The 140,649-nt window shown below is 39.2% G+C and overlaps 1 protein-coding gene and 1 pseudogene across 1 annotated transcript; both read left to right on the plus strand.

The window, feature by feature from the left end:
• The first annotated feature begins 63,730 nt into the window (after positions 1-63,730).
• LOC122033798 lies at positions 63,731-114,921 on the plus strand (annotated as a pseudogene).
• A 2,614-nt stretch (positions 114,922-117,535) lies between these two features.
• LOC122035158 (caffeic acid 3-O-methyltransferase-like) lies at positions 117,536-118,999 on the plus strand. The gene is made up of 4 exons (XM_042594555.1): positions 117,536-118,027; positions 118,106-118,416; positions 118,487-118,551; positions 118,631-118,999. The coding sequence occupies exons 1-4, from the start codon at positions 117,609-117,611 to the stop codon at positions 118,925-118,927; spliced, it is 1,092 nt and encodes a 363-aa protein (XP_042450489.1). The 5' UTR covers positions 117,536-117,608; the 3' UTR covers positions 118,928-118,999.
• Positions 119,000-140,649: the final 21,650 nt, after the last annotated feature.

The raw sequence follows: 140,649 nt of genomic DNA on the forward strand, positions 1-140,649 counted from the left end.
AGTATCGTGGATCGTTATATGAGTGTCATATACTTTCTCATGTGGCTATTAATATGACTACTAGTCCTTACACCTGAAGTCACCATAGATCCCTACATAAGGAGTTATATACTTTGGTTTCGTCAAACGTCACCCGTAACTGGGTGGACTATAAAGGCGATTACTGGGTATATAACAAATTATGCAGAGGGATGTGAGTGATGTAGATGAGATCTATCCCTCCTATATGACGAGAGAGACATCGGTATTCTTGATAGAGTGAGACCACGAAGTGCATGGCCATGCCCAAATGAGTCAATATAGGATATTGAGCTCATTTGATTTAGTGAGTCTACTTGGAGTTCAAGATTTAGATTGGTCAGAGGATGACACGGTCTATGCCTCACATTGACCAATCTAGATGTCTAGGATAGAAGGACACTTGTCATATATTGTGAGGAGTTATAATTAGTAGTCACAAGGTGATGTTGGATCTCAACATTCTTGTAACTTGGGTAGTAATGATGTGTTGCTAGATACCGCTAATTACTTATGCTCCTAAATGGGTTTAGGGCATTGCCAACGTTACAAGAACCTATAGGGTCACACACTAAGGACAATTAGATGGAGATTAGGTTCATATGATGAACCAAGAGGATTAGATTCATTTGATGAATCAAATTGGATTAAGAGTAATCCTAATTGGGCTAACTTGAGTTGGACTCAAGTGGATTCATGTATTCAATGAGTCTAATTTAGATTATGACTCATTAAATCAACTTAATTTAATGAATTAGATTCATTATATTAAGTTAGCTTGAATCAAATGGTTAGATTAGATCAACCATGGAAGAGATTTGGTCAAGTTTGACTTGACTTGAGAGGAAGATTGAAAGTCAAGTTTGACTTGACTTTATGCCACCTCATTGGTGAGTTGGCATTGATGTGGACCAATGATGTTACTCCACATCATCATGGGTGCCACCTCATGGAAGTTACAAAGCCATTTTCTTTAATTGCTTCACATTAATTGCACTTAATGCAATTTTTTGGGAGTTACACTTGGAGTTGGCCGGCCACTTTTGAATGGGAAGGGAATTGATTTTCCTCATTCAAGTGCATTATTCCTTCTTCTTCCTCTTGGAGCTCTCTTCCTCTCCTTCTCCTCCTCAACTTGGCTGAACCACACATAGGTGCTAGCACACCTTTTTGTGTGGTTTTCTCCACCTACGTGTTCGTGTGGATACTTCTAGAGGAGTATCTATTTTGATAGAGAAATGATATTCATCTAGAATTTTCATCTAGAAAATTCATCTAGATAGACACATAAATGATGGGCCCACAAAAAGTGAAATGGTGGGTCCCATCATTTTTGGATGAGCGGGAACGCGAAGGGCTTCGCTTCAAAGGTATAATTCTTTTCATGTAGATCTAGGAGTAGATCTAAGTAGAAATTCGTACTTGTAATTTTGTTTTGAAGTCTTTTCTTCACACGAGATCCGTTGGCTAGGGTGATTCGGGGTTTCCGCGACGTGAAAATGCGGTTTTCGTGGCCCGAAAAACCCAACAAGGCTAAACGAAGCAATCAAGCTTTCGAGCGATTTGGATCATCCATTGAAGATCGGAGAGATCTGAGCCATCCATTGAGAATCTAGTCCATCCGACCTAATGAGGAGCAGATCTTGTCCGTTGATGAAGATATGAAGCTTTTAATCCAGATCTAAAGACATCCCAACTGTTAGATGAGATCAAATCAATCTGGACCATCTGATTAGTTTTGAGGAGGATTTAAAAACCTCGAGAAGCTACAGTACCCTTCGAGCTCGGATTTCTCGTGACAACGCTACTGTTCATCTTCTTCCACCTTTGCGACGCCGACACTCCCATCGACATCCATATCAGAATTCAAGATCTGTCATCACCGGCAGCATTTGGAGTGACCGGCGATCATTGTCCAACCATCAGATTGCGAGAGAAGGAGGTTCTTCTGCCACGATCTTTTCACTTCACGCGTACCAGACTAACTCAGATTCGGGGAGTTCTTCCGATCTGAGGGATTCTATCAAGCAACAGAAGTTTTGGAGGAGTTTTTCCGGAATTTTTGATTCACACTCGTTCTTCAATTCACTCACGACTTCGGCATTGATTTGATCGATCGTTTGTCGATCGCGACTCATATATCTTCCCCTGTTCTTCAGGCATTGAACTTTTGATGAGATTGTAAGCTTGTAGGGAGGTTTCTACTAGCTGCACACATCTCAATTCTCAACCGAGAATCTGAACTAAACCGGTGATTACTCACGAGAGTTTCCAAGAGTTTCTCTACAATTTGGCAGCGAGACAGTTCATGAAACACTGATCAGAGATGCAGATGTTTCTCCATTTGATTTTTAGCTTTAATTCATAGATCTGTTGCATTCATTTGTTATTCCTTCTGTTGTAAGAAAAACCCCATTGAAATGTGTTCTGTTAGATATCACCATTGAATTTCTGATATAGCATTTAGATGAAGTTGAATAAGAATCAGATACCCTGATTAGGGATTCTAGTTTATCATTCAGTTCTAAGTTTCAATTCAAATCTCATTTTCAATTTTGTTATTGAATTCACTGATTTCTAGACTTTAATTAGATTAGAATCGAATGAAAAATCAATTTCCTCAAATTGTTTGTCTCTTGGTCAGGTTTAGTTTGAGATGTTTAGATTCGTTTAGTAAATGCAATCTAGTTTAATTTAGGACAAGTTCATAGGTTATCTTAGGAGTTGGAGTTCTTCATATGTGAGTTCGGTTGCAATTTTCTTGTTAATTCTAAGTAGCTTTACTTGTACAGAAAGTTGATTGTTTAAAATAAAGTGTGTGAAGCACACATTTCTTTTAATTTCGTAGTATTAGTTTATGAAAGGAATTCATGTTAAATTAGAGTTTGTAATAATCCAAACTTCCTTTACAGAATTAAGTTCAACATGAATTTCATATTCTAGGCATCGCACACTTGCTAGTTACCCTTGGAAAAATATGACTTGGGACATCCTTACTACACGTGTTATTTTAGTTTATGAATGGGTTCCAATATTGATTAATTTGATGTGCCACGTGACATGAAAATGACTAACACCAGTGTGTTATTAATTATAGAAAGAATCTGTGTCGTAATTATTTAGGCTAAAGATATCCCCTTGAGGAGCTCATAAGGATTGTCATGTAAACCCTGCAGGTGGATTTAGTACAACATAATAATAAAGTTGAGTGGTACTACTCTTGGAATCAGTTGTTAATTAATTAAGTTTCAGTAACTCATTTAATTAACGGACATACAATATCTTAAACACAGGGAGATTAACGCACTCATGATAAGGAGTCCATATTGTAATATGGGATCGGTGCAGTAGTTTAATAATAACCCTTTTGTGGTATGGGTTATTATTAATGGACATGAGTTAGGTGTTTGGACCGAACACAGGAAGCCCAAACCCATCAAGAGGCCTAAACCAATTCCTCCTCTAGGTCCTTGTTGTAGCCTCTATATGAAGCCTCACATCCACCCCAACAGAATTCGGTTATAAAAGGGAGATTTTTATAAACAGAATTCTGTTATTTTTCTTTCTTTATAACCGACGGCAAGGGTTATAAAAAGGGGAGGTGGCGCCCCCTAAACATAAGTTTTCCACAACTCTCTTGCTTAGGGTCGGCGACACAAGGTTCTCCTTCTCTCTTGCTTAGGGTCAGCAGCACAAGGTTCTCCTTCTCCACCTTAGGGCCGGCGGCACAATTCTCTTCCAACTCCACCTTTGGGCCAGCGGCTTGGAGGAGAGGAAGAAGAGGAGAAGGCACCCATCATAGAGCCTCTTTTTGGTGGCCGGCGGTTTGGAAACAAAGAAGAGAAGAAGGGTGGTTTTTGTCTTGGTAGATCGTCACCCACACGATGTTCAAAAAGAGGAGAGGAATACAGCAGAAGATCAAAAGGTCTTTTTAGCTACAAAGGAAAGGTACAACTAGATCTTTAATTCTGCAGTGTAATTAGTTTAGTTTTCTTTGTATGGATCCTGAATACCAACACAAGAGGCCAGCGATATTATGCTTCCTTCAAGGTGTGCTTTGATCCATCAAGAACTTGCTTGATTGATCAAACACATGTCTGATCGAACATGTGGGTTGCTAGAAAAAGTTCTATACTTGTACAATTTTTGTATAGTGGAAATTGAAATAGAACGAAACTCCAGCGCCGTCAATTGGTATCAGAGCAAGGTTTTCTGGCTCTGTGTGATTGGTTTTCGGTTAAATTATGCACTGTTCAAATATGAATTTAGGTAAGATAATAGAAGGATGTGCAAGAAAGATTAACTTTGTGGTTGCAAGCGTCCTAGTTCCAACTATTATGGCCTTTTGTGTTTATGTATGATTTGAACCCTCGGGCACGTCGAGGTTGTTTTGTGCTGTGCATGATTGTAAAAATTAAATACAGTCGGTTGCTATATTATTATTATTTTTTTTACATTCTGTTGGATCTAGATTACATGTAAATTCCTTTGTGGAATATATGATCGATAAATGTAAATTTTTATTTCTTTTTGTCGCGATTTGTATTCCTGCTATGCGTGGTGCAATTTTGAGGATCGGAGGCACGACGAAGAAGGAAGCAAGATAGACGCGACGACATGATTCATTGGCGGCATATTGGACGACAACGATGGATGAGGCCATAATAGTTGGAAATTTTATTTTCATATTTATAGCCTTTATATGCTATTTTTATGTGCTGTGATGTGTGTGCATGTTAAAATTCCTCAATTTAAATAACTAAGTGGGAGAGAGATTATTTAAATAAATTCTACGGTCTCCATTACTGGTTTGTAAGTGATGCATTCAAACTTGCGCATTGGCTTTAAGTGTCTTCCTCCATATCGGATGAGTTTGTTTGCGGATCACTAGATCAAACTTCCTCTATGGATGATTATAGGAAATTATTTAGATATGTGTGATCTTCTCCATTTGAAGGGGCACAATCTTAATTAATGGACTAAGTATCAAGTAATGGTATACATTAGGATCATTTAATAGTATCCTCCCCATCAAAGTCACTGCTATTATTTGTGTGGCCGAAGATGAACTAACTATTAATTTTATTTGTCATAAAGTTAGGTTGACAAGATAATAAAATTAATGGGTAAAACCTCCTCTTACAAATGTTTGAATTAGTATACATCCACACTATCGTGGCATATGAAATTCATGATGTTTTGAGGTGTTGGTGAATTTAAATTATATTATTTGAGGAATCAATATTATTTTAAATTCTAAAGTTTTGATCAAATATTTTATTTTATGATTCTCAAGTTTTCAAAATGGTTTTCAATCCTCTTGCTATTATTTTAAAACAAAACAAACTTACTGGTCCAAATTATATTGATTGAAAATGAAACTTGGACATTATCTTAACTGCTGAAGACTAGAAGTTCGTACTTTTTGAGGTCTGTCCTAGCGTGCCTGATCAAGATTCCAGTGAAGAGGAGAAAGAGGGACATAGGAAATGGGTCAAGGAAGATGAGATGTCGCGGTGTTATATTTTAGCTTCTATGTCAAATGTGCTGCAACATCAGCATCAGGCCATACCTACTGCCTATGACATGATGCTCAATCTCAAGGAACTCTTCGGACACTAAAATTGGGCTGCCAGGCAGGAGGCCATGAGAAACTTAATGACGACCACCATGACTGAGGGGACACCCGTGAAAGATCATATCCTTAAGATAATGGCTCATTTGAATGAGATGGAAGCCCTTGGAGCTGAAATCAATGGGGAAACCCAGGTCGATATCATTTTGCAAACGTTGTTCAAGAGTTTTGAGCAGTTTCGCCTGAACTACAACATGAACAAAAGGGTTTATTCGTTGGCGAAACTTTTGACAAAACTTCAAGCGACAGAAGGACTATTTTGTCAAAGTTCTCTAGTTCACATTGCTGAAAGAGTTTATGTTTCTAAGCCGAAAGGCAGAAAGAAGAAGAAGAAACAAGTTGGTTTGGCAAAGAAAGTAATTCGACCTCAAGGGACTGGGCCGCAGGCAGGTGTGAAGAAGCCGAAGGGCAAGTGCTTCACATGCAAGCAGTCTGGACATTGGAAGGTGGACTGTCCTCGTAGAAAGGAGAACAATAAAGGTATATCTTATTCATTAATTTCTGAAACATGTTTAGCGGTGTTATCTATCGGTACCTGGTGTGTAGATACAGGAGCCACTGATCATGTATGTAATTCATTACAGTGGTTCTAGGAAACCAGACAACTACATGAAGGGGAGATCACCATCTACATGGGCAATGCTACAAGAGTGGCGGCTGTTGTAGTGGGAGATATTTATTTATCTTTTGATAGGAATAAAACTTTGATTTCGAGAAATTATCTTTACGTACCATGTTTTAGAAAGAACTTGATTTTAGTTTCTAAATTATTTATGGATGGATATTCTGTTTCTTTTGATGACAAAGTAGTTGTCAATAAAGATAGGGTGGTTATCTGTTCTGGTGCGTTGGTTGATAATTTGTATAATTAATCCAATAACTCCCACGATGTAACAAATGAAAATTAATAACACATCTTCTAATTCTAATAAGAGAAAGCAACCTTCGAAAATGAACCAAATATATCTTTGGCATCTAAGGTTGGGTCATATTAACTTGAGTAGGATTCAAAGGTTAATAGCCGATGGATTTTTGGGTTCATTGGTGGTGGAAAACTTTCTAACCTGCGAGTCTTACTTTGAAGGAAAAATGACTAAGAGGTCTTTTAAGGCAAAGGGGTATAGAGCCAAAGAAGTGTTAGAATTGGTTCATTCTGATTTGTGTGGGCCTATGACTATCCAGGCAAGAGGTGGTTTCGAATATTTTATCTTTTTTATAGACAACTATTCGAGATATGGGTATATTTACTTGATGCGCCACAAGTCTGAGTGCTTTGATAAGTTCAAAGAGTACAAGGTTGATGTGGAGCTGAGTCCGTCGGCAAGATCGGGTGGAGTGGCGAGGGAGCGACGAGATCGGAGGAAGAAGGCACAAAGAGATAAGGAGAGGTGGCGTTTTTAGGGCTTGGCACTATAGCTTCTTATAGAAGTAGGGTTTCCTTAAGCTATGTAATTATTACCCCTTAAACGGTGATTTCCATTACCACCTTATGCTTAAAATGTATCCCCTTAAACTCCTTCCTACAACCTCCAAATAATTCCAGAAAAATACCTAAAAATTCCCATAAATTATTATAGGTTATTCTCCTATAACCCTTTATTATTTATTTAGCCGTATCTTACATTCTCCCCCTCTAACAAAAATTTAGTCCCCAAATTTACGTCATAAATGCGTTAAACAACAAACGACATGTATAATTATTATCATTAATGAAATAACTTACATACCTTCATTAAACAAGTGTGGGCACTATGCTCGGATCTCAATCTCCAGCTCCCAGGTTGCTTCGTCATCTGAATGATGCTCCCATCCAACCTTGACAAGTCGGGTTGTCTTATTTTGCAGCTAGCGTTCCTTGCGATCCAATATTCGTACTGGAACCTCCTCATATGTTACATCTGGCTGAATGGTGATCGATACATCTGTCAAAATATACGTAGGGTGTGGCACGTATTTCCTCAACATAAATACGTGAAATACATCGTGCACCCCGGCAAGTGATGGTGGCAGTGCCAATCGATATGCTACCTGACCAATCCTCTCCAGTATATGAAAGGGTCCGATGTAACAAGAAGCTAACTTCCCTTTCAATACAAACCTCCTAACTCCCTTGGTAGGAGACACTCGCAGGAACACATGATCGTCCACAGAAAACTCTAAAGGTCTCTGTCTCTGATCTGCATAGCTTTTCTATCAGTCCTGGGCCTCTGACATTCTGCGTCTAATGGTGTCGATCAACTCTGCATCTCACTGAATACGCTGCGGGCCCAAGACAGACGGTTCTCCAACCTCTTCCCAAAAAGTGGGAGATCTACATGATCTGCCATACAATGCCTCAAATGGTGCCATCTGAATCGCTGAGTGGTAACTATTGTTATATGCAAACTCCACCAATTGCAAATGATCCTCCCAACTACCGCCGAAGTCCATAACACAAGATCTCAGTAGATCCTCCAATGTCTGGATAGTACGCTTCGACTGCTCATCGGTCTGAGGGTGAAATGTTGTACTAAAACGGAGTTCCGTACCCATGGCATGCTGGAGACTCCGCCAAAATCGAGAAGTAAATTGAGGATCTCTATCTGATATAATACTCAGAGGTACACCTTGCAATTTGATGATCTCTCTGCAGTATAACTCTGCCAATCGATCCAACGAATCCGTCCTACAGATCGATAAAAAGTGTGTAGATTTGGTTAACTGATCAACGATTACCTAAATTGCATCATGTCCCTTCCAGGTCTGGGGTAGCCCTACCACAAAGTCCATCATGATATGCTCCCATTTCCATTCCGGTATTTCTATCTTCTGTAGTAAACCAGTTAGTCTCTGATGCTCCGCCTTTATCTGCTAACAAACCAAACATTGTGCCATAAATGTCGTAATGTCCTTCTTCATGCCATTCCACCAGTATGATAGTTTCAGATCCCTGTACATGCGAGTACGTCTTGGATGAATCGCAAATCTAGATCGATGTGCTTTCCATAACAAGTCCTCCTGAACAGGATGTGACTCGGGAACACATAATCTTCCACGAAAATATAGAATTCCACTATCATCACAGGTAAACTCTGTATGCTGTCCTGAGATAACTCTGCTACGTAAAAACTGTAGATGTTGATTTGTAGCCTGAGCCTCTTTGATACGCTCCACTATAGGTGACTGAGCAACCATGGTGACTAACAAGCCTCACTCTATCTGTGCTTGCTCCATCAACCCCAACTCAGAGAAGCTCTGTATCAAATCTGTAACCATCACTCGGTGACAAGCCAAAACTCCTTGGGATTTTCTGCTCAAGGCATCGGCCACCACGTTGGCTTTCCCCGGGTGATAGTTAATTGTGCAGTCATAGTCTTTCAAGAATTCCATCCATCTTTTCTGTCGCAGGTTCAGTTCATTTTGGGTAAACAAATACTAGAGACTCTTATGGTATGTGTAAATCTCAAAGGCGATCCCATATAAATGATGTCACCAAATTTTCAGTGCGAAAATGATAGCTACCAACTCCAAATCATGGACCGGGTAGTTTCTCTCATGATCTTTCAGCTGATGTGAGGCATATGATACCACTCACTCGTGCTGCATAAGTACTGCCCCTAATCCCTTATATGATGCATCCGTGAAAAGTACAAATCCATCCACGCCAGAGGGGAGTACTAACACTAGTGCAGTAATAAGCCTCCGCTTGAGCTCTTGGAAGCTCTGCTAACAAGATTCTGTCCAGCTAAATTTCTCTCCATTTCAGGTCAATCGTGTCAAAGGCAAGGCTATGCTGGAGAAACCTTCAACGAACCTCCGATAATACCCAGCTAATCCCAAGAAGCTGCGTATCTCCTGTACTGTCTTCGGCTGCTCCCAGATAGTGATGACCTCAATCTTCTGTGGATCGGCTAATATACCTCCGCTGGAAACAACGTGTCCAAGAAAACCCACCGTAGGTAGCTAGAATGCGCATTTGCTAAACTTTGCATAGAGATGTTCTCGCCGTAGCATCTCCAAAATTATGCGAAGGTGTCGCTTGTGTTCCTCCTCAGACCGGGAATATATCAGAATATCATCAATGAACACGATGACGAACTGATCTAGGTACTCAAGGAACACTCAGTTCATCAGATCCATGAACACTGCTGGAGCATTGGTAAGCCCAAATGGCATTACCAAGAACTTATAGTGACCATAACGAGTGCGAAATGCTGTCTTCCAAATATCTGCATCTCTAACTCTGAGCTGATGATAGCCTGAGCACAAATCAATATTAGAATATACACAGGTATCCTTCAACTGATCAAATAAATCCTCTATACGTGATAATGGGTATTTGTTCTTAATGGTCATCGCATTCAGCTGTCGGTAATCAATACATAATCTCAGTGATCCATCATTCTTCCTAACGAAGAGTACTAGGGCTCCCCACGGGGAAACACTGGGACGGATAAATCCTCTGTCCAACAACTCCTGCAACTGAACCTTCAGCTCCTCTAACTCCTTTGGTGCCATGTGATAGGGGGTCTTGGATACCGGTGTGGTTCCCAAAACCAACTCAATCGTAAACTCAACTTGCCTTTTAAGAGGCAACCCGGGGAGTTCGTCAGGGAACACATATGAGAATTCTCGAACAATAGGAACATCCAAGAGCCATGGTAATGCATCCGAACCCGCTTTAACCATGGACAGCAAATATCCCTGACAACCCTGTGATAATAATTTCCTCGTTTAATGGCTGATATGATTGATATCTCATCACCCCCGGTCCCAATGAATACCCATGATGGTAGTAGACCGGGAGGTCAGAAAGTGACTACTCTTGCTCTGCAATCAACTGTGGCATGGTTCATGGCCAGCCAATCCATTCCCAATATAATGTCAAATTCCACCATTTCTAACACCTGCAGATCCACCATAAGAGTCTGACCATTGAAGTCTAAATGACATCCCTTGACTTCCAGACTAATACTTAGTACCTCACTAGATGGTAGAGATACTGTTAACCCATGAGTCCATGACCAGGCAGCCTCCCGATTTTACCCAAAAAACACCCGAGATATGAATGAATGGGAACTACCAATATCTATCAATAGATCTGTAGTAAATGTATAAACTGAAATAGTAACTCAGAAAACTGATCCTTCAGCTAGTTGTGCCTCCTCCCGTGTGACAGCATAAACGCGACCCACCTCTGAGCTCGGTTGTGGCATCCCTGGGGTGGTCCGCACAGGAATCGGAGGTGCAGGAACCGGCTGCTGATACTGAGACTGAGGCTGCTGTCGATATGCTGAGTAAGGCTGGGGTGGATAAAAATCCTATTGTACTGAAAATACCTGATGAGAAGACGCTGTGGCAAAATACTGTGTAGTCGCTGGTTCCTAACCTTGAATATGATATATCTGTCCTTGAGAAGCCTACGGTCGCTGCTGACATGGGGTACTCTGAGTCTTCTGGGATCTTCTATGTGATCGTGACTGTGAGGGTTGTTCCCCCTGAGATATAACTTTAGGAGCCTCCAATTGTGCTATCAGAGTACAATTTTGACTCTCATGCCCTAGAAGTTTACAGTAGAAACATATAGAATGATCCAACGAACGGTTGTTCCTGGTGTGACTCTTGGAACCACATTGATAACACATGGTTCCACTAAAGTCCTTCCGGTCATGATGAGAGGGACGAGAACCTCCATCTGATGTTCGCCCCATCTTCTGAGGCCGAGAAGATCCTCCAAAAGGAGCCCGAGAACCCTGACTCCTATTTCCCCTCTTTTGAAATGACTGCTTTTCATTACCTTTCTCTAGAGTCACCTGCTGCTGCGTCATCTCGATAAATAGTGCACGATCCAAAACCTCTCAGTAGGATCTACCCGGAAATTCGGACAATCTGAGCCGAATGTATGCTGCAAGACCCTGGGTAAACTGCTGCATACGATCATAATCCTGCGCCACTAAGTGAGGACAAAATTCAGCCAGTCTACAGAATTCGGCGTTCTACTCCATCACCGATCGGTCACCCTGCTTAAGATTCAGAAATTCCTGACACCGAGCTAAACAGAATGTGGCTGGAAAATACTGCCGCTCAAAAGTATCTCGGAACATCGACCACGTGATGCGCTGCTCCCCAAAGATTGTCTTCTGCATATCCCACCATGTGACCGCCTGATCCCGGAGGTGATACGCAGTCAATTCCACTTTCTCTTCATCTGTACAGCTCATGCACCCGAAAGTGATTTCCAAATTCTTCAACCAGCTACGAGCAGCCCAAGGATCTACTCTGCCCTGGTATAAAGTAAATTTGTCCTTGACATACCTCGCCAGCAATCCCCTGTAGTAGCAGGTGCAAGATCTACTGATGATACCACGGAAGTAGCAGGTGCAAGATCTACTGATGGTACCACGGAAGGAATCCCCTGTGGTTGAAATCCTTGATCTCTCACAGGTGGTACTACAGAAAGAATTTTCTGTGGCTGACGCCCCTGCTCTCTATTAGAAGTCAGATGGGTTTGTCTTCGGCTAACCGTCTCAACATTAGTTGGATCCCTAGAAGAATCCGCCTCCTGGGTCACTGGTTCCGGCTCCCCAGACTCGGTAGGTTGTTTCCGTGGTCGTCCCGAACCACGGCATGACCAGCTGCCAACCGACCACGCCTCATGCCTGGTAGTAACAACTAATAAGTACTACCAACAATTTATGATTATCTTATAAAACTTACAGCCTATAACTTGGAGGTGTTCCACCGCTGTCTAGTCCCAAATCCTAAAAAGTCACTTTGAGGAATTAAATCGCGGAAATCCAAAACTTGCAAAATAGGCATTGTAAAACCTGTGGCTCTGATACCAATAAATTGTCACGCCCCGAGAGTAAGATTGTCCGACGAAAATCGGACAACACCTCCCCAGTAGAAATGACATATGAAACCAGTATACATCGCTGACAGATATACATATGCAAAACACAGCCAACATGGCTGGATCCAAACACATCCACGCAATATATACACAGCCCACACGGCTGAAAAATCAAACACAGCGGAAAACAGATAACAAGCACAAAATAACAAAAGAACTCACCGCGGGTCGGCCCGGCTTGACTCCTCGACAAAGCAAAACCAAACACAAAATAACATCAAGTCCACAAAAGGGTTATTACAATACCACGTTTATAAGTTCAACTCACAACCAAAATGATAAACAAAATCGAAAATCGGTCCTTGGAAGCGACGTGGGACCGGCAGTCAGGATCCTCCTCCAAGTGTACTAGCATCAGCTATCGACTACCTGGTGAAATTACCAGTTTGTAGGGTGGTGAGTATAAAGACTCAGCAGGTAAAGAATAAATAGTGCATGAGTAAAATAAAGAGCCAGGAGTACAACAGGATATAGTCTCGGAAAGATAAATAGCAGATACTACTGTGTAAACAAAGTATATATCAATACCTGATTCTATATCCTAGGCTAGTATAAGGTCTGAGGTAACATAAACTGCTTTAGTACTGCTCATAACTACCAAGATCACATGTAAGGTATACTGTCAAAGTAATCAATATCCAAGCATATATAACAGGTATGTGATAACAGAACTGCATAAATAAGCATATAACAGCATAGAAAATAGCGTATGCACGGATGGTCACTCCCGCCCACCCCTCAAGTACCACGACCCTAGTATGGACGAGAGGCCGGGACAATGACAGACTGTACACCACTCCAGCTACCACTACTCTCGAGTGGCCGAGGGGACAGTTGCATAGTAGCTAAATAGCTACGTCTACGACGGGGGTCCCTGCTGCCCGCGACTCCAGCTATCACTACCCATGAGTGTGAGAGTGGGGGGCACGACAAGACATGAGGCACGCTCCAGCTACCACTACCCATGAGTGGCCGAGCATGCGGCCTTGGCCAACGACCGTCTCAACCACAAGGGAGCCAAAATCGCCAGTAATGCATGCAATGACATGATGCGAACAATGCAACGGCTATCATATATATATAATAGAAATCAGGTATGCTACATGAAGTTGCATGCTCAATACTAAGCATAAATAAATAGTAGTCAAAAAGGTAAACATAGTGTCCAGTATCTGCTAGTTATCAAGGATAACAACGGGAGACTGTATAGATACAAATGTGAGCATCTCGAAAATTGAGTGGATAAAGTATCAAGCACAAGAAATAATACAAGTGGAGTCAAGGTAAACTCTACTTTATCCGAACTACTCATGCACCAAGAATAATAACTACAGAAGTAAGTCAAGAAGTACCCGCCTCTAAATGTAGGCTAAATCCGATCTCCACTTCGTCCCGACACCCGCCTTGATCAAAGTCCTGCGTCAACGTATCGGCTTTAGCTAATCCAATATATGAGACAGAATAATTAATCCAAGCTCATTCATTACTCAAATAAAACCCACACTGATCTACTCAAAACCAATCCCAAGCCCTAATTTATGCCTGCATATCACACAATTCCCAACCGAATTCGATCACCATTAGGAATTCCAAACATGAATTTATTCCATATAAACTGATACAGTACAAAATGATCGCATTCTTTAACCAAACCTACAGCTATCAATCTTCTGAGAATAAGACTAACAAACTTCTAATTTCTAACAGGATCAACATAATTCGTTACCTGAAGAGAACATACCTTAATCACCTCCAACAATTTCATATCTAATCCCCTCACCCAATATAGGATTCGCTATCAGACCTGAAATCCAATGCTTCTACAAAGCTACAAACAGTTACAATCACCTTAATCAGCACCCAATTCTAACCGAATCCATCACCTAGGTCTACAGACCTAATATCTAAAGTGGTAGAGACCTTACCCAATGAGTCTCGGATGAAGAACACCTGCTGGAGGTTGTGGTCGAGCCCCTCACAGTGAGCCACTGCAAGGAACAACCCTCAATCAATCCAACCTCTCATTCATGGCTTCAAATCACAGATCCATGGTCACAGAAACCTAATCGAGGCAATCTACAACTCAACATACCTTGATGTTGGAACCTCCACAATCAGCAAAGAGAAGCCCGATGGAATCGGCTCTGCTCTAAGGCTCGGGAAGACGAGATATCTTCTTGGAGTGAAAATCCTCGACCAGCATCGAGCTCTAGAACAGACGATTCAATCTCCGGCGTCCACAAAACCCAGATCTGCTCACCCGACCGCGGATTCCTTGCATGAAGCGACGTTTCGAAGGAGAACGCCACATATGAGACCTATGATCAGGCGAGGAGGAGACCGGAGCCTCGTCTCGCAACCAGGCGCCAGCGAACTGTTGCGGGCGTGCGTCGGAGCTGAGTCCGTCAGCGAGATCGGGTGGAGTGGCGAGGGAGCGGTGAGATCGGAGGAAGAAGGCACGAAGAGATAAGGAGATGCAGCATTTTTAGGGCTTGGCACTGTAGCTTCTTATAGAAGTAGGGTTTCCTTAAGCTATGTAATTATTACCCCTTAAACGGTGATTTCCATTACCAACTTCTCCTCATTTTACGATGTCTCATATCTAGTGGTACTTGTCCTCAATGTATTTACTTGCCTTATGGGCTCGTGGTTCCTTCGAGTTTGCTACTGCACCACTATTATCACAATAAATTATGATAACTTTGGGTAAACCAGGAATCACATCTAAGTCCATCAAGAAGTTTCTGAGCCATACGGCCTCTTTGGCTGCCTCAGAGGCTGCCACATACTCAGCTTCCATGGTGGAGTCTGAAACGCATTTCTGCTTAACACTCCTCAATGTTAAGAGGAAAGTTTTAATGTGGATATTAAAAGGAAAGTTTTAAAATTTAAAACATCTCTAATAATATTTCTTTTTAAAAGAAAGTTTTATAAATTTTACAACTCTCTTTTAAAACCTTGTGGCCTAATTTAAATTAGGAAAATTTTATAAATTTTTAAAATCTCTCTTTTTACAAATTGTAAATATCTGAGGAAATTTAAAAATTCAAAAACAACATTCCTAATTTAAATATTGCGGCCGGCCCCTTTGCCCAAGGCAAGGGCCGGCCACTTCTAGAGAATATGTGGCCGGCCATTGCTTGGTCACCAAGCAATGAACCGGCCCCTTCTTGGACACCAAGATAGGCTTTTCTTTGGATGGACTTGAGGCTTTATTGAGACTACAATAGGGATCTAGAGGAGAAATTGATTTTGGCCTTCCGATGAGCTTGAGTATCCCGTGCTCGCCCCGAACACACAACTCAAGTTCATCGATAATAACTCATTCCACTAGAGAGTTATTACCGCACTACCGCACCAATCCCAAATTACATTATGGGCTCCTTCTTATCATGAGTGTGTTAGTCTCCCTGTGTTTAAGATTAGAATGCCCACTAATTAAGTGAGTTACTGACAACTCATTTAATTAATATCTAGCTCCAAGAGTCATACCACTCAACTTTATTGTCATGTTGGACTAGGTCCACCTATAGGGTTTAACATGGCAATCCTTATGAGCTCCTCTTGGGGGCATTCTCAACCTAGATAACTAGGACACAGATTCCTTCTATAATCAACAACACATACTATAAGTAATATCATTTCCCAACTTATAGGGCATATTGATTTATCGAGCTAAACCTCACCCTTTGATAAGTCAAAGAAATAAATATTAAATATACATGCTTGTTATTATATTAGGATTAAGAGCACACACTTCCATAATAACTAAGGTCTAGTTCTTTTACTAAGTCAGTACAAAAAGAACTTACCTAAATGATCCTACTCAATACACTTAAAGTGTATCAGTGTAATTTATTAGTCAAGATAAACTAATACTTAATTACACTACGTCTATTCTAATGGTTTGTTCCTTTCCATCTTAGTCGTGAGCAACTGTTTATAATTTATAGAGAACCAACAACATGATCTTCTAAGTGTGACTCCACACTTCATGTTATCTACTATATAAATTAATTGAATAATTACATTTAACAAATAAATGTAAACATTTGACCAATGTGATTCTTTATTTCAAAATAAATGTGTACAAAAGCTAAACTTTTAAGTATACACTCCAACAATCTCCCACTTATACTAAAAGTCTAAGCTGCCATATCTGTTGCCATACATCTGATTCCCATCCCCCCACATTCCGATCAAAAGCTTTCGCCGGAAGGGCCTAGTGAAAGGATCTGCCAGGTTATCTGCTGATGCTATCTTGGTGACGACAACTTCTCCTCGCTTGACAATGTCTCGTATCAGGTGGTACTTGTGCTCTATATGTTTACTTGTCTTATGGGCTTGTGATTCCTTCGAGTTTGCAACTGCTCCACTATTATCACAATAAATTGTGACGATCTTGGGCAAACCAGGAATCACATCTAAGTCCATTAGAAAGTTCCTGAGCCATACAGCTTCTTTGGCTGCCTCAGAGGCTGCCACATACTCAGCTTCCATGGTTGAGTCTGAGATGCATTTCTGCTTAACACTCCTCCATGCAATGGCTCCACCTCCTAAAGTAAACACATAGCCTGATGTAGACTTACTGTTGTCCCTATCTGATTGGAAGTCCGAATCCGTGTAACCCACAGGGAGTAAATCGTTTGCTTGGTAAACTAGCATATAATCTCTAGTTCTTCTCAGATACTTTAATATATGTTTCACTGCAGTCCAATGTCCTTGTCCAGGGTTACTTTGATATCTGCTAGCCATGCCCACGGTAAAACAGATATCAGGACTCGTACACAACATTGCATACATAAGGCTTCCTACAGCCGAAGCATAAGGAACTGTCTTCATGTCCTCAATCTCCTTTGATGGTTTTGGAGACATCTCTTTAGATAAAGCTACTCCATGCCTAAAAGGTAAGAAACCTTTCTTGGAGTTTTGCATGCTAAAACGAGCAAGGATTGTATCTATATATAAAGCTTGGGATAGGCACAATATTCTTTTCTTGCGATCCCTTATAACTTTGATCCCAAGGATGTGTGCACATTCTCCTAAGTCCTTCATATCAAATTGTTTGGACAACCATACCCTTACGTCTGATAATACCTTGACATTATTGCCAATTAACAAAATATCATCTACGTATAGTACAAGAAATACCACCATGTTTCCGTTACACTTCTTGTATACACAAGACTCATCCGGACACTGAATAAATCCATATGACTGGATTACTTCATTAAACCGGATGTTCCAAGATCTTGAAGCTTGCTTCAGTCCATAAATGGGCCGATTAAGTTTGCACACTAGATGCTCTTTTGCCCTTTTCAATGAACCCTTGTGGTTGCTTCATATGGATGTTTTCTTCAAGACTTCCATTAAGGAAAGATGTCTTGACATCCATTTGCCAAATCTCATAATCCATATGTGCGACAATGGATAAGAGTATATGGATAGACTTAATCATAGCTACCGGCGAAAAGGTCTCCTCATAATCGATTCCCTCTTTCTGAGTGTACCCCTTCGCAACAAGCCTTACTTTGAAGGTTTCTACCTTCCCATCTGTCCCTCTTTTCCTTTTATAGATCCACTTGCATCCAATAGCTTTTACACCATCAGGTGGTTCTACTAGCTCCCAGACCTTATTAGAATACATAGATTCTATTTCGGAATTCATTGCCTTTTGCTAAGATACTGCATCTATATCTTGGAATGTTTCATCATATGTCCGAGGATCTGGTTCATGTTTGCCTGGGATCAAGTCCGAAGACTCACCCAAAAACATGAATCTCTCGGGCTGCCTTACAACCCTCCCACTACGACGAGGCATCGTCTATGGTTGTGTATTATGTGTGACACGTGTTGCAGTCTCTTGTGGTACTTCATCTTGTACTGTTGGTAGTGAAGTAGACGTGTCCTCTCTAAGTTCTTCTAGAATAATTTTACTATTGAGCTTGTGATCCATTATATAGTTTTCTTCTAAAAACTGGGCATTGGTGCTAACAACGACCTTCTGGTCTTTAGGACTATAAAATAAACTGTCTTTCGTTCCCCTGGAATACCCCACAAACATACGAACTTTTGTACAAGATTCTAACTTATCAGCATCTTGTTTCAGCACATGTGCTGGACTACCCCAAATCCGAATATGTCTTAGACTGGTCTTCCGGCCATTCCATAATTCTATAGGAGTAGAAGATACTGATTTAGAAGGTACTAAGTTCAGAATGTGCGCTGCTGTTTCCATAGCGTATCCCCAAAATAAATTTGGTAATTCTGAATAACTCATCATCGATCTAACCATCTCCATAAGAGTCCTATTCCTTCGTTCTGCCACACCATTCTGTTGGGGTGTACCAGGTGCGGACAATTGGGATTGAATCCTGTCCTCTGATAAGTAATTCCTAAACTGTCCTAAGAGGTATTTGCCACCACGATCAGACCGTAATGTCTTGATACTTTTACCTAGACGTTTCTCCACATCAGCCTTGTACTCTTTGAACTTATCAAAGCACTCAGACTTGCGGCGCATTAGGTAAATGTATCCATATCTTGAATAATCATCTATAAAAGAGATAAAATATTCAAAGCCACCTCTAGCCTGGATAGACATAGGACCACACAAATCAGAATGAACCAATTCTAACGCTTCTTTGGCTCTATACCCCTTGGCCTTAAAAGGTCTCTTGGTCATCTTACCTTCCAAGCAGGATTCACACGTTGGAAAGTTTTCCAACTCTAATGGACCCAAGAGTCCATCGGCTATAAGCCTTTGAATCCTACTTAAGTTAATATGACCAAGCCTTAGATGCCAAAGATGTGTTTGGTTCATTTCCGAAGGTTCTTTTCTCTTATTAGAGTTTGAAGATGTGTTATTAATTTCCATATTTTGCTTTGTGGGAGAAATTGGATTTAAAGTATATAAATTGCCAACCAATGCACCAGAACAGATAATCACTTTATTTCTCTTTATAACCACATTGTTACTAAAGGAAACTGAATATCCATCCAAATACAGTTTAGAAACTGAAATTAAATTCTTTCTAAAACTGAGTACATAAAGACAATTCCTTAAAACCAATTTCCTATTCCTATCAAATGATAAGTAGACGTCTCCCACTGCAACAGCCGCCACCTTAGTAGCATTGCTCATGTAGACAGTTATCTCTCTATCAAATAGTCGCCGGGTTTCCTGGAACCCCTGCAAAGAATTGCAGATATGATCAGTGGCTCCCATATCTACACACCAGGTGCTGGTAGATAACACCGCTAAACATGTTTCAACTACTAGAGTATGAGATATACCTTTATTGTTCTGTTTCCTACAAGGACAGTCCGCCTTCTAATGTCCAGTCTGCTTGCAAATAAAGCACTTGTCCTTCGGCTTCTTTATTCCAGCTTTTTGTCCTGCACCTTGAGGTTTATTCACCTTCTTTGCTTAGCCATTTTGTTTCTTCTTCTTCTTACCTTTCGCCTTAGAAGTAGAACCATTTTCAGCATAGTGAATTTGAGAATGTTGACGAAACAACCCTTCGGCTGCCTGAAGTTCTGTCAGAAGTTCTGCCAATGAATACATCCTTTTATTCATATTATAGTTCAGGCGAAAATGCTCAAAACTTCTGGGCAGCGTTTGGAGGATGATATCGACCTGGGTTTCCCCATCAATTTCCCCTCCAAGAACTTGTATTTCGTTTAAGTAAGCCATCATCTTGAGAATATGATCTCTCATGGGAGTCCCCTCAGTCATGGTGGCTGTCATCAGTTTTCTCATTGCCTCTTGCCTAGCAGCCCGATTCTGATGTCCGAAGAGTTCCTTGAGATTGTTCATTATATCATAGGCTGCTAGTAAGTCCTGATGCTGATGTTGCAATACATTTGACATCGAAGCCAAGATGTAACACCGCGCCATCTCATCAGCTTTTATCCATTTACTATGATACTAAATCTCCTCTGGAGTAGAATCATTGCTAGGTGTTTCTAGGCATTCCTCTAACAATACAAACTTATAGCCCTCAACAGTTAAAACAATGTCCAGGTTTCTTTTCCAATCTATATAGTTGGGACCAGTAAGTCTGTTTTCTTTTAGAATAATGGCTAGTGGGTTGAAAGTCATCCTAAGAATCACAAAATAAATTTTGGTCAGAACTCTAAATTTAGAATAATATTGATTCCTCAAACAATACTATTTTAAATTAACCAACACCTTAAAACACCGTGAATTTTGTATGCCACGATAGTGTGGACGTATACAAATTCAACATTTGTAAAAGGAGGGTATATCCCATTAATTTTATTAACTTGTCAACCAAACTTTTTTACAAATAAAATTAATAGTTGGTTTCCTTCGGTCACACAAAAAATAGCAGTGACTCCGATGGGGAGGATATTATTAGACGTGCCTAAGTGTATACCATTACTTGACACTAAGTCCATTAATAAGATTGTGCCCCTTCCGATGGGGAAGATCACACGCTCTTAATTAATTTCCTATAGTCATCCAAAATGGAAGTTTGGTCTAGTGATCCGCAAACAAACTCATCCGATATGGAGGAAGGCACTCAGAGCCAACGCGCAAGTTTGTTTGCATCACTTACAAACCAGTAATGGAGACCGTGGAATTCACTAAAACAAATCCCTCTCCCACTTAGTTATTTAAAGTGAAGAATTTTGATGATGCTAACCTACTAAATATGTACACTAACATTCACACACAGCACAATATAAAAGTAATAAATAGAAAAACTAATTTTCAACTATTATGGCTTTTATCTATTGTTGTCCTCCGTGTGTCGTCATCCCTAGCTGCTGCCATCTTTGGCCACCGCCACCGGGTCTAGTTGTCGCATCCATCTTGCTCCTTGTTCCGCTGCGCCACTCTGATCCTCAAAAGGTTCCACGCCTTGCAAGATTCGATCCGCGACATAAATAGAATTTTACATTTTTCGATCCTATATTCCTCGAAGGAATGTACATGTAAACTAGATCGAACATAAAATAAAATTTACATCCATCGATCCTATATTCCATAAAAGGAATGTACATGTATCTAGATCAAAAAATAAAATCCTAATAAAACTAAATACAGCTCCTGCTGTATTTTATAATATAATCATGCACACATAATAAATGCCCTTGACATGTCCAAGGGTCCAATCACACACATAATAACTATAAGCCATAATAGTTGGATCCTCCATCCACAAAGTTAGCACATCCTACTATTAACCTACCTAAATTATGTATGACATATACATAATTAAACTAATACCAAATACACAGAGGCAAAACTCTAGCTCTGATACCAATTGTTGGTTGCTACTCGGAAAACCCAATGGCTCCACTGTACAAAAATTTTGTACGTGATCTGAACCTTTCCTAGCTACCATGTGTTCTTTTAAGTTAAACTTGTATCTCCTGCGGAACTTAACATGTTTGATTCCAAGTTTAACTTATATGTTCCTTTAGGTTTAGATTTGGATCTCCTGCGGAACTTAACACGTTTGATCCAAATCACCTAGGTTATAAATTCAATTAAATATTAGTTTCCAAAATTGGTTCCAGTACTGCATGGCAAGGCACTAGGCCATCTTGGATATGGGAGCAACCACCACCGACTAGACAAAGCCTTTTAAGGAAAGTTAATATTTATTTTCCTTATATAACTCTAGGTTAACCAAAAGGAACAATCAAATCACAAGGAAAAAAGAAAAAGAACACAACATCGAAATTAAATTCGAAAAACAAGAATCGAATGCCTCTTGTATTTGGTATTTATACAAAGAAAAATTAACTAGTATGATGCGGAAATTAAATACTAGTTGTACCTCTTCCTTGTATGCTAAAAACCTCGAGATCTTCTGCCGTATCCCTCGCCTCCTCTTGGACGTCGTGTGGGTGACGATCCTCCAAGACGAACACCACCCGGAGAGCTTCTCCTCCTTCTCTAGAATTCGGCCACCACCACCACAAAAGAGCAATAGAGAGCAAAGGGAAGAGAGGGAGCGGGGCCAGCCACTTGATGATCTCCAACAACACAATATCAATTGTTATGTTTTTCAAGGCCTCCCCTTCCCCCCTTTTTATATTAGTTTTCCAACGGAAAATTATGGAAAGAGTTTTATATAAAAAATTAGACTCGTTCCTATTTCCTTTTAATTTTTCTTTTTCTTTCCTTTTAATTAATCAATCCTAGATTAATTTATTAATTAAACAACTATTTGTTGATGTTTAATTATTTGACCGGCCCCTTGCTTGGGCACCAAGCAAGGTGGCTGACCACTTATTAAAAGGGAAAGAAAAAAAAAATTATAAAATTTTAAAAGAAGAAAACTTCTAATAAAATTTTACAAACTCTTTTTTTTTTCTAATGTGGATATTAAAAGGAAAGTTTTAAAATTTAAAACCAAGTTTTAAAATTTAAAACATCTCTAATAATATTTCTTTTTAAAAGAAAGATTTATAAATTTTACAACTCTCTTTTAAAACCTTGTGGCCTAATTTAAATTAGGAAAATTTTATAAATTTTTAAAATCTCTCTTTTTACAAATTGTAAATATCTGAGGAAATTTAAAAATTCAAAAACAACCTTCCTAATTTAAATATTGCGGCCAGCCCCTTTGCCCAAGGCAAGGGCCGGCCACTTCTAGAGAATATGTGGCTGGCCATTACTTGGTCTCCAAGCAATGAACCGGCCCCTTCTTGGACACCAAGATAGGATTTTCTTTGGATGGACTTGAGGGTTTATTGAGGCTACAACAGGGACCTAGAGGAGAAATTGGTTTTGGCTTTCCGATGAGCTTGAGTATCCCGTGCTCGCCCCGAACACACAACTCAAGTTCATCGATAATAACTCATTCCACTAGAGAGTTATTACCGCACTACCGCACCAATCCCAAATTACATTATGGGCTCCTTCTTATCATGAGTGTGTTAGTCTCCCTATGTTTAAGATTACGAATGTCCACTAATTAAGTGAGTTACTGACAACTCATTTAATTAATATCTAGCTCCAAGAGTAGTACCACTCAACTTTATTTTCATGTTGGACTAGGTCCACCTGCAAGGTTTAACATGGCAATCCTTATGAGCTCCTCTTGGGGATATTCTCAACCTAGATAACTAGGACACAGATTCCTTCTATAATCAACAACACATACTATAAGTAATATCATTTCCCAACTTATAGGGCATATTGATTTATCGAGCCAAACCTCACCTTTTGATAAGTCAAAGAAATAAATATTAAATATACATGCTTGTTATTGTATTAGGATTAAGAGCACACACTTCCATAATAACTAAGGTCTAGTTCTTTTACTAAGTCAGTAAAAAAAGAACTTACCTAAATGATCATACTCAATACACTTAAAGTGTATCAATGTAATTTATTAGTCAAGATAAACTAATACTTAATTACACTACGTCTATTCTGATGGTTTGTTCCTATCCATCTTAGTCATGAACAACTGTTTATAATTTATAGAGAATCGACAATATGATCTTCTAAGTGTGACTCCACACTTCATGTTATCTACTATATAAATTAATTGAACAATTACATTTAACAAATAAATGTAAAACATTTTACCAATGTGATTCTTTATTTCAAAATAAATGTGTACAAAAGCTAAACTTTTAAGTATACACTCCAACATTCCGAAGGTTGCTTTCTCTTATTAGAATTAGAAGATGTGTTATTAATTTCCATTTGTTGCATCGTGGGTAGTATTGGATTAAGAGTATACAAATTTCCAACCAACGCACCAAAACAGATAACCACCCTATCTTTCTTGACAACCACTTTGTCATCAAAAGAAACAAAATATCCATCCATAAATAATTTAGAAACTGAAATCAAATTCTTTCTAAAATATGGTAAGTAAAGATAATTTCTCAAAATCAAAGTTTTATTCCTATCAAAAGATAAATAAACATCTCCCACTGCAATAGCCGTCACTCTTGTAGCATTGCCCATATAGATGGTGATCTCCCCTTCATGTAGTCGTCTGATTTCCTGGAACCCCTGCAATGAATTACAGACATGATCAGTGGCTCCCGTATCTACACACCAGGTACCGGTAGATAACACCGCTAAACATGTTTCAATAACTAATAAATAAGATATACCTTTATTGTTCTCCTTTCTGCGAGGACAGTCCACCTTCCAATGTCCAGACTGCTTACATGTGAAGCACCTGCCCTTCGGCTTCTTCACACCTGCCTACGGCCCAATCCCTTAAGGTTGAATCACTTTCTTTGCCGAACCAACTTGTTTCTTCTTCTTCTTTCCGCCTTTCGGCTTAAAAGCAGAAACGCTTTCAGCAATGTGAACTTGAGAACTTTGACGAAATAGCCCTTCTGCCGCTTGGAGTTCTGTCAGAAGTTCCGCCAACGAATAAACGCTTTTGTTCATGTTGTAGTTCAGGCAAAACTGCTCAAAACTCTTAGGCAACGTTTGCAAAATGATATCGACCTGGGTTTCCCCTTGATTTCAGCTCCAAGGACTTTCATCTCATTCAAATGAGTCATTATCTTAAGGATATGATCTTTCACGGGTGTCCCCTCAGTCATGGTGGTCGTCATTAAGTTTCTCATGGCCTCTTGCCTGGCTGCCCAATTTTGGTGTCCGAAGAGTTTCTTGAGATTGAGCATCATGTCATAGGCAGTGGGTATGGCCTGATGCTGATGTTACAGCACATTTGACATAGAAGCCAAAATGTAACACCGCGTCATCTCATCTTCCTTGACCCATTTCCTATGTCTCTCTATCTCCTCTTCACTAGAATCATTATCAAGCACGCTAGGACAGACCTCAAAAAGTATGAACTTGTATTTTTCAGCAGTTAAGACAATGTCCAAGTTTCATTTCCAATCAATATAATTTGGACCAGTAAGTTTGTTTTCTTTTAAAATAACAGCAAGAGGATTGAAAGCCATTTTGAAATCTTGAGAATCACAAAATAAAATATTTGTTCAAAACTTTAGAATTTAAAATAATATTGATTCCTCAAATAATATAATTTAAATTCACCAACACCTCAAAACACCGTGAATTTCGTATGCCACGATAGTGTGGATGTATACTAATTCAAACATTTATAAGAGGAGGTTTTACCCATTAATTTTATTATCTTGTCAACCTAACTTTATGACAAATAAAATTAATAGTTGGTTCATCTTCGGCCACACAAATAATAGCAGTGATTCCGATGGGAAGGATACTATTAAATGTGCCTAAGTGTATACCATTACTTGATACTTAGTCCATTAATTAGGATTGTGTCCTTTCAGATGGAGAAGATCATACATACCTAAATAATTTCCTATAATCATCCATAAAGGAAGTTTGATCTAGTGATCCGCAAACAAACTCATCCGATATGGAGGAAGACACTTAAAGCCAACGCGCAAGTTTGAATGCATCACTTACAAACCAATAATGGAAATCATGAAATTTATTTAAAATAATCTCTCTCCCACTTAGTTATTTAAATTGAGGAATTTTGACATGCACACACATCACAGCACATAAAAATAGCATATAAAGGCAATAAATATGAAAATAAAATTTCTAACTATTATGGCCTCATCTATCGTTGTCCTCTAATATGCCGCCAATGGATCAAGTCATAGCATCTATCTTGCTTCCTTCTTCGCTGTGCCTTCGGTCCTCAAAATAGCACCACGCATAGCAAGGATACAAACCACGACAAAAGGAAATAAAAATTTATATTTATCAATCCTATATTCCACAATTGAATTTACACGTAATCTAGATCGAACACAATAAAAAATAATAATAATATAGCAACCGGCTGTATTTAATTATTACAATCATGCACAACATAAAATAACCTCGACATGCCCGAGGGTTCAAATCATAAATAAACAACAAAGGTCATAATAGTTAGAACTAGGACGCCTGCAACCACAGAGTTAATCTTTCTTGCACATCCTACTATTATCTTGCCTAAATTCATATATGAACAGTGCATAATTTAATCAAAACCAAACACACAGAGCCAGAAAACCTTGCTCTGATACCAATTGATGGGCACTGGAATTCCATTCTGTTTAAATTTCTCTTGTACAAAAATTGTACAAGTACAGAACTTTTCCTAGCAACCCACATGTTCGATCAGATATGTGTTTGATCAATCAAGCAAGTTCTTGATGGATCAAAGCACACCTTGATCGAAGCATAAAATCGCTGGCTCTTATGTTGGTATTCAAGATCCATACAAAGAAAACTAAACTAATTACGCAGCGGAATTAAAGAACTAGTTGTACCTTTCCTTGTAGCCAAAGACCTCTTGATCTTCTGCTTTATTCCTCTCCTCTTCTTGGACGTCGTGTGGGCGACGATCTACCAAGACAATAATCACCCTTCTTCTCTTCTTTCTTTCCAAATCGCCGGCCATCAAAAGGAGGCTCTAGGATGGGCGCCTTCTCCTCTCCTTCCTCTCCACCAAGCTGGCTGATCAATTGACCCACCTTTGACTTGCCTGAATCAAGTCCAAGGTTCCCAAAACCCAACATCCAGTCAATCATGACCTATTGGGACATCATGCTTAGCATCCAGTCACCCTTGTCCTGTTAGGGCTTCTTCACCAAGTGTCCGGTCAATCCCTTTGACCCACTTGGATATTTCTCCTCATGCCAAATATCCGGTCAACCTTGACCCACTTGGACTTATCATCTTGTGCCAAGTATCCGGTCCTCCATGATCCAATTGGACTTCCACCAGATATCTGGTCACCCTTGACCCATTTGGATTTTCTCGTGCTAAGTAACTTGTCAATCCTTTGACCTACTTGGACTTCCCAACATTAGGTGTCCGGTTAACCTTGACCCACCTAGATTTCCACTTGCATGGCTTCACTCACCAGGTCTTTCCATTGTCTGGTTTCACTCACCAGGACTTTCCATCTGCCTGGCTTCACTCACCAGGTCTTTCACCTAGCTTCACTCAAAAGGACTTTCACCTAGCTTCACTCACTAGGATTTTCTCATCTGCCTAGCTTCACTCACTAGGACTTTCATATGCTTAGCTTCACTCATCATGACTTTCACGTAGCTTCACTCACTAGGATTTTCTCTTGCCTAACATTCAGTTAGGACTTTTCCAGTCAAGTATTTAGTCAACCTTGACCTACTTGTGTCACGCCCCAGGTAGTCCCTGTCCGAAGAAATTTCGGCAGCATCTCCCCTATACGGGTGACAATATGAATCCAGAATACATATATCTATACCTCGGCCACACCCGGCCGGAACAATACAATACAAATAAGAAACAAACCATGCAGTTTATATCAACATTCCACACAGCTCAACATATAATCAATCCACGCAGTTTAATAAGGAAGAACGATATAGAATCCTCGAAGATATATGTAAACATCCAACTCCACTACAACGAAGAAAACAAATCCACGAAGTAGTGAGAAAATTCGCAGCGGAAAACAAAAGTAGCAAACCCGAATGTTCAATGTCCACAATACAAACCCACAATACATGTATATAAGATGCAAAAGCAAAATATAATCCGACAAAGAAAATCCTCGCGATAATGGGGCTAGTGACTGGAATATCTCCCGACGACCTCAACTTGAAAAATAGTAACAATGGGGTGAGTTCAAAGAACTCAGCAAGTAATCCAATAGATATGTACAGCAACATATAACTACCAGTAACATCCTAAGGTATAGTCTCCTAAACCATAAAACCTATAGTACAGTCTCCTATCAGTATAACACATATGCATAGCTGAATAAACGGTAGTAACCAGCAATAGGCATAAAGTACAATCTATAGCAAGAATAATAAGAAAATGCATAACTGAAATAAACTGTACTCACCTGCGAGGCTTGTGCAACTGACTATGAACATACACAAATAAAAATAGTCAGAGCAAAAGCATGTATCCTGTATGCATGTCAATCATATGTAATCACCAAAATGCATCATCACAAAGAATGTAATCTGTGCGTATGATGCAAATGACATGCCCTGGTCACCCCTGACGCCAGTCTGCCATTTCACACGCAATGGTGAGACCGAGTGGGTAGGGCTGTGACACCGTGCACTCTGCCATCACTACTCCTGATGAGTGACCGAGTGGACGGGATGCTGTTGGAGTACACCTATCCTCCTACCTCAAACATAGTGAGGGAGCACAATGCTCTCATCTCCCGGTGCGCGATGACAGGGAGGGATCCCTGTCCTGCTACCATGCTGCGTAACACTAACCTATGAGTGTACCAGCGGAGCCCTCAACAGAGCAACCTACCATACACACCCTGAGTGTTGTGCCACTACCCATGCAGTGGACACGTTGTGTGCAGGCCCTCATGTAGCCGGCCGACGAGCTCAACAATAATGGATTCGTCAATCGCCCAGCATGCAATCATGCGGTATGGTGCATGCGGCTACATAATGTCATACCTGAACGTATCCTCCTCCATATGCGTAGGTGCCAAAAAGGTAAACGCATATATATAACAGAGATATAAACAACATGAATCCAACAATATATAACAAGTATCTCCAGCAACTAATCATGGGTAGATAAGCACTATAAGTAACCATAACCACGAACACATATACACATGGCAGGAGATAAAAGTAAACCAGACTAATGTAAAGCATCTAACAGTAGAAGCATGTGATAGGTATCAACTAAGCTAAGACCAAGGAAGAGATAAATCTACCATCTACTACTAGTAATTATATATAAACTACACATATCATAAAACAATATCAAAAAGATAAGTCAAAGGGTACCCGCCTCAAATAGAAAGTACAATCAGTCCTAATCCAATGTCGAGATGCTCGTCTCGAATCAGAGTCCTGTGTAAAAAAATACATTTACATTTATTTATCTAGAATACAAACAAATAGCTAAATAAATCCTAAATAAAAATTTAGGAACAAACCCTAAACCATAACCCTCAACCTTTCTAACGGTTAATTAGGGTTAGTTTCCTAATCCCTAATCACCAATTAGATTAGAAATCCAAACTTAGATTAAATCCAATAGTTGACTAGGGTTAATTGTCTTAACCCTAATCATTCCATTAGTTTAATCTAAGCAAACAAATCTAATCACAATCGACCACTAATTACAACCTCTAGTCAAACCTACATATGATCATGAAATCAACATTATACTATGATCTACAACTAAGATCAAATACCTACACATAACAACTAATCAATCACACTAATCATGTATCAACATCACTACACCATACCTCAATTCTCAAAACTCTGCTCTTAATCCGCAGCCAAAGAGGTGTTGCTGGAAGAAGTGATGTCGGTTAGGGAAAGCTGCTGAATACCACCTCAATGATCACAATTCCAGCCTCACAGCAATAAAACCTCACTGCTAAAGTCCTTCCCACTGATCGGATGAAGATAACATGTCAGGTAATCAAGAAATCAATCACCACATAATAGAACAAAACCTCACCTCTTAAAATTCTTCCCCTCTGTTCGGATTAGGCTAACATCTCGGGTGATCAAGGAAAAGAGGAATCGATCACACTATATCTCAACAATCAACTACAAGAAGATGAGGATCAAGAATAGAGTATCGGTAACAAAGAAGAAGACCTAAGCTTACCTCAATCGATTGTCTCCATAAGGTATCACCCAATCCGATCCAACTTGAGGATACACGGATCATTCTGTGAGCAGCTCAAGAAGGAGGAAGCGAAGGTTAATCGGCCGGAGACAACCAAAATCAAGCCCTAATCTAGTGGAATCCGATGATGTAGAAAGAAAGGGAGAAGAGGATCGGTCATCAATAACCAAAAGAACCTAACGGTGACAAAGCACACTGAGAGGAAGATCTCTACCTCTGATGAGCTTGCAGGTGATCGGGATTTGTGGCATCGACGACAACACCGAGAGGAGAAAGAGATCGATGCTCTCACCTAAGGCTGGAGAAGGTCACCCACGTCCGGATCTGTACCGGCGACTGCTCCCTTGGGTCGAGATCGACGATCGCCGGAAGCTCGTTCGACAACTGCTCCACTGGGTCGAGGTCAACGATTGCCGGAAGTACATCGGCTTTGCTTCATCCGCGAGAGAGAGAGAGCACGTGAGCAGAGGGGAAGAAGGAGATCGGGAAAAAAGAGAGGAGAAGTCGGGATCGGCGATGGGGAAAGGAAATGAGGAAAAAGAATATATATATAAATAAAACATTTCCTCATTTAAACGGGTATCCCAAACAGGATTTATCCGGACCCGTAAATTCGTCCCCTCGAAACCCGTCGTACAAGCTCCGAAATTTTCCCAGAAAATTTCTAAAAATTCCGTTAAAATTTTATAAGGCTATTTCCCAAATAACCTTATTTATTTAAATTTTCCTAGATCTCACATCCTCCCCTACTAATAAAAATTTAGTCCCCAAATTTCGCTATAACCAACAGCAAACACTAGAATGTAACCAAACAGTATAAATGCTAAAAGGAATTCTAACCCACATACCTCCAGTAAAAAGATGAGGGTATCGAGCTCGGATCGTATCCTCCAGCTCCCAAGTAGCCTCCTCGTCAGAATGATATTGTCATCCGACTTTAACCAGTCGAACCATCTTGTTCCGCAGCTGACGCTCTCTGTGGTCCAGAATCCGTATCGGAACCTCCTCGTAAGTAACGTCAGACTGAATGGGAACTGATATATCTAATAGAACATGTGTCAGATCGGATACGTATCTCCTCAGCATAGATACATGAAATACAACGTGAATGTCAGCTAGAGATAGTGGTAGCGCCAGACGGTAAGCTACTGTTCCAATCCTCTCCAAGATCTGGAATGGCCCAATATATCGTGGAGCTAACTTACCTCGAAGACCAAATCTCTTCACCCCTTTCGTGGGTGAAACTCTCAAAAACACATGATCACCAATAGAGAACTCCATAGGTCTCCGTCGCTGATCAGCATAACTCTTCTAACGGTCCTGAGCCTCTGACATCCTCCGTCTAATCGTACGAACCAACTCTTCCTCATGCTGAGCTCTCTGAGGTCCTAGCAACTAAGCCTCCCCAATCTCAAAAGTAAGGGATAGGATAGCCGAATGATAGCTGTTGTTGTAGGCGAATTCCACCAAAGACAGGTGGTTCTCCCAACTACCTCCGAAGTCCATAACACAAGACCTCAGCAAGTCCTCCAAAGTCTGAATGGTCTGCTCTTACTGTCCATCTGTCTACGGATGGAATGTCGTACTGAAACGGAGCTGTGTGCCCAAGGCCTGCTGTAGACTCTGCCAAAATCGGGACATGAACCGTGGGTCTCTATCAGATATAATGCTCAAAGGAACACCACACAATCTGATAATCTCACGACAATATAGCTCTGCTAATCGATCCAGAGAATCAGTCTTCTGGATCGCTATAAAATGTGCGGATTTAGTTAATCGGTCAACGATTACCCAAATCGCATCATGATCTCGTCGAGTCCTAGGCAATCCTACCACAAAATCCATAGTAATGTGCTCCCATTTCCACTCGGGAATAGAGATCCTCTGAAGTAAATCAGCAGGTCTCTGGTGCTCAGCCTTCACCTACTGACAGACAAGACATCTAGCTACAAACTCCGCAATATCTTACTTCATACTGTTCCACCAATAAGAACGCCTCAAATCACGATACATACGAGTTCCACCTGGGTGGATAGCAAATCTAGAATGATGAGCCTCCTGAAGTAACTCCTCCATGACCGGGTGAGACTGAGGTACACATAATCTGCCTCGGAAATAAACAATACCCTCATCATCTCGTGTAAACTCGATCTGCTGTCCGGAAGCTATCTGGCTGCCAATGAACTGTAAATGCTGATCTCCGGCCTGGGCCTCTCGAATCCTCATCCTGATCGACGATTGAGCAACCATGATAACAAGAATACCCTGCTATGTCCGTCCATACTCTACCATCTCCTCGGAGAATCCCTGAATCAAGTCTGTGACTAAAACTCGGTGACAAGCTAAAGTCCCTCTGGACTTCCTGCTAAGTGCATCAGCAACCACATTAGCTTTACGCGGATGGTAGCTAATAGTACAATCATAGTCCTTCAGGAACTCCATCCATCTCCTCTGTCGGAGATTGAGTTCCTTCTGTGTGAAAATATATTTGAGACTCTTATGATCAGTAAGAATCTCAAAAGTAATACCATAAAGATGATGTCGCCAAATCTTCAAAGCAAAGATAATAGCGGCTAGCTCTAAATCATGTACTGGGTAGTTCTTCTCATGCTCCTTCAACTGATAAGAAGCATAGGAGAATACCCTACCGTGCTGCATCAAGACAGCGCCCAAGCCCTGAAGAGATGCGTCTGTGTAAAGTACAAATCCATCATCACCAGAAGGTAAAATCAAAACTGGTGTTGATACTAATCTCCGCTTCAGCTCCTGAAACCTGGTCTCGCAAGCCTCTGACCACGTGAACTTCACGCCTTTCCTAGTCAGACGTGTCAACGGCATAGCAATACGGGAGAAACCCTCAACAAATCATCTGTATCTGGTGTGAAATGTTATCTTCTGAATGTCAAAATCTCTAACTCTCAGCTGATGATATCCAGACTGCAGATCAATCTTAGAATACACTAATGTATCTCTGAGCTGATCAAATAAATCCTCAATCCGCGGCAAGGGGTATCTGGTGCATTCAGCTGCCTATAATCGATGCACAACCTCAGAGTATCATCCTTCTTCTTGACGAATAGTACAGGAGAACCCTAAGGCGGAATACCGTGGAGTTCTCTACAAGGACACTGGAATGCTCCTGCCCGTGCATGCCGTATGCAGCTGCTGCAGGGGGAGTTGTCCTCTGTTGACGATGTGAAGATTGAGCTTTCGACCCGCCTTGCTGAGTTCCAGACTGACCAAATGGTCCTCCCGAAACAGAACCCCGGAAGCTACATGTTGAGCCTTCAGCCAACAGTCTCGGCTCAAGTGCCCAGGCAGTTTGCAATAATAGCAAACTGGCTGTCCCAGAGTGCATGCAGAGGTGATGTGATCTCGGGATCCGCATCGGGTGAAGTAAGGGTCACCGGTGGATAGTTTACGGTTCTGCTGAGAAGACCGGGAACGTCCTGATGAAGATCATCCTGATTTCTAGGGTCATCCCGATGACCCAGAAGTACCCTGACCCGTCTGATTACGACTACTCTGCTGCTGTCTCGTAGTCTGTGACTGCTGGATCTGTCCGGAAGTCCGATCAATCTGATTCCTCTTCTTGTCAGCATTCACTCTCTGATGAGAAGACTCAATCATAAGAGCTCTATCCAGTGCCTCTATGTATGATGAACTACCAAAGCAGGAAATCTTCACCTGAAGATGTCGTCTAGTCCCTAGACAAATTGAAACATACGAGATCTGTCCTCGGCAACCAACCCAGGACAGAATCTGGCCAACCGATTAAATTCGGCATTATACTCCATCACTGAGCGATTATTCTACCGAAAACTAAGAAAATCCTACCGACATGTCATCTGATACGCTCGGGGAAAATGCTAACTCTCAAATGCCTCCCCAAATCTCGTCCAGGTAATATGCTACTCACCTATAATCGAGCGCTGCGTGTCCCGCCAGATCTCTGCCTCATCTCGTACCTCAAGTACGCAGTAGTAGGCACGACTGGAGGAGGTGCCGGGTATACTGAAAGTGATACCACTAGTGGTACATTCAAGGTATGCACCTCTGAAGTCGGAACCGTCGGGATCTTATAATCCGACGTGCCTATAATATCCTTACGTGTCAGTGTCAGCTCGACCCTAGTAGATCTCTCTGGAGACTCTATCTCCAGAGAATCTATCGCCCTCTTACGGGGACGACCACGTCTCGGTACCGGAACACGTGTAGGTGTCATATCTGTAAACAAAATGTTATCCAGATATCACTACAGGTATAAAAACTATAAAATTACCTAATTTACCTATTTGTCGTCTGGAGATGTCCTGTCGCTGCTTAGCCCCCAAATAGAACCAATAGATCCTCGTCAAAATACCTCGAAATTTCGAAACGAATAAGTCGACAAAGATCTGTACAAATCCAAAATATCGAGAAATACTCACGAAAGTAAGCATCGTAAATCCGAAACCCGACAAGTAGGTATCGCAATCAGTTAGGACTTTTCCAGTCAAGTATTAAGGCAACCTTAACCTACTTGACTCTTTTTCACACCAATCTAGTCAAACCCTAATCAGAGGAGAATTGCACCAGCAATTTTCCTAAACGGAAGATTGCACCTGCAATCTCCACGTATTGTCAAAACATCGAAACCTAAACATCAAGACTCAAGCTTGAGCCAACTCAAGCTTAGTCAACCTTGACCCAGGGGATATTGCACCAACAGGGACCATACCCCATGTCTTCTTGTCCAGTTGAATCAACATTACTACTGAACGACTTGATAAGTCAGATAGGCTTAGAAGTTGGAATGGCTCAGAAGGTCAGATACTACCATATAACCCTTATGTTGACCAAGTCCTAGAAAATGTCACCCAACCTTCTTGTTGACTAGGTCAAGGGCCTGTTATGTGGGCCATTATTTACCTTAGCATCACTGTTGAAATGATTTTTAAACTTTGGTTTGATTTCTTTTTATGAGCTTGAGCCTGTTCGTTTAGATGTTATAGAACTCTCAATTCAAACTTGTTTAATTATTTGAAACTTTTATTATTAGTTATTGATCTTGATAATATAAACTTGTTTGTTCATTTATTTATTTTTTATTTTTTAACATATTAATAAGAGTTTTATTAATGAATATGGTTCATAAATATTGTTCACGAATGTTATTCTCAAACATTAACGAGCTGATATGTAATGTGTTCAAGCTTTTTTATTTTATTTAACGAGTTGTTTAAGCTTGTTCATTTAATTAATCTTATATATATCGAACGAATATAAATAAATTTTTAGCAAACCAAACATCAAACTTGTTCATAAATATAATTCAGCTCATGCCCTACATATAAAAATCATAGGTTACATCTACTTATGTCCAATAGTAGCATGGGTAATAGTGGATGTCTAGTCAGATCCATAGTAGTAGTAGTAGTCTAGCTAGCCTATTGAGCTCAGGGAACATAAAGAGAAGATCTTGGAGAGCTCGGAGAGTAGAGCTCATGGAGCTTTAAATGGCGATATTCAAAGAGGAGAGTTTAGGCCTTAGAACACATGTGATAATGGACTGGAGCCATATCAGCTGATTTAAGAAGATAATTATCATTGTATCGCAATCAATTCTTAAAACATATGTACATTTTAAAAAATATTGATTTATTTAATAACCTTTGGTTTGGTCAGTCAACTTAATGATAATGTGATAGTTCAAACTTATGAAGTGACGGTATGACAATGTGGGTCATGTCTCATTTAGGGCATCTGTATTGATGGAATTATAATACTCACCATCTCATCAAAAAGCAGGAGGCATATGTGTCATATATATATATATATATATATATATATATATATATATATATTAACACCTTCATTCTGTCATATTCATTTTAACATTTACACTTATTATTTTAATTTCATCAAAAATATACCATTAATTCAATTTTATTTATTAGTCTTAAATTTTAAATTTTATTTTTTTAACTTTTTAACTTTTTTAAAATAATTTTAATAAACTCACCTAGTCATGGCACACTAGGTGAGATATTTTTTTATTGATTCTGTCCGTAAACTGAGTCAGACGGACCGCCAGGTGAGGTGGATGGAATGTTGAACGAATCGCGATGTCTTGAAGGGCGGATATGCTGAGATGACCTCTATGTTAACCAAGTCGTCAGAAGTCCTTTGATCAACGCTACCTATAGCCAGCAACCGGGTCGCCCAGGTCCCTGGTGTTGGATTGAGAAATTCGCTAGAGAGGGGGAGGGTGAATAGCGATTTAGAAATTTAGCGAGTTCGCAGCGGAAAAACGAGAACACAACAATGCTAACACAAAACTAATTTACTTGGTTCGGAGCCTTCGTCGACTCCTACTCCAAGGCCCGCACTCGTCGAGTGCTTTTATTGGGCAATCCACTAGCAATTCGTAAAATATTACAAGTGAAAGTACAAGTGCTTTAAAGAAGAAATACCGACAATAAAAGGAAAAGAAAAATTAGCACTTTGTCGAACAAGTTTCGCAGCGTCGCAGGAGCATAGCACAGCAAGGCAAGCGTTGGAAGACGTTGTAGTGAGTTGTTCTTTACTCCAGGTCTCACCCTCCTTATATAGGAGGCTCTAGGTGCCCAGATCCCTTCCGAGCGTCTGGAGTGTGACGTAGCCCGACCAACCAGAGTGCTCCACGTGGCGAAGCGATAAGGTGATCACATTTAACAGTGTATTAATTAGATTTTGTCTCACCGAGACTAGAATCTAGTCAAGATCTCAACTTAGAGTTCCGAAATGGTTCTAAATTGGATCGACGCCTAAGTTCCCTTCCCGGGAACGCGTCCTCACAGTCACTGCCCTCCAGTGACTTACCTTAACTTACATGTTAGACGTCCGGTCAGCCCGTCGACCCATCTGGACTTCGTGCTAGCTATCAGGTCAGCCCGTCGACCTAGCTAGAGTTTGTGTCAGACATCAAGTCAGCCCGTCGACCTGTCTGGACTTCGTGCCAGCTATCCGATCGACCCGTCGACCTAGCTGGGCTTCGTGCCAAACATCCTATCAGCCCGTCGACCTGTCTAGGCTTTGTGCCAGCTATCCGGTCTGTAATGCCTCTGCCTGGGCGAGCCCCACTAGAACCGAACCAGGAACGCCACTAGAATTGCCCATCGGGTTGACGACTAGCTCCATAGACCACCGAAGGTCCTTTCAACGTGCTTTGTTCTCACTCGTACACACCCTGGAAAAACTTCCCAGGAGGTCATCCATCCTAAGATTACTCCAAGCCAAGCACGCTTAACTTTGGAGTTCTTAAGTTTGGACTTCCAAAAAGGAAAGTGCACCTTAGTAATATGGATAGTACCATCTAACCTTTTAAGCCATACTTAACCAGAATCTCAGAACCGAGGTATTACAATCACCCCCACTTAAAGACACAACGTCCTCGTTGTGTAACCACGAATCACACCACAGATAAATCTCAGAATCTCCCTCGCTAAGTGGTGCCCTGGGTGCTCCTGCCACAGGCGCACTCAAGGTCGCAAGGTCGCTTTGATACCATCTGTAACGCCCCGGCCCGGGTGGGTCCCACCCGAACCGAATCGAGAACGCCACCAGAATTGTCCATCGGGTTGACGACTAGCTCCACAGACTACCAAAAGTCCTTTCAACGTGCTTTGTCCTCACTCGCACACACACTGGGAAAACTTCCCAGGAGGTCACCCATCCTAAGATTACTCCAAGCCAAGCACGCTTAATTTTGGAGTTCTTAAGTTTGGGCTTCCATAAAAGAAAGTGCACATTGGTGATATGTATAGTAACATCTAACATTTTAAGTCATACTTAACTAGAATCTCAGAACCGGGGTATTACACGGTCAGTCCGTCGACCTAGCTGGGCTTCTCCTGCACACTTGGTCAAAGTGTTAGATCACAATGAAACTAACTTAACCTACTTTGTCATTCATCAAAACATGAGTTAGACCATTAGTGCTAACCGCTCCAACAATCTCTCCCTTTTTGATGCAATGACAATCTGGTTAAGTTAGTGAAAAAATATGGAATAAATAAACACAAGCAATGATGTTAAGTTTGTTTTGTTTTATTTTTGGTAATTTTTGTTGCTAACTAACTTAAACCACTTAACCCTCCCCTTTGACATTCATCAAAAATCAATATAAAAAAGTTTTAAAAAAATAAGCGTTTAAGGAAGAACAAGAAATGCAATAGAGGCTATGAACTAAAGTCAGAATGACTTTGGGGGGTTTTAAAGTAAAAAACATATAAAATTTTACTTTAAACTTTATCTTTTAGCTTTTCCAAAAATAGCTAAGTTTTTTTTTAAATAGTTAACTTGATAGCTTTACTAACTTTGTATTTAGAGTAATTTTTAAAGATAAATTTTGCAAAAACAAGCTATCTTTCAAAATAAGCTTGCAAACTTAAAGCAAATTTAAAAATAATTTTCAAACATAAGTTGTATAGAGGCTAATTTTCAAAAAGTAAGATAAACAAAGCCAACTTTATAAAATTTTTGAAGCTAAGTTTGTAAAATCCAAAAAATTAATTTTTAAATTTATAGCAATTTTCAAGTATTAAGTTTGAAAGAGTTAGTTTTACTAAAGTAAGTTTATATAAATTTTCAAAAATTCATCTTTAGATTATAAAAAGTAAGTTTACAAACTCTAATTTTCAAAGTCAACAACATCTAATTTTCAAAACTAAGTTAGTAAAATCTAATTTTCAAAAACTTAGTTTATAAAAGCTAGTTTTCAAAAATGGGTTTATTGTAACTACCCAAATTTCATCATTACGAGTCCTAATAGTGCTTAAAAATATTTTAAAATACTTTAGAAATATTATAGAGATTTTTAGAAATTTTTAGAGTATTTTTATGTAATTTTTGAAGGTCGTTTGATATTTTTTACCAAAAGGAAGAAGTTTCAAAAAAATAAAGAGGTTCGGTCGATGTTCGAACCCGCGTCTCCGACACGAACCAAGTCTTAAGCGAATCCGGCTGACCAAGAACCCAAGCGGGCCGAGCTGTTTAGAAAAGATAGCGAAATAATTTAAAAGATAGTTAGATAACAGAAATATTAGGGGTTATAAAAGGATAAGTTAAGAGGAGAAGGGGATTATTGTCATGACCTAATTTCTTCCCCTCCCTTCTCTCTCGCGCACGACGTTTCTGCCAGAACGAAAACAAAACGAAGCCCTAGCTTCGTCTCCGGCGGCCGACGAGCACCTTTCTCCGTGAGGTCTTCACACCTTCGTGATCCCCTCGTCGAGAAGAGCAAGTAGATACAAAGAGATCGTTGAGGAAGCACATCTCCGGAACCCTAGAAGCTCCCCTTTGGTTGTAAGTCCAAGAACTCCAAGAATAAGTAAGTTCTTCTCACCTACGGTAGGAGTAGCTTTTGGAAGTTGATTCTTCTTGTTTTTTTCCGAAGTATGATATAGGGAGCAAAGTACTTGATGATCTGCCGTGAGTTTCATTAAGGATACAAAGGAGGAGTTGTTTAGATTTGATATGTAGTTATCATTTGCTATTAGTTAAGCATGTGTAATTTCCTTTGCTGTTAGATGTGCACGAGTAGATATACATGATGTGTAACGACCACCATTCTTACTACTACTACTACTCTCTAAGATGACCGTTACTTAACTATTAACTCTACTTAACCGGTATGATCGAAACCACAAGGAATCCCTACCGAAAAATTTCGACAGAGTCTCCCCTGTACCGGTGACCTTAAACTGAGATACAAACATAATACACATCAGCCACAGGTGGCTGGAATATATAACAAACTCTCACGCAGTTAAATAAGTATCAAACACTACTCACATCACAAATAACCCAAACGTACATACATACTAAACTAAGTACATCTTAGCATGCAATCTAGAACAACAATAATCTCAAATAACATGAATCTTAAAGTACAACCTCAAATGTTTATCAATCACTAAAATGCGAAAACTTAAAAACATCCCAAGTCTCTCCCATAGTCCTGGCATCACACATTATCGAACACCTCCTTGTCACCTTCCTTTGCTAAAACTTTTCCTTTCATGTATCTGCAATAAGAGGAATTGTAAACTATAAGTGAATGCTTAGTAAGCGCTGTCTAACTCACAAAAACTCGAATATGCATGTAAATATCCTGAAATCCAAGAACTGAAAACTCTAAAGAAAATACTACACATGCTCATCTAATAGCAAAAGAACAATGCATACTGGAATACTAAACATGTAAAGTTAATCAGAATAACATGCTAGCATAAGGAAAACTAAAACTTGCTGAATTATAACACTTTCTGAATCTTATTTCACTTGCTTAAAAACTTATTCTTTTATTTCACTTGTTTAAAACTTATACTTTAATACTTTTATACTTATGTGAAACTTATTTTACTTGTTCAAAAGCTTATACTTATAATACTTCAAAATAATAATCAACTTCTTCTTGGGCCCAGGCGTAGTACCATCTTATGCACGTTCCCTAATAATTTGGGGTAGCGAGCCACTAATCCTAAAAGAGCAGACATCGGTCTACCAGGGCCAAGACCTCGGAATTGAACACCTGGATTTGTTTAATGACAACCTCGGAAGTCGGGTACTAGCCTCTTCAAAGTAAAATATCTTATTATCTTAATTACTTCTTCTTTAAATGCCTTGGCATTTTAATAAGCACCTTGTGTGCCAAAAATCCCTAAAATCTTGACTTTGGGATCTACTTAAGGCCTTGGCCTTTTTCTTTCTTTTCTTTATCTTCCTTATACTTTTCTTAAACTCAAAATACTGTTAAGGTATTTTTTTCTATATGCATCTATAAGTGAAATCAACTAGGTAACACACAATCATGCATATTTAAGGGAAATCTAAAGTCTTGTTCTACAATGCTATCCGTAAACTATCTATTAGCAAAATCTGCACTACTAAAGAAACTAAATACTTAAAGCAAATCTTCACTACAATGCTTAACAAAATTCTGTACTGCAATGCTTAACAGAAATCTGCATTTGTAATGTTAAATAAAAATTTGCACACTAATGCTTAATAAAAATCTGCACACTAATACTTAATAAAAATATGCACTAAAATTCTGCACTACAAGGAGATCTAAACTGCACTAAAATTCTGCACTACAAGAAGATTTCAACTGCATTAAAATTCTGCACTTCAAGGAAATCTAAATTGCACTAAAATTCTCACATGGCAATTATAAACCTAGAATTTCATATTCTAGTAACCAGCTGAGACCAAATGGAATCCTTGATATTGACACATCCAAGTACTTTAATTCTGAACATCAATTATGTCATTAAACTTATGGTCAGATAGAAATTCTCAGTATAAAATCTATATTGATCAACATATAAATCTCTTTTCTCATCTTCTAAATAAAACTTCTACTCTGAACTTACTACTTGCATATCTAAATTACTCATATACTTCTCACCTGTTAAATTCATTTCATCAATTCAAATCATCTTTAGTCTTAATACATGATACTCACCAAAACAACATATTACATATGCTCATCTTCACTCTTTCATCCACACTTATGCCCTAAAGAGATTACACTACCCACTTCATCATAAAATAAACCAAAATCACTACCGGATCAACCTCCAATTAGCCTAATAAACCAATACTTAATCCAAGACATTCTATGTTCATTGCCTAATAGCAGAACAATGGGAAACTAAAATCTTAAAGAAAAATCTAACTATATACTTGGAATAAAAGGCAGTTCATTGCATAGATATATATATATAAACTAAAACTGAAAATCAGGAAAGGACTAAAATCCCTAGCTATTCCAGTTCTGTACAAACCAATCAAACACCTCAAGGAAAAGATGATACTGTTATCAAAGAGTTGATACATGATATACTGGAACCAGAACTTAATGGGTCTACACATTCTAAATTCCTTCCAACTAAGTAAAGCATAAATAGAAACTGTTGCTGTTAAATGTGATTTACTAGGACAGAACTTGGGGGATCTACTTATTCTTAATTTATTCCAACCAAGAAAAGAATAAAGGACAGAATTGCTACTACTACCACAGGTTGAAACGTGATATGAATCACTTCCAACATAACAAAGCATAAGGAAAGAATTTGCTACTGCTAAATGTGATTTATTAAGAAATCTGTAGCTAAAATGCTATACTACGAAATCAATGAATCTAAAACCCATATAACACTTATTTTCATTGTCTAGCAATGAAAATCCGAAACCCTTAAACTCCATATGAACTGATCATGTCCATTAAGATCACCACAGAAAAATCTAACTCAAAATCGGAATTACCAATTATAAGGCCAAAAGAAAGAAAACAACCCTATGCCTAACCTAAACAACTCATCTCCTTACTTTGAAGTTCTCGGTAGCAGACATCAAGGCACTGCCCTTACGACATGCTTCGAAATCAAGAAGGAAACAAGAATCCGAAACCTCAACACATGGCAGAAAACTAAAAGAAGCAGAATTACTCCACCTACACATCCTTTCCTATTCTTCCTCTGAACTCACGGCAGAAATTTCAAAAGAAATGAATGTTGTGCTAAACAAAACTTCACAGCATAAATCCCAAAATCTGTAAAAACCAAAACATATGCCTAACTAGCCAATTAATTTCTTTCCTTGAGATTTTTGAACAAAACTAAGTTGCACATAAATCTATAGTTATTTGAAGTAGCAGAGCATTATCGAAATGCATCCATGCAAGACCCACAGCTAAACCAAGAATAGAATCATAGATCATACAAGACCTCACGGAAACCTCAAATTGAACCTATACAAATTCTCCTTCTTTCCTTAGGGTTCATGGCAGCAAGAATCAAAACAAAAACACCTTAAAACATGCTTCGAAATCCAAACAAGAAGCTAACTTGAATCCGAAAATAGTGAAAGCAAGGAAACGCATGAAAAGCTTCGGGAACAAGGAGAGGATCAAGGATTAAACCTCGGAGCTATCCTACTGCAAGTGAGTAGCAACTTACCATGCTGTTTCTTGGACTTACAGCCGAGGAAGACCTTTAGGGTTTCGGAGAATCCGCAGAACTCGGCGTCCTCTCGTATCCTCATGCTCTCCTTAACGACGTGATCGCGGCTCTGTGGAAAACCCTCCGAGATGGCCTTGGCCGGCCGCCGGAGAGGAATCCTAGATCCCTTGATGCATTTTCGCCGAGAAGAGCTGCGCCGTCGAACTCGAGAGAAGGGGAGGGAGAAAAGTTTTGGGATAAAACCTAAGTTTCTTTTCTTATACTAGGGTTTTTTTTATTAGCCAACTACTACTTAAATATTATTCGCTGCCTTACTCTTTCACGAAATATCTGCGGAACAGTTGGTTGGCTGCGTTCTGCTTAAGGCTCGGCTCGTGGGTTCAAATTTCGGCTGCAACCCTTTTATTCGTATTATTTCCTGTTATTTTTAGTTCCAACTATAACTTATATATATTTTGTTCCCTACTGATTAACAAAACTCCCGTGGAACACTTGGTTGGCTGGATTCAGTTAAGGTTCGGTTCAGGTCCGAGGTCCACAGTTCGAATCTCAGCTTCAACATTATTTTTGTCAGACCTTCTTTCATTTAGTAAAAATGTCAAACGACCTCCAAAAATTACATAGAAATATTCTAAAAATCTCTAGAATATTTCTATAGAATTTATAAATATTTTTAAATTACTTTTGGGACTCGAAATGAGAAAATTTGGGTTGTTACATGATGAAGTAGTTCCTCCTTGCTTTGCTATTTGTGAGCATGAGTAGTTTGCTATTAGTTAAGCATGTGTAATTTCCTTGTTGTTAGATGTGCACGAGCAGATATACATGATGAAATAGTTCCTCTTTGTTTGTGAGCACGTGCAGCTTTCATTTGCCATGAGTTGAGCATGACCAGTTTTCTTTGCTATTAGATATACATGAGCAGATTTTCTAGTTTTCATTTGCTATTAGATAAGAGGATTTTTCATGTTGCTATTAGTAGAGCACGAGCAGTATTTTTCTAGCTTTCCCTATTGCTGTTATTTGAGCATGAGCAGATTTTTAGTTTGCACTTAGTTCCTAGATTTTTTTGTGTAGCAGTAGGCGTGCACAACAAATGAAGCAATGCAGATCTTTAATTTCATTTAGCTCCTAGTTTTCATAGTGCAGTTTAGATCTCCTTGTAGTGCAGAATTTTAGTGCAGATTGTGTTAATCATTAGTGCAGATTTCTGTTAAACTTTAGTGCAGATTTCTGTTAAGCTTTAGTGCAGATTTTGTTAAGCATTAGTACATATTTCTGTTAAGTATTAGTGCAGATTTCTGTTAAGCATTAGTGCAGATTTTTATTATGCATTACAGATTTTTAATATGCATTACAGTACAGATTTTTCATTAAGCATTTCAGTTCCAGATTTTGAGTTCCCTATCAGTATTTTAAGTTTTATAAGAAAGCTAAAGGAAAGAAAGAAAAAGGCCAAGGCCTTAAGTAGATCCCAAAGTCAAGACTTTAGGGATTTTGGCACACAAGGTGCTTGAAGAAAATGCCGAGGCATTATTTATTAGAAGAATATTAAAGGAAAACAAGTATTTTATTTTAAAAAGGCTAGTACCCGACTTCCAAGGTTGTCGTTAAACAAATTCAGGTGACCAATTCCAAGGTCTTGGCCCTGGTAAGACCAAGGTCTTTACCCTCGTGGGACTGGTGACTAGCTACCATAGTCTCTATTAGGAAGCGCACATTAGTACTAAGCATGGGCCCAAGAGAAAAGTTTATTATTATTTTCAAGTATAAGATTATAAGTTTTTGAAACAAATGAAACAAGCTTCACATATGTTTAGAGTCAGCAAGTTTAGTTTCTTTTAATTCGAAGCATGCAATATTAGTTTTATTTGTTTCCTGATTAGTTTATTGAGCATGATTAGCCTTGTCTTCCAGCATGCAGTTTTATTCTTGTATATCATGAGTATGCAAATTTTAGTGCTTCGCTACTAGATGAGCATGAATAGTTTTCTTCTTACAGATTCAGTTTAAGCATTGCTGTATTTATATGCAAATTCGAGTTTTTGTGAGTTAGACAGCGCTTACTAAGCATTCACTTATAGTTTGCATTTCCTCTTACTGCAGATAAAGGAAAGGAAAAGCTATAGAAAAGGAAGGCGACAAGGAGGTGCAAAAGGATGTGTGATGCTAGGACTATGGGAGAGACTTGGGGCATTATTAAGTTTCCGTGTTTTAGTGGTTAAGAAACATTTGAGATTGTACCTTATATTCATGTCATTTGAGATTATTCTTGTTTTAGATCGCATGCTAAGATGAGTTTTGTTTAGTAAGTAGATACGTTGTGTTTGCATTGAGATATAGTTTCATATGTTTCTATTATTATGAGTTATATGTGCATGTTCTGAATTTTGTATTATATTTTAGTCCTGCCGAACAGCATATACTCTACCGAAATTTTAAGTTTTCTGGAAAAATTTAAGTACAATTTGTTACACTAGTTAAGTAAGAATTTATAGTAGTTATGTAACGGACACCTTTAGAGAGTAGTGAGAAGGGTGGTCGCTACATTTATTAAGCAGATTTTTAAAGATAAGTAAAAAATATATTTTTGAGGATTTTTTTAAAAAAAAATATTTTCAAAGAAAATAAAATAATTTTGTTACTTAGAAAAAAAAATTTGAATTGTTCCTCCCCTTAAATCTAACATTAATTTTTTCAAAGTATTAATTTTTTTTAAAGTAAAAAAATGAGGTAGGACTTTCAAAAGAGATTTAAAAATAGAGTAGTAATTTTAAAGAGAAATTTGATAAGAAAAAAAATCCAAGAAATTTTTAAGGAAAAAATTAATTCTCTCCCTAAATTTGATACTCCCTCTGAAATTATTGCTCCCCCTTAATTTATCTCTCCCCCTTAAGTCAACATTAGGATTTGAGTAAAATTATAACTAAGTATATAGGGGATTCAAGTTAGTAACACATATGTTTATCGAGTATATTATATACATAAGTAATTTTATATACTTGGTATAATTGTTTGATAAAAATAAGACTATTAAAATTAATCAATAATCAATTATTCTCAATAATAAGTAATTTGTAACAAACTTAATAATGGTTAATCATTATCAATAATTTATTGATTAACTTTTTTTACTTATCTGATTAATTTCATATTAATTGACTTAATATCAATGGATTGAAAATAATAATTATAATTTATATTTTATTTACTTGATTTTAAGTAACTTAAGTTACGTTTAATTAGGATTAGTTAAGTTTAGAATTAGTATTAATTTATTTTATTTAATTTTAATTTAACTTTAAGTTTACTTGAAATGCTTTTTAAGTTAAAGTAAATTTTTAAACTAATTTTTAAGTTAAAAAGATTTTTATAAAAAAAATTTAAGTTAAAATAATTTTTAGACTAATTTTTAAGATTAAACAAAAATTTAAATAATTTTTAACTTAAAAGATTTTTAAAATAATTTAAGTTAAAAAGGATTTTTAATATAACATGATTTTTCAGATAATTTTCATGTTAAAATAATTTTAGTTTAAAAGGATTTTTCAAATAATTTACATTTAAGTTAAAATAGGTTTTAATTTTTAAAATAATTTCTAAAACAAATTTTTAAGTTAATTTTTAAAATAATATTCAAAATAAATTTTCAAGTTAATTTCTTAAAATAATTTTTTAAAAAAAAATTAATTTTTCAATAAATTTTAAAATTATTTCAAATTAATTTTTAAATAAATTTTTAAGTTAATTTTTGAAATAATTTTTAAAATAAATTTTTTAGTTCACTTTCAAAATAATTTTTAAAATGGATTTTAAAATATTAATATTTTTTTATAGGATTTTAAACAAATATAATTTTTTTATAAAAAAATTAAAAATAAAATTTAAATAATTTTTAAAAGGAAACTAAAATGATTTTTAAATAATTTTAAAAGGACATCAAAAATAATTATTAAATATTTTTTAAAAATAATTTTTAAAAGGATTTTTTAAAAAAATAATTTTTAAACGAATTTTTAAAAGGATCTTTTTAAATAATTTTTAAATTATTTTTTAATAAGAATTTTTAAAAGAATTTTTTAAAAGGATTTTTAAAAGGATTTTTTAAATAATTTTTAAAGTAATTTTAAAAAGATTGTTTTTAAAATAATCTTTAAATAAATGTTAAACGATTTTTTTTTAAAAGGATTTTTAGGATAATTTTAAATAATTTTTTAAAAAAATATTTAAAAGAATTTTTAAATATTTTTTAAAAGAACTTTTTAAATATTTTTTAAAAGAACTTTTTAAAAGGATTTTCAAAAGAGCTTTTAAATATTTTTAAAACAATTTTTTAATGGTTTTTTAAAATAATTTTTATATATTTTTTAAAGGAATTTTTAAAAGGATTTTTAAAATATTTTTAAAACAATTTTTTAAAAGGATTTTTAAAATAATTTCTAAATATTTTTAAAAGAATTTATTAAAAAAAATTAAAATGATTTTTAAATAATTTTTCAAAGAATTATTTAAAATAATTTTTAAAAGAATTTTTTAAAAGAATTTTTAAAAGATTTTAAATAGTTTTTAAAAGAATTTTTGAAGAAGATTTTTAAATAATTTTTTATGCCAAATCTTTTGATTTCACTTAGCAAAAAGCTTTACAAGAAAATTAATTCTAAAAAACTAAGTGTTTATCAAAGTATTTTTATCCCTCTATTTACAAGTTTTCATTTCTCTATCTTTTTAAGCTTTACTGAAAAGTAAGTTTTCAGAAATATTTATCAAAACATGCTAAGACCTATACACATTTTTTTTTACTCTCTTATTTATTTTGATATATGACAAAAGGGAAGAGTATAAGAAAATTCAAAGAAAATTAAAGAAAATTCAAAATTTTAAAGAAAATGGGAGCTTTTATTAAGGGGGAATTTTTGTAAGCTTCTATTTAAGGGAGCTTTATATCTAATTTATGCTTGTGCTAAATTTATGCTTATCAAATTTATGCTTATGCATCTCTTTATTGTATTTTTTGCTTAACGTTGAATTTAAATTGCCATAATAAAAATGGGGGGAGATTATTGGTGCGGGAAGCATCCGACGATCGAACTCTAATTTTGATAATGACAAAGGGATTCAAAGTTAAGTTGTTTTGTTATCTAATGTGTTTGATTGAGCTTGCAGGAAAGTCCTAAGTGTTCTTAGGCAGAAGTCCTAGTTGCGGTTAGGCGAAGTGAAAAACCTAGGGGGTGGTAACCCTAGGTGGAGGAAAATCCTAGGGGGGAGGGGGTAACCTTAGGACCTAGGGGGTGATAACCCTAGGTGGAGGAAAACCCTGAGGGGCGGCAACCTTAGGTCCTAGGGGGTGGTAACCCTAGGTGAAGGAAAATCCTAAGGGGCGGCAACCTTAGGTCCTAGGGGGTGATAACTCTAGGTGGTGAAAGTCCTAAGGGGGTAACCTTAGGTCCTAGGGGGTGGTAACCCTAGGTGGAGAAAAACCCTATGGGTCGGTAACCCTAGGTCCTAGAGGGTGGTAACCCTAGGTAGAAAGTCCAGTTGATCTGGAGGATGGGATTGACATCAGGTATGCTCTCCTGAGTGGAGTAGGTGAGGACGCGTTCCCCGGAAGAGGGAACAGTAGGCGTCGGTTCGACCTATGATTTCCGGTCGGAAATCCGAAGTCAGAACCGGACAGTCTGATGATTGTCGATTACTTAATTTATTATGTTTATTATGTGCTAACTTTGTGTTGCAGGGTATTTTGGGACTAACATATCTTACAGGTACTAAAACACAAATTTTGCCTCGGATGAACAATGTCCGATGCGCCTCCATGGAACTTGGAGGCGCCTTGGGTGCAAGGTAGGAGCTGGCTGCGCAAAGGAGCTGGAGGCGCAAAGGAGCTGGAGGCGCCTTATAGGACAGCCAAGGCGCCTTGGATGCTTCCTTTGAGGTGCCTCAGAGTGATGATTGAGTCGCCTCAAGGTGGATAAGAGGTAGCGACGCGAAGATCATCTCAACGTTCGATCCGGGATAAAAGTTGGGGTTTGAGGCACCTTGGATTGGCATTGGAGGCGCCTTCAACATCCAATAAAAGGACATCTCGACCAGCAGCTCAAGACATCGATTAACAAGCAACCTTTCTACATCCATGTAACGACCACCCTTCTTACTACTACTACTCTCTAAGAGTGACCGTTACTTAACTACTAACTCTACTTAACCGGTATGATTAAAAATCACATGGAAACCCTATCGAAAAATTTCGACAAAATCTCCCCTGTACCGATGACCTTAAACTGATATACAAACACAATATACCTCAACCACAGGCGGTTGGAACATCTATCAAGCAACTCATGCAGTAAATAATCCAAAACAAAAGAAAACTATACCAGAAATCATCACACAAGATTACAATTCATCTACTATGTTCTAATAACATCAAAATAACATATATCATCCCAAATACTAAAATGCGGAAACTTAATAATGAATTACAACTTCTTACTTCCAAATTTTCTTATCATCCTAAATAAAGAATTAATCTAAACAAATTCTTAACTAAGTCCCAGGGCTTCCATAGTCCTGGCATCACACATTTTTCGAACACCTCCTTGTCGCCTTCCTTGTTAAATCTTTTCCTTTCCTTTATCTGCAGTAAAAGGAAGTGCAATCTATAAGCAAAATTTGCTTAGTAAGCGCTATCTAACTCACAAAAACACGAATATGCATGTGTACAGAAAGAACTAGAACCTATATGCTCTAAAAGAAAGTAAAGCATAAACATAACTGCTCATGTCAAACTAATAGCAAAGAAAAGCTAAGGAATCTACTCATGTAATTCTAATAGCTAATCATGCTATACCAGGATAAAACTGCATGCTAGGAATAAAGCTAAACATGTGAAAGCTGCTCATCCAATAGGTAAACATGAAAAACTACTCATCTACTTGATAAACATGGTAGAATAAAGAACTAAACTTGCTGATTTTAGAACTATATGAAACTTATTTCATTTGTTCAAAACTTATACTTATATACTTCAAAATAATAATCAACTTCTCTTGGGCCCGGCATTGTACCAATTTGCGCGCATCCTTAATATGAGTCAAAGTAGCTAATCCCGAAACTACTAAGGTACTTCTAGGCGATCTTGTGCCTAGGGGCGATCTAGGAGCTCACTCAATGGACCTTGTGTTCGGTACATGTCATTAAAAAGTAAAATACTTATCTTCTTTTTAACTATAACTTCCTTATACTTGTTATTCTTTAATTCTCTTATAACAAAATGCCTTGGCATTTATTCAAACACTTAGTGTGCTTTTAATCCTAAACTTCTGGAATTTATGATCAATTTAAGACCTTGGTCTTTTCTTACTTATAATCACTCATAACCCCTAAAAGAGTTTAATAGAACACTATATGCATAAAAATTCTAGAGTTTCACAGAATAAACACAATTCTACATATTAAGCTACACAATTCTGCAATATAAACTCTAAAGAAACTAGAAACTAATTGTTTTAAAAGGAAGGCTACTCATGCACATCTAATAACATAAGGAACTAGAAATCTGCTCTAAGATTGGAGTTCTGTATATTGAGGTAACAAGGAAACTCAAATCTGTATGCTTAAATGGAAGTAGCATATCTAAACCTCAAGCTCAGATTTAACATAAGCAAATTATCTAAACCTCATGCTCAGATTTAACATAAACAAATTATCTAAACCTCAAATCTGTATACTTAAATGAAAGTAACACATCTAAACCTCAAATCTGCTCGTGCACATCTAATGGCAATAAGGAAATCCAGAAATCTGTTCATGCACATCTAAAAGCAATGGAAAACCAAAATCTGCAATGCTACAATATGCAAAAATCTGCACTGCTCCTAAATGCAAAGCTTAACTAAGAATCTACATGCTGCATACTAAAATTCTGCCCTTGCAAGTTTAATAAAATCTGCATACCTACCTAACCGAAAATCTGGAATTCATAGTAAGCTGCTCTAATTAACATAACAACAACTAATGCAAGGTAATACCATAATTCAACTCATGCATAATTTATCAAGGACTATAGCTCTAGTTATTCCATAGTCGTACATCTCCTAAGCCATGGAAGAGTAACTACAATAAGCTACAGCAGAGTGTTATCATTTAAGTTTCATACAATTGATGAATCCCAGCTATCCTAATTCGGCTAGTATAAAGAAAAATTCACTTAACATGGAAATGTGCATCACATTGAAAAAAAAAACACAACTTCGTTGCGAGTATGTTGAAACCTTGCCAGATCACAGCTAGCTCGAAAGATAACTAAAATCACCATCGAATAAATCTCCAATTAACCTAATCTGTCCTAAAATTGGAAACTATCTGAAGGAAACAAGAACATTCCCAAAATCCAACTACAGACTACTATCTATCCAAAAGCATGTATTCCAACATGAAGAAGAAGATAATCCTAGTCAAATTCTAACTAAAATTCCCTAATCTGCAACGATGCAAGAAAACAGAACATCAATCCATAAGAATCCACAGCTATTCCGGGAAACAATATCTCAATGAATTAAACCTCCACCTTCCGAATCTATTCAACATTTTTGAAGCAACAGAACAGCAAGAACATCAACGATCAAGAATTAAAGCTCCAATAAAGCAAATCAACCTTAAAATTCAAAGCTCCACTGGACTCAAAACACCATTCAATCCTCAAGAATTAAAGCTCCAATAACTTCTCGATCAGGCATTTGATCAAACAGGTATTATGCAGAAATCTCACAGCCTCAACAACATGAAAGAAATCAAATCCAAATTCGTTCTTATCCATGTGAAAGCCATGAAAATTGCGAACAGAACCCCACTTGTAAATCCGAATCCCTCAACAAGACTTAAGCAGAATACAAAGCTTTAAATCTGAAAAACTAGGGTTCTATGGCTAACTCAATCTTTGCAACTGCAATAAGGGAGAAAGTCACGGTAAAACTCAAGAAAACAAGAAAACACCAAAGCAAAAATCGGAGCAACTCTTACCGCAGGTGAGTAGCAACTTACCCCTTGTATCCTTGAACTCACAGCCGGAAAGGAAGATCTAGGGTTTCGGATAGATGAGAATCCCAGCGGCTTCTTTGCGTTTCCGAGCTCATCTCGTCGAGGTGGTCACGATCGGGTGAAGACCGGCCGGAAAACGATTCTCGTCGGCCGCCGGAGACGTGCCCTAGGTCGTCTTCGTTTCCACCCGAGAGAGACCCGTCGCGCGGCGTCGCGAGCGTGAGAGGAGAAGAAATTTTAGGGCTCGGGAATAAAACGATTCCTTTTTAATACCTAGGGTATTTCGGCATCTAATACCACTTAAATATTATTTACTCTTTTCTTAATTAACATCGGCCGTCAGATGAGTTTTGCCGGAGTCAAGGGCCTCGGCTTCGATCCCTCAACTGCACATTTTTTATTCCAATTTATTTTAAACGTTCCAACTATAGCTTAAATATATTTCACTCCATATTTGATTAACAATACTCTCGCAGACCGGTTGGTTGGCTGAGTTTGGTTAAAACCTTGTTTGGGTCCTGGCTTCGATCCCTCAATTTTGCATTTTTTATTCCAATTTATTTTAAATGTTCCAACTATAGCTTAAATATATTTCACTCCATACTTAATTAACAATACTCTCATAGACCCGTTGGTTGGCTGAGTTTGGTTAAAACCTGATTCAGGTCCGAGGTCTTGGTTTCAATATCCGGCTTTAACATTTTTGTTTTAAACTTCTTCCTCTTAGTAAAAATATCAAACGAATTCCAAAAATTATATAAAAATACTCTAAAAATTTCTAAAAATCTCTAGAATTTTTTATAGCATTTAAAAATATTTTTGAATTATTTTTGGGGCTCAAAATGAGGAAATTTGGGTCGTTACAATCCAGCTGCTAACGAGAAGTTCCAACAAAGCTACAGCAAGTTCCCGACGACCCAGCACTCTGATTTCGTCAATTTTCTTATCATCGGTATATTTAATTGCTGATCATTGTACTTTAAATTGTAACTCTTTTAATGATATTATAGTTGTTACCCACCGAAAGTGATCAACGATGGCGGGCCTTGGAATAGAAGTCACCACAGGCTCCGAACCAAGTAAATAACTTGTGTTGGCGTTTGTTTTCATTATTTCCGCTGCTTAATTCTCTGTCGCTTTACGAATTCGAAACGAGTGAAAGCCACGAGCGCTATTAACCCCCCCCCTAGCGCATCTCGATCCAACACAAGATTTTCTAAATAATCCTATCCACTGAACTTAGTACAAAACCTTGGTCTAACTAGTTAGGATCCGTAAGGGGTAGTTTTAGTTAGTTCCACTTATTCAAATGCACCAAGTCGTAGTCATATCTTCCTAAACATGCATAGACTAAGCTTCCATAACCTACTATCATCCAAAACTTCACCAGTACCGTAGGTCAAGTTAAACTGTTGTCCCTTTTTTAAACTAATCCTAATTACCCTGTCGGGTATGTTATTTTTAGTTACCCTGTCGGGTAGATTATTTTTGGAGGTGCCAACTAGTTTGGAGCCTCCCCTAAATTATTGGTTTTCTTTTTTAAGATTTTTTTTATATTTTTATTTAATTTGTAATTTAAATTTAAGTTTTTAATTTTGAATTAATTAGATGGGTCAAATTGTCCTCTTTTTAAAGGAGTGTATTTAATGTTTAAATTTTCATTCAATTTTATTAAGTTAATTGAATTATCTTTATTTAATAGCTTATTTTTAAAATTTAATTTTATATTAATTTTTAAATTTGAATTAATTAAATTGTTTGAATTATATTTCTTTAAAGGTTTATCTTTTAGCCTTTTATTAATTGTTAATTTTGAATTTTCTAGATTATATTTGTTTAATATGTTATCTTTAACATTTAATTTTAAGTTTGTTAAATTTAGTTTTGATTTTATCCTTTTATTTTCTTTGTCTTTTAAGTTGATATGATTAGTTGAATTTATTAGATTAGTCTTATCTTTAAAATTTAATTTTTTGTTAATTAAATTATATTGGGTTTGGATACGATTTTCTAGATTGATATTGTCTAGATTATTAAATAATTTATTAATTTTATCTAGATCAATATTGACCTTGTCATCTTTATCGTTTGAATTTTCAGATTTGTTTAGGTTTAAATTTGAATTTATAGGTTTATTAATTATTTTCAGTTTTTCTGAATTTTCTAAATTAATTAGATTTATTTTATCAGATAATATCCTAGGGGTATTTTTGCAAGTATTGTCAACTATACTATTTTCACGTATATTTTTAGAAATATTCAAATTAACATGCATATTTTTTAAACTACTATTAGTAGGGGTATTTTGGTGAATATTACTAACCTTGAGTGCAACCCCTAATTTAGTAGGTTTTTCCGTTGGATCTGACTCAAGTCCGGATTCGATTTTGACTTGATCCTCTAGCTTGATCAACTGGGTCCAAAGCTCATGTGCATTCTTGTACTTTTATAGTCTGCATAAAATATTGTTAGGTAAAATATTACAAATAAGTTTACTTACATTTTTGTTCAATTCTGAGTCCCGAGAAGGTTTTCTCAATATCAGCACATTATCGAAATCTAGGCTTCCTAAAAACCATTCCATTGATCACCTCTAGTAGTTGAAATCTTCTTGATCGTATAGTGGTGGCTCATGGATGCTCTATCCTTCTTGAAGAGACATTGAATACTGAAGATAGAAAACTAAAAAATAATGCCAAGACTTGATCTTGGATTAGCAGTGCTGGAAAAAAATATATAGTATTTCACTAATTTTTAAAAAATAATAAAATATTAATAAAAAATTATTATTTCAAAGTTTGGTAAATGCGATATTTTTATAATATTAACCAACGGTGGAAAAATGAAAATGAATTTTTTAAAAATATTTTTGGAGGAAAAAAAATGAAAGGCGTACCAAATTAGAGCGGTACTTGCTCTGATACCACCTTTTGCCTGATTGGTGGTTGCACTAAATCAGAGTGGTACCTGCTCTAATACCATTTGTTGGATCGAGAAATCCGCTAGAAGAAGGTGAATAGTAATTTAGAAATTTTAGCGAGTTCACAGCGGAAAAATGAGAACACAACAACGCTAACACAAAATCAATTTACTTGGTTCGGAGCCTTTGTCGACTCTTACTCCAAGGCCTGCACTCGTCAAGTGTTTTCGTTGGGTAATCCACTAGCAATTCGTAAAATATTACAAGTGAAAGTATAAGTGCTTTAAAGAAGAAATACCTATTGGTGCAATATCCCTCAGGTCAAGGTTGACCAAGCTTGAGTCTTGGTTTGGGTTTCGATGTTTGACAATACAAGACTTCGATGATATGGACAAATGCAGGTGTAGTTGTTCATTTGAAGAGATTGTTTGGTGCAATTCCCCTCTGATCAAGGTCTGATCAGGTTGGTTGAAGAAGAGTCAAGTAGGTCAAGGTTGACCAGATACTTGACTGGGAAGTCCTAACTGGGATGTTAGGCAGAAGGAAATTCTGGTGAGTAAAGTCAGGTGAAAGTCCTAGTGAGTGAAGCTAGGCAGTATGAAAATCCTGGTGAGTGAAGCCAGGTGAAAGTCCTAGTGAGTGAAGCTAGGCAGTATGGAAATCTTGGTGAGTGAAGCCAGGTGAAAGTCCTAGTGAGTGAAGTTAGGCAGTATGAAAATCCTGGTGAGTGAAGCCAGGTAGATGGAAAGTCCTGGTGAGTGAAGCCAGGCAGATGGAAAGTCCTAGTGAGTGAAGCTAGGCAGTGAGGAAAATCCTGGCGAGTGAAGCTAGGTGAAAGTCCTGGTGAGTGAAGTCAGGCAGATGGAAAGTCCTGGTGAGTTAAGCCAGACAGATGGAAAGTCCTAGTGAGTGAAGCTAGGCAGTGAGGAAAATCCTGGTGAGTGAAGCCAGGTAAAAGACCTAGTGAGTGAAGCTAGGCAGAAGAAAATCCTGGTGAGTGGAGCCAGGTAAAAGACCTAGTGAGTGAAGCTAGGCATAAGGAAAGACCTGGTGAGTGAAGTCAGGCATAAGAAAAGTCCTAGTGAGTGAAGCTAGGCAGAAGGGAAGTCCTGGTGAGTGAAGTCAGGCACGGGGAAATCCAGATGGGTCAAGGTTGACCAAACATCTGGTGAATGTCCAAGTAGGTCAAAGGGATTGACCGAATACTTGGGACGAGGAGGAAAGTCCAAGTAGGTCAAAGGGATTGACCGGATACTTGGTATGAGGAGGAAAGTCCAAGTAGATCAAAGGGATTGACCGGATACTTGGCACAAGGTGAAAAGTCCAAGTGGGTCAAAGGGATTGATCGGACACTTGGTGAGGGAGTCCTAGCAGGTCAAGGGTGACCGGATGCTAGGCATGATGAACCAATAGGACATGGATTGACCGGATGTTGGTTTGGGGGCTTGGGACTTGGTTTTGGGCAAAAACCAATGTCCGAATCGATCAGTCGATCGATTGGCTGATGCCCAATTGATCGACCGATCGATTGGGAAGGTCCCCGCGACAAGCCTCGAGTGGGCAAGTCGCAGAGCGCACAGAATGCCTCTGGATCGATCAGCCGATCGATCCAGAGCTCCCAATCGATTAGTGGATCGATTGGCAGATGGCGATGTTGCGCGATAAGCCTTGGATCGATCAGCCGATCGATCCAGGCGATTCCTGAGAGCACAGAGGTGCTCTGGATTGATCAGCCGATCGATCCAAAGCCTCCCCGATTGATTGGGAACAATCCAATCGATCGGGATCCGACCGTTGGTATCGTATTTAGCTACAGGCGTTCGATTCCTTCGGCAAGAGCTTCCGAGACTTTGCATTGTTCACTCCAGATCCTCAACAGCAACTCCATAGCTCTCTCTAAGCTCCAGATCGCCAAACCTTGAAGGTTCTTGGAGGCTCTTCCAAGTCAAGAGGCGGATCAAAAGCAAGAAGAAGAAAGCTAGGGTTAGGATTTCTTGTATTCATTGTAAGCTTTGCTTATACTTTTGTTCCCTTTTCCTTCTTCTTGTATTGAGAGTCTTGTAGGGCTTCTCCACCCTCGGTAGTTACCGAAAAGGAGTATTTTATTAGTGGAGGGTGCGTGAGTGTGTGGATCCTTGGATTAGTCACCTCCTTTGGAGGTGGATACCAAGTAAATCTACATGTTAGCGTTGTGTGTGTTGTTTCTTGTATATTTCCGCTGCACATCTTTGAAGAAACAAGCAACGCCGACCACGAGCACGCGGCGAGTTATTCACCCCCTCCCCCCTCTAGCTACATTTTGGTCCCAACAAGTGGTATCAGGGCGAGGTCGCACTTCACCGGAATCATCGCCGGAAGGGGCAAACAAAACAAGCAAATCTAGAGGGTGAAGAAGTTGGAGCAAAATTCTTCAAGTCAAAGATTTCTTCAAGCTCAACTTCAACATAGAATTCCAAGACGGACTTGGATTCGATACAAGGGTGCCTCCACCCTATATATCCACAAGCTTCGATTCTTGGAAATCAAGAATCAAAAATTTTCTTATGATGGAGATAGAGCAATGGTTTGCTCTAATGGAAGGATTTGAAGCTCCAACAAGCTCCGAGGGCAAGCCTCTCAAGAAAAGCAAATGGAGTCAAGAGCAAGTTCAAAGGAGCAAGGCAAACGATAAAGTGACCAAGCTTTTGGTCAACTTATTGCCTAGCCACATTTTGGCTCAAATTGGAGAATTCAAGGATGCCAAGGAGCTTTGGAGCAAGTTGACAACTATTCATGAGATCCCCTCCACTGTACCAATCCAAGAAAAATCCAAAGAGAGTGACTCATTGGAGCAAGACCAAGAGGAGGAGAATTCCGATCAACTTCCGAAGAAGAAGTCCAAGAAGCTTCATCTTCAGAGGAATGCAATGAAGAGGGCAAGGAGGGAGCATACTCCTTGTTCCATATACAAGATGAAGATGAAGAAGCCTCCACCTCTAGGATTGAGGGGGAGCAATGTTTGGTGATGCCGGATCAAGAAGAAGGAGAAGCTTCTACATCCGGGTCAAGAGAAGAAGTGGAGGAAGAAGCTTCCACCTCCACAAGTCAAGCTAAATCAATGGGAGGAAAATCATTTGCGGATCAAGAGGAAGCCTCTACCTCCGGATCCAAAGGAGAAAGTGTCATTCCTACACATGAAGGTATAAATATTTCAATTAATAATAAAAATCATATTATATGTTTTGAGTGTAGGGAGAATGGGCACTACAAGAGCAAGTGTCCCAACTTGGCCAAGAAGAAGAGCCAAGTGGCACCCAAGGGCAAGGAGAAGCCCAAGGAGACCATCCCCACAACAAAGAAGAGCAAGGAGCACATTGTGTGCTTCTTGTGCCAACAAAGAGGGCATTACCGAAGTCAATGCCCTAAGGGGAAGAAGGTGGTCAAGACTCAAGGAGGAAGCTCAATTCAAGGGGGAGCCTCCAAGGTAAAAAGAAAGGTAACTTTTATTGAGCCTACCCCTTTAAATTATGGTAAAATGCATGCTAGTTCTAACTTATATAATTTTAATGATATTTACCATAAGAATAGGAAGCATGGAGACATTAATGAAAATCATATGGCTCTACATGCTAAAACCACTACACCTAGGGCTAGGAATGTAGATAAAAATCTAGGCAAGAACACTAAGGTCAATAACTATAAGCCTAGAAATTAAAACGCTCAAGGATTAAATAGAAAACCTAAATCTAGGGATTTATAGGAATAAAATCAAGTCTTGAGGTCAAGACTTGACAAATTAGAGAGGACTCTTAGAAAAATCACAAATATGACACAAGGTGTAACACCCATAGAGGACTTAGCAAGATTTTAGATATTTTTTTTATCATGAATAAAAAATAGGCCTTATGTGTAAAATTGCAAAAATAATAAAATAAAATAGAACCAAAAAGAGATGACCAAGGCTTGAACCTTGGATCTCTTACTAGATATATGTATGTGTTAACCAAGAGACCAAGAGAAATTATTGTTAAAGAAAGAAGTGACAATATAGATAAGAATAAGAGAAGAGTTATTTTTTCATTGAGAAGGAGAAGTTAGAGTTGCATTCTCTCTCTCAAAGGAAAAGAGGATTCTTGCTTCCTCTTTTCATTAAGGAGAAGTAAAAGAAAGGAGAAGGAAAAGTACATTTTTCCTTCCTTCTCTCATGATGAATAAAAGAGAAAATTTAAAGAAGAAAACTCATTTTCTCCTCTTCCTTCTCCTCACCGTGACCAAGATCCCCTCCTCACCTCTCCTTGCCGAAATCCAAAAAAAAAAAAAACAAAGGAGGACCCCTCTCTAGGAAGGCTCCACAAGCAAGATATTTCCCTTAAGTAAATCAAACAAGGATGTAAGTATTCCCTCACCTGTGGTACAAGTCGCTTACGGTATTTCGAAAGATTTGAACACTTGAAATTAAAAATAAAAATAGAAGAAACCATGCTCATGAATCTTAGTAGGTTATGATATGAATTTAGTTAGAAAAAAATTATGTGTATGATGTTTTAAGCTTGATCTTCTTATGAATATGTTTATTGACCTTCTCTTTTCTTTTATAAGTTTCGGCCATGATGAAATTGTAGGGTTCATGAAGCTTAAACCTTAATTTAACATGCTCATGGACTTATTTATGATGTGTTATGAAGTTAGCTAGAGATTCATGTTTATATGTTGTCTAGAAGTCATTTTCTTGCTTGAGGAAGTTTCGGCCATGATGAAATTGTAGGGTTCATGAAGATTAAAACTTAATTTAACATGCTCATGGATTTATTTATGATGTGTTATGAATTTAGCTAGAGATTCATGTTTATATGTTGTTTAAAAGTTTAACTCTTTGCTTGAGAAAGTTTCGGCCACAATGGAAATTTTAGGGTTCATGAAACTCCAAAACCTAAGTTAGTATGCTCATAGATCTCCATATGATATGTTATGAAATTAGTTAGAGATTTATGTTTACATGTTGCTTATAAGTTTACTTCTTAGTTTATGAAGTTTCGGCCATAATAGAGTTTTAGGGTTTCATAAAGCTCCAAACCTAATTTAGCATGTTCATACGCTTCCTTGTGATATGTTATCAAATTGGCTAGGTATTCATGTTCAAAGGTTGCTTAGAAGTCTACTTCTTGTTGTATGATGTTTTCGGCCATGACAAATTTTTAGGGTTCAAGAAGCTCAAAAACCTAAGTTAGTATGCTCATAGACTTTTTATGATATGTTGTAAAATGTGCTAGAAACTCATGCTTATATGTTGCTTAGAAGTTCATTTCCTACTTGATGAAGTTTCGGCCATGATGAATTCTTAGGGTTCATGAAGCTCCAAACCCAATTTAGTATGCTCATAGACTTCCTTATGATATATGATGGAATTAGCTAGGTGTTCATGTTACATGTTGCTTAGAAGTTTATATTCTTAACTTATGAAGTTTCGGCCATGATAAGGTTTTAGGGTTTCATAAAGCTCAAAACCTAATCTAGCATGCTCATAGGACTTCTTTATGATATGTTATCAAATTGGCTAAGTATTTATGTTCATATGTTGCTTAGAAGTTTACTTCTTGTTATATGATGTTTCGGCTATAATGAGATTTTAGGGTTCATGAGACTCAAAACCTAATTTAATATGTTCATAGACTTCTTATGATATGTTATGAAATTTGCTAAGTATTCATGTGTATGTTGCTTAGAAGTTATCTTTTGGTTATGAACTCTATAACCTAGGATTCAAGAAAGTTTAAACTTAAACTTAGCAAGCCATGAATTTTCCTTATGATATGACATGAAAGTAGTTGCTGTTTTATGCTCATATAGAACTTAGTTTCATGCTCTTAAAGGTTCGGCCACAACCAAGTTAAAAGGCCTAGGAAGCTTAGAACCTACTACCTATGCTCATGATATTCTTTATAGTTTATGATATGAAATTAATTTAAGGTTCACATGCTTATATGTTGTTGTAACCTAAAACTAAGCATGGTAACTTTCGGCCACCATATAAAACTAGGGTTAGAGACCCAATCATGATTTTGCTAGGTGTCTCACATACTAGAATATGAACTAGGAGATGCTAGTAAATGTTTTCCATGTAAGATTATGGTTGCCTACGATAATTTATGTACTTAATTAAGGATGCTCATGAATTATGCATGATGATGACCCTTATGATATGTTTTATGTTTAAGTATGCATGCTTTATGATTAAACCAGTAACATGGTTGATTATGTATGTTGTGAATTATGCATGATATGATTCTTATGATGACTATGTACTCAAGCATGTATGATTTCAAATATGTAGCATGCTCATTTATGTAAGCTTATGAACCAAGCATGATAATAGATTTATATGATGACCATGTGCCAAGAATGTATGTCTTATGATATGATAAGAAAATGGAAAAGAGTTGCTTCCCTTAAGTTGGGATTAAGAGAACTCTTCATGTTAAAACAAGAGCATGACATCTATGATGATATGATATGACAGTTATGATGATATGATATGCATGACATGTACTTTACTTTGTATGGCTTGTACCAAGGGTGGGCTCCATAAGCGCCCCTAGACCGACGGACTATGAACGGGTCTAGTAAATAGGGATGGGATCCTTAGTACGCCCCTAGGCCGACGGACTATGAACGGGTCTAGATCCCTAGTAGGTTCGGGGCTAGCTACCATGTCCTAGGGATTGCGCGCATTTATGTATGTATGTGGTACAAGCCGGGCCCTCAGGATGATGATATTATGTTCAAGTATTAAAAGATATGTTTAAAAACATCTTGCACTCGACATGACATATGTTTTAAAAGAACATTTTGCATAATGCACTCATTCATATATGATATGATTCTTCTATGTTTCATGTAATCTAATGATATGTTATGCTTCTCATGACTCTCCTCATATGATTCCTTTATTTATGATATGTTAGAAACATGGTTTATAAGGATATGTTATAATAAGAAATTATGCTCACATTTCATATTGATAGATGATTATGTTTTCAATGATGATGTGCTTATATGATTATGCTTGAGATACGGTTTTTGTGAGTAGGAAAGAATCTTACTGAGCTCATGTGCTCATAGCTTACTTCCTTGTACCACAGATAAAGGCAAGGGATGGATGACCTAAAGGAGCTGCAGGAGAGGCAAGGAGGTGTGTGTGGCAGTGGCTCGGCCGAGACGAATAAAACCTGCTATAATGTTTTGTTATGTTTGACATGAACCATTGTATTTATGTTACATTCTAGTATAACTTTATGACATTTCCGCTGCTTTATGTTATAAGAAAGAAATTTTAAATATGCATGTATCCTGGAATAGTTAAGTAAGTAAGTAGCCCCGTCCCTTTGAGTAACAGGGAGGGCGGGCGTTACAGGTTGGTATCAGAGCCAGGTTAGCCTTTCCACTACACACACACCGAGTCTCTTTCTGCCGCTCTAAGTAAGATTTTTTTTTTTTTTTATGCTTAGTATATTTCTTTTATGATGCTTATGCTCAGTTTATTTAGTATATTTCTTTTACGATGCTTATGCTCAGTTTATTTAGTATATTTCTTTTATGATACTTATGCTCAGTTTATTTATTTATTTCTTTTATGATGCTTATGCTCAGTTTATTTATTTATTTTATTTATAGTGCTTTAGTAGTATGCATGCTTACTTTATTCTTTAAGTCACAGTTTTGGTTTAGGTTGCATGATGGTAGGTTAGGGATGATAACACAACAAACTTACAAATAGTTAGAAATGACGTTAACCTTTCGTTAGTCTGGTTAGAAATGATAATAACTTACGCTAGCTCTGTTGTCATTAATGAAGATAAGGATGGCTAGAAGACGTAATACCAGAGCGGAGGAAACAGCACCTCCACCTGATCTGATGCATGTAGTTACCGAGCTCCAGCGTCAAGTTACTGAACAGCAGCAGATGATCACTGCTCTGTTGAATCAACAGGGAAATCCTGTTACCCCGCTAGGACACCAGAACGTAGTACCAGTAATACCTACAGCTGTTCCAGTACCCCCGGCACCTGCACCACCGGTAGGCCCAACTCCAGTGGTTCATCAGGAGGCATATCTGATTCAGTGGCAGAGATTGAAGCCAGAAACTTTCTCCGGAAACTGTGAACCATGGGACGCACAGGCCTGGTTCAAGACGATGGAGAGCATAGTGGAGTTACTGGATTGGCCTGAACACGAGAAAGTCAAATGTGCATCATTCTGCCTTACCGGAGATGCCAGGATGTGGTGGGACAGAGTGAAGGCAAAAAGACAAGTAAATCAGATGACGTGGACAGACTTCGAGACGGAATTTTTCGAAGAATTTTTCCATATGAGAGTCACAAATAAACACTATGATGAATTCACCGAGTTCCGGCAAGGTGATCTATCAGTCAATGAAGCCGTTAAGAAATTCAATCGCCTAGCACGCCTGTGCCCAGAGTTGGTCAGTACAGAGAAAGAAAGGGTCAGACTTATGCTGAAAATGCTCAGACCTGAGATAGCCCTGAACGTGGCCGGCGGAGTTAATAGACCGCAGACCGCCGAAGAATTAATTAGCAGCGCTCTGATCACGGAACACTATCAGAAGGCAATGAATGAGGGCAAGAATCAAACTCAGTCAGGGGGAAAGAAATCACAAAGTAACCGAACCAGCTGGAAAGGAAATCACAATGGCATGAGGAAGCAATGGAGTGATTCCAAGAATGGTCCAGCAAGCAAGCAACTCACGTTCCCTCAATGTACTACTTGCGGAAAGAAGCACCCGGGGATATGCCGTATAGGTACAAACAGATGCTACAACTGTGGAATGGAAGGACATATGGCTCGGAACTGCCCTACTCAGATTCAGACACCTATCCCTCCGCAGGTTCAGAACAAAGGTGCGCTTCCACAGCTACACCTGATGCAAGCTGCGATAGAAGGCCCGTAGATAATCCAAGGGAGACTGGAAGCTCCACCAGCAGCGACGGATGCCAGGATTTTCTCCATCACCAAGGAGGATGCGGCCAATGCTTCTACCGTCGTCACAGGTCAGATAATTGTTTTTAATCAGTATGCTACTGTGCTATTTGACACTGGGGCAACACACTCGTTTATTTCTACACCTTTCACGGGAAAGATAGACATGCCACCCCAAACCTTGGATTGCAAATTTTTAACGACGTTACCTTCGGGAGATGTGATGCCATCCACCCATATACTGCGAGCCGCACCCGTCAGAATTGCAGACAGAGAACTCTACTGTAATCTGATAGTGCTAGACATGCAGGATTATGATATTATACTGGGCATGGATTTCCTGAGTAAATACGGAGCTTCAATAGAGTGCGGAAAAAGAAGAGTAATTTTCCAACCTGAGGCAAAACCGACCTTCGAATTCATTGGGGAAAACAAAAAAGAAGTTAAAAAGTTTTTATCAGCTTTAAAGGCACAGAAGATGTTAGACAATGGATGCACTGGGTTTCTAACTCATGTGGTTGATACAAATCAGGCAAGGGAACTGAAGCCAGAAGATGTCAAAGTCGTATGCAACTACCCAGAGGTATTTCCTGATGAACTACCAGGGTTAGCACCTGACCGAGAAATCGAGTTCGAGATCGAATTGATTCCTGGTAGAAAGCCGATCTCTAAAGCACCTTACCGTATGGCGCCGGCTGAATTGGAGGAACTTCAAAAACAGCTACGGGAGTTGCTCGACAAGGGACTTATCTGCCCTAGTCACTCACCATGGGGAGCTCCAGTACTGTTTGTTAAAAAGAAAGATGGGTCTATACGAATGTGCATAGATTATCGAGCACTGAATAAAGTTACAATCAAGAACAGATATCCCTTACCACAGATTGACGATCTGTTCGACCAGTTGAAGGGGGCCACTGTTTTCTCCAAGATTGACTTGAGATCTGGCTATCATCAAGTGAAGGTGAAATAAGATGATATACCGAAAACGGCCTTCCGAACAAGATACGGATATTATGAGTTTGTAGTAATGCCCTTTGGGGTGACAAATGCTCCTGCCCTATTCATAGACCTGATGAACCGGGTATTCTCAATATATCTCGACAAATTTGTGATTGTTTTTATCGATGATATTCACATTTATTCGAGAACCCAGGAAGAGCATGCCAAACACCTGGAAATAGTATTACAAATTCTTCGGGAAAAGCAATTGTATGCAAAATTCTCCAAATGCGAATTTTGGCTCCACCAAGTATCATTTCTGGGTCATGTTATCTCTAGGGATGGAGTAATGGTAGACCCAATCAAGATCGAAGCTGTTAGTAGTTGGAATAGGCCAAGCAATGCCAGCGAAATCAGGAGTTTCCTCGGACTAGCAGGTTATTACCGGAAGTTTGTAGAGGGTTTCTCCAGAATCGCAGCACCAATGACAGCCCTTACTCGGAAAAATAAGAAGTATGAATGGACAGATGACTGCGAGAAGAGTTTCACAGAACTAAAAAAGAGACTGACCAGTGCTCCAATTCTTATTCTTCCGGAAAGCAACGAAGGATTTGATATGTACAGCGACGCTTCTAAATTAGGACTCGGAGCTGTACTTATGCAAAATGGCAAAGTCATTGCCTATGCCTCTAGGCAACTCAAGGAACACGAGAAAAATTATCCCACACACAATTTGGAACTAGCAACCATGGTCTTTGCTCTTAAGATATGGAGACATTATCTATATGGAGCACAGTGTAGGATCTATACAGATCACCAAAGTCTAAAATATTTCTTCACACAGAAGGACCTGAACATGAGACAAAGAAGATGGCTTGAGCTAGTCAAGGACTATGACTGTGAGATCCTTTATCATCCGGGAAAAGCGAACAAAGTGGCTGATGCACTCAGCCAGAAGTTGTAGGCCACCGAAGTACCCGGAACTATTCTAAGTTCGAGGACGAACTTTTATGAGGTATGGGGGACTGTAACACCCATAGAGTACTTAGCAAGATTTTAGATATTTTTTTTATCATGAATAAAAAATAGGCCTTATGTGTAAAATTACAAAAATAATAAAATAAAATAGAACCAAAAAGAGATGACCAAGGCTTGAACCTTGGATCTCTTACTAGATATATGTATGTGTTAACCAAGATACCAAGAGAAATTATTGTTAAAGAAAGAAGTGACAATATAGTTAAGAATAAGAGAAGTTATTTTTTCATTGAGAAGGAGAAGTTAGAGTTGCCTTCTCTCTCTCAAAAGAAAAGAGGATTCTTGCTTCCTCTTTTCATTAAGGAGAAGTAAAAGAAAGGAGAAGGAAAAGTACATTTTCCCTTCCTTCTCTCATGATGAATAAAAGAGAAAATTTAAAGAAGAAAACTCATTTTCTCCTCTTCCTTCTCCTCACTGTGACCAAGAGCCCCTCCTCACCTCTCCTTGCCGAAATCCAAAAAAAAAAAAAAAAAACAAAGGAGGACCCCTCTCTAGGAAGGCTCCACAAGCAAGATATTTCCCTTAAGTAAATCAAACAAGGATGTAAGTATTCCCTCACCTGTGGTACAAGTCGCTTAAGGTATTTCGAAAGATTTAAACTCTTGAAATTAAAAATAAAAATAGAAGAAACCATGCTCATGAATCTTAGTAGGTTATGATATGAATTTAGTTAGAAAAAAATTAAGTGTATGATGTTTTAAGCTTGATCTTCTTATGAATATGTTTATTGACCTTCTCTTTTCTTTTATAAGTTTCGGCCATGATGAAATTGTAGGGTTCATGATGCTTAAACCTTAATTTAACATGCTCATGGACTTATTTATGATGTGTTATGAAGTTAGCTAGAGATTCATGTTTATATGTTGTCTAGAAGTCATTTTCTTGCTTGAGGAAGTTTCGGCCATGATGAAATTGTAGGGTTCATGAAGCTTAAAACTTAATTTAACATGCTCATGGATTTATTTATGATGTGCTATGAATTTAGCTAGAGATTCATGTGTATGTTGCTTAGAAGTTATCTTTTGGTTATGAACTCTATAACCTAGGATTCAAGAAAGTTTAAACTTAAACTTAGCAAGCCATGAATTTTCCTTATGATATGACATGAAAGTAGTTGCTGTTTTATGCTCATATAGAACTTAGTTTCATGCTCTTAAAGGTTCGGCCACAACCAAGTTAAAAGGCCTAGGAAGCTTAGAACCTACTACCTATGCTCATGATATTCTTTATAGTTTATGATATGAAATTAATTTAAGGTTCACATGCTTATATGTTGTTGTAACCTAAAACTAAGCATGGTAACTTTCGGCCACCATATAAAACTAGGGTTAGAGACCCAATCATGATTTTGCTAGGTGTCTCACATACTAGAATATGAACTAGGAGATGCTAGTAAATGTTTTCCATGTATGATTATGGTTGCCTACGATAATTTATGTACTTAATTAAGGATGCTCATGAATTATGCATGATGATGACCCTTATGATATGTTTTATGTTTAAGTATGCATGCTTTATGATTAAACGAGTAACATGGTTGATTATGTATGTTATGAATTATGCATGATATGATTCTTATGATGACTATGTACTCAAGCATGTATGATTTCAAATATGTTGCATGCTCATTTATGTAAGCTTATGAACCAAGCATGATAATGGATTTATATGATGGCCATGTGCCAAGAATGTATGCCTTATGATATGATAAGAAAATGGCAAAGAGTTGCTTCCCTTAAGTTGGGATTAAGAGCACTCTTCATGTTAAAACAAGAGCATGACATCTATGATGATATGATATGACAGTTATGATGATATGATATGCATGACTTGTACTTTACTTTGTATGGCTTGTACCAAGGGTGGGCTCTATAAGCACCCCTAGACCGACGGACTATGAACGGGTCTAGTAAATAGGGATGAACTCCTTAGTACGCCCCTAGGCCGACGGACTATGAACGGGTCTAGATCCCTAGTAGGTTCGGGGCTAGCTACCCTGTCCTAGGGATTACGCGCATTTATGTATGTATGTGGTACAAGCCGGGCCCTCAGGATGATGATATTATGTTCAAGTATTAAAAGATATGTTTAAAAACATCTTGCACTCGACATGGCATATGTTTTAAAAAGACATTTTGCATAATGCACCCATTCATATATGATATGATTCTTCTATGTTTCATGTAATCTAATGATATGTTATGCTTCTCATGACTCTCCTCATATGATTCCTTTATTTATGATATGTTAGAAACATGGTTTATAAGGATATGTTATAATCAGAAATTATGCTCACATTTCATATTGATAGATGATTATGTTTTCAATGATGATGTGCTTATATGATTATGCTTGAGATACGGTTTTTGTGAGTAGGAAAGAATCTTACTGAGCTCATGTGCTCATAGCTTACTTCCTTGTACCACAGATAAAGGCAAGGGATGGATGTCCTAAAGGAGCTGCAGGAGAGGCAAGGAGGTGTGTGTGGCAGTGGCTCGGCTGAGACGAATAAAACCTGCTATAATGTTTTGTTATGTTTGACATGAACCATTGTATTTATGTTACATTCCAGTATAACTTTATGACATTTCTGCTGCTTTATGTTATAAGAAAGAAATTTTAAATATGCATGTATCTTGGAATAGTTAAGTAAGTAAGTAGCCCCGTCCCTTTGAGTAGCAGGGAGGGCGGGCGTTACACAAGGGTCCAAGAGTCAAAACTTAGGTCTAGAAGTATCAAAGTCATCCAATGGTCATAAGGGTTTGGGATACAAACCTAAACCAAGAAGGATGTAATTTCTTACCATAGGGTTCTATATAGTTATGGAACCAACCCTAGGTCTAGTGAGCAAGCCAAAAATACTAGGGAGGTTATCCCTAAGAGTATTTTTGCAACAAATGTGACTAAGACTTCTAAGAAGTCTAAGAAAGTCACAAACAAGGTCACAAGGGAAGCAATCCCTAGAGTTGACCTAGAAAAAGTGACCAAGGCTTCTAAGAAGTCAAACAAGGTCACTAGAAAGGTATCTAGGGAAGTTATCCCTAGTGAATACCTAGAGCATCCAAGGAGCACCAATAGGTTTTGGGTTCCTAGGAGCATCTTCTCTACCTTATAGATGGGTTAGAGAGTGTCAACTCTAAGTGGAAGGGTTGTTAACTCAATCATGATGAAGCTGACACTCAAGGAGCATTTTCAAGGTTATTATTAACCTTTGAAAATGAAATGAATTTATGATTTACTCTTTGAAAGAGTAAAATGTGCCAAATTTGAGAAGTATTGATTTTAATCTTAATTGGCACAATTTGGAAAAACATAAGAAATACCAAGTTGGGAATTTGGTATTTTCTTAGTAATTTAAGGCAAATAGAAGCCTTAATTTAAAGTGCTACTCTTGTGGAAAAATAAAATATGCCAACACTTGAGGAAAATGCTTAATTTCAATTGGCATAAATTAATCAAGAGAATTAGAAATGCCAATTTAGGTTTTGACACTTTCTTGAAGCACTTTGGACAAATCTAAGGTTTAAGTTTTAGGATTAGCTAAAGATTAAGGATACTTAGATAGTTAATCTAGGTATTTTATTTATGCTAAACCTTGCCATGATTGTTTGCCCATTATATGTCATGACATCATGATTATTTTTGCATTCATACCTTATGATAAAAAATACAAAAATACTATGTCATGACATACATACATCATGTAGTTATAGGAAATTTTCTTTTAAAAATTATTTCTTTTTGATGTATGCCATAACATTATCATGCATTATGTTTATTTCCTTAAAATTAAGGACAAATGACATTTTTCAACAGGTGGAATCAACAAGTGACATCCTAGGTGGATGTTCAATATCCACAAAATGCCTAGATAGATATGCATGATCTCTAGATTAGGGCAAAATCAAATTTTACATCTCACAAAGACCTATAAGATGACTTGTATGTGTTTTAGTACACATTAGATACAAGTGAGATGTTAGGATAATGAACAAAACTCAAGATGTTGATTTAGTGCATTCTTTTGAGTATTAAGTGTTGATACAGTCTGACCTGGATGTTGTTTTGCTGTTGACACTGATTTAAGTTTGTATCAGATATTTAACTCAGATTAATTACTAATCTAGGTTGACCTGGTTGACCTGATTGAGAAAGTCCTAACTGGGATGTTAGGCAGTTGGAAAGTCCTGGTGAGTGAAGCCAGGCAGATTGGAAATCCTGGTGAGTGAAGCCAGGTGAAAACCCTAGTGAGTGAAGATAGGTGAAAGTCCTGGTGAGTTAAGCCGGGCAAGGGAAAATCCAGATGGATCAAGGATGATCGAACATCTGGTGTTGAAAAGTCCAAGAAGGAAGCTTGGCATGCGAAGTCAGAGAGGGCTCGGTAGCTCGTTCTCTAGGACCAGATGAAGTCGGAGAGGGCTAGGGAGCTCGTTTCTCCGGACTAGGTCAGAGAGGGCTCGACCCGGACTGAGTCAAGAAGCTGGATCGGTCGGCAGACCGATCCAGTGAAACCTTGGACACCTGATCGGTCTGCAGACCGATCAGAAATCGATCAGTAGTCTACTGTGATTTTACTGATCGGTCTGGAGACCGATCAGGAGGCTGTAAGCGCTTGGGAAGAGCGACATCTGATCGGTCTCGGGACCGATCAGATTAGTGCCTGATCGGTCCGCAGACCGATCAGAAGCTGTGCGCATTTCGAATGAGCGACATCTGATCGGTCTGCCAGACCGATCAGCGATGATCCAGAAAGCGTGGATCGGTCTGCAGACCGACCCACGGTATTGTTTGTTTTGCATGCACTTTTTCTGATTGCCGTATTTGTTTTCACCCATCTGTTTTTAACCATCTGCTGTGAGTCTTTTTAGCTTGCAGGTTGCAGGTCACACTCTCATGGTTGAATTCAAATTAAGCTTCATTAAGAGAAGAAGACAAGCGCTCTTTACACTATGATTTGCTGCAACAGATGCATTTGAGGCATCAACGTTCACTGGCGAATCTGATTGCGATTGGGCTGCGCTCAGTTTGACCTCTACTTATTGGTTCGTATCCAGAGATGCCAGAGATTTCCATTGGCATGGGTTCAGAGAACCAGATGAGGAGGAGAGGTGATTGGCTACGCCGTGTTGGCAGCAGCGATTCTGCAGGCAGCGGTGATTCGAGCCAGTGAAGCAGAGAGACATAAGAAGGAAGAAGAGAGGTTCAGAAAAGGTATTGGACTCTCTGTTTTCTTTTCGATCAATCCTTTGAGAAAGCAAGTTGGTGAAGCTGTGAGCTCCTTGCTAAGAAGGTCGTTGTGCGCTCTCTGCTCTGTTTTTCTCCGCGTGGCTGTAAGCTCATCTGATTATTCTTCTCAGCCACTGTAAGTCTTGTGCTTAATTCTATAATCAACTGAGACTCTATTAAGAGGTTGCTCCACCGAGAAGGAGACATCTTTAGCCGGATTTTGTCTGGGGTGTGATCTACCGAAAGATCAAGGAGTCATCCTCCTTACGGACACGCCGAGGAGTAGGGGCAAGTTATCCCCGAACCTCGTATATCCTTGTGTCTGCTGTGTGTGCTTTTCTTCCTTCGTTTTCGTTTTAGTTTTCAACTTCCGCTGTGCTAACAAGTTTTTCTTTAAGAAAGATTTTGTTTAAGTTTTCATAGAGGCTATTCACCCCCCCTCTAGCCATCTAAGATCCCAACAAGTGGTATCAGAGCAAGGGGCTCTTTGATTCGGATTAACACCCAAAAGAGCAAACAAGGATGGCTATGAAGGAAGGCTTTAGCACAAATCGACCACCCTACTTCGAAGGAGCAGATTTTCAATATTGGAAGGGCCGCATGGAGTATTACCTCAAGAACGACATTGCCATGTGGTTCTCAGTCAAGGAAGGTTTCACACCACCAAAGGATGAAGAAGGTAAGGAACTCGATTCGTCAAGGTGGTCTACCGAACAACTCCACAAAGCACAAGCCGATGCCAAGGCTATGGTCACCTTGCAATGTGGAATCGCCAAGGACCAACTCGTCAAGGTAGGTCCGCTCTCGAGTGCAAGAGACCTATGGAACAAACTCATCGAGCTCCAAGAGGGAACTCGAGATTCTCGGATTGCCAAGAGGGACCTATTCTTGAATCAGCTCCAAAATCTAACCATGAAGGACAATGAAACGGTAAGTGAACTTCATGGGAGATTCAAGGAGATCATCAACGGTCTACACTCTGTGAACGAACGAGTGGAGAATCGCGATCTAGTAAGGTACGCTCTTAAATCTTTTCCTAGGAATGCCTTGTGGTCATCTATGGTAGATGCCTACAAGGTATCCAAGGATCTTTCCATTGTTAAACTAGATGAATTTTTCTGTGAGATGGAACTTCATGAGCTTGCTAACAAAGGTCAAAAAGAGAAGGGTATTGCTTTATTTGCAGGACCAAAGAGCAAGGATGGAAGAAGGAAGAAGGAAAAGAAGAAGGAAAAGGAGATTTCCTCATCCACCTCTTCCTCCGAATCCGATGATGAAAGTGGATCATCATCAAGTGAGATGGCGAACTTCGTAAGAAGGATTATGAGAAGAAACCGAAGATACAAAGGAAAAGGTAAAACTAATGATCAAAATTTTGATAAATCTAATGTTATATGTTATGAGTGTAGCAAGAAAGGACACATTCGGAGCGAGTGTCCGAAATTAAAGAGGAAGGAGGAACGAGCCAAAAAGAAGGAGGAAAGAGTCAAGAAGAAGAAGGCTCTCAAGGCCACTTGGGATGAGTCCTCATCAAGCTCATCGGAGGAAGAAGAGAAGATGGAAAAGAGCACACGACAATTAGCACTCATGGCAAGGGAGGTTTCGGACTCCGGAAGTGAGGGAGATTCGAGCGACGCTTCAACCGTGGCTTCATCATCGTCGGATGATGAAGAGGTAACCTCTTCTCATATAGAAAAGTGTTATAAGACTATCACTCACTTATCTACATTGCTTAAAAAGTCAAAAACAGAAAATAAATTGTTAAAAGAAGAAGTAAAAACCTTAAGGATCCTTAGGGAAGATGAGGTCGATGACCTACATCTAGAAGTCCTTGAGGATGAGAACAAGGCTTTAAAGGGTGAGGTTGAGAAACTCAAGAAAATGCTTGAGAAGTTCTCAACTAGCTCTAAGACTCTAGACATGATTCTAAATGCCCAAAGGGCAGTCTACAACAAGGCCGGGCTAGGGTATCAACCCAAGGAGTCGAGTTTCATTTCTCTAATGTCTAGAACTCAAAATAGTAGATCACATGTTTCTAGGGCTCATGGAACTAGGAAAGGTATGACCAAGGCATGGGTTCCTAGGTCTTTCGTTGTAGAAGCATTAGGTCCCAAGATTTGGGTACCTAAAACCTCTATCTTCCGTGTCTTGTAGGCATTGGTCGAGGGGGAGCATCTATCAACTTGGTTTGTTGATAGTGGATGCTCCAAGCACATGACCGGGAACAAATCACTGTTTACAACCATTCAAAACAAAAGTAGAGGTAATGTGTCTTTTGGTAATAATGGTAGCCTTAAGGTTATAGGAGTTGGAGACATTCATATATCCGAATGTCTCCATATCAAGAATGTCCTTCTAGTCAAGGGGATGACTTTTAATCTCCTAAGTGTCAGTCAATTGTGTGATACGGGTTACACAATTGAATTTCATTCAAGTCAATGTTTGGTTAAACACATTGACACACTTGACACAGTACTAGTAGGCACAAGGGTTGATAATATTTATCAAGTATCGTTTAAAAGTACTACTAATGCTTTGATTAAGTGTTTCATGTCGAAAGAAGAAGAGTCTTGGCTATGGCATAGAAGGTTGACACATGTAAACATGAAGAACATCCGGAAGTTGGCCAACCAAGGATTAGTGCGAGACTTACCCAGCATCAAGTACCACAAGACCAAACTATGTGATGCATGTCAAAAGGGTAAGCAAACAAAAGTTGTTCATAAAGGTAAAAGCACTGTAAGTACATCTACTGCTTTAGATTTATTGCACATGGACCTATTTGATTGCAGCAGTGTAATATCATTGAATGGAAGTAGATATTGCTTGGTAATCGTTGATGATTTTACTAGATACACATGGACTTTCTTTTTGAAACATAAGGACCAAACTATAGATATTTTTATTTCCTTTTGTAGAAGAACTGAAAATGAAAAATCGACAACATTTAAAACCATTAGAAGTGATCATGGTGGGGAATTTCAAAATCATAGGTTTTTAGAGTTTTGTCAAGAAAAGGGATATAGGCATGAGTTCTCTACTCCAAGGACCCCACAGCAAAATGGGGTTGTGGAGAGAAAGAACCGAGTCCTACAAGAGGTTGCACGAAGCATGCTCAATGAGTACTCGCTACCGAGCTACTTATGGGTGAAGCTGAATACATTGCTATGTGCAAAATCGAGTTTTAATACATAGGTTTTAGGAAAGACTCCCCATGAACTTTGGTTTGGGAAACCGCCTACAATTAAACATCTTAGGGTGTTTGGTTGTAAGGTGTTTATCTTGAACACCAAGGATCATCTTGGGAAGTTCACGGCTAAGGCTGATCAAGGGATACTGGTCGGGTACTCTCTTACCAGCAAAGCCTATCGAGTCTACAACAATAGGACCAAATTGATTGAAGAGTCCTCTGATGTAGCTTTTGAAGAAATCCCTAACTTAAATGATCAACCAAGGGATGTAGGAGAAATTCAATTTGAACTTAGAAATCTAAGTTTGAATGATCAAAATGAAGAACGAGTCAAAGTTGACTCTGATGTTGATGAGCAAAGGCAACAAAGAACTCAATCTGATCCTTTGCCTGATATTGAGTCCTTGCCTGTGCCGAGTGAGACCACTCATGAGGCACCGCCAACACCAAGGCAGTCTAGGTTAGCCACTAGTCATCCCCAAGACCAAATTGTGGGAGACATCCAACAAGGGGTTAGGACTAGGTCATTCTTTAGAAATGAGTCTAATGAAGTCGCATTGATTTCAGATATTGAACCAAAAATAGTTGATGAGGCATTGCACGATCCTGATTGGATCTTAGCTATGCAAGATGAGTTAGGTCAATTTGAAAGGAGCCAAGTGTGGGACTTAGTTCCTAGACCTAAGAAGACCACCATTATTGGAACTAAATGGGTCTTCAAAAATAAGTTAAATCAAAAGGGAGAAGTTGTAAGAAACAAGGCAAGACTTGTAGCCAAGGGCTATAGTCAAGTCGAAGGTCTCGATTATGATGAGACTTATGCTCCCGTGGCCCGATTAGAGTCCATTCGTTTGATGCTAGCTTTTGCTGCACATAGAGGTTTCAAGCTCTATCAAATGGACGTTAAATCAGCCTTCTTAAACAGATTCATCAAAGAAGAGGTCTATGTTGAACAACCACCGGGGTTTGTGAATACCGAAGTTCCAAACCACGTGTACAAGCTCAAGAAAGCTCTTTATGGGCTTAAACAAGCACCTCGAGCATGGTACGAAAGGTTGTCAACTTACCTATTAGAAAAGGGCTTTGTAAGAGGTCAAATAGACCCAACACTATTTCTACGTAGAGATGGTGAAAACATTTTTGTAGCCCAAGTATATGTCGATGACATAATTTGTGGCTCAAATAACAAGGGCTATTTGAATGAATTCATTTCTCACATGGAAAGTGAGTTTGAGATGAGTCTAGTAGGAGAGTTGACATTCTTCCTCGGACTTGAAATCAAATAAACTCGAGATGGAATTTATGTCCATCAGACAAAATACACTCAAGAGATGCTTAGAAAATTCAATATGAGTGACTCTAAGGAAGTGTCCACTCCAATGGCGACAAACACTCGCCTTGACAATGATGAGAGTGGAAAACCAATTGATCTAACGCAATATAGAAGCATGATTGGTAGTCTTCTATATCTCACAGCTAGTCGACCAGACATACTTTTTGCTGTGGGCATGTGCGCTAGATATCAAGTCTGTGCCAAGGAATCTCATTTAATTGCAGTTAAGAGAATATTGAGATACCTTAAGGGCACAATTCGAGTAGGTCTATGGTACCCTCGTACAAAGTCTTTTGACTTGATAGGCTATACCGATTCCGATTATGCTGGGTGTAAATTGGATCGGAAAAGCACTAGTGGGGGTTGCCAATTCTTAGGTTCATCATTAGTTAGTTGGTCAAGTCGGAAGCAACATTGTGTTGCTCTCTCCACGACCGAGGCTGAATACATTGCCATGGGAGAGAGTGTATCACAATTGTTGTGGATGATTCACACTCTAGAAGATTATGGACTTTCGTATAAGGGAGTGCAAGTGTTGTGTGACAACATTAGCACAATAAACCTAACGAAAAATCCAGTCCATCATTCAAGGACCAAACACATTGAAGTGCGTCATCACTTCATTAGAGATCACGTAGCTAGGGGAGACATTGCACTCACATATGTTGAGTCAAAGTCAAACTTAGCCGACATTTTCACAAAACCCTTCCAAAATGAATTTAGTCATTTAAGGAGGGAATTGGGAATGTGTTTGGCTCAATAAGTCATGTTGACCACATCATGATCAATAAGGACCATTAAAATGACAAGAAAAATTGGGAAATTAATTTGGGCAACTTGGGGACATCTCACACAAACTATAAGGTTTAACAAATTGTTTTTGTTTGCTAAATATGGGGTGAGATGCTAGGATCAACCAAATTATTCAAAATGTATCATGCATCCCTTGAATAATTAGGTTGAAGAGACATTAATTGAGTATGGGGAAGGCCATTACATAATTTATGTGTATTTGGCTCCTAGATCTTACTCATATATTCCAACCAAGGAATCTTGGTTGGACTTTTGCCTAGAAATTATCTAATTATGGTTGATGGTTAATGTGTTGATTGGTATTGTTGTTTGGTTCATTTCATGACTTTGATTGATAAAACGATAGGTTGTTAAAGGAAATAATAGCAACTTGGATATATTTTGACAAACTTGAAACTAAACATAACAAGGATCAAAAATTTCAGCTTTCATGCCTTGATTGAAAAATTAGGACAAGTTGTTTATATTTTGACAAATTTGAACCTGATCATAGAGATGAATTTAGCAAAAATATGTTTTGAACTTCTAAGGACCAAGAAGACAGAACTCCATATGGTTGGAGTTAGTGTGAGGTTTTGTTTGATAAGAGTTGAAACTTTTGGATTATGAACAAGTTCAGGCCATAAGAAATCATATTTCGAATATATTAGTGTTTGGTGATTCCTAAGTTCTAGGGTATGTCTTAGGGAAGTTCTGAATTCTTGAATTCCGGATTCTTCAGACTTCATGGCTCAGTATTTCAGTTACTGAAATTACTGAAATCGGGTTATCAGACACTGATCGGTCCACAGACCGATCAGGAAAGTCTGGATCGGTCTGTCGACCGATCCAGAACGAAGCCAAACTCTCTGTTTGGTATCTGATCGGTCCAGTGACCGATCAGCGCACGAAGGAAGCCCCCTGATCGGTCCGGGCACCGATCAGGATGATCCCTGATCGGTCCACTGACCGATCAGGTGTCGCCGATTCACTCGGTGAATCTGATCGTTCAGGATTTCTCCTGATCGAACAGCCGTCCGATCAGGGAATAGATCGATCCCTGGCTTTAACTCCTCCCGACTCCCTCTTTTCCCATTCCATACGAAGCCCTAGCGGGTTTTTTTTCCCGTTTCTTCTTCCCCTTGATCGCCGAACCCTAGACGACTCCCTCCTGCCTCAGCACTTCTTTCTTTCTCCGAAAACCAGAGAAATGGCTCCAAGGTAACTTAATCAGCTCTATTTCTCGTTAGTACTTCATTTGTTTCATTTCTCACTGCTTCAGTGATTTGGGGTGGTGCTCGGGTTGTGCTCCTTTGCTTCATCTGTGTCATGTTCCTAACCCCTTAGGAAGAAACCAGTAGGTGAGGGTACTTCCAAGTCCAAAGATAAATCCAAGTCCAAAGAAACCTCCCGACCTCAACCGTCCAGTTCGGGGAGATTCCCCAACCAACAGTTTGAACAATCCTTTAAGTAAAGGACCTTCAAGTTGCTCCCATGTAGATCAGTCGATAAAAAATACATGAATGAGTTTTGTCCAGCCATTACGGAGACCATAGCCTACTATAAACTTGATTCCTTGGTATATTTAGAGAAGGATATCAACCTTGACCTAGTTTCTGAATTCTATAACAACCTTCATCAGACTATTGATGGTAGTTATAGATCAAGAGTGGCTAAGTAAACCGTTGATTTCAGCTTAATTGCTTTCTTTGATTATTTAGGCTGTCGTTTGTGTTCAGGGACGGTGTTCTCATTCTATCCTTCTTTGCCTGAACCCGTGCCTCATCCTCTTGATATCTCATCTGACTCGATTTATGAGTACTTCTTTGGACATCCGAGACCGGATGGATTAGATGAGTTAGATGTCGACTTTCCTACATTTTCAGCCCTTGGCCTTTCTGCTCCTGATTACATTCTTTTCAAAACTGTCACAAACTGTCTTCTACCTATTACTTCTAAACCATTGGCAGAGATTCGACCGTATCATTGTCTGATGCTTTACGGGTTGCGTAGGCGTCTTGACTTTGATGTCATGTCGAGTGTCTATACTTCTATTATATCCCATAGCGAGCCAAGCGGTTACACCATCTATATGCCTTATGGGCATGTAATTACTGATTGGCTTGAGACCCTGGGTGTTGACGTCTCTAGGGGGAGGATGGTCAAGATGGTTAGGCAGGATTGTCGACTTGGAAAATGTGCATTTTCCAAGTCTGGAATCTTAGGACAGGATGGGGCAGTTAGGTGGAAGGATGGGAGGGCACTAGGTGAGTTGCCTCGACGACAGGTTGCTGCTGCTGCTGCATTTGGCGAGGCCGATCCTGATCTGCGCTGGCAGATCGCCGAGCTGGAGAGTCGCTTTGATCGCCACGAGGAGATGATGGCTGCTGAGTTCGATGGACTACGCATACGGATTGACCAGCGCTACGACGATATGCGCAGCCAGCAGTTGGTGACTCAGCAACTGCTTCGAGGGTGGATGGCCAGATACCCACCTCCGCAGCACCACCCGGACCATACACTTTCGAGCAGCAGCATCCCGCCTCCGGAAGATATTCCTCCAGCCGACACTAGAGATGTTCCTCGTCTTGAGGAAGATGACTGATACTTTTTGATGATCATATTGATTGTATGTTTTGGATGATGGTTGCTAGATACTTATGCCTGACCTAGTTGTATGCTACTTACTGTTATGCTACTCATTCTTCCTTATATATTTGCTGTTCTTTTCTTGGTTGTTACTATACTCTTCATATGTCTTTTATTTCTTTATTCATTTACTGTCCTAAAATACACTTAGAAGGAATTCTAGGGGGATTAAGCAGAAGACAGTATGGATTAAGGGGGAGCTCTTTAAGTTATCTTACCTTGTTCGCTCCTTTTTAGTGTTTGACAAAGGGGGAGAAGATAACTAAGTTTAGAAATGAATGAAAGGTTGATTTTAGGAGAGGATGACTTTGAGTCTTTTTGAATCCTCTTACCTAATTCGCACCTATTCGATGAAGTTAAGTTAAGTGATGAATTGACTTCATCAAGTCAATATGAAAAAGGGGGAGAAGATAACTAAGGTATATCCGTCTTAGGGGGAGGATCCTGATTTCCCTAAAATTATGAAAATAAGAGCATTTCTGATCTAAACTTAAATCGTGTTGTCAAACAACAAAAAGGGGGAGATTGTTGATACAGTCTGACCTGGATGTTGTTTTGCTGTTGACCTGATTTAAGTTTGTATCAGATATTTAACTCAGATTAATTACTAATCTAGGTTGACCTGGTTGACCTGATTGAGAAAGTCCTGACTGGGATGTTAGGCAGTTGGAAAGTCCTGGTGAGTGAAGCCAGGCAGATTGGAAATCCTGGTGAGTGAAGCCAGGTGAAAACCCTAGTGAGTGAAGCTAGGTGAAAGTCCTGGTGAGTTAAGCCGGGCAAGGGAAAATCCAGATGGATCAAGGATGATCGAACATCTGGTGTTGAAAAGTCCAAGAAGGAAGCTTGGCATGCGAAGTCAGAGAGGGCTCGGTAGCTCGTTCTCTAGGACCAGATGAAGTCGGAGAGGGCTAGGGAGCTCGTTTCTCCGGACTAGGTCAGAGAGGGCTCGACCCGGACTGAGTCAAGAAGCTGGATCGGTCGGCAGACCGATCCAGTGAAACCTTGGACACCTGATCGGTCTGCAGACCGATCAGAAATCGATCAGTAGCCTACTGTGAGTTTACTGATCGGTCTGCAGACCGATCAGAAATCGATCAGTAGCCTACTGTGAGTTTACTGATCGGTCTGGAGACCGATCAGGAAGCTGTAAGCGCTTGGGAAGAGCGACATCTGATCGGTCTCGGGACCGATCAGATTAGTGCCTGATCGGTCCGCAGACCGATCAGAAGCTGAGCGCAGCGACATCTGATCGGTCTGGAGACCGATCAGATTAGTTCCTGATCGGTCTGCCGACCGATCAGCGATGATCCAGAAAGCGTGGATCGGTCTGCAGACCGACCCACGGTATTGTTTGTTTTGCATGTACTTTTTCTGATTGCCGTATTTGTTTTCACCCATCTGTTTTTAACCATCTGCTGTGAGTCTTTTTAGCTTGCAGGTTGCAGGTCACACTCTCATGGTTGAATTCAAATTAAGCTTCATTAAGAGAAGAAGACAAGCGCTCTTTACACTGTGATTTGCTGCAACAGATGCATTTGAGGCATCAACGTTCACTGGGTTTCTGATTGCGATTGGGCTGCGCTCAGTTTGACCTCTACTTATTGGTTCGTATCCAGAGATGCCAGAGATTTCCATTGGCATGGGTTTAGAGAACCAGATGAGGAGGAGAGGTGATTGGCTACGCCGTGTTGGCAGCAGCGATTCTGCAGGCAGCGGTGATTCGAGCCAGTGAAGCAGAGAGACATAAGAAGGAAGAAGAGAGGTTCAGAAAAGGCACCGATTCTCTGTTTCTTTGCGATCAATCCTTTGAGAAAGCAAGTTGGTGAAGCTGTGAGCTCCTTGCTAAGAAGGTCGTTGTGCGCTCTCTGCTCTGTTTTTCTCCGCGTGGCTGTAAGCTCATCTGATTATTCTTCTCAGCCACTGTAAGTCTTGTGCTTAATTCTATAATCAACTGAGACTCTATTGAGAGGTTGCTCCACCGAGAAGGAGACATCTTTAGCTGGATTTTGTCCGGGGTGTGATCTACCGAAAGATCAAGGAGTCGTCCTCCTTACGGACACGCCGAGGAGTAGGGGCAAGTTATCCCCGAACCTCGTATATCCTTGTGTCTACTGTGTGTGCTTTTCTTCCTTCGTTTTCGTTTTAGTTTTCAACTTCCGCTGTGCTAACAAGTTTTTCTTTAAGAAAGATTCTGTTTAAGTTTTCATAGAGGCTATTCACCCCCCTCTAGCCATCTAAGATCCCAACATTAAGTTCATCAAAACACATAGTTATGTGTTTTCCCATCATTGGGAAAGCTAATGTACAAGTCATGTGCATTAAGCCCAAGGAACATGGTGGGATATTGGTTTTGAAAATGTTTTTAAAATGATTTTGGAAAACCTTGGTGAAGGCAATCTTTTGATAGTAATCACCATTGAATAGTTAGACACAAACTTGAAGAAAACACTAAAGCGTTTGCAAGTTTTCAAGTTTGTGTCAATCTTTGAAAATATGAAGTATTTTCTTAGAAAACTATTTTTCCTTGATAATATATGCCCTAAATAATGTCTACACAAATTTTCACAATTTTTTGGATTTTTGTAGAATTTTCTAGGGGTTTCTGAAATTGACTGAAATGGAATTTCAGCAACTATCAGAACTCCAATCGATCACCCGATCGATTGGAGTGCCTCAATCGATCGGGCGATCGATTGAGAAGGTAAATCCCGTGAGCAGAAGTTCACTGGATCAATCCACCAATCGATCCACACTACCTGAATCGATCAGTGGATCGATTCAAGCTAGTTCAATCGATTGGAACCCAACTCCAATCGATCGAAGATGCTGATTTTGGCTGGGAAAGCTTATTTTCAACATTTTGAACCTATTTCAGTCTAGGAAACCATTCCTAACCCCTCAAAATACATTTGTATACATTTAGGGGGAGTTTTCATAATGAAAACAAGAATGGATTGATTAAGGGAGACTAAGTAGAGGTTTAGGTTGAGGTTTGGTTTCAATAATGAATTTATGAACCTCAAAACTTCTAAATTTGGGTTTCCTAAAGGTTTAGGGATTCCAAGTCATTGTTGGTGCAATGACAGAAGGTACGACCATGTCTTTAGGGGGAGGTACTCTTTAAAGACATGAAAACTATTTTTCATGAACCTTGGAAGGTGGTTAACCTTCTTTTAAGAACATGCTCAAGGTTGAGCGTTTGAACTTTAATGGGGAGTGGATATCCTCATTGTTCAAGTGGTTCAAGTTGGTATATGCTCATGGATGAGCATTCGATACAAATGAAGGCTATGGGACCTTCATTTGGGTTATTGGACCTTGTTAATGCTCAAGGGCGAGTATTGATGATAATGAAGGGTATGGGACCTTCATTATCGTGTTGATCACAACGAGTGAAGATGTGCACAACGATGAGCAACTCTTCAGGGGAAGAGTCTCAAAGGGGAGAGTTTTCAACAAGTGAATTTGTTGATGTGTGCCAATAGGGGGAGAATGTAGGGTTTAAGTTAGGCCTTCATTATCTAAGAGGGAGTTTGCCTTCTTAGTGGGAGAATGTAGGGTTTAACTTACGTCTTCATTACCTAGTGGCATGAAGGAAGTTGATGTTGGATGCTACTCGTAAAGCCTAACGGTTCCACTGTACAAAAATTTTTGTACAAAGGTCTGAACCTTTTCCTAGCTACCACGTGTTCTTTTAAATTAAACTTGGATCGTCTGCGGAACTTTACACGTTCGATCCTAAGTTTAACTTATTTGTTCTTTTAGGTTTAGACTTGGATCTCCTGCGGAACTTAACACGTTTGATCCAAATCACCTAGGTTATTAATTCCATTAAATATTAATTTCCAAAATTGGCTTCCAGGACTGCATGGCGAGGCACATGACCTTTTTGGATATGAGAGCAACCACCACCGCCTAGACAAAGTCTTTTAAGGAAAACTAATATTTAATTTCCTTAAATAACTCTAGGTTAACCAAAAAGAACAATCGAAGAACAAGTTCGAAAAGAAAACAAAAGAACACAACATCGAAAACTAATTCGAAAACTAGAATCACATGCCTCTTGTATTTGGTATTTTTACAAAGAAATAAAACTAGTATGATGCGGAAAATAATTACTAGTTATATCTTTCTTTGTGAACTTTTAATGACCTCTTGATCTTCTACCGTATTCCTCTTCTAACCTCGGATATTGAGTGGGCAATGATCTTCCAAGATGAGAACCACCAAGTGTAACGACCCGCCTCCTACTGGCTAGGCTGCGAGGCCGATCGCTACAGTTCATGCTATGCTAAATTACTATTGTGGAAATCTGTATTGATTAAAGTTTTACTAAACTGATTACTGTAAAATCTGAACTTAATATTTTAGGTGTACCTAGGCGTTGTACACATGCTAGGGAAGATAATCTACGCCTTTCGGATGTCCTGCTAGCTGTAATCAGGCATTTCAATCGATCCATGGATCGATTGGGCTGTCGGATCGATCCTGTGATCGACCCAGCTTGATACTGGCACGGAAGAAGGCTCTGGATCGGTCGGCTGACCGATCCGTAACCCTTGCCGGTCTACGGACCGATCCAGAGTACACTGATCGATCGGTAGACCGATCCGATGCTCTTGATCGGTCGGTGACCGATCGGTGAACCCTCCTTTGTTAGCCTGGATCGGTCGGTGGCCGATCCATAAACTCTGTTGGCGCTTGGATCGGTCGGTGACCGATCCGGCCAACTTCGACTCGATCGGTGCAGTAGACCGATCCGGGTTCCGATTTCACCACGAAACTCGATTTGACACTAGGCGTGCAAAACCTCACACAACAATTCTAAAATCAATTGGAATATATTCTAGCAACTATTAACCAGCATTCTAACATAATTACTAACAAACTAAATAAATCTCCCATGGTTTAAACATTCTAAGGTCTAAAAATGCATGAAAGAAGAAATACTAAAAATTCAACTATTTAAGCTTGCTAAAACCCCTGAGGATCTTTTATTCCAGTTCCTGCCATACACACCATCTTTGCATTGAACTCCAGCTTCCTCTGCTAGTCCATTTTTCCTTTACCTTTATCTGCAGTATAAGGAAAGTAGAATCTGTAAGCTTAAAGCTTAGTAAGAAACCAACTACCTCACTAAAACATGCAACGATGCAAACATGCTTTTAAAGAATGCTATTTGAAAACATGTACTGGCATGACATACTATGGTTGCAAGCATAAAATGAAATAACTGAACATGTAAGCTGAAACATGGCATAGCAGGCTAATCACGTAGAACAATAATAGAGAACTAAGCTAACTGAAGCTAACCTGAAGCTGAAATCAAACTCAACTAACATAACTGATTTTATGAGTTTTGAAAACTAATAGCATAGTAGATCAAAATAATAATCATGTGTTGTTGGGCCCGGCAACTCTACGTGCTATGCGCGCGTCCCTAACTAAACCCGGGTTTGCAAGTCCCGTATTTGGTAGGGTTTACTAGGTTATCTAAACCTAGGGACCGACTATGGGAGCCCATCCCAATGGATATCTAATCCAGTACAGTGCCACTGAAAATAAAATACTGAATATAGCTACTAATTTCTTATTTTGCTGTTTCTAGGTTATCTGAACCTAAAGCTAGGTTATCTAAACCTAGAGGCGACTGTGGGAGCCCACCCATTGGACCGTAGTCCCATGTAAGCTGAAACTAGACTAATATACTGATTTAAATGCTACTAATGCATTTAACTGAGCTGTTAAAAATATCTGAGGTAATATTTAGCTACACTAATCATTTTTTCGAACACTTGGTGTGCTCCAACTCTCCCCTCTAATAGGGAGACCACCTCTAGGCACCCAACAACGTCTAGAGCCTCCAACTGAAGGAGAACAACGTGTCTGGCCCATCTAGAGGTGTTCAACTAGATCCCTAATCTGCGAGGAGGGTTTAAACACACCCTGAGTGCCGAAAAAAATCTGCATATAGCTAAACTAAAGGCATGCAATCAAACGAAAGCTACTTATACTGCAGGTGAGGGGTTTCTTACCTCCTATTCGTAATTTCTTACGATTCTAATCGCTAGATTTTCCGGTGGAGAGATCTCCTCGACGATCTTCTCGCGTCTACGTGTTCCTCTCGCGGAGGGGAGCGTCCTCGTGTCGAAGTTGTCGCCGGAAAGTACCCTTGAAGCCCTAGGAGAGAAGCCCTAGGTCCTCTTGTGGTTGGCGCCGAGAGAAGGAGGAGGAGAGGGAGGAGTCGGCGGAATTAGGTTGAGGGAGAGGAGTCACAATTAAACAAAATAACTCTTCACTAATTTATTCTCCCTATTTATATTAAGTGGGTAATTTCAGCCCAACTTAAACTTAAATATAAATGTTTCCCTTTCCCTTCAGCACGGCCCTGCTGGGTTCAATTGGTTACTAACATAATCCGTAAACCATAGGTCTCGGGTTCAATTCCCGCTTTTTCGTTTCCTATTATTTTTGCTACTTCCGTTACTCTAAAAATTCTGTAAAAATATCCTAAAATTCCAGAAAAATCATAGAATATTTCTAAAATAGTTTTGAGAATTTTTGGGCGTTACACCAAGGCACCTTCTTCTACCTTCCTTCAAGTTTCGGCCAAGCATATCTTCTAAAGGATGAAGAACTTTTTTTCACCAACCAAGCTCCAAGGGATGCAAGCTTTCTCTCCTTCTTCTCAAGCTAGATCCGACCACCTCCTCCAAGCTCCAAGAGATAAAGGATTTCGGCCACACAAGAGGAAGAGAGAAAAGGAGAAGGGCCGGCCACACCAAGGAAGAAAAGAGGGAGAAAATAGAATAGAGTCGTTAGCCATGAAGCCTCCTCTACCCCCTCTTTTATAATCCTTGGTCTTGGCAAATAAGGAAATTTAATAAAAAACTTCCTTAATTCTTTTGCCATGAAAAAGAAAAATTATTTAATTAAAAATAATTTTCTTTTCTTAATAACAATGGCCGGCCACCTCAAGCCCCAAATCAAGGAAAGTTTTAATTAAAATAAGAATTAAAACGTCCTAATTTGTTTCCAGAAATTTATAAAAATTTCTCCAATAATTTTAATCCCTTCATGATTGGTTAATAAAAAGAAAATTTTATAAATTAAAATTTTTCTTTTAAACATGTGGATAAAAAGAAAGTTATCTCTAAAAATTAAAATCTCTTTTAATCTACAAATAAGGAAAGATATCAAATCTTTTCTTAATCTCTTGTAGAAACTTATAAAAGAGAATATTTAATTTTTAAACTCTCTTCTAAATCATGAACATGGTTAAAAAGGAAAGTTTTCTTAAAATTTAAAATCCACCTTTTAATCAACAAATAAGGAAAGATTTCAAATTTTAAACTCTCTTTTAAACATGTATATGATTTACAAATAAGGAAAGTTTTTGACAAAAAATTAAAACCATCCTTTTAATCTACAAATAAGGAAAGAGATTAATCTCTTCTCTTAATCTTTTGTAGAAAACTATAAAAGGAATTTTTTAATTTTTAAACTCGCTTTTAAAACAATGATATCCACATAAGAAATAATTTTAATAAAAAACTTTTTTAATATTTTAGTGGCCGACCACCTAAGCTTGGGACCCAAGCTTTGGCCAGCCACCAACTTGGCTCATCCATTTGGTCTTGGCCGGCCCTAGCTTGGGTTCCAAGCTAGCTTGGCCGGCCCCATTGGATAGGTAAGAAGGTGGGTATATGGTGGGTATAAATCTCTATATACAAGAGGCTACGATAGGGACCGAGAGGAGGAATTGGTTTTGGTCTCTCGATGAAATTAAGCTTCCCGTGTTTACCCCGAACACACAACTTAATTTCATCAATAATAATTCATTCCACTAAAGAACTATTATTGAACTACCGCACCAATCCCAAATTACATTTTGGGCTCCTTCTTATTATGAGTGTGTTAGTCTCCCTGTGTTTAAGATGTCGAATGTCCACTAATTAAATGAGTTACTGACAACTCAATTAATATCTTAGTCCAAAAGTAGTACCACTCAACCTTATCGTCATGTCGGACTAAGTCCACCTGCAGGGTTTAACTTGACAATCCTTATGAGCTCCTCTTGGGGACATTATCAACCTAGATCACTAGGACACAATATCCTTCTATAATCAACAACACACACTATAAGTGATATCATTTCCCAACTTATCGGGCTTATTGATTTATCGAACTAAATCTCACCCATTGATAAATTAAAGAAATAAATATCAAATATATGTGTTTGTTATTATATTAGGATTAAGAGCACACACTTCCATAATAACTGAGGTATTTGTTCCTTTATAATGTCAGTATAAAAGAAACGACCTCTAATGGTCCTACTCGATACACTCTAAGTGTACTAGTGTAATTATATAGTTAAGATAAACTAATACCTAATTACACTACGACCTTCCAATGGTTTGTTCCTTTCCATCTTGGTCGTGAGCTACTGTTTATAATTTATAAGATACTGATAACATGATCCTCTGTGTGTGACACCACACACCATGTTATCTACAATATAAATTAATTGAACAACTACATTTATCATAAATGTAGACATTTGACCAATGTGATTCTTATTTCTAGATAAATGTTTATACCAAAAGCTAGGCTTTTAGTATACATCCTAACAATCTCCCACTTATACTAAAAGACTAAGCTGGCATATCTGCTGTCATACATCTGAATCCCAACTCTTCAACATACTCATCAAAAGCTCTTGCCTTAAGGGCCTTAGTAAAAAGATCTATAGGTCATCATCTGATGTAATCTGGGCAGCAACAACTTCTCCTCATTTATACGATTTCTCGTATTGGGTGGTACTTGCGCTCTATTGTGTTTACTTGCCTTATAGACTCATGGTTTCTTCGAGTTTGCTATTGTACCACTATTATTACAATAAATTGTAATAATCTTTGGACAAACCAGAAATCATATCTAAGTCTATCTTGAGGTTATTGAGTCATTCAGCTTTTATGACTACCTCAGAGGCTTGCCATATACTCAGCTTCTCTAGTGGAGTCCAGAAAAACACCTATGCTTATCACTCTTCCATAGTTATGACTTTACCTCCTAAAGTAAACACAAAACCCCGAGGTTGACTTACTATTGTCCCTATCCGATTGGAAGTCAAAATTCGTACAACCCACAGGGACCAAATTAACTGCCTTGTAAGCTAGCATATAATCTCTAGTGCCTCTAAGGTACTTCAATATATGCTTTATTGCAGTCCAATGTCCTTGTCCAGGGTTACTTTGATATCTGCTAACTATGCCCTTGGCAAAACATATTTCTAATCTCGTGCATAGCATACATTAGGCTTCCGATAGCCGAAGCATAAAGATCTGCCTTCATTTCCTCTATCTCCTTCAATGTCTTCGGAGATATCTCTTTAGATAAAGCTACTCCAAGCCCAAAAGGTAAGAAACCTTTCTTGGAGTTCTGCAAGCTTAAAACGAGCAAGGATTTTTTCGATATATGAAGCTTGAGATAAGTAAAATATTCTTCTCTTGTGATCCCTTATTACTTTGATCCCAAGAATATATACATTCTCCCAAGTCCTTCATATCAAATTGTTTGGACAACTATACTCTTACTTATGACAACACTTTGATATTATTTCCAACTACCAAAAATGTTATCTACGTATAGTACAAGAAATACCACCACGTTTCCATCACACCTTTTGTATACACAAGACTTATCCGGTTACTAATTAAATAAATTCATAGGTCTGGATTACTTTGATAAACCGGATGTTCCAAGACCTTGAAGCTTTGCCTCAGTCCATAGACTGATTGAGCTTGCACACAAGATGCTCTTTGCCCTTTGCAATGAACCCTTCTGGTTGATTTATATGGATGCTTTCTTCAAGACTTCCATTAAGGAATGCTGTCTTGACATCCACTTGCCAAATAAATAAATGAATCTGGATAGACTTATGCATGGCTACTAGTGAAAAAGTTTCCTTTTTCATCAAGCCTTGCTTTGAAAGTTTCCACCTTCCTGTCTATCCATCTTTTCCTATTGTAGACCTATTTTCACCCAATGACTTTTACACCATCTGGTGGTTCTACAAGCTTCCAGATTTGATTAGAATACATATATTCTAATTCTGTATTCATTGCTCTTTGCCAAGATGCTACATCTTTGTCTTGGAGTGCTTCATCATATGTCCGGGATCAGGCGCATGTTCATTTGGGATCAAGTCCAAAGATTTTTCCAAAACATGAATCTTTTAGGTTGTTTGATAACCCTCCCACTACGATGATGCACTGTCTATAATTATGTATCAATTGTGATACGTGTTGCAGTTTCTTGTGATATTTCTTCTTATACAGTTGGTACTAGATGTTGGTTGCTACTCGGAAAACCCAATGGCTCCACTGTACAAAAATTTTGTACGTGATCTGAACCTTTCCTAGCTACCATGTGTTCTTTTAAGTTAAACTTGTATCTCCTGCGGAACTTAACACGTTTGATTCCATGTTTAACTTATATGTTCCTTTAGGTTTAGATTTGGATCTCCTGTGGAACTTAACACGTTTGATCCAAATCATCTAGGTTATAAATTCAATTAAATATTAGTTTCCAAAATTAGCTTCTAGTACTACATGGCAAGGCACTTGGCCTTCTTGGATATGGGAGCAACCACCACTGACTAGACAAAGCCTTCTAAGGAAAGTTAATATTTAATTTCCTTATATAACTCTAGGTTAACTAAAGGAACAATCAAATCACAAGGAAAAAAGAAAAAGAACACAACATCGAAATTAAATTCGAAAAACAAGAATCGAATGCCTCTTGTATTTGGTATTTATACAAAGAAAAATTAACTAGTATGATGCAGAAATTAAATAATAGTTGTTCCTCTTCCTTGTATGCTAAAAACCTCGAGATCTTCTGTCGTATCCCTCACCTCCTCTTGGACGTCGTGTGGGCGACGATCCTCCAAGACGAACACCACCCGGAGAGCTTCTCCTCCTTCTCTAGAATTCGGCCACCACCACCACAAAGGAGCAAAAGAGAGCAAAGGGAAGAGAGGGAGAGGGGCCGACCACTAGATGATCTCCAACAACACAATATCAATTGTTATATTTTTCAAGGCCTCCCCTTCCCCCCTTTTTATATTAGTTTCCCAACGAAAAATTATGGAAAGAGTTATATAAAAAATTAGACTCATTCCTATTTCCTTTTAATTTTTTCTTTTTCTTCCCTTTTACTTAATCAATCCTAGATTGATTTATTAATTAAACAACTATTTGTTGATGTTTAATTATTTGACCAGCCCCTTACTTGGGCACCAAGCAAGGTGGCCGACCACTTATTAAAAGGGAAAGAAAAAAAAAATTTATAAAATTTTAAAAGAAGAAAACTTCTAATAAAATTTTACAAACTCTCTTTTTTTTCTAATGTGGATATTAAAAGGAAAGTTTTAAATTTTAAAACCAAGTTTTAAAATTTAAAGCATCTCTAATAATATTTCTTTTTAAAAAAAAGTTTTATAAATTTTACAACTTTCTTTTAAAACCTTGTGACCTAATTTAAATTAGGAAAATTTTATAAATTTTTAAAATCTCTCTTTTTACAAATTGTAAATATCTGAGGAAATTTAAAAATTCAAAAACAACCTTTCTAATTTAAATATTGCGGTCGGCCCCTTTGCCCAAGGCAAGGGCCGGCCACTTCTAGAGAATATGTGGCTGGCCATTGCTTGGTCACCAAGCAATGAACTGACCCATTCTTGGACACCAAGATAGACTTTTCTTTGGATGGACTTGAGGCTTTATTGAGGCTACAACAGGGACCTAGAGGAGAAATTGGTTTTTGGCCTTCCGATGAGCTTGAGTATTCCGTGCTCGCCCCGAACACACAACTCAAGTTCATCGATAATAACTCATTCCACTAGAGAGTTATTACCGCACTATCGCACCAATCCCAAATTACATTAAGGGATCCTTCTTATCATGAGTGTGTTAGTCTCCCTGTGTTTAAGATTACGAATGTTCACTAATTAAGTGAGTTACTGACAACTCATTTAATTAATATCTAGCTCCAAGAGTAGTACCACTCAACTTTATTGTCATGTTGGACTAGGTCCACCTGCAGGGTTTAACATGGCAATCCTTATGAGCTCCTCTTGGGGACATTCTCAACCTAGATAACTAGGACACAGATTTCTTCTATAATCAACAACACATACTATAAGTAATATCATTTCCCAACTTATCGGGCATATTGATTTATCGAGCTAAACCTCACCCTTTGATAAGTTAAAGAAACAGATATTAAATATACATGCTTGTTATTATATTAGGATTAAGAGCACACACTTCCATAATAACTAAGGTCTAGTTCTTTTACTAAGTCGGTACAAAAAGAACTTACCTAAATGATCCTACTCAATACACTTAAAGTGTATCAGTGTAATTTATTAGTCAAGATAAACTAATACTTAATTACACTACGTCTATTCTGATGGTTTGTTCCTTTCCATCTTAGTCGTGAGCAACTGTTTATAATTTATAGAGAACCGACAACATGATCTTCTAAGTGTGACTCCACACTTCATGTTATCTACTATATAAATTAATTGAACAATTACATTTAACAAATAAATGTAAACATTTGACCAATGTTATTCTTTATTTCAAAATAAATGTGTACAAAAGCTAAACTTTTAAGTATACACTCCAACAATCTCCCACTTATACTAAAAGTCTAAGCTGCCATATCTGTTGCCATACATCTTATTTCCATCCTCTCCACATGCCGATCAAAAGCTTTCGTCGGAAGGGCCTTAGTGAAAGGATCTGCCAGGTAATCTGCTGATGCTATCTTGGCAACGACAACTTCTCCTCGCTTGACGATGTCTCGTATCAGGTGGTACTTGTGCTCTATATGTTTACTTGCCTTATGAGCTCGTGGTTCCTTCGAGTTTGCAACTGCTCCACTATTATCACAATAAATTGTGACGATCTTGGGCAAACCAAGAATTACATCTAAGTCCATTAGAAAGTTCCTGAGCCATACAGCTTCTTTGGCTGCCTCAGAGGCTGCCACATACTCAGCTTCCATGGTTGAGTCTGAGACGTATTTCTTCTTAACACTCCTCCATGCAATGACTCCACCTCCTAAAGTAAACGCATAGCCTGATGTAGACTTACTGTTGTCCCTATTTGATTGGAAGTCCGAATCCGTGTAACCCACAGGGAGTAAATCGTCTGCTTGGTAAACTAGCATATAATCTCTAGTCCTTCTCAGGTACTTTAATATATGCTTCACTGCAATCCAATGTCCTTGTCCAGGGTTACTTTGATATCTGCTAACCATGCCCACGGCAAAACAGATATCAGCTCTCGTACACAACATTGCATACATAAGGCTTCCTACAGCCGAAGCATAAGGAACTACCTTCATGTCCTCAATCTCCTTTGATGCTTTTGGAGACATCTCTTTAGATAAGGCTACTCCATGCCTAAAAGGTAAGAAACCTTTCTTGGAGTTTTGCATGCTAAAACGAGCAAGGATTGTATCTATATATAAAGCTTGGGATAGGCACAACATTCTTTTCTTGCGATCCCTTATAACTTTGATCCCAAGGATGTGTGTACATTCTCCTAAGTCCTTCATATCAAATTGTTTGGACAACCATACCCTTACGTCTGATAATACCTTGACATTGTTGCCAATTAACAAAATATCATCTACGTATAGTACAAGAAATACCACCATGTATCCGTTACACTTCTTGTATACACAAGACTCATCCAGACACTGAATAAATCCATATGACTGGATTACTTCATTAAACCGGATGTTCCAAGATCTTGAAGCTTGCTTCAGTCCATAAATAGACCGATTAAGCTTGCACACTAGATGCTCTTTGCCCTTTTCAATGAACCCTTCTGGTTGCTTCATATGGATGTTTTCTTCAAGACTTCCATTAAGGAAAGTTGTCTTGACATCCATTTGCCAAATCTCATAATCCATATGAGCAGCAATGGATAAGAGTATCCGGATAGATTTAAGCATAGCTACCGGCGAAAATGTCTCCTCATAATCGATTCTCTCTTTCTGAGTGTACCCCTTCGCAACAAGCCTTGCTTTGAAGGTTTCTACCTTCCCATCTGTCCCTCTTTTCCTTTTATAGATCCACTTGCATCCAATGACTTTTACACCATCAGGTGGTTCTACAAGCTCCCAGACCTTATTAGAATACATAGATTATATTTCGGAATTCATTGCCTTTTGCCAAGATACTACATCTATATCTTGGAGTGCTTCATCATATGTCCGGGGATCTGGTTCATGTTTGCCTGGGATCAAGTCCGAAGACTCACCCAAAAACATGAATCTCTCGGGCTGCCTTACAACCCTCCCACTACGACGAGGCACCGTCTGTGGTTGTGTATTATGTGTGACACGTGTTGCAGTCTCTTGTGGTACTTCATCTTGTACTGTTGGTAGTGAAGTAGATGTGTCCTCTCTAAGTTCTTCTAGAACAATTTTACTACTGGGCTTGTGATCCATTATATAGTCTTCTTCTAAAAACTGGGCATTGGTGCTAACAATGACCTTCTGGTCTTTAGGACTATAAAATAAACCGCCTTTCGTTCCTCTGGGATACCCCACAAACATACGAACTTCTGTACGAGATTCTAACTTATCAGCATCTTGTTTCAGCACATGTGCTGGACTACCCCAAATCCGAATATGTTTTAGACCGGGCTTCCGCCCATTCCATAATTCTGTGGGAGTAAAAGATACTGATTTAGAAGGTACTAAGTTCAGAATGTGCGCTGCTGTTTCCAGAGCGTATCCTCAAAACGAATTTGGTAATTCTGAATAACTCATCATCGATCTAACCATCTCCATAAGAGTCCTATTCCTTCGTTCTGCCACACCATTCTGTTGGGGTGTACCAGGTGCAGACAATTGGGATTGAATCTCGACCTCTGATAAGTAATTCCTAAACTGTCCTAAGAGGTATTCGCCACCACGATCAGACCGTAGTGTCTTGATACTTTTACCTAGACGTTTCTCCACATCAGCCTTGTACTCTTTGAACTTATCAAAGCACTCAGACTTGCGGCGCATTAGGTAAATGTATCCATATCTTGAATAATCGTCTATAAAAGAGACAAAATATTCAAAGCCACCTCTAGCCTGGATAGACATAGGACCACACAAATCAGAATGAACCAATTCTAACGCTTCTTTGGCTCTATACCCCTTGGCCTTAAAAGATCTCTTGGTCATCTTACCTTCCAAGCAGGATTCACATGTTGGAAAGTTTTCCAACTCTAATGGACCCAAGAGTCCATCGGCTACAAGCCTTTGAATCCTACTTAAGTTAATATGACCAAGCCTTAGATGCCAAAGATGTGTTTGGTTCATTTTCGAAGGTTCTTTTCTCTTATTAGAGTTAGAAGATATGTTATTAATTTCCATATTTTGCTTTGTGGGAGAAATTAGATTTAAAGTATATAAATTGTCAACCAATGTACCAGAATAGATAATCACTTTATTTCTCTTTATAACCACATTATTACTAAAGGAAACTGAATATCCATCCAAATACAGTTTAGAAACTGAAATTAAATTCTTTCTAAAACTGGGTACATAAAGATAATTCCTTAAAACCAATTTCCTATTCCTATCAAATGATAAGTAGACGTCTCCCACTGCAACAGCCGCCACCTTAGTAGTATTGCCCATGTAGACAGTTATCTCTCTATCAAATAGTCGCCGGGTTTCCTGGAACCCCTGCAAAGAATTGCAGACATGATCAGTGGCTCCCGTATCTACACACCAGGTGCTGGTAGATAACACCGCTAAACATGTTTCAACTACTAGAGTATGAGATATACCTTTATTGTTCTGTTTCCTACGAGGACAGTCCGCCTTCCAATGTCCAGTTTGCTTGCAAATAAAGCACTTGCCCTTCGGCTTCTTTATTCCAGCTTTTTGTCCTGCACCTTGAGGTTTATTCACCTTCTTTGCTGAGCCATTTTGTTTCTTCTTCTTCTTTCCTTTCGGCTTAGAAGTAGAACCATTTTCAGCATAGTGAATTTGAGAATGTTGATGAAACAACCCTTCGGCTGCCTGAAGTTCTATCAGAAATTCCGCCAATGAATACATCCTTTTATTCATATTATAGTTCAGGCGAAAATGCTCAAAACTTCTGGGCAGCGTTTGGAGGATGATATCTACCTGGGTTTCCCCATCAATTTCCCCTCTAAGAACTTATATTTCGTTTAAGTAAGCCATCATCTTGAGAATATGATCCCTCACGGGAGTCCCCTCAGTCATGGTGGCTGTCATCAGATTTCTCATTGTCTCTTGCCTAGTAGCCCGATTCTGATGTCTGAAGAGTTCCTTGAGATTGTTCATTATATCATAGGCTGTTGGTAAGTCCTGATGCTGATGTTGCAATACATTTGACATCGAAGCCAAGATGTAACACCGCGCCATCTCATCAGCTTTTACCCATTTACTATGATACTGAATCTCCTCTGGGGTAGAATCATTGCTAGGTGTTTCTGGGCATTCCTTTGACAGTACAAACTTATAGCCCTCAGCAGTTAAAGAATGTCCAGGTTTCTTTTCCAATCTATATAGTTGGGACCAGTAAGTCTGTTTTCTTTTAGAATAATGGCTAGTGGGTTGAAAGTCATCCTAAGAATCACAAAATAAATTTTGGTCAGAACTCTAAATTTAGAATAATATTGATTCCTCAAACAATACTATTTTAAATTAACCAACACCTTAAAACACCGTGAATTTTGTATGCCACGATAGTGTGGACGTATACAAATTCAACATTTGTAAAATGAGGGTATATCCCATTAATTTTATTATCTTGTCAACCTAACTTTTCGACAAATAAAATTAATAGTTGGTTTCCTTCGGTCACACAAATAATAGCAGTGACTCCGATGGGGAGGATACTATTAGACGTGCCTAAGTGTATACCATTACTTGACACTAAGTCCATTAATAAGATTGTGCCCCTTCCGATGGGGAAGATCACACGCTCTTAATTAATTTCCTATAGTTATCCAAAATGGAAGTTTGGTCTAGTGATCCGCAAACAAACTCATCCGATATGGAGGAAGGCACTCAGAGCCAACGCGCAAGTTTGTTTGCATCACTTACAAACCAATAATGGAGATCGTGGAATTCACTAAAACAAATCCCTCTCCCACTTAGTTATTTAAAGTGAGGAATTTTGATGATGCTAGCCTACTAAATATGTACACTAACATTCACACACAGCACAATATAAAAGCAATAAATAGAAAAACTAATTTTCAACTATTATGGCTTTTATCTATTGTTGTCCTCCGTGTGTCGTCATCCCTAGCTGCTGCCATCTTTGGCCACCGCCACCGGGTCTAGTTGTCGCATCCATCTTGCTCCTTGTTCCGCTGCGCCACTCTGATCCTCAAAAGGTTCCACGCCTTGCAAGATTCGATCTGCGACATAAATAGAATTTTACATTTTTCAATCCTATATTCCTCGAAGGAATGTACATGTAAACTAGATCGAACATAAAATAAAATTTACATCCATCGATCCTATATTCCATAAAAGGAATGTACATGTATCTAGATCAAAAAGTAAAATCCTAATAAAACTAAATACAGCTCCTGATGTATTTTATAATACAATCATGCATACATAATAAATGCCCTTGACATGTCCAAGGGTCCAATCACACACATAATAACTATAAGCCATAATAGATGGATCCTGCATCCACAAAGTTAGCACATCCTACTATTAACCTGCCTAAATTATGTATGACATGTGCATAATTAAACTAATACCAAATACACAGAGGTAAAACCCTAGCTTTGATACCAATTGTTGGTTGCTACTCAGAAAACCCAATGGCTCCACTGTACAAAAATTTTATACGTGATCTGAACCTTTCCTAGCTACCATGTGTTCTTTTAAGTTAAACTTGTATCTCCTGCGAAACTTAACACGTTTGATTCCAAGTTTAACTTATATGTTCCTTTAGGTTTAGATTTGGATCTCCTGTGGAACTTAACACGTTTGATCCAAATCACCTAGGTTATAAATTCAATTAAATATTAGTTTCTAAAATTGGCTTCCAGTACTGCATGGTGAGGCACTTAGCCTTCTTGGATATGGGAGCAACCACCACCGACTAGACAGAGCCTTTTAAGGAAAGTTAATATTTAATTTCCTTATATAACTCTAGGTTAACCAAAAGGAACAATCAAATCACAAGGAAAAAAGAAAAAGAACACAACATCGAAATTAAATTCGAAAAACAAGAATCGAATGCCTCTTGTATTTGATATTTATACAAAGAAAAATTAACTAGTATGATGTGGAAATTAAATACTAGTTGTACCTCTTCCTTGTATGCTAAAAACCTCGAGAACTTCTGCCATACCCCTCGCCTCCTCTTGGACGTCGTGTGGGCGACGATCCTCCAAGACGAACACCACCCGGAGAGCTTCTCCTCCTTCTCTAGAATTCGGCCACCACCACCACAAAGGAGCAAAAGAGAGCAAAGGGAAGTGAAGGAGAGGGGCCGACCACTTGATGATCTCCAACAACACAATATCAATTGATATGTTTTTCAAGGCCTCCCCTTCCGCCCTTTTTATATTAGTTTCCCAACGGAAAATTATGGAAAGAGTTTTATAAAAATTAGACTCATTCCTATTTCCTTTTAATTTTTTCTTTTTCTTTCCTTTTAATTAATCAATCCTAGATTGATTTATTAATTAAACAACTATTTGTTGATGTTTAATTATTTGACCGGCCCCTTGCTTGGGCACCAAGCAAGGTGGCCGGCCACTTATTAAAAGGGAAAGAAAAATTTTTTTATAAAATTTTAAAAGAAGAAAACTTCTAATAAAATTTTACAAACTCTTTTTTTTTCTAATGTGGATATTAAAAGGAAAGTTTTAAAATTTAAAACCAAGTTTTAAAATTTAAAACATCTCTAATAATATTTCTTTTTAAAAAAAAGTTTTATAAATTTTACAACTCTCTTTTAAAACCTTGTGTCCTAATTTAAATTAGGAAAATTTTATACATTTTTAAAATCTCTCTTTTTACAAATTGTAAATATCTGTGGAAATTTAAAAATTCAAAAACAACCTTCCTAATTTAAATATCATGGCCGGCCCCTTTGCCCAAGGCATGGGCCGACCACTTCTAGAGAATATGTGGCCGGCCATTGCTTGGTCACCAAGCAATGAACCGACCCCTTCTTGGACACCAAGATAGGCTTTTCTTTGTATGGACTTGAGGCTTTATTGAGGCTACAATAGGGACCTAGAGGAGAAATTGGTTTTGGCCTTCCGATGAGCTTGAGTATCCCGTGCTCGCCCCGAACACACAACTCAAGTTCATCGATAATAACTCATTCCACTAGAGAGTTATTACCGCACTATCGCACCAATCCCAAATTACATTATGGGCTCCTTCTTATCATGAGTGTGTTAGTCTCCCTGTGTTTAAGATTACGAATGTCCACTAATTAAGTGAGTTACTGACAACTCATTTAATTAATATCTAGCTCCAAGAGTAGTACCACTCAACTTTATTGTCATGTTGGACTAGGTCCACCTGCAGGGTTTAACATGACAATCCTTATGAGCTCCTCTTGGGGACATTCTCAACCTAGATAACTAGGACATAGATTCCTTCTATAATCAACAACACATACTATAAGTAATATCATTTCCCAACTTATCGGGCATATTGATTTATCGAGCTAAACCTCACCCTTTGATAAGTCAAAGAAATAAATATTAAATATACATGCTTGTTATTATATTAGGATTAAGAGCACACACTTCTATAATAACTAAGGTCTAGTTCTTTTACTAAGTCAGTACAAAAAGAACTTACCTAAATGATCGTACTCAATACACTTAAAGTGTATCAGTGTAATTTATTAGTCAAGATAAACTAATACTTAATTACACTACGTCTATTCTGATGGTTTGTTCCTTTCCATCTTAGTCGTGAGCAACTGTTTATAATTTATAGAGAACCGACAACATGATCTTCTAAGTGTGACTCCACATTTCATGTTATCTACTATATAAATTAATTGAACAATTACATTTAACAAATAAATGTAAACATTTGACCAATGTGATTCTTTATTTCAAAATAAATGTGTAGAAAAGCTAAACTTTTAAGTATACACTCCAATACTAGATTAGACATGTCTTTTATTAAGAACAAATGTACTTATGGGCTTATGGTTCATTATATAGTTCTTTTCTAAAAATCAGTCATTGATGCTAACAATGACCTTCCGATTTTTAAGATTATAAACCTACTTTTGTTTCTCTAGGATAACCCATAAACAAGTGAATTCCTATCCAACTTATCATTGTCTCTCTTCAGCATATGTGCTGGACTACCCGAATCCGAATATGCTTCAAAATTGGCTTACGCCTATTCAGCAATTCTATATGAGTAGAGAGTTCTTACTTTGGAAGGTACTATGTTCACTTTCTTTTCCAGAGTATATCCTTAAAACGAACTTGGTAATTTTCTGAATAACTCATCATCAATCTAATTATTTCCATAAGAGTCCTATATCTTTCTTTCTACTACATCATTCTGTTGGGGTGTACCAGGTGCAGTTAGTTGGGATTGAATCTCTACTTTTGATAAGTGACTCCTAAATTGTCCCAAGAGGTACTTGCCACTACGATCTTACCATAGTGACTTGATACTTTTACTTTAACGTTTCTCCGCATTAGCCTTGTACTCTTTGAACTAATCAAATCACTTAGTCTTGCGGCACATTAAGTAAATGTATTTGTATCTTGAATAGTTGTCTATAAAATAGATGAAATATTCGATACTAGCTCTTGTCTGGATAGTCATAGGATCGCAAAAATCTGAATGAACCAATTCCAATGTATCTTTGGCTCCATACCCCTTATACTTAAAAGCTTCTCGGTTATTTTTCCTTCTAAGTAAGACTCGCAGGTTGGAAAGATTTCCACTACCAATGAACCCAAAAGTTCATCAGCTACCAATGAATCCTACTCAAGTTAATATAACCTAGCCTTAGATGCCAAAGATATAATTGGTTCATTTCCGAAGGTTGCTTTCTCTTAAAGTTAGAAGATGTGTTACTAAATTCTATTTGTTGCATCATGAGAGTTATTGGATTTATAAATTGTCAACCAACGTACCAGAACAGATAACTTCCCTCCTTTTAAAAGAGGCAGAATATTAAGAATAGTTTAGAAACTAAAAACTAGTTCTTTCTAAACTTGGTACGTAAAGACAATTACTTAAAATCCATGTTTTATTCTTATCAAAGGATAAACATCTCCCACTACAACAGCTGCCACTTTTACAGCAGTGCCCATATGGACGGTGTTTTTATTTTCATTTAGTTGTCGGGTTTCCTGGAACCCTGCAATGAATTGCGGACATGATTAATGACATCTGTATCTACACTCCAGATTCTGGTAGATAACACCACTAAACATGTTTCAACTAATGAATTAAATACACTTATATTGTTCTAAGTTCTAAGAAGACAGTCTACCTTAATGTCCAAGTCCTATTTCCAATCATTACAATTGGGACTACAAAGTCTTTTCTATAGTATAACAACTAGGGAATTGTCAAACATTTTAAATCCTAAGAATCACAAAAATATTTGGTCAAGATCAATTCTTTAAAATCCCCATGAATTTTGTATGTCACGATAGTGTGGACGTATACAAAATCAAAGAGGAGATTTTATCCATTAATTTTATTATCTCGTCAACTTTACTTTATGACGAATAAAATTAATAGTTGATTTGTCTTTGATCAAATATTTGGTCAAAACTTTTTGAATTTAAAATAACATTGATTCCTCAAACAATATTATTTAAATTCACCAACACCTCAAACACCGTGAATTTTGCATGCCACGATAGTGTGGACGTATACAAAATTTAAACATTTGTAAGAGGAGGGTTTTACCCATTAATTATCTTGTCAATAAATCTTTATAACAAAATAAAATTACCTCAAATATCGTGAATTTTGTATGCCACGATAGTGTGGACGTATAAAAAATCAAACATTTGTAAGAGGAGTTTTTAATTTTATTATCTTGTCAACCTATTTATTTGACAAATTAATAGTTGGTTTTCTTCGGTCACACAAATAATAGCAGTGACTCCGATGGGGAGGATACTATTAGACGTGCCTAAGTGTATACCATTACTTGACACTAAGTCAATTAATAAGATTGTGCCCCTTCCGATGGGGAAGATCACACGCTCTTAATTAACTTCCTATAGTCATCCAAAATGGAAGTTTAAGCTAGTGATCCGCAAACAAGCTCATCCGATATGGAGGAAGGCACTCAGAGCCAACGCGCAAGCTTGTTGCATCACTTATAAACCAGCAATGGAGACCGTGGAATTTATTTTAAAAATAAATCTCTCTCCCACTTAGTTATTTAAAGTGAAAAATTTTGACTATGCTAGCCTACTTAGCATGCATAATAACAAGCACACACAACACAGCATAAAAAACAATAAATAGAAAAACTAATTTTCAACTATTATGGCTTTTATCTATTGCTGTCCTCCGTGTGTCGCCAACCCTACCTGCTGCCATCTTTGGCCACCGCCACCGGGTCTAGTTGTCGCATCCATCTTGCTTCTTGTTCCGCTGCACCTCTGGTCCTCAAAAGGTTCCACGCCTTGCAAGATTCGATCCACGACATAAATAGAATTTTACATTTTTCGATCCTATATTCCTCGAAGGAATGTACATGTATCTAGATTAAAAATAAAATCCTAATAAAACTAAATACAGCTCCTGCTGTATTTTATAATACAATCATGCACACACAATAAATGCCCTTGACATGTCCAAGGGTCCAATCACACACATAATAACTATAAGCCATAATAGTTGGATCCTGCATCCACAAAGTTAACACATCCTACTATTATCCTGCCAAAATTATGTATGACATGTGCATAATTAAACTAATACCAAATACACAGAGGCAAAACCCTAGCTCTGATACCAATTGTTGGATGCTACTCGGAAAGCCTAACGGTTCCACTATACAAAATTTTTTGTACAAAGGTCTGAACCTTTTCCTAGCTACCACGTGTTCTTTTAAATTAAACTTGGATCGCCTGCGGAACTTTACACGTTTGATCCTAAGTTTAACTTATTTGTTCTTTTAGGTTTAGACTTGGATCTCCTGCGGAACTTAACACGTTTGATCCAAATCACCTAGGTTATTAATTCCATTAAATATTAATTTCTAAAATTGGCTTTCAGGACTGCATGACGAGGCACATGGCCTTCTTAGATATGGGAACAACCACCACCACCTAGACAAAGCCTTTTAAGGAAAGCTAATATTTAATTTCCTTAAATAACTCTAGGTTAACCAAAAAGAACAATCGAAGCACAAGTTCGAAAAGAAAACAAAAGAACACAACATCGAAAACTAATTCGAAAACTAGAATCACATGCCTCTTGTATTTGGTATTTTTACAAAGAAATAAAACTAGTATGATGCGGAAAATAATTACTAGTTATACCTTTCTTTGTGAACTTTTAATGACCTCTTGATCTTCTACCGTATTCCTCTTTTAACCTCGGACATTGTGTGGGCAATGATCTTCCGAGATGAGAACCACCAAGGCACCTTCTTCTACCTTCCTTCAAGTTTCGGCCAAGCATATCTTCTAAAGGATGAAGAACTTTTTTTCACCAACCAAGCTCCAAGGGATGCAAGCTTTCTCTCCTTCTTCTCAAGCTAGATCCGGCCACCTCCTCCAAGATCCAAGAGATAAAGGATTTTGGCCACACGAGAGGAAGAGAGAAAAGGAGAAGGGTCGGCCACACCAAGGAAGAAAAGAGGGAGAAAATAGAATAAAGTCGTTAGCCATGAAGCCTCCTCTACCCCCTCTTTTATAATCCTTGGTCTTGGCAAATAAGGAAATTTAATAAAAAACTTCCTTAATTCTTTTGCCATGAAAAAGAAAAATTATTTAATTAAAAATAATTTTCTTTTCTTAATTACAATGGTCGGCCACCTCAAGCCCCAAATCAAGGAAAGTTTTAATTAAAACAAGAATTAAAACTTCCTAATTTGTTTCCGGAAATTTATAAAAATTTCTCCAATAATTTTAATCCCTTCATGATTGGTTAATAAAAAGGAAATTTTATAAATTAAAAATTTTCTTTTAAACATGTGGATAAAAAGAAAGTTATCTCTAAAAATTAAAATCTCTTTTAATCTACAAATAAGGAAAGATATCAAATCTTTTCTTAATCTCTTGTAGAAACTTATAAAAGAGAATAATTAATTTTTAAACTCTCTTCTAAATCATGAACATGGTTAAAAAGGAAAGTTTTCTTAAAATTTAAAATCCACCTTTTAATCAACAAATAAGGAAAGATTTCAAATTTTAAACTCTCTTTTAAACATGTAGATGATTTACAAATAAGGAAAGTTTTTGACAAAAATTAAAACCATCCTTTTAATCTACAAATAAGGAAAGAGATTAATCTCTTCTCTTAATCTTTTGTAGAAACCTATAAAAGGAAATTTTTAATTTTTAAACTCTCTTTTAAAATAATGATAACCACATAAGAAATAATTTTAATAAAAAACCTTTTTAATATTTTAGTGGCCAACCACCTAAGCTTGGGACCCAAGTTTTGGCCGGCCACCAACTTGGTTCATCCATTTGGTCTTTGCCGGCCCTAGCTTGGGTTCCAAGCGAGCTTGGCCGGCCCCATTGGATGGGTAAGAAGGTGGGTATGTGGTGGGTATAAATCTCTATATACAAGAGGCTACGATAGGGACCAAGAGGAGGAATTGGTTTTGGTCTCCCGATGAAATTAAGCTTCCCGTGTTCGCCCCGAACACACAACTTAATTTCATCAATAATAATTCATTCCACTAAAGAACTATTATTGAACTACCGCATCAATCCCAAATTACATTTTGGGCTCCTTCTTATTATGAGTGTGTTAGTCTCCCTGTGTTTAAGATGTCGAATGTCCACTAATTAAATGAGTTACTGACAACTCACTTAATTAATATCTTAGTCCAAAAGTAGTATCACTCAACCTTATCGTCATGTCGGACTAAGTCCACCTGTAGGGTTTAACTTGACAATCCTTATGAGCTCCTCTTGGGGACATTATCAACCTAGATCACTAGGACACAACTTCCTTCTATAATCAACATCACACACTATAAGTGATATCATTTCCCAACTTATCGGGCTTATTGATTTATCGAACTAAATCTCACCCATTGATAAATTAAAAAAATAAATATCAAATATATGTGCTTGTTATTATATTAGGATTAAGAGCACACACTTCCATAATAACTGAGGTCTTTGTTCCTTTATAAAGTCAGTATAAAAGAAACGACCTCTAATGGTCCTACTCGATACGTGTACTAGTGTAATTATATAGTTAAGATAAACTAATACCTAATTACACTACGACCTTCCAATGGTTTATTCCTTTCCATCTTGGTCGTGAGCTACTGTTTATAATTTATAAGGTACTGATAACATGATCCTCTATGTGTGACACCACACACCATGTTATTTACAATATAAATTAATTGAACAACCACATTTATCATAAATGTAGACATTTGACCAATGTGATTCTTATTTCTAGATAAATGTTTATACCAAAAGCTAGGCTTTTAGTATACATCCTAACAGTTGAGGCTATGGGAATTAGCCTAACTTAAATGAGGTATTGTCAAACATCAAAAAGGGGGAGATTGTTGGTGCAATATCCCTCAGGTCAAGGTTGACCTGGTTGACCAAGCTTGAGTCTTGGTTTGGGTTTGATGTTTGATAATACAAGACTTTGATGATATAGACAAGTGCAGGTGCAGTTGTTCATTTGGGGAGATTGTTTGGTGCAATTCCCCTCTGATCAGGGTCTGATCATGTTGGTTGAAGAAGAGTCAAGTAGGTCAAGGTTGACCAGATACTTGACTGGGAAGTCCTAATTGGGATGTTAGGTAGAAGGAAATCCTGGTGAGTGAAGGCAGGTGAAAGTCCTAGTGAGTGAAGCCAGGCAGTAAGAAAATCCTAGTGAGTGAAGCCAGGTGAAAGTCCTAGTGAGTGAAGCTAGGCAGTATGAAAATCCTGGTGAGTGAAGCCAGGTGAAATTCCTAGTGAATGATGCTAGGCAGTATGAAAATTCTGGTGAGTGAAGCTAGGTGAAAGTCCTGGTGAGTGAAGCTAGGCAGATGGAAAGTCCTGGTGAGTGAAGTCAGGCAGATGGAAAGTCCTAGTGAGTGAAGCTAGGCTGTGAGGAAAATCCTGATGAGTGAAGCTAGGTGAAAGTCCTGGTGAGTAAAGCCAGACAGATGGAAAGTCCTGGTGAGTGAAGTCAGGCAGATGGAAAGTCCTAGCGAGTGAAGCTAGGCAGTGAGGAAAATCCTGGTGAGTGAAGCCAGGTAAAAGACCTAGTGAGTGAAGCTAGGCAGAAGAAAATCCTAGTGAGTGGAGCCAGGTAAAAGACCTAGTGAGTGAAGCTAGGCAGAAGGAAAGACCTGGTGAGTGAAGCCAGGCAGAAGAAAAGTCCTAGAGAGTGAAACTAGGCAGAAGGGAAGTCCTGGTGAGTAAAGCCAGACACGGGGAAATCCAGATGGGTCAAGGTTGACCAGACATCTGGTGAAAGTCCAAGTAGGTTAAAGGGATTGACCAGATACTTGGCACGAGGAGGAAAGTCCAAGTAGGTCAAAGGGATTGACCGGATACTTGGCACAAGGAGAAAAGTCCAAGTGGGTCAAAGGAATTGACCGGACACTTGGTGAGGGAGTCCTAGCAGGTCAAGGGTGACCGGATGCTAGGTATGATGAACCAACAGGTCATGGATTGACGGGATGTTGGTTTGGGGGCTTGGGACTTGGTTTTGGGCAAAAACCAATGTCCGGATCGATCAGCCGATCGATTGGCTGATGCCCAATCGATCGACCGATTGATTGGGAAGGTCCCCATGACAAGCCTCGAGTGGGCAAGTCGCAGAGCGCACAGAACGCCTCTGGATCGATCAGCCGATCGATCCAGAGCTCCCAATCGATCAGTGGATCTATTGGGAGATGGCGATGTTGCGCGATAAGCCCTGGATCGATCAGCCGATCGATCCAGGCGATTCTTGAGAGCACAGAGGCGCTCTGGATCGATCAGCCAATCGATCCAAAACCTCCCCGATCGATTGGGAGCAATCCAATCGATCGGGATCCGACCGTTGGCATCGTATTTAGCTGCAGGCATTCGATTCCTTCTGCAAGAGCTTCCGAGACTTTGCACTGTTCAATCCAGATCCTCAATATCAACTCCAACGCTCTCTCTAAGCTCTAGATCGCCAGTTCTTGAAGGTTCTTAGAGGCTCTTCCAAGTCAAGAGGCGGATCAAAAGCAAGAAGAAGAAAGCTAGGATTAGGGTTTCTTGTATTCATTGTAAGCTTTACTTATACTTTTGTTCCCTTTTCCTTCTTCTTGTATTGAGTCTTGTAGGGTTTCTCCGCCCTCGGTAGTTACCTAAAAGGAGTGTTTTATTAGTGGAGGGTGCGTGAGTGTGTGGATCCTTGGATTAGTCACCGCCTTTGGAGGTAGATACCAAGTAAATCTACTTGTTAGCGTTGTGTGTGTTGTTTCTTGTATATTTCCGCTGCACATCTTTGAAGAAACAAGCAACGCTGACCACGAGCACGCGACGAGCTATTCACCCCCCTAGCTACATTTCGGTCCCAACAATACCGACAATAAAAAGAAAAAGAAAAATCAGCACTTTGTCGGAGATGCTTCGCAGCGTCACAGGAGCACAACACAACAAGGCAAGCGTTGGAAGACATTGTAGTGAGTTGTTCTTTGCTCCAGGTCTCACCCTCCTTATATAGGAGGCTCTGGGCGCTCGGATCCCTATGACGCCTGGAGTGTGACATAGCCCGGCCAACCAGAGTTCTCCATGTGGCGAAGTGATAAGGTGATAACATTTGCATTCCGGGCGCCCAAGCGCTTAGACCCCCCGGGCGCTTAGACCCCCGGGCGTCGGATCCCTTCCCGGCGCTTGGACCCTATTTTCCAGCAGCTTCAACTCCCTGCAAGAAAATGTTAGTCCGAGACAAATATACCCTACAAAACAAAGCTTAGCACAATTTATAATAATCAAACAGAGTATTAATTAGATTTCATCTCACCGAGACCAGAATCTAGTCAAGATTTCAACTTAGAGTTCCGAAATGGTTCTAAGTTGGATAGGCGCCTAAGTTCCCTTCCCGGAAACGCATCCTCACAGTCACTCCCCTCCAGTAACTTATCTTAACTTACCTGCCAGATGTCTGGTCAGTCCGTCGACCCATCTGGACTTCGTGCCAGCTATCAGGTCAGCCCGTCGACCTAGCTAGAGTTCGTGCCAGACATCCGGTCAGCTCGTCGACCTGTCTGGACTTTGTGTCAGACATCCGATCAGCCCGTCGACCTGTCTGGGCTTTATGCCAGCTATCAGGTCATCCCGTCGACCTAGTTGTGTTTTTCCTGCACACTTGGTCAAAGTGTTAGATCACAATGAAACTAACTTAACCTACTTTGTCAATCATCAAAACCTGAGTTAGATCATTAGTGCTAACTGCTCCAACACATGGTACCCAGATTGTAAAATATTGAAAAATGACGAATAATGGTGAGGGAATTTTTCGGAATTTTTAGAAATTTTTCTGGAATTTTTCGGAGACCGTATGGACGAGTTTACGGGGATAAAAATGGGGCCCGGGGAAAGCCTGTTTAGGCTACCCCATTTAAGTGAGAGGAAAAGTTGAATTTATTTATTCATTTTTCTATTTCCTTTTTCTTTCTCCCTACACGCCATTTTCCTTTCCCCCCACAAACCAGCGCGTGCCCAGCTTTCTTCTCTTTCCCTCACGCGAGCCCTAACCGGCGCCGCAAATCGCCGGTTCCTCCCTCTCCTCTGCCGACGCCGACGACACCAGGGACCATAGAGCCGGCGGCTGAGCTTCACCTTTCCTCTCCCTCTTCCTTCTCGGTGCCCTAATCTTTGCTTCGCTGCCTAGTCGAGCCACCGGCCGCCAACACTATGCCTTGCTGACGCCGTCACCACTCGCCGGGGAGATCCCAGTGGCCGACCCTCCCCTGTGCCCTAGCACCACAGTAGTGCCACTGCCGAGCCTCTCCCTCTTCGTGAGTTGCGGCCGCACCATCAAAGGATCTCAGCGTAGATCACCGACGTAGATGCATTCCGAGCACCCGTTGCCAGCGTCGAGCCCTCAGCCCTAGCACCTCCTCTTCCTCGAATTCATGCTTAGTGTCATCGCTTGATTGGGATGATGCTACACCATCTCTGTGCTCTAGCTTAGATTCACTACCGATCCCTGGATCGCATTGCCTTCTTCACCCGAGCGGTTTCCACTGTGCTAGCTACCATTGGTTCCTTCTTCACTTGTCTCGACAGTCACATTCGATTGGGCTTTGTCAGATTGGTATCTACCGATAGGAGATGGTGGTAAGGCATTTTGATTTGGGTTGTAGAGATCTAGATTCTGATTTCTGAATGGAAGATTGTGTTAATTGTCTTGGTTGACCCTTTTTGTAGCTCCGGCCATCTTTCTTGAGGACGATCCACAGATTTGAGCAACCTATTTCTGGTCATGGATTCCTTTAATTGTGAGTTACCAGCCACCTACTTGAGTTTGGGTAAGTTTTGGAGTGGATTCATTATGATCATTTGGTGTTGATTGATGTAGAAGGTCACATGATCAATTATAGGATTATGGGATTAGTATCATGATTTGTTATGATGAATTGTTAATTAAATTGACATTGTGATTAATAGAAGAGTTTATGAACGATATAATCATTGAATTGATTATAAAATGTGGAGTGTCTTGGAAAGATTAAAGGATTCATGGATGATTTAATTAGGGTTAATGTTTATATCGATTAGGGTTTTTCCCTAAATTGTTCTTAAGGATTTTTATTTAGCTATTCGTTTGAGTTGTAGCTAAATAAAAATGTATATATATTGGTGACACAGGACTTTGACGCGAGACGAGCATCTTGACATCGGATTGGACCGAATACGATCCTCTTATCGGAGGCGGGTACCTTGACTTATCTTTTAGATAATGTCTTGTTGATATGCTTAGTAGGTTATAACCATTAGTAATAATTATGTTCGTCCTTGTTCCGGTACGTCACTACCGGATACCTGTTACATGTTTGTTTGCTCACCTGATATGCATTTTATGCTAGTGCCCACATGATTATATATATATATATATGCTCAGAGAGGTAGTGACATACCATGCTTGTTATGTTCAGGACCTAGGTTTTTGATATCCTATCTGACCTGTGTACTTTAGATCTTCGTATTTGACCATTGATATTACGGTACTCATTTTATATATATGGATATGGTTATGCTGATCAGCTTATTGCTATGCTTAGTGTCATGCATCATGATTGCATGCTGCGCGATTGTCGGCTCTACTATGGTTGAGCACATCGCCAGTTATATGTACTGCACACACCACCACTCATGGATTAGTGGTATATCAGGCAGGTGTGTGGCGGTTCTACTGTTTGGCTCCGTTGGTCAGGTGACTCAGCATGGTAGCCGGCAGACAGTTTCGCTCTGTTTGGCTCCACTGGCATTTAGTGTAGCAGCGTGGTAGCCGGCAGACGGTGGACTCTGTTTGGCTCCGTTGGTCAGGTGACTCAGCGTGGTAGCCGGCAGAGATACCTCCCCGTCATCGTGTACCGGGAGATTAGAGCATTGAGCTCCCCCATTTATGATTTGGGGTAAGAGGATAGGAGTACTCCGACAGCATCCCGTCCACTCGGTCACTTATCAGGAGTAGTGACGACAGAGTGCACGATTGTCACAGCCCTACCCACTCGGCCTCACTATTGTGTGTGAAATGACTGACTGGCGTCAGGGGTGACCAGAACGCATCATTGGCATCATACGCATATATGCATTTACTGCTTGTGATTGCTGCACTTATATGCTGCATTTGGATGGATGCATATGTTTGACATGCATACAGGATTTATGACACTTCCGGTCTGACGACCTGATTATTCTGATAGGTGGCCCTGGTGAGTACAGTACTCTTCAGCCCTTTTCTATTATGCATTACTTTCTTTTGATCAGGAGACTGTACTCCATAGTTATTACTATTTGTTATAGTTTACTATACATGTCAACTAGGTATCTGCTGAGTTGTTGAACTCACCCCCGTGGACACTATCTTTTTCAGGTACTAGGTTGTTTATGGAGACGCTTGGAGTATCCTGGCTGTCGGTCCCCACATCACATCCGAAGACATGTCTACGTTTTTGTGCATTTTTATTTCGGTATTTATAATTGGTGTAATTAGTGTTGTATTCCGATTTTGTTTCTGGAGATGTTATATTGTTGTGTTGTGTAAGCCTAGCCGGCTAGCAGTTTTAGTTTTGGGTTGTATGTGTTGTCCTTTTCCGCTGTGTTTTTGGTTTTAGTACAGCTGAGTAGGCTGTTAAATATATATATAACTGCGTGGTTGTTTATTTTGTTCCACCCGAGTGGGCTGATGATATAAACTGCGTGGTTGTGTGTATATTCCAGTCGCTTGTGGCTGATGTATATTTTGTATGTAGATTTGCCTCAGATTGTCACCCATACAGGGGAGATGCTGCTGAAATTTCTTCGGACAGAGACTCCCTCGGGGCGTGACACTGATGCTCGAGGTAGATCCAACGAATATATAAATAACAGACAGTGTTGCCCGGCTGTGGGTGGTGTCGACCAGATGTGAGCGACCTCAGCCGTCGGAGGCAGTCGATCGACTAGGGTGAGAAGGCGTATAGGCTGCCAACGTGTGTGAGGGAGAGATGTAGCGTTGGAAAGGAGAAGAGCGACGGGGCAGTGCTGGCCCACGGTGTGTGACAGCAGAGGCAACGTCGGCCACGAAAGCAACATGAAGAGGAAGGAAAGGGGCAGCTGGCCTCAAAGGCGGTCAAAGCCGGAGACGATGCTCTGACGGTATGCTCCCGGCGGCGGTGATGGCATGAGGAGGAGAGTTTGGCGCGATGGAGGAAAGGGGCAGCGCTCTCATACGGCAGAGGCGACGACAGTGAGGGGTAGTCGGTGGTGGTGAGAAGGGCCACGAGACAGTGGCGCCTGAGATAATGCCAAGGCTGCGAGGGAGGAGGTCGGGGAGAGGAGAATCGACTGAGGTCAGAGGCAAGGGAGTAAATGAGGCATCGACTGGCAAGCGATAGCAGTGGCTTCACGACGAGGGAGGCGGCGATGTGAGCTATCAAGCAGCGTCTTACGGGGGAGTGTGAGAGAAGGAGAGGTCCTTGAAGCTCCCTTGGCGGAGATGATGACGGGAGGAAGAAGGGGAGCAGCGGTAGGCGTCGGTGAGGAGAGGAGCGTGAGGGAGGAAGTCGGCCACCTCCTTGGCGGCGGAGGTGAAACACGAAGGAAAACCCCTTTTCAATAGTGCCTCCTCCTCCTTAAAGCCCTACACGGTGAAAAGATAAAAATGTCCCCCCTTCCCCTCTTAATTTCTCCTGAGTCATTCACCTATATCCGTATCATTTTAAATAAGATTTTTTTATAAACAAATGCTTTGAACGATTCAAAGTCACATTGGCATTAACATCAGGTCACATTGGTTTTAATATCAATACATGGGCTATGACACCTAATAACTTACCAACATAGAATCTCTTAGTAGGGGTGTAATCAAACCGAGCTAAGTCAAATAGTAACAAGCTCGAGCTCAGTTCGGTATACCTAAGCTCGAGTTGGGATCGAGTTTAATTCGAACTTTAATTCTTAAGCTTGAGCTCAATCTTAACTCGTAATGAAATTAAATAATTCGTGAATAGCTCGAGCTCAATTCGAAATTAGCTTGTTTAAATGTTAAACAAGCTTAGTTAGAGTTCGGTTTGAAAATGGTTCATTTAAAAATTAAACGAGTTTAGTTCAAAAATGATTCCTTTAAAAGTTAAACGAGCTTACTCATTAATATATAATATTTATAATCTGTGTAATATATATCTCACAAACCAAATATTGTTAAACTCGATCTCGACTCGATAATGTTTTTTGCTCGAGCTCGGCTCATTAACTTAATCAAATGAACTGGAATATTTTTTTTTTCCAATCGAGACCCAAATAATTCACAAGTGACTTGACTCATTTACATTCCTACTCTTTAGATTCTCCACACTGCTTTTCATTATCAAACACCCCTTTAGGTAATAAATGTATCCTTCTAGATATGGCCATTATGAACTTGGTTTTATACTTAATATCGTAATAAAAAAATCCCTCTGTTTTTTCTCTTGCTTAACACAGAACATTAAATTTGTGAATTTCTTCTTTACCTCTCCTCTGAGTTTTCAAAGCTCTGAATGTCTAACAAGAATCAAAATTTAGAGTACTCCAATTTCAAACCGTGCATCAACTTGTGACCCAATCTGGGACAATAAAAGGTTTGGATGGTGCTACTAGTTTTTGAGGGTTGGATTCACTTGGCTTGCCCGATCAAAGTTTACCTCTAATTTTAATATCAACCTAGCTTCTAATATTGATGATTTGTTGTCCTATTAGGAGATATTCGAATCTTCTTCTTTACCTATTGCTTTGCCTATAAGTTGCTTACCAACATTTTCAATTCTAGGGCTCCCATCCATAGCACAACCTTCTTATTAAATTAAAAACATTATAGATCATCAAATAATATAATGATATTGCTGAACAAAAGCACTCATAGATATCTAATTCATTTTGAAGCACTTTTGAAATTAATAACACATGGATCACTGAAGAAAGGTTAACACCTCATTCCCAGACTTCTTAAAAAAATTGAACTAATTACTAGTTTACTACCCAATTCAATAAGAGAGACATCACCACCTACCATCTAGCACTAATGTTCGACACAAAATATGGTCTAACTTGATTTAGTTATCATATCAAAATTATAATACGGTACTTACACCCTGCTCATAGTATTGTCAATTTTAAGGTGTGAGATTAAAAAGAATTCTAGATTTCTAATTAATTAATAAGAAAAAATCTTAATAATACGCCGTGTATATATATATATACAGAAATGATCTCCTGCGGTTTGATTCTTGCAGTTTGGTGCGGTAGGAAGGAGTTGGATGTCCACGTCAGCTAAGTTAAAAAAACGCAAGCTTTGAAAGGGGTAGGAGGGGCAGATAGACCTTTCGGACAACAACCTATCGGCAAGCCAGTACGCGAACAACCCAGGACTCTGCGGCCTGCCGCTGCCACCGTGCCAGTCGGCGCTGGGGAACCTACCGATCACGGCGCCGCTGAGGGAACAGGGGAAGGAGAGGGGGCCACCGGCAGCGGCGGCCTGGGCGAACAGCGTGGTTCTGGACGTGCTGGTGTCGGTGGCATCGCTGTGTGTGCTGATCGTGTGGGCGATCGCGATGCGGGCGCGGTGGAGGAGGCAATATGCTGAACAGCCTACAAGCGGCGCACGCCGCCACGAAGTGGAAGATCGAGAAAGAGAAGGAGCCTCTGAGCATCAACGTGGCCACTTTCCAGCGGCAGCTCCACAAGCTCAAGTTCTCGCAACTCATTGAGGCCACCAACAGCTTCTCGGCCGCTAGCTTAATCGGCTGCGGAAGCTTCGGCGAGGTGCATAACAGAAAATTTCCATTGAGTGGAACTTTCTACCCTAAATTTTGGCTCTGGTTGTTGCAGGTGTTCGAGGCGACGCTCAAGGATGGGTCATGCGTGGCGATCAAGAAGCTGATCCACCTGAGCTACCAGGGCGACCGCGAGTTCATGGCGGAGATGGAGACGTTGGGCAAGATTAAGCAGAAGTACCTGGTGCCGCTGCTAGGATACTGCAGGGTGGGGGAGGAGCGGCTCCTCGTCTACGAGTTCATGCACCACGGCAGCCTCGAGGACATGCTCCACTCAACGCCCACCGACAAGGTTGCCGGACTCGCCCTCAGCTAGGCGGCGCGAAAGCAGATCGTCCGCGGCGCAGCCAGGGCCTCTGCTTCCTCCACCACAACTGCATCCCCAACATCATCCACCACGACATGAAGTCCAGCAATGTGCTGCTGGATGCGCAGATGGAGGCGCGCGCCTACGACTTTGGCATGGCCCGGCTCATCAGCGCCCTCGACACCAACCTCAGCGTCAACACGCTCGCTGGCACACCGGGTTACGCTTCGCCGGAGTACTACCAGAGCTTCCGCTGCACGGCCAAGGGGGGCGTCTACTCCTTCGGGGTCGTCCTGCTCAAGCTGCTCATCAGGCGACGGCCCACCGACAAAGAGGACTTCGGGGACACCAACTTAGTGGGGTGGGTGAAGATGAAGGTGAGGGAGGGGAAAGGGCGGGAGTTGTTCGACGGGAAATTGCTGCTGATGGGCGGCAGGGAGGTGGCGGCGGAGGAGATGGAGAGGTTCTTGGAGATCACGTTGAAGTGCGTGGATGACTTTCCCTCCAAGAGGCCGAACATGCTGCAGGTGGTGACCATGCCGAAGGAGCTCAGCGGCGGCAATCGCCGTTGCTTAATGTTACTCCTTATAATTTTTTTAACTTAGCTGACGTGGACAACCAACTCCTTCCTGCCGCACCAAACCGCAGGAATCAAACCGCAGGAGATCATTTCTGTATATATATATATATATATATATATATATATATATATATATATATATATATATATATATATATATATATATACGGTTTTGATATCCTGCGCGCCGCACAGTGCGCGACTGTGCGCGCGCGCAGGATATCAGTGATTTTAATTTGTTTTTTATTTTTTTTTTTAATTTTTGAATTAAAAAAAATAATTAAAAAATTTTTTAAAAATTTTATTTTTAGGGTTCAGGCTTTGGGTATAGTGTTAAAGTTATTTTTTTTTTAGATTTTACCTTTGGGGTTTAGGCTTTTCAATTAGGTTATAGTGTTTGGTTTTAAAAAAAAATTAAAATAGCTTTTATTTAAGCTTTTATTGAGTATTGTAATATGTTAAGGGGATATATTAAGGTATTAAAAATTTATATAAGGAAATGTTAAATTTTTAATTGATTTTTTAAATTTAAAATATTAAAAAAATCAAAAAAATAAAAAAAAAACTGACCGTTCTCCTGTGCGCGCGCACAGTCGCGCACTGTGCGAGCGCGCAGGAGATCAAAACTCTATATATATATATATATATATCTTATTATTTTATTAAAAATCTCCCCCCTTTACTAACTAACTTTAGTAAAACCTAAAATGAAATTACATAAATTTTCTTTTTTTTTCTATTCACACCTTAAATAATTTTACGGTTTATTAGTAATTTCCACAAACGTATTAATCATGGATTTAGAATTCGAGACTCAGCTGGGCGTATTATTGAGAATTTTTTTCATTAATCAATTAGGGATCTAGAGTTCGAGACTTAGCTACGACATATTATTGAGAATTTTTCTAATTAAGCATATTATTGAGAATTTTTTCTAATTAATCATTAAAAATCTACAGTTCTCTTTAGTCTCACGTGTTAGAATTGACAACACTACGAGGAAATTTTTTTTTATAAATACCTTGAACCAACAATATTAGAAAGCATGTTTTTCTCGATTTTTTTTTGTATGAAGGAGAGTCGTCCATTACACGTATAGCTTTTGTTCCACCTCAGGTGTATAAAATTATAAAAATATTAGAGTCTTATCCCAAAAAAGAAAAATAAGGGCAATACTTAAAAATTTAAACTATTTTCTGTAAGTCAATTTTTCTTTCCTCAGATCTCTTCCTACACTTCCACCTCATGTGTATAAAATTATAAAAATATTAAAGTCTTACCCACAAAAAAAAGTAAGGGCATTAAAATCTTATCCCACGAAAAAAAAGTAGGGGCATTCTATAAGTTAAAATTTTTCCCTTGTATCTCTTTCTATACGCAACGCGTATGCACGATCGCTAGTATATATATAATATAATCTTATACTCAAAGTTTAAAAAAAATAAAAATTAAAAATTACACATCTTAAATACTATATATCCCCATGAGACTTTAAATTTTTTTCATTTTATTTTTTTTAATTTGAATACTATAATGCAACCTCTCTAATTAGCTTAACCTTAGAGTAAAAAAAAATAAACCAAAAAAAAAAAGTCTCTACTTTAGGCGGCTGGATTCATCTAGTATCTCGGTCAAAATTAAAAAGAAAAAAAAATCAAAATTTAGTTTATTATATTTGAACCATCACTACACTTGTAAGTTAAAATTTATATTAAGAATAATACATAGATAGAAATAATTTAATATTTAAAAATATTTAAATAATAAAAATAGCAAGATTTGAATATTAGTTCAGTGATATTTTAAAATAGTAGGTACCTATTTGTATTCCAAATTGGAACAAATATAGTTAAAATTTCTATTAAGAATAATACATAGATAGAAATAATTTAATATTTAAAAATATTTAAATAATAAAAATAGCAAGATTTGAGTATTAGTTTAGTGATATTTTAAAATAGTAAGTACCTATTTGTATTCCAAATTAGAACAAATATTTTAGTGTTTTCATGACTTTTGACCTTTTACGTATGAGGGTTGTCCGTCATTCTTATCTTTCTTTCAGATTTGGTGGAGGCCAGTAACCATCTACGTGTCTAACCAACCACTCAATCACATGCACAGTGAACGATCTGAGCTCGATCCCCACGAGATAGGATTATCTGGTCCATTTTTTATGAACTACAGAATATTTTACAATGTAGTTGAGATCGGATCATGATCATATTTTGATTTGGTCGCAATTAGTTGAAATCCCTCTGGATTAAACTTTCTACCTATATTATAATTTGAATCAGGACAAATGACAAGTGATAGAGGTCATTCGGAGGCCATTGCGATGAGCGGATGACCTGACTATCAAGCGCCGAGTACTCGGCACGGCCTCCAGATGACACAGTAATCCAAACATGCGGTTCATTAGCGGTCTAGCACCATTTACTTTTTAATATATATATATTTTTAATTCAAATATCCACTTAGTTTAGTTTAGAGGAATTTTTTTAATTTTTTAGATGAATTCACTGGATAAAACGGCATTACATAGGGACCAGTGGACCAGAAATGGAATGCACGGACAAGATCTGAACTGCATTAAATTAATGCTATAAAAAAAATTCGAACCGAATTTATAAAGACGGTCGAAATCAACGCCGTGTATTCTGCTCCACATCTCCCCGGATTTTGCGATTCCGGTGATCTTCTGTCTTTGCCATGGGTTCCAACGCCGCCGCGGCCGCCTCTGCGTTTCAACTTACGCCGGAGGAGGACGATGAAGCGTGCGTTCGCGCCCGCCAACTCACCACCGGCGTTGTCCTCCCCATGGTCCTCAAGACCGCCATCGAGCTCGGCCTCCTCCAGATGCTCGTCGACGCCGGCCCCGCCTCGGCACTGGGTCCCGACGAGATCGCTGCCCGCCTGCCCACGCAAAACCCCTCGGCCCCCGACATGATTGACAGAATTCTCCGCTTGCTCGCCGCCAACGACATCGTCCGCTGCGCCGCCGCCGAAGGCGGCCGCCGGAAGTACTCCCCGGCTCCCATCTGCAAGTACCTCACTGACAATGCCGGCGGCGGCGGATCCCTGGGCAATCTAATCTTGATGCATCAAGATAAAGTCGTGATAAACATTTGGTGCTAAAACTGATCCCTCTGTTCAATTTCTTTCGCGAAATATAGCAAACGATTATTTTTGACGGCGAATCGAAACAGGCACGGCTTGAAGGAGGCGATCCTGAACGGCGGCCACCCTGTGCTGGCGGCGTACGGCATGACGTTGTTCGAGTACCAAGCCGGCGATCCGCGGTTCAACAAGGTGTTCAACGACGCGATGAAATCCGCCTCCTCCTTCGTCTTTAAGCATCTCCTACCCAAATACAACGGCTTCGACGGCGTCGGAGTTCTCGTCGACGTCGGCGGAAACATCGGCGGCAACATCCACATGATCACCTGCTTCCACCCCCACATCAAGGGCATCAACTTCGACCTCCCTCACATCATTGCCGGCGCTCCGCCGTTGCCAGGTCCCAATACTAATTACTCACACACATCGACAAAAGTAGTAATTAATCACGGCGATCCATTGTACCGCAGGAGTCGAGCACCGTGGCGGAGACATGTTCGAATCAGTTCCCGCCGGCGACGCCATTTTCCTCAAGGTTCTAAAGCTTAAAACACACAACAATTAGCTACCATGTTGTCGATTCAATTTGCCCTGAATAACAAGTCGTCCTGCAGGTGATTCTCCATGACTGGAGCGACGAGCTGTGCGTGAAACTGCTGAAGAACTGCTGGAAATCGTTGCCGGAGAAAGGCAAGGTGATCGTGGTGGAGGTCGTCGTTCCGGCGGTGCCGGACTCGAGCGCAAAGTCGAAAGCCATTCTCCAGTTGGACCTGTGCATGATGGCGTGCAACGTGGGCGGGAAAGAGAGAACTGAGGAGGAGTTCAGGGCTCTGGCGGTGGCCGCCGGCTTCCGCGGCTTCAATCTTTCTCCGGTGTTTGCCGACTCTTGTGTCATGGAATTCATCAAATAGATTGACCCACGTCTTCTTATGTGTCGATTTCTTGATCCAGATCAATAAACTTTGTGGGTGTTTTTCATGATCTGTTGAATATGAGCTCGCAGATCTATCCCACTTTCTGGGTGTTAAATCTGTTGAAATCGATCAGAAATTTCATGGAGTTTTGCAGTCGATCGACATGAAGCTGCCTGTTTCCGCATGTGGCTCTGGATAAAATGTCGATAAAATTGCTTTGCTTTTTTGAAAGCTGTTGTCTAGCACGGATTCTTTGACCCAGAGGATGAACCAACTTATTCATAGATGAGATTTTATGAATCTCACTTGTATAATAGGAAGATCATAAGTGAGATTTTATGGATCCCACTTGTTATATAAGTGAGATTCATTTAATCTCATCTATGAATCACTTTTGATCAGTGGACCAGGTGTTACGATTTAGAACATCTGAATTGAATTTGTCTGCGTTAGCTCTAGCTCCTAGAGGTTTAAATCTATCTAAAGGTTAAAAAATAAAAAATAAAAAAAATCAAAGGGTGGTTTTAAAATTGAGATATCCAAAAAGCTTTTCCCTCTCATTTCTTTGTTTCACGTGACAAAAGCATTCTCGATATTATAAACCACAATTTAATTTTCTAAATCTTCTGTAGTATCGAAATTTATTATTTTAAATAAAGAATAATTTGTTTAAAGTTAATTGGAGGCAAGGAATCTTTTTGTAGTTCGATGGAGACATGCCCAATGATGCTTGACACGCGCCAATGAGACGTATTATTCTTAACTTCACTCTAAAATTTAATAGAATATCATGATGTGCTCTTTGTTATCATTATCATTCAAATTGCACTTCACTCTTAAAAGTATTAAAATATTACTCCATTTATATTATTGTGTATAAAATATCTTTATATGTTAGAGTAATTTTGATTTTAATTTATAATTATTTTGATCAAAATTACTCAACCTTTGTACTATTTTGACGGGAACAATTTCAACTTTACAGTTGTTTTGACCAAAGTTGATCTAATCTTGAGCCTACTTTGGCTAAAATTATTCCCAATGATTGGACTGATAGTTCAGAGTATTACAATTAGATCAGTTGTGAATAAATAGTATTTTGGATAATAAATTATAGATCATATTTTTTTCAATGATAAAGATAACAAAGTAATGAGAAGGATGCCTCAAATTAAGTGAAATATTAGAAGAGACATCCCTCTTATAATTTTATTATGAAAATACTTCTGAATTTAATGTTATTGTAATACGTAAAAACTATCAAATAACTTCTACAACGTGTTTAAAGTGCATTTATAATTTAAAATTTATACCATATAAAAATTATTAGGTAGTTGCTACAACGTGTAGAAGCCATCCAGTAACTATTACAATATGTTGAGAGTGAGTTTAGGATTTAAAGTTGTAACAACTACATAATAGCTTATACAACTATTTTAAAGTTATTTTGATGAAGTTTAAATAATTTTGACTTAGTAAAAAATATTTTAATATAGAAATATTAAAAGATCCTAAACCTACCTCTTAAATCCTAAATTCACACTAAATATATTGTAGCAGCTACTGAATAGTTTCTATACGTTATAACAACTACTGAGTAGTTTTTACATATTATAGTAGTTATTGGGTAGGTTGTATACAATATCAATCTTAAATTCTAAACTCACCGTAAATATATTGTAGTAGTTATTTGGTAGCTTCTATAATATTGTAGTAATTATCTGGTAACTTCTACATGTTGTAGAAGCTACTCGGTAGCTTCTACATATTGTAAAAGTTTCTCGATAACTTCTATAACAACGTTGGATTAATAGGTATATTTGAAATAAAATTATGAGAAAGACACCTATTTGATTTTTTTTTTAAAAAAATAGATGTGCTTTAGATGATTTATAAAATTTAGGACGCTTGTTAAATTTTTGTCCAAAATAAGGAGCATTGCCTACTAAATTTATATTTAAAGTTATGAAATTTAAATAGAAAACTATTGCTATGGGCAAATATTAAATATATTTTAAATTATATAATTGTTTTGAAAGGATAATGAAAAAGCTTTTTGATTGTATATTTATAATAACTTATACAAAATCTGAATTTAAAAAAATATATTTATGAATCTATTTATGAAAAGGAATAATTATAATCAATTTATTTAAAATTAATAACTTATACAAAATCTGAATTTAAAAAAATATATTTATGAATCTATTTATGAAAAGGAATAATTATAATCAATTTATTTAAAATTATAGTTTAAAATATAGATGAAAATTAATTGTAAACCTAAATTTAATTATAAAAAAAAGTCATGCTCATATTTCATTAGTATAATTTCTCTTTTAAAACTTTATACTCGTTGTAATTAATTTTATATCTCAATAATGCCCGCTAATTGGAAACTATATTAATCCTATAATTATTACAATTGTAATTTTTTAATTATACATGTGAAATATTTACTCGTTAAGTAATAAACAATAACTTTATAATACTAGTAATAACTAGTAACTTATAATCACATCATTAAAAATTAAAAAAAATATGTTACCATCGAATGCAAATTTTAATAAGTTACTAATTATTCTTCGCTTTAAATTAATCTTCCATTATTTATTCCTATTGTTTTCCTTTATATTGATCTTCCATATCTATATATTTTTTAATTTCATTATATGATATTTTTACATTTCTTACTGTATAATCTAACTACTTGGCTATGCTCATGAAGCCTCCTAAACTCGTCTAATTAAACCATCTTTGAAACGAGATGGGATCCTGAGTCTCACTTTCTTCATTCCCCCCATCAAATCATTCACTATCAAACAAACCACATCAAATCATGTCAAATCTCAAGGATGCATGATCTGGTGTGGTTCGTCCGATAATGAATGTGACACAGGGATATAGGAAAAGTAGGACAGAGGATTCCATCTCCTTGGAACCATCCTTGGAACCGACTACTTGACTAAATTCCTCGTTAGAAATTTCCACATTATACTTAAGAAAAAAACACCCAAAATCAAATCAGAAATCAATGCCATTGATACAATGACGAGATGAGAGGGAAAAACATTTTGGTCATTTGACATCAATAGAGTTTTGGTTTTAAGTGGTGATACTGTTCACCACGAAGAGGGAGCTTGGTACTTTTGTTTTCCGCCGCCGCCGAGCACAAGGGGCGGGGTTTTGAGTTGCTGCCTCTGCCTGGTTTGCTGCCGACCCCGCCCTCGACGTCGCTTCTCCTCAGCATCCCCGGCGGCGGCCACCTCCGGCTAGCGAGGCCGCATCTTCTTTTCTCTCCCTTCTCCTCTTCGATCTAGACTGTCGTCGACTAAGACTCGTCGCCGCCGCGAGGGAGGCACGCCACGTCTTCCTCCTTCACCAGCAGCCACCCGTTGGAACAGGGGCGCTGCCTCTCCTCTCGCCGGAAGCCTCCTCTGGCGTGGGCTTCCTCGCGCCTGGCCACCATAGTAGAAGCGTACATGGATGGTTCCTTCGTCGCCTCCGATACCGGTCATGCCCACTGCTGGCAGCCCCTCGCCCTCGGGCACGAGGGCTCTTTGCCATAGTAGCTCTATTCTCTGTCAGCGATCGCACCTCTTCTCGCCCTCACCACCATTACCGCTGTCCCCAGTGCTGGTCCAGTAGATGTCGCTGCCTTTGTGAGCATTGCCACCGAGTCCAGCGGCCCCCGCCGCCGAGTCCAGCGGCCCCCGCCGCCGAGTGATAGTCGCTGCCTCCTCTAGCGGTCGCCGTCACCCTTCGGGAAGCCGCTGTTTGAGTGCTCATGTTTGTCTACTCCGACCTTCGAGTCGAGATGATGTTCGGCCTGCGAGCCGATGTAGTTCCGGCCATCGAACCGTTGTATTTCGCTCTTCTCACCGCTATTACGATTGTGAGTTACTGGTATTATCCGGCCTGCATGCCGTGTGCCGGCCTGCGAGCCGCTGTGATATCCCGGCCTAGGTGCCGCTATTATATTATAGCCTACGTGCCGCATTTTGGATCCATGTTGCACAGGATTCCCTATCATCACTGTTGGTTGCTACTTGGAAAACCTAATGGTTCCACTGTACAAAAATTTTGTACAAAGGTCTGAACCTTTCCTAGCTACCATGTGTTCTTTTAAATTAAACTTGGATCGCCTGCGGAACTTAACACGTTTGATCCAAAGTTTAATTTACTTGTTCTTTTAGGTTTAGACTTGGATCTCCTGCGGAACTTAACTCGTTCGATCTAAATCACCTAAGTTATTAATTCCATTAAATATTAATTTCCAGAATTGGCTTCCAGGACTGCATGGCGAGGCACATGGCCTTCTTGGATATGGGAACAACCACCACCGCCTAGGCAAAGCCTTTTAAGGAAAGCTAATATTTAATTTCCTTAAATAACTTTAGGTCAACCAAAAAGAACAATCAAATCACAAGGAAAAGAAAAATAAAAGAACACAACATCGAAAACAAATTCGAAATACTAGAATCGCATGCCTCTTGTATTTGGTATTTTTACATGAAGATAAAACTAGTATGATGCGGAAATTAAATACTAGTATACCTTTTTTTTGCAAGCAAAAACCTCTAGGTCTTCTACCGTATTCCTCTTCTAACCTCGGACGTTGTGTGGGCAACGATCTTCCGAGATGAGAAACCACCAAAGCACCTTCTTCTCCTTTCTTCAAGTTTCGGCCAAGCACTATACTTCCAAAAGATGAAGATCTTTTTCCACCAACCAAGCTCCAAGGGATATAAGCTTTCTCTCCTTCTTCTCCAAGCTAAATTCCGGCCACCACTTGATCTCCAAGGAGGAAGAGAGGTTCGGCCACAAGATGGAGAGAAGAGAAAAGAAGGAGGCCGGCCACACCAAGGAAGAAAAGAGGGAGAAAATAATAGAGGTTGTTCACCTTGAAGGCTCCCAAAACCCCCTCTTTTATAATCCTTAGCTTTGGCAAATAAGGAAATTTAATTACAATAAAATTTCCTTAACTTTCCTTGACATGAATTAATTAAGAAAATTAAACAAAATTTCCTAATCCTTCATGTCATGGCCGGCCACCTCATGGAGAGCAAACAAGGCAATTTTCAATCAACAATTAAAAATTCCTTATTTGTCTTTGGAAATTTTAAAAAATAAAATTTCCTTTTAAAATCCCTTCATGGTTGATAAAAAGAAATTTCTATAATTTTAATTTTCCAACATGTGAATAATTTACAAAGAAGAAAAATAAAATATCTTTCCAATCTATAAATAAGGAAAGAGATTTAATCTCTTTCTTTAATCTTTTGTAGAACCTTATAAAAGAGATATTTTAATTTTTAATCTCTCCAATAAATTATATCTTTCACATAAGAAAAATTTAAAATTAAAATTCTTTTTTAATTTACTAGGGACGGCCACCTTAGCTTGGGTTTAAGCTAGGGTCGGCCACCCATGAACCAATGGTTTGGCTGGCCCTAGCTTGATCCACAAGCTAGCTTGGCCGGCACCTACAACATGGGCATGAAGGTGGGTATAATACTCTATAAATAAGAGGCTACGATAGGGACCGAGAGGAGGAATTGGTTTTGGTCTTCCGATAAAATTAAGCATCTCGTGTTCGCCCCGAACACACAACTTAATTTATCAATAATAATTCATTCCACTAGAGAACTATTATTGAACTACCGCACCAATCCCAAATTACATTTTTTGGCTCCTTCTTACTATGAGTGTGTTAGTCTCTATGTGTTTAAGATATCGAATGTCCACTAATTAAGTGAGTTACTGACAACTCATTTAATCAATATCTTATTCCAAGAATAGTACCACTCAACCTTATCGTCATGTCGGACTAAGTCCACCTGCAGGGTTTAACATGACAATCCTTATGAGCTCTTCTTAGGGACATTATTAACCTATATCACTAGGACACAGTTTCCTTCTATAATCAACAAGACACGCTATAAGTGATATCATTTTTCAACTTATCGGGCTTATTGATCTATCAAACTAAATCTCACCCATTTATAAATTAAAAAAATAAATATCAAATATATGTGCTTGTTATTATATTTGGATTAAGAGCACACACTTCCATAATAACTGAGGTCTTTGTTCCTTTATAAAGTCAGTATAAAAGAAAATGACCTTTGATGGTCCTACTTAATACACTCTAAGTGTACTAGTGTAATTATATAGTTAAGATAAACTAATACCTAATTAATCTACGACCTTCCAATAGTTTGTTCCTTTCCATTTTGGTCATGAGCTACTGTTTATAATTTATAAGGTACTGATAACATTACCTTCTGTATGTGACACCATATACTATGTTATTTACAATATAAATTAATTGAACAACTACAAACAAATGTAGATAATTTGACCAAATGTGATTCTTTATTCAAAATAAATGTTTACAAAAGCTTAGGCTTTCAGTATACACTCTAACAATCTCTCACTTATACTAATGACTAAGCTGCCATATCTGCTGCCATACATCTGATTCCCATTCCCTCCACATGTCGATCGAAAGCTTTTGCTTGAAGGACCTTAGTGAAAGAATCTGCCAGGTTATCTGCTGATGCAATCTTGGCGATGACAACTTCTCCTCGCTACACGATATCTCGTATCAGGTGGTACTTGCGCTCTATATGTTTACTTGCCTTATGGGCTCGTGGTTCCTTCGAGTTTGCAACTGCACCGCTATTATCACAATAAATTGTGATGATTTTGGACAAACCAGGAATCACATCTAAGTCCATTCTGAACCATATCGCTTCTTTAGCCGCCTCAGAGGTGCTACATACTCAACTTCCATGGTTGAGTCCGATCTGCTTAACACTCCTCCATGCAATGGCTCCACCTCCTAAAGTAAACACATAGCTCGATGTAGACTTCTGTTGTCCCTATCGATTGAAATCAATGTGTAACCCAGGGAGCAAATCGTCTGCTTGGTAAACTAGCATATAATCTCTAGTCCTTCTCAGGTACTTTAATATATGCTTTACCGCAGTCCAATGTCCTTGTCCAGGGTTACTCTGATATCTGCTAACCATGCCCATGGCAAAACAAATATCAGGTCTCGTACACAGCATTGCATACATAAGACTTCCTACAGCCAAAGCATAAGGAACTACTTTCATGTCCTCTATCTCCTTTGATGTCTTCGGAGACATCTCTTTAGATAGAGATACTCCATGCCTAAAAGGTAAGAAACCTTTCTTAGAATTCTGCATGCTAAAACGAGCAAGGATTGTATCTATATATGAAGCTTGGGACAGACACAACATTCTTTTCTTGCGATCCCTTATAACTTTGATCCCAAGAATGTGTGCACAATCTCCTAAGTCCTTCATATCAAATTGTTTGGATAACCACACCCTTACGTCTGATAATACCTTGACATTGTTACCAATTAACAAAATATCATCTACGTATAGTACAAGAAAAACCACCACATTTCCGTTACACTTCTTGTATACACAAGACTCATCCGGACACTGAATAAATCTATATGATTGGATTACTTCATTAAACCGGATGTTCCAAGACCTTGAAGCTTGCTTCAGTCCATAAATGGACCGATTGAGCTTGCACACTAGATGCTCTTTGCCTTTTTCAATGAACCCTTCTGGTTGCTTCATATGGATGTTCTCTTCAAGAGTTCCATTAAGGAAAGTTGTCTTGACATCCATTTACCAAATCTCATAATCCATATGAGCAGCAATGAATAAGAGTATCCGGATAGACTTAAGCATGGCTACTGGTGAAAAGGTCTCCTCATAATCGATTCCCTCTTTCTGAGTGTACCCTTTTGCAACAAGCCTAGCTTTGAAGGTTTCTACCTTCCCATCTGCCCCTCTTTTCCTTTTATAGATCCACTTGCATCCAACGGCTTTTACACCATCTGGTGGTTCTACAAGCTCCCAGACCTTATTAGTATACATAGATTCTATTTCAGAGTTCATCGCTTTTTGCCAAGACACTGCATCTTTATCTTAGAGTTCTTCGTCATATGTTCGAGGATCAAATTCATGTTTACCTGGGACCAAGTTCGACGACTCTCCCGAAAACATGAATCTCTCAGGTTGCCTTACAACCCTCCCACTATGACGAGTCACTGTCGGTGGTTGTGTATAATGTGTGACACGTGTTGCAGTCTCTTGTGGTACTTTAGCTTGTACTGTTGGTACTAAAGTAGACGTGTCCTCTCTAATTTCTTCTAGAACAATTTTGCTACTGGGCTTGTGGTCCATTATATAGTCTTCTTCTAAAAACTGGGCATTGGTGCTAACAATGACCTTCTGGTCTTTAGGACTATAAAATAAACCACTATCGTTCCTCTGGGATAACCCACAAACACGCACACTTCTGTACAAGATTCTAACTTATCAGCATCTGGATTTAGCACATGTGCTGGACTACCCCAAATCCGAATATGTCTTAGACTGGGTTTTCGCCCATTCCACAATTCTGTGGGAGTAGAAGAAACTAATTTAGAAGGTACTAAGTTCAGAATGTGCGCTGTCGTTTCAAGAGCGTATCCCCAAAACGAATTTGGTAATTCTGAATAACTCATCATCGATCTAACCATCTCCATAAGAGTCCTATTCCTTTGTTCTACCACACCATTCTGTTGGGGTGTACCAAGTGCAGACAATTGGGATTGAATCCCGACCTCTGATAAGTAATTCCTAAACTCTCCTAAGAGGTATTCGCCACCACGATCAGACCGTAGTGTCTTGATACTTTTACCTAGTCGTTTCTCCACATCAGTCTTGTACTCTTTGAACTTATCAAAGCATTCGGACTTACGGCGCATTAGGTAAATGTATCCATATCTTGAATAATCGTCTATAAAAGAGACAAAATATTTAAAACCACCTCTCGCCTGGATAGACATAGGACCACACAAATCAGAATGAACCAATTCTAACACTTCTTTGGCTCTATACCCCTTGGCCTTAAAAGGCCTCTTGGTCATTTTACCTTCCAAGCAAGATTCACAAGTTGGAAAAATTTTCAACTCTAATGAACTCAAGAGTCCATCGGCTATAATCCTACTTAAGTTAATATGACCAAGCCTTAGATGCCAAAGATATGCTTGGTTCATTTCCAAAGGTTCATTTCTCTTATTTGAGTTAGAAAATGTGTTATTAATTTCCATATTTTGCTTTGTGGGAGAAATTAGATTTAAAGTATATAAATTGCCAACCAATGCACCAGAACAGATAATCACTTTATTTCTCTTAATAACCACATCGTTACTAAAGGAAACTGAATATCCATCTAAAAATAGTTTAGAAACTGAAATTAAATTCTTTCTAAAACTGGGTACATAAAGACAATTTCTTAAAACCAAATTTCTATTCTTATTAAAAGATAAGTAGACATCTCTCACTACAACAGCCGCCACCTTAGTAGCATTGTCCATGTAGACGATAATCTCTCCTTCAGTTAGTCGTCGGGTTTCCTGGAACCCCTACAAGGAATTGCAGACATGATCAGTGGCTCCTGTATCTACACACCAGGTGCTGGTAGATAACACCGCTAAACATGTTTCAACAACTAGAGCATGAGATATACCTTTTTATTCATATTGTAATTCAGGCAGAATTGCTCAAAACTTCTAAGTAGCGTTTGGAGGATCATATCGATCTGGGTTTCCCCATCAATTTCTCCTCCAAGGATTTGTATTTCTTTCAGATAAGCCATCATCTTTAGGATATGATCTCTCACAGGAGTACCCTCTTGCATGGTGGCTGTCATTATCTTTCTCATGGCTTCTTGCCTAGATGCCCGATCCTGGTGACCAAAGAGTTCTTTCAATCTCCTCTTGAGTAGATTCACCATTGGGTGTATCAGGGCAAGGTTCAGTCAGTACAAATTTATAGCTTTCAGCAGTTAGAACAATGTCCAGGTTCCTTTTCCAATCTATGTAATTAGGACCAGTAAGTCTGTTCTCTTTTAGTATGATGGCCAGTGGGTTGAAAGTCATCCTAAGAATCACAAATAACTTTTGGTCAGAACTCTAAATTTAGAATAATATTGATTCCTCAAACAATACTATTTTAAATTAACCAACACCTTAAAACACCGTGAATTTTGTATGCCACGATAGTGTGGACGTATACAAATTCAACATTTGTAAAAGGAGGGTTTAACCCATTAATTTTATTATCTTGTCAACCTAACTTTTTGACAAATAAAATTAATAGTTGGTTCCTTTTGGTCACACGAATAATAGCAGTGACTCCGATGGGGAGGATACTATTAGACGTGCCTAAGTGTATACCATTACTTGACACTCAGTTCATTAATAAGATTGTGCCCCTTCCGATGGGGAAGATCACACGCTCTTAATTAACTTCCTATAGTCATCCAAAATGGAAGTTTAATCTAGTGATCTGCAAACAAGCTCATCCGATATGGAGGAAGACACTTAGAGCCAATGGGCAAGCTTGCTGCATCACTTATAAACCAGTAATGGAGACCGTGGAATTAATTTAAAAATAAATCCCTCTCCCACTTAGTTATTTAAAATGAGGAATTTTGACTATGTTAGTCTACTTAACATGTATACTAACAAGCACACGTAGTCATAGCATAAAAAGCAATAAACAGGAAAACTAATTTTCAACTATTATGGCTTTTATCTATTGTTGTCCTCCGTGTGTCGCTAACCCTAGCTGCTGCCATCTTTGGCCACTGCCACCGGGTCTAGTTGTCGCATCCATCTTGCTCCTTGTTCCGCTGCGCCTCTGGTCCTCAAAAGGTTCCACGCCTTGCAAGATTCGATCTGCGACATAAATAGAATTTTACATTTTTCGATCCTATATTCCTCGAAGAAATGTACATGTAGACTAGATTGAACATAAAATAAAATTTGCATCCATCGATCCTATATTCCATAAAAGGAATGTACATGTAACTAGATCAAAAAAAAATCCTAATAAAACTAAATACAGCTCTTGCTGTATTTTATAATACAATCATGCACACATAACAAAATACCCTTGACATGTCCAAGGGTCCAATCACACACATAATGACTATAAGCCATAATAGTTGGATCCTGCATCAACAAAGTTAGCACATCCTACTATTAACCTGCCTAAATTATGTATGACATGTGCATAATTAAACTAATACCAAATACATAGAGGCAAAACCCTAGCTCTGATACCAATTATTGGTTGCTACTCGGAAAACCTAATGGTTCCACTGTACAAAAATTTTGTACAAAGGTTTGAACCTTTCCTAGCTACCATGTGTTCTTTTAAATTAAACTTGGATCGCCTGCGGAACTTAACACGTTTGATCCAAAGTTTAATTTACTTGTTCTTTTAGGTTTAGACTTGGATCTCCTGCGGAACTTAACACGTTCGATCCAAATCACCTAAGTTATTAATTCCATTAAATATTAATTTCCAGAATTGGCTTCCAGGACTGCATGGCGAGGCACATGACCTTCTTAGATATGGGAACAACCACCACCGCCTAGGCAAAGCCTTTTAAGGAAAGCTAATATTTAATTTCCTTAAATAACTTTAGGTCAACCAAAAAGAACAATCAAATCACAAGGAAAAGAAAAATAAATGAACACAACATCGAAAACAAATTCGAAATACTAGAATCGCATGCCTCTTGTATTTGGTATTTTTACATGAAGATAAAACTAGTATGATGCGGAAATTAAATACTAGTATACCTTTTCTTTTGCAAGCAAAAACCTCTAGGTCTTCTACTGTATTCCTCTTTTAACCTCGGACGTTGTGTGGGCAACGATCTTCTGAGATGAGAAACCACCAAAGCACCTTCTTCTCCTTTCTTCAAGTTTCGGCCAAGCACTATACATCCAAAAGATGAAGATCTTTTTCCACCAACCAAGCTCCAAGGGATGTAAGCTTTCTCTCCTTTTTCTCCAAGCTAAAATCCGGCCACCACTTGATCTCCAAGGAGGAAGAGAGGTTCGGCCACAAAATGGAGAGAAGAGAAAAGAAGGAGGCCGGCCACACCAAGGAAGAAAAGAGGGAGAAAAAATAGAGGTTGTTCACCTTGAAGGCTCCCAAAACCCCCTCTTTTATAATCCTTAGCTTTGGCAAATAAGGAAATTTAATTACAACAAAATTTCCTTAACTTTCCTTGACATGAATTAATTAAGAAAAATTAAACAAAATTTCCTAATCCTTCATGTCATGGCCGGCCACCTCATGGAGAGAAAACAAGGCAATTTTCAATCAACAATTAAAAATTCCTTATTTGTCTTTGGAAATTTTAAAAAATAAAATTTCCCTTTAAAATCCCTTCATGATTGATAAAAAGAAATTTCTATAATTTTAATTTTCCAACATGTGAATAATTTACAAAGAAGAAAAATAAAATATCTTTCCAATCTACAAATAAGGAAAGAGATTTAATCTCTTTCTTTTATCTTTTGTAGAACCTTATAAAAGAGATATTTTAATTTTTAATCTCTCCAATAAATTATATCTTTCACATAAGAAAAATTTAAAATTAAAATTCTTTTTTAATTTACTAGGGCCGGCCACCTTAGCTTGGGTTCAAGCTAGGGCCGGCCACCCATGAACCAATGGATTGGCCGGCCCTAGCTTGATCCACAAGCTAGCTTGGCCGACCCCTACAATATGGGTATGAAGGTGGGTATAGGTGGGTATAGTACTCTATAAATAAGAGGCTACGATAGGGACCGAGAGGAGGAATTGGTTTTGGTCTCCCGATAAAATTAAGCATCCCGTGTTCGCCCTGAACACACAACTTAATTTTATTAATAATAATTCATTCCACTAGAGAACTATTATTGAACTACCGCACCAATCCCAAATTACATTTTTGGACTCCTTCTTACTATGAGTGTGTTAGTCTCCCTGTGTTTAAGATGTCGAATGCCCACTAATTAAGTGAGTTACTGACAACTCATTTAATCAATATCTTAGTCCAAGAATAGTACCACTCAACCTTATCGTCATGTCGGACTAAGTCCACCTGCAGGGTTTAACATGACAATCCTTATGAGCTCTTCTTGGGGACATTATCAACCTAGATCACTAGGACACAGTTTCCTTTTATAATCAACAACACACACTATAAGTGATATCATTTTCCAACTTATTGGGCTTATTGATTTATCAAACTAAATCTCACCCATTGATAAATTAAAGAAATAAATATCAAATATATGTGCTTGTTATTATATTAGGATTAAGAGCACATACTTCCATAATAACTGAGGTCTTTGTTCCTTTATAAAGTCAGTATAAAAGAAAGTGACCTCTGATGGTCCTACTCAATACACTCTAAGTGTACTAGTGTAATTATATAGTTAAGATAAACTAATACCTAATTACACTACGACCTTCCAATGGTTTGTTCCTTTCCATTTTGGTCGTGAGCTACTGTTTATAATTTATAAGGTACTGATAACATTATCTTCTGTATGTGACACCACATACTATGTTATCTACATTATAAATTAATTGAACAACTACAAACAAATGTAGATAATTTGACCAAATGTGATTCTTTATTCAAAATAAATGTTTACAAAAGCTTAGGCTTTCAGTATACACTCTAACAATCACCCCTAGATCCGGCTCCTCAGCTGACTCACACTCATCTACCCTGTACGGTCGCGACGAATCGATCAGCATTGTGACTAGCTCACCGATCCATCCGAGGGCGCCCCCCGGGGCCAGGGTACGTCACTGTACTCCTCTTGTATTTATTTAGTTGTTCTATTATTATTCGACTGCTTATATATTCATAGAACCCGCCTCGAGCATCGGGGTACCAGGGATCGGGACAACCCGATCACTGGCTACAGGTATTGTTGACCAGAGGACTTCTGACGACTTGGTCAACACATAAGACAACTTACCATCCGGGTCTTGGAGATGCGGTCAACCTTCTAACCACGCCATTCCGGCAGTTTCGTCTTCTCAGATTCTCGATAGGATCATATTTGGCGTCGTCTGTGGGAACTTCACCTGATCTGGAACGTGAAATGGACGACGCCGAAAAATTCTATTATACTCATGACTTTGGTGGGTTTCGACGAGCATATCATGTTCTCCTCACTCCACGAGTATTCGGGAGTCGAGGAATTGAGTGAGATCTTCTACTGGTCGACAGGTCAGTTTTTTCGTTATATTTTCTCTTTCGATCATAGGATCTGCTATAGTTTCCCAATCGAAGACTCCCATGCTGATCAACTGAGTTTAAGATATATTTGAGCCACATGCTCAATGTCGAAAACTCCTATGTCGATTGACCGGGTTTATATTATATTATACTCACGGGCTCAATGTTGAAGACCCCCATGCCGATCGGCCAGGTTTATATTATTAGAGCCACGGGATCAATATTGAAGACTCCCGTGTCGATCGACCGGTTTATATCATATTAGAGCCACAGGCTCAATATCAAAGACTCCCGTTCCGATCGGCTGGGTTTATATTATATTAGAGTCATAGGCTCAATGTTGAAGACTCTCGTGCCGATCGGCCGGGTTTATATTATATCAGAGCCACAGGCTCAATGTTGAAGACTTCCGTGTGAATCAGTCAGGTTTATATTATATTAGAGTCACAGGCTCAATGTCGAAGACTCACGTACCGATCGGCCAGGTATGAGTTATATTAGAGGCACGAGCTCTAGAAGTCGAGCAGCGACTATAAACCCTAGAAATCGAGCGGTGACTATAAACTCTTGAGTCAGAGACTCCCACGCCGATCGATCGAGTTTGAGTTATATTAGAGCCAGGAGCTCTAGAAGTCAAGCAGCGACTATAAACCATAGAAGTCGAGCAGCGACTATAAACCTTTGAGTCAGAGACTCCCGCACCGATCAGCCGAGTTTGAGTTATATTAGAGCCATGAGCTCTAGAAGTCAAGCGGCGACTATAAACCCTAGAAGTCGAGCAGTGACTATAAACCCATGAGTCAGAGACTCCTCGCGTCGATCGGCCAGGTTTGAGTTATATTAGAGCCACGGGCTCTAGAAGTCGAGCAGCGACTATAAACCCTTGAGTCAGAGACTCGCGTGTCGATCGGTTGGGGTTAAGTTATATTTAAGCCACAGGCTCTAGAAGTCGAGCGGCAACTACAAACCCTAGAAGTCGAGCGGCGACTATAAACCCTAGAAGTCGAGCGGTGACTATAAACCCTAGAAGTCGAACGACGACTATAAACTCTAGAAGTCGAGCGGTGACTATAAACCCTAGAAGTCGAGCGACGACCTTAAACTCTAGAAGTCGAGCGGCGACCTTAAACCCGTATCTCCCCCGTTCGGGGTCGAGCGATTTTCACTAGTCACAGACCAGCTTATCAGAGCATCTATCTCCCCCGTTCGAGGTCGAGCGATTTTCACTGGTCACAAACCAGCTTATCAAAGCATCTATATCCCCCGTTCGGGGTCGAGAGATTTTCACTGGTCACGAACCAACATATCGGATCTCTTATCTCCCCCATTCGGGGTTGAGCGGTCTTCACTAGTCGTAGACCAGCATATCAGATTTCCTATCTCCCTCGTTCGGGTTTGAGCGGTCTTCACTGGTCGCGGACCAACATATCAGATTTTCTATCTCCCCTGTTTGGGTTTGAGCGGTCTTCACTGGTCGCGGACCAGCATATCAGATTTCCTATCTCCCTCATTCGGGGTTGAGCCGTCTTCACTGGCCGCGGGCTAGCATATCGGATTCCCTTATCTCCCCCGTTCAGGGTCTAGTAGTCTCCACTTGTCGTGGACCAGCATATCAGATTTCCTATCTCCCCTGTTCGGGGTCGAGTGGTCTTCATTGGTCGCAGACCAGCATATCGGATCTCCTATCTCCTCTGTTCGGGGTCGAGCGGTCTTCACTGGTCGCAGACCAGCATATCAGATCTCTTATCTCCCATGTTCGGGGTCGAGCGATTTTCACTGGACTATAAACCCTAGAAATCGAGCGGTGACTATAAGCCCTAGAAGTCGAGCAACAACCTTAAACCCGTATCTCCCTCGTTCGGGGTCGAGCGATTTTCACTAGTCACAGACCAGCTTATCAGAGTATCTATCTCCCCCGTTCGGGGTTGAGCGATTTTCACTGGTCACAAACCAGCTTATCATAGCATCTTTCTCCCCCATTCAGGGTCGAGCAATTTTTACTGGTCACATACCAGCTTATCAGAGCATCTATCTCCCCCGTTCGGGGTCGAGCGATTTTCATTGTTCACAGACCAGCTTATCGGAATATCTATCTCCCTCGTTCGGGGTCGAGTAATTTTCACTTGTCACAGACCAGCTTATCAGAGCATCTATATCCCCCGTTCGGGGTCGAGTGATTTTCACTGGTCACGAACCAACATATCGGATCTCCTATCTCCCCCATTCGGGGTTGAGCGGTCTTCACTAGTCGTAGACCAGCATATCAGATTTCCTATCTCCCTCGTTCGGGTTTGAGCGGTCTTCACTGGTTGCGGACCAGCATATCAGATTTCCTATCTCCCCCATTCGGGGTTGAGCCGTCTTCACTGGTCGCACGCCAGCATATCGGATTCCCTTATCGAGGTCGAGTAGTCTCCACTTATCGTGGACCAACATATCAGATTTCCTATCTTCCTCGTTCGGGGTCGAGCGGTCTTCACTGGTCGCGGACCAGCATATCGGATCTCCTATCTCCTCTGTTCGGGGTCGAGCGGTCTTCACTGGTCGCAGACCCGCATATTGGATCTCCTGTCTCCATTCGAGGTCGCGCAGTCTCCACTGGTCACAGACCGACTTATCAAAGCATTCATCTCCCCCGTTCGGGGTTGAGCTATCTTTGATGATCTCGGACAGGAGTATCTCTACTGATCTCGAACCATCGTATCGCCACTGGTCTAGGATTGAAATATCTTTAATGATCTCAGACCAAGATACCCTACGGGTTCCATGCCCTTCGGTCGCATGAGCCTCGCACCCACTCGGGACACTGACGTCGTGCTTTTCGATCTCTCGCGATCCTATCCCACTCAGCATCATCCCTCTCGGTACTACTCGATTACCGGACCAGCATTTTACGATCGCACGAGCGACCTTTTCCCGACTGCTCAGTTATCACTCTCGTAGTCGTTCGACCGGTATCGCTCGGCCGCCCGCTCGACCACACGCTTGAACTACTCGATCGAACCAATCGACATTTTTTAGATGGCCTGGTCAGCATTTTATTATCGACAGGCCGATATTCTCTCAGTCGCTTGGTCAGCACTTTTGTAGCCGCCTGATCCTTCGCCCGATCGTTCGCTCGACCACACACATGAACTACTCGGTCAAACCGATCAACATTTTTTAGATGGCCTGGTCAACATTTTACGATCGACGGGCCGATATTCTCTCAGTCGCTCGGTCGACACTTTGGTAGCCCCCTGATCCTTCGCCCAATCGTCCGCTTAGCCACACGCTTGTATCGTTCGACATCCTGGTGGTCACCTGGTCGACATTTTATGATCACTTGGTTGACATTTTCAGGTCACCCGGTAGCATTTTATGGCAATCTGATCGGCATTTTTCGGTGGCTCGGTCGACATTCTCCCGATCCCTCGGTTTGCATCTTCGCGGTCGCACGCTTTGCCCCACTTGCCCAACGCCTGTTTGCCTGCTCGACATTCTTCCGATTGCCCGGTCAACACTTTTTCGATCGCCCGCTTGGCACCCCGCCTGTCACCTGGTCACTCACTCAGCATCTGTCCAATTATTGACACGGTGCTATTTTTCATAGTTCGCTCAGCATCGCTACCATCTCTCATGCGACACCATTACTATAGCGACCGCTTGCGTGACATTATACGAGGGGTTCAGCGATTTGGTTATGTTATCAAGAGCGATTCAGCTTTTATGACAGACTATCTAGTCAGTCGAACTTGCTCCTCCTTCGACTAGACTTGAAAGGGAGGCTTGTGATACGGTGATGAGATGAGAGGGAAGGGCATTTTGGTAATTTGACATCAAAAGGGTTTTGGTTTTAAGTGGTGACATTGTTCACCAAGAAGAGGGGGCTTGGTGCTTTTGTTTTTCGCCGTCGCTGAGCACAAGGGGCGGGGTTTTGAGCTGCTGCCTCCGCCTGGTTTGCTGCCGACCCCGCCCTCGACGTCGCTCCTCCTCAGCATCCCCGGTGCCGGCCACCTCCGGCTAGTGAGGCCGCCTTTGCTTTTCTCTCCCTTCTCCTCTTCGATCCAGACCGCCGTCGGTTGAGACTCGCCGCTCAACATCGCTACCATCTCTCATGCGACACCATTACTATAGCGACCGCTTGCGTGGCATTATACGAGGGGTTCAGCGATTTGGTTCTGTTATCAAGAGTGATTCAGCTTTTATGACAGACTATCTAGTTAGTCGGACTTGCACCTTCTTCGACTAGACTTAAAGGGGAGGCTTGTGATACGGTGATGAGATGAGAGGGAAGGGCATTTTGGTCATTTGACATCAATAGGGTTTTGGTTTTAAGTGGTGGCACTGTTCACCAGGAAGAGGGGGCTTGGTGCTTTTGTTTTCCGTCGTCGCTGAGCACATGGGGTGGGGTTTTGAGTCCGCCTGGTTCGCCGCCAACCCCGCCCTCTACGTTGCTCCTCCTCAGCATCCCCGGCACCGGCCACCTCCAGCTAGCGAGGTCGCCTCTACTTTTCTCTCCCTTCTCCTCTTCGATCCAGACCGTCGTCGGCTGAGACACGTCGCCGCTGAGAGGGAGGCACGACACGTCTTCCTCCTTCACCAGCCGCCACCAGCTGGAATAGGGGTGTTGTCCCTCCTCTCGCCGGAAGCCTCCTCTGGCGTGGGCTTCCTCGTCCTTGGCCACCATAGTAGAAGTGCACGCGGATGGTACCTTCGTCGCCTTCAACGCTGGTCATGCCCATTGCTGGCAGCCCCTTGCCCTCGGGCACGAGGGCTCTTTGCCATAGTAGCTCCATTCTCTGTCAGCGATCACACCTCTTCTCGACCTCACCGCCGTTACCGTTGTCCCTAGTGCTGGTCCAACAGATGTCGCTGCTGTTGGGGACCTAACTTAACTTGTTGATCACACTACAATAACCTTGGTTCCAACAGCTGCCTCTGTCAGTGCTGCCGCCGAGTCCGGTGGCTACCGCCACTGAGTCCAGCGATTGCCGCCTACGCCTCCAGCAGCTGCCAACACCACCTCCAGCGGTCGTCGCCTCTAGTGACAGCCGCTGCCTCCTCTAGTAGTCATCATCACCCTCCGGGCAGCCGTCGTTTGAGTGCTCAGGTTTGTCTACTCCGACCTTCGAGTCAATATGATGTTCGGCCTACGAGCCGATGTGGTTCCAGCTATCAAGCCGTTACATTTCGCTCTTCGCACCGCTATTGCAATTGTGAGTTACTGGTATTATCCGACCTGCAAGCCGCTGTGGTATCCCGACCTAGGTGGCGCAGTCATATTTCGACCTACGTGCCACATTTTGGATCCATGTTGCACCGGATTCCCTATCGTCACCCTTAGATCCGGCTCCTCAGCTGACTCACACTCATCTACCCTGCACGGTTGCGACGACTGGATCAGCATCACGACCGACTCACCGATCCATCTGAGGGTGCCCCTCCTGGGGCCAGGGTACGTCACTGTACTCCTCTTATATTTATTTAGTTATTCTACTATTATTCGACTGCTTATATATTCGTGGGACTTACCTCGAGCATCGGGGTACCAGGGATCGGGACAACCCGGTCACTGGCTGCAGGTATTGTTGACCAGAGGACTTCTAACGACTTGGTCAACACATAAGACAACTTACCATCCGGGTCATGGAGATGCAGTCAACCTTCCAGCCACACCATTTCGGTAGTTCCGTCTTCTCAGATTTCCGACAGGATCAGCCATTATGCATCATTTAAAGTGAAACCCTTGAGTTAGAAATTTCCACATTAAACTTGAGAAAAAATAACCAAAATCAAATTTGAAATCACAAGTGATAACATTCAATTGTTAAGTCTTGTATATGATAAGTAAGGTAGGTTTTGTCCTTTATATTTTTCCTTCTAAACCTATGTTTAGAGAATGGGATTGACTGTTCTACCCGATTGGTTCGGAACATTTCCTTTTCTATTTCTGATAAGAAAAAGGAGGCAAGTGGACAAAACTTCAGGTTAATACCTTGTATAATATTCAAGGATCTCAATTTGTTTGCTATATTCGCAGCTTCTATTCGCTAAAGTTGTAGTATAGAAATGCTACTTGAAGTGCTAATGAATGAACTACAAAGCTTGAACTCCGTGAATACTTGGATTATTAAAATATATATATATATATATATATATATATATATATATATATATATATATATATATATATATATATTGTGTGTGTGTGTGTGGATTCATCTGGACTTGACTTGGGGCGTCTGGAATTGATCTAGATGTTCATGGGTGACATGGTCCAGGCACTTGAAATAAATCCAAGTGCCTTGGCTCCTTGAATAAATTTTATTTTGGAGTATATTATATATATTTAGGGTTCAAAATTTTAGAATTTAGAAGTTGGGTTATAACTGATTTGATTCAATAAAATTTTTTCTCTAGGGTTCAGGCTTCCCTCTTAGGTTATAATGCTCAAGATTAAAATTTTAGACGTTCACAGGGAATATTATATGTATTTAGGGTTTAAGATTTTAGAATTTAGGAGTTGAGTTATAATGAGTATAAGCTAATAAGATTTTCCTTTAGAATTCATGCTTCCTTCTAGGTTATAGTGTTCAAGATAAATAATTTTATGTGCTCATAGGGTATAATATATGTATTTAGGAGGTTTTGGATTCAAGATTTAAGGATTTTTTATTTTAAAAAATTAAAAAAAAAGAATCGAGGCGCCTAGATTAAATCCAGGTGCCTCGACCAGAAAATAAAAAAATGAATTGAAACACCTAAATTAATTCAAGACGTCCTAAAAAACTTATTATGAACCGTTCCGCAGGGAACGATCTGTACCATATCATTACACTATATATATAAGAAAAATTTACCCTTCATACCCTTATCTTGCACACTCTTAGACGACCTCACAGGTTCGGGTGCCCGGATACCCACCCGGGTGGGGCATCCGGGCACCCAGACCTGTGAGGGTTGCCCAAGAGTGTGTAGGGTACAGGGTATCATTTCTCTCTCTCTCTTTATATATATATATATATATATATATAACATAAAACCAAAAATTAACACTAGTATTCACGGATAGGTATGCCACATAACATGTCTATGTGCGTATATATATCTAGACATGTTATGTCGCATACCTATCTATGAATACCTAGTGTTATTTTTTTTAGGGTTTATGTTATATAATAATAATAATAATAATAATAATAATAATAATAATAATAATAATAATAATAATAATAAATCTTTTGAATATAATATTTAAACAATTTCATAATAATACTAATTCTGAGGGGAAGTCTTGATGCCACGATAAAATCATTATCATGTGACTTTTGTAATTTTATAATTGATTGGATAGAATTAGCAGTGTTGTTCCAATAGTTGGATCTAATTAATCAACTCGACAATGAGTCGTCGACTCGAACCGATAGAGCTTAGTATGACAACATTGACCTTGTCCTATTTATACTCTTGACACACCCTTTCTGTTATCAAGGTACCCTTTGGGTAGACATACCCCTTTTAATATCGTCATTACCGACTTAATCTTGTCGGTCGTCGGGTTACCCCTTCGGATATCAAGACACCCATTCGAGTAA

Source organism: Zingiber officinale, chromosome 11B (genome assembly GCF_018446385.1).
Source record: "Zingiber officinale cultivar Zhangliang chromosome 11B, Zo_v1.1, whole genome shotgun sequence".
NCBI classification, from domain to species: Eukaryota; Viridiplantae; Streptophyta; class Magnoliopsida; order Zingiberales; family Zingiberaceae; genus Zingiber; species Zingiber officinale.

What these genes read in the sequence shown, in the direction of transcription:
- LOC122035158 (XM_042594555.1), top strand. Translation starts at nt 117,609, where the DNA reads ATGGGTTCCAACGCCGCCGCGGCCGCCTCTGCGTTTCAACTTACGCCG. An exon ending in AAAGTCGTGATAAACATTTG is followed by an intron (nt 118,028 to 118,105) that starts GTGCTAAAACTG and finishes GAATCGAAACAG; the next exon opens with GCACGGCTTGAAGGAGGCGA. An exon ending in GCGACGCCATTTTCCTCAAG is followed by an intron (nt 118,552 to 118,630) that starts GTTCTAAAGCTT and finishes GTCGTCCTGCAG; the next exon opens with GTGATTCTCCATGACTGGAG.